The following is a 144,179-nucleotide window of genomic DNA, read 5'->3' as shown; positions in this document are numbered from 1 at the left end:
TCCCTTTTTTTTTTTCCTCCATTGACCTTCTCTTCCCTATACCCGCCCTTCCCAAGCCTTCATCACACTGTTGTCTATGACCATGGGCTATGCATATATGCATATAAGTTCTCCAGTTAATCCCTCCTCTGATTTCCTCCCACTCATCCTCTGAAATTCATCAGTCGGTTTCTTGGTTCTATGACTCTGGATCTATTTGTTCTTCAATTTATTTTGTTCATTAGAGTCCACATATGAGTAAGATCATGTGATACTTATATTTCTCTGATTGGCTTATTTTGCTTAACATAATAGTCTCCAGATACATATATGCTGGACACTTGGACTGTTTCCAGATCTTAGCTATTGTAAATTACACTGCTATGAACATAGGGATCTTTCTGATTGGTGTTTCAGGGTTCTTAGGATATATTCCTAGAAGTGAAAATGCTAGATCAAATAGGAATTCCATTTTTAATTTTTTAAAATTTATTTTTATTTTTTAAATATTTTATTGATTTTTTTACAGAGTGTTAGGTTGAGGCAGGGGGAAAGCCCAGAGCATATGCAAGCATCTGCAAGGTGGATGGTGACAAATATAGCTCCTTCCTAGGGCCTTCCTAGACCCCTGGCCTGAGGCAGGAATTCCACACCTCTCATGCCCTCCATCCTCCCCTCACTAAACAGCTGTATAAAAGAAGTACCTATGCCACTTTTTGGTACGAACTTCCCTGGCCCACCCTCGGACCAGTGAGCTTCCACGGGAGCACAGATTAAAACCTCCCCCCTTTTTAATCGCCTGGACTCCGTGTCTTGCTTCAGCTGGAACCTTACAGAGAGGAAGGGAGAGAGATAGAGAGTTAAAAACATCGTGCCCGCAACCAAGGTAAATGCCCTTGACTGGAATCAAACCTGGGACCCTTCAGTCCACAGGCCTACTCTCTATCCACTGAGCCAAACCGGTTTCAGCCATTTTTAACTTTTTGAGAGAAGTCTATATTGTTTTCCACAGTGCTGTTCTCCAACCAGCAGTGAACTAGGGTTCCCTTTTCCCCACATCCTTACCAACACTTGTCATTTGTTGATTTGTTGATAATAGCCATTCTAACAGGTGTGAGGTGAAACCTTTTTGAAAACCAGAGACCATTTCTCTTAACTCTGAAATAAGAGTCAAAAATAAAAACAAATCAAATGATATTGATGTTAAATGGCAGCAAAATTTGAATGTGTCTTAGAAATAACTAAAGATTAAGTTACAAGTATTATGTATTTGTCCCATTTACTTTTTGAAAATTAGTTATTTCCCTTATAACACATATAGTCTTTATTTTATTTGTGTATTTCATTAATTACAATTCATGAGTTCCATAGAGATCTGTAAATAATGTAATGTAATTCATTGTGGGTCAAATTCTACATAAAAGTCCTTTTCTCAAAATGTCATTTACTCATTGGCATATTCAAATAGTATTTATTGAGTAACTGCTGAAGACCGACAACTTAACTAGAAAATGTATATATGTCATTTTCTAACAGTTTCTCATTATCTCCATTTTAAAGATGAGAAATTGAAGCTCAGATAGATAAATGTAATATCAGAGTCTTGTGATTATGCAACACTAGAGCTGCCTATAACCAGAGATCTTTTGACTCTGAGCACTGTTTCTACTCATATTCCACAGAAACTTCTAATCATGCTGCAGTGTAAAATGAGTGCTGTGCTATAGCTACAGGTCAAGTGCTATGCAAATATAGGGAATTAATCATGTCTGAGGAATTAGGAAAGGCTAGATAGATTGTAGGCTGAAAATGTTCCACCCAGTCACTCATGTATTTTGCTGTGGAGTTTGTATTTTGTTTATTAGGCCATAGGAAGCCATTATCAGATTTTTAAAGAAGCAAAAGGCATGATTCAATTATATATTAGGAGAATAACTTTAGCAACTGTGAGAATTAAACTAAAGCAGTGTTTATTTCTCTAGCTTTCTTGATTGCTCACAAACACTGCATATTTATTATTTATAAATTATATTTCTAGTTTATAATACTAAAATTATGCATATTATAAAATTATGCAAGAGAGAAATGAAATAGATTCCATTATTTAAAAAAATTTTATCATTCACAGTAAAATACTTTTCCTTCCTAATATAAAATTAAGATATTATAGTAATAACCTTTTTTTAAAAAAAAAGTATATTTTATTGATTTTTTTACAGAGAGGAAGGGAGAGAGATAGCCAGAAATGTCAATGAGAGAGAAACATGGACCAGCTGCCTCTTGCACACCCCCTACCGGGGATGTGCCCGCAACCAACGTACATGCCCCTGACCGGAATCGAACCTGGGACCTTTCAGTCCGCAGACTGATGCTCTACCACTGAGCCAAACCAGTTTCGGCAGTAATAACATTTAAAAATATATATATATTTTATTGATTTTTTACAGAGAGGAAGAGAGAGGGATAGAGAGTTAGAAACATCGATGAGGGAGAATCATCAATCAGCTGCTTCTTGCACACCTTCTATTGGGGATATGCCTGCAACCAAGGTACATGCCCTTTACAGGAATTAAACCTGGGACCCTTCTGTTCGCAGGCTGATGCTCTATCCACTGAGCCAAACCGGTTTTGGCAATAATAACATTTTACTCCTACCCTATTTCCCCGAAAATAAGACAGTGTCTTATATTAATTTTTTCTCCCAAAGTTGCACTAGGTCTTATTTTCAGGGGATGTCTTATCTTTCCATGTGCTGGGTCTTATTTTCGGGGAAACACAGTATGTATATTTTGTGTATAATTATATTGAGAACATGTGATTAAATATATTTCTTTAAAAAGCACATACAACTCCCCCTTTTTATAGTTTTAATATAAAACTATAGGTTTATATTTTGTGATAGAGCTATATGAAGTGTTGGTCTAAATTTAGTTTGATTTTGTTGCTGCCATAGTTGTTATAATATTTACTCAAGATTTTCAATTTTCATGATATTTATTCACTTTTAAAATTTATTTTTATCTAATTCCAGTTTATATTCAATATTATTTTGTATTAGTTTCAGATGTACAGTATAGTGGTTAGACAGTCATATATTTTACAAAGTGGCATTTTTTCACTTTAATTTCTGTCCTTCAATTATGAAAAATTTCTGTATTAAAATTTGGCTAGGAAGTTTTCATTTTCCTGATATAAGGTACTCATTACTAACTAATTAAAAGATGTGGGATTTAAAATTTTTAATAAGTCAGCTCTATAGCCACTGATATTATTGCAAAAATTCTTAATAAGTGAGCAAAATTTAGGTTTTTAAATGTTTGGGTAAGAATTTTTAAGTTACTATATTACTATTTGGGGAAAATTGTGTAAGTATATTAGCTATGATTAGCTCATCATGTCTCTACCTAAGAAAGGGGCTGCAGTTTTCTTCTGGACTTGGGCTTGACTAGTGCAATCTTCAATTTACTGTTTTATTTCTTTTATTTTTTTTGGTACAGAAATCTTTTTATCATGATTCAGTGATGACCAGTTTGATTAAAACTGAATAATATCATCAAAACCTATTTTAACAGCTTGGTGAGGTAATACATTGAAATGCCCTTCAACTCTGCCACATGTCATTGGAAATGTGTCCTACAACATAGAGTGCCAACATTGATTCAACTATTAATAATTATTGCCAATCTTTGTTCAGAAATTACATTTTTTTCAGGCACTGTTCTCCATTAACTAAGCTTCACAGCAGCTCTGTGAGAAAGGTACCAGCCTTGCCTTCTTAGTAAATATAAAGAAATGCATTATTTTGTATTTTATGATCATTAAATTCAGGGGATAAAAAAAAAAAAGAAAATCTAGCATTTCTTTCAGTGCTCCCAGAGGTTGACTTCATAGCCCCTGGGATATGTGGGCCTCATATTGACCCTTCTGGAATAGAGATGTGATAGAGGGAGAGAAGGAAATAATGAGGTTATGGCAGTAGGAAAGTGAAAAACAATGCTTGTGATCTAGAATAAGGGTAACAAAGTTAAATAGGAGGTAGAATTTGCAGAATTTATCTCTCTGACAAACTTTAGCTAAGAAACTGTGATCACAAAAGACATATCTCCAACAGCTCTAGAATTGATGAAATGTAAACTTTCCCATTGATTTCAAGCTGTGCGTTACTGTTTCATTCTTTTCCAGGTCCAGAGATTTGATTTTTCATGTTCCAGGTTGTTGCTCAATTGGTAACTGATTTAGCACCTCCCTTGGCTCCCCTAGTGGTAGCAGAGAACTGCTGAGAATGGCTGCCACTTTTATTTTGCTGAAATGATTTATGTGATTTCTCACTGATATCAGGCTGAGGAGGAAAGCCCAGCTGTTCTGAATGTTCTGTTTCATGTGTGGATCTAATAATATGTGTCCCGGCCCGCGGGACAACAATGGGGGCACGCAGGAACCACCTAAGAGAATGACACAAACAAGGAACGTGAAAGAATGGAGGCAAGACAAGGTTCTGATCAAGCCTCAATTTTATTCTCTGAAATGGCTGTATTTATACAGCAGAAACAAAGGGGGGCAGGGTTGCCTATGCAGAACATTCCAAGGTGCAACATTCCAAGGCTGGGCTATCTAGGGGGGAGGATCAGGAAGGGGAAGTGGCAGGAAGATGCTAAGCAGGAAGATGCTAAGCTGCAGGTTAATCTTATCTTCTGGCCAAGCCCTCAGGGCACCGAATAACTTCTGCTAGAAGGAACTTAATTCTATTTCCTTAAGACTGAGTTGCTTGCCTCAACTCTGCTGGCTCCCAACAATATGGCCAGTGGTACATGGACTAATTCTGGACCTATAGATCAGCCTGTGCCCACACAAAACCAGGCCAACAATTTTCAAGTGAAAAATGGAGCTATCTAACTAGGTATTTATTTGAATGATGCTGAATACCTGGATTACTTGTTTTAGCTTAAAAACTGATTTTTTGTTTTCTTTGTTAAATTAAAAGCATAGGAATCCATGATCCGCCAATGTTCAGATTGCTTTATAAGTGTATTTAGCCAAGATTCTCCAGAGAAACTGAACCGGTAAATAATGATATATTTATGACATGTTTTAATGATATATCATATGTGTATATATTTGTATATGTGTGTGTATATATATGTATATTGTGTAAGCATAGTCATATATATATATTTTTTTTCTTTATTGATTAAGGTATTACATAAGTGTCCTTATCCCTTCTTGCCCCCCTGCCCACACCTGCTCATTGAAATATGGTAGCACTCATACTTGGGTAAAAACTGCTGTTTGAATTTTAACCTTGCTATCTGACTTCTACCTTCGATTGCTTGCTTAAACAATAGGGTAGTTACAGGAGATTGACTCCCACTGACTCAGTAGCTTCAGGGGTAGAAACTGTAGATAACCTTTAGTTCTGCTTTTGTATTATGGGCAAGATAGGGCCACATCCAATGTCAAGCAGGGTGTGACTGGGAACCAACCCTGTGGGCTGTCCCCAGTCTTTAGAATTTAGTCCTGAGGGGCCAATCAGGGTTAGCCGAGGCAGTGACATCACCTACCTGAATAAAACTCCTGGACTGGGTGATATTCGCTCTCTTCCGCCATGCTGCCAGCATGAGTGGGATAGCCTATGCTAGCATAGAGATGGCTCTTTTGTTTATTGCATCGGACTCGGCTCCCTGGTGGTCCTTGGGGATCATGACTGGAATCCCCAGCCAGGACCATGAGGGACCCCCATTCCGAAGAGCCTGACTGGCCGCGGTAGGTGTGTGTTTGTCTGTGTTTTTGTGTGAGCGCTCTGGAGGGACTGCCCCTCCATCAGGGCTCTTACCTGGGTGTTTACCGGCTGCTGCGTCAGCCATGGTTTGAGTCCAGATTCGAATCTGTAATAAATTCTAGCATGCTTAATCAAATTGGCTCCGGTGGTCCATCTCTTGGGGACTCGCTTCGTAACACTCATGCCCTCACCCCCTTTGTGACTGTGTCCATTGGTTATGCTTATATGCATTTATACAAGTTCTTTGGTTGATCTCTCCCCATTAACCCCCTCCCCTATCCCCTACCTTCCCTCTAATCAATGCTTCTCTGTCTCTGGATCTAGTTTTGTTCATCATTTTATGTTGTTCATTGTAATCCACAAATGAGTGAGATCATGTGATATTCATCGTTCTCTGACTGACTGACTTCACTTAGAATAATGCTCTCCAGCTGTATTCATGCTGTTGCAAATGGTAGGCGTTCCTTTTACGGCATAGTATTCCATTGTGTAGATCACATGTGTCAAACACAAGGCCCGCGGGCCAAATCCATCCCGCCAGGCCTTGCAACTGTCATCACTGCACTCCGCTGCGTTTCCATCACAATGACAGTTTATGACTGTTCAGTAAACCATTCGGCCTGCGATTTAGGCTGGATTTTAGATTTTGGCCCCTTCTCTGATTGAGTTCGACACCCCTAGTGTAGATGTACCATTATTTTTTTTAATCCACTCATCTGCTGATGGGCACTTAGGCTGTTTCCAAATATTAGCTATTGTAAATTGTGCTGCTATGAACATAGGATTAAATATCCTTTCTGATTGTTGTTTCTAGTTTCTTGGGATATATTCCTAGAACTGGGATCACTGGGTCAAATGGGCGTTCCATTTTTATTTTTTTTGAGGAAAGTTCATACTAGTCTACACAGTGGCTGCACCAGTCTGCATTCCAACCAGCAGAGGGTTCCTTTTTCTCCGCATCCTCTCCAGTATTTGTCATTTGTTGTTTTGTTGACGATAGCCATTCTAACAGGTGTGAAATAGTATCTCATTGTCGTTTTGATTTGCATCTCTCAGATGATTAGTGACTTTGAGCATGTTTTCATATGTCTCTTGGCCTTCCTTCTGTCTTCTTTTGAAAAGTATCTATTTAGGTCCGTTGCCCATTTTTTGATTGGGTTGTTTATCTTCCTTTTGTTAAATTGTATGAGTTCCTTGTAAATGTTGGAGATTAAACACTTATTGGAGATAACACTGGCAAATATGTTTTCCCATATTTGGGCTTTTTTTGTTGTTTTGTTGATGGTTTCTTTTGCTGTGCAGAAGGTTTTTATTTTGATGTAGTCCCATTTGTTTATTTTCCCTTTAATTTCCATTGCCCTAGGAGCCATGTTGGTGAAGATATTGCTTAGACATATGTCTGAGATATTGGTGCCTGTGGATTCTTCTATGGCTTTTATGGTTTCTGTCTTATGTTTAAATCCTCTATCCATTTTGAGTTTATGTTTGTGTATGGTGTAAGTTGGTCTAGTTTCATTTTTTGCATGTATCTGTCCAATTTTCCCAACACCATTTATTGAAGGGTCTGTCTTGACTCTATTGTATGCTCTTGCCTCCTTTGTCAAATATTAATTGAGCATAGTGGTTTGCATAGATTTCTGGGTTCTCTGTTCTGTTCCATAGGTCAATATGTCTGTTCTTGTGCCAGTACGAGGCAGTTTTGAAAACAGTTGCTTTGTAATACAGCTTATGATAATATCTGGTATTGAGATTCCTCCTACTTTGTTCTTTCTTTCAAAGGATTGGTGTAACTATTTGAGGTCTTTTTTATTCCAGATGAATTTTTGGAGAGTTCGTTCTAGGTCTGTGAAATATGTTATTGGTATTTTAATGGGGAGTGCATTGAATCTATAAGTTGCTTGGGGTATTATGGACATTTTAATGATGTTGATTCTACCAATCCATGAACATAGTATGTTCTTCCATCTGTTTTTGTCTTCACCTATCTCTTTTCAGTATCATGTAGTTTTCTGAGTAGAGGTCTTTTACCTCCTTAATTAAGTTTATTTCTAGGAATCTTAATTTTTTTGGTATAGTGATAAGATTTTTTTGAAATCTCTCTTTCTGTAAGTTCACTATTGGTGTATAAAAATGCCATAGATTTCTTGGTATTAATTTTGTATACTGCTATATTGCCAAATTCATTTATTAAGACTAATAATTTTTTATGGAGTGTTTAGGGTTTGCTATGAATAATATCAAGTCATCTGCAAATAATGACAGTTTTACTTCTTCTCTTCTAATTTGGATGCCTTTTATTTCTTCTTCTTGTCTGATTGCTGTGGCTAGCACTTCCAGTAGTGTGTTGAACAGGCGTGGTGGAAGCAGGCATCCCTGTTTTGTTCCTATTCTTAGGGGAAATGGTTTTAATTTTTGCCCACTGAATGTGATGTTGGCTGCAGGGTTGTCATATAAGGCTTTTATTATGTTGAGGTATGATCCTTCTGTTGCCACTTTGCTGAGCGTTTTTATCAAAAAAGGGTGTTGAGCTTTGTCAAATGTCTTTTCTGCATCAATTGATATGACTTCTGTCTCTTTGTTTATGTGATGTATCACATTTATTGATTTCCAGATATTGTACCAGCCTTGCCTCTCTGGAATAAATTCCATTTGGTCATGGTGCATGATCTTTTTAATAAAATGCTGGATCTGGTTTGTTAGAATTCTGTTGAGTATTTTAGCATCTATATATATCAGGGATATTGGACTGTAATTCTCTTTTCTTTGTGGTGTCTTTATCTGATTTTGGGATTAGGGTAATGCTGGCTTCATAGAAAGAGCTTGGAAGTGTGCCTTCTTCTTGAATTTCTTGGAATAGTCTGAGAAGGATTGGTTTTAGTTTGCCAGTTTGATTCTTGGTCAGGGCACATGCCCAAGTTTTGGGCTCAATCCTTGGTAGGGGGTCTGTAGTAGGCAGCCTGTTGATGCTTCTCTCTTTCTTTCTCTCTCTCTAAAAATCAATGGAATTATTAACAAAGAAACCACACACACACAAAAATAAAACAAAACAAAAAACAAAACAAAAAACCCCACAAAGAATATCAGCCTATCTCCTCCTAGCAATATCTTTTATGAATATTTTGTCCTTGGTTTGTCATCTTCCTTTTAATTTTTTTTAATGCACAGAACTTTCAATTAAAAAAAATATTTGTTATTGATTTCAGAGATGGAGAGATAGAAACATCAATGATGAGAAAAAAATCATTCTTCAGCTGCCTCCTGCATACCCCCTATTGGGGATTAAGCTCACAACCAGGGCATGTGCCTGTGACAGGAATTGAACCTGAGACCCTTCAGTTTTTATATATTCGGATTGTTAGCCAATGCTCTATCCACTGAGCCAAACTGACTAGGTTGAGTTTCTAAATTTTTAAAAAGTAAATCAACTGATCTAATCTTTAAAATTTTGTTTTTAAAGCCTTTTTTCTTTCCAGTAATTATGTAACTATATAACTATATTTTGTTTTTAGAAATATGGTTTTGATTTGAAAAATTAGTTCTTTAATCTATTAGAAGTTTTGGCAAGTAATGTTAAGACTGTATTTTTTTCTATACTATAGCCAGTTATTCTAGCATCACTTATTGAATATTTATAAGGATATGTGCTTTTATATTCAACTCTATTTTCAGCTTCTATTTTACTTTATTGTATACCTGTGGCTCAGTGCACAAACTTAGTGCACAGAGGAGGGGGTTCCCTCAGCCCAGCCTGCACCATCTCCAATCGGACATCCCTTTCAAAATCTGGGATTGCTGGCTCCTAACCACTCATTTGCCTGCCTGACTGCCTGATCACCCCTAAATGCCTCTGCGGGCCTGCCTGATAGCCCCTAACTCCTCTTCCTGTCTGCCTGATTAACCCTAACCTCTCTACCTACCTGCCTGATCACCCATAACTTCCTTCCCTCCCCTAATGGCCTGGTTGTTCCCAACTGCCCTTCCCTGCCGGCCTGATCTCACCCCCAACTACCCTCCCCTGCTGGCTTGATTACCTCCAAATGCAATCCCTTGTTGACCTGATCTTGCCCCCAATGACCCTCCAATGCCAGCCTGATCTTGCCCCTAATTGCTCTTCCCTGCTGGCCGGATCACCCCTAACTGCCTCTGCCTGCCTGATCACCCCTAACTGTCCTCCTCTGCTGGCCTGATCTCACCTCCAGCTGTCCTCCCCTGCCAGCCGATTTGGTTCTGATTAGTTGGTTTCTATGCTAGTCAGTGTCAAAAGCTCTGCCTCTTAGGCAGCCTCACAGTACACCCAGATTTGGTTCTGATTGGTTAGTTTCTATGCCAGTCAGCATCTCTTGGCCTATCTCTGGGCCTGACCAGAGAGGCATGGCTTATCAGTAGCCCCGTGGATACAAGAAAAAGAGAGAGATAATGGCTGATCAGCAGCTGCCATGAAGGCTGTGGATCAGACCCTGCCTCTCTCTCTGGGCCTCTCTCTGGGCGTGATCTGCGGCTCCCTTGGTAGTAAGTCTGGATTGCTGTGCCTGCACTGGCGGTAGTCAGTGCTGATTTCTGGTTTTGGGTTGAGCCTTCATTTGGTCATTACGGACCCTGGGTTTTTATATGTTAGGATTGTTAGTCATAATATATGATAATATTTTAATTTTATGCTATATTTTAAAATGTAAAAGTGCTAATTAATCCTCCCCTGCTCATTTCTGCCCCCAATTTATTCTTTATTTTATCTATTTATTTTTCTAAAAATATTTAGTCAATTCAGTATATGCCAAGAATTCCATTTTGACTTTTATTGAAAGCATACTAATCAATATAGAGAGTCAACATTTCTTACATATTGATTATTCTAAATAATGAACATACCGTATTTTTCGGACCATAAGACGCACTTTTTTTCCCCCAGAAGTGGGGGGAAAAAGTCCCTGTGTCTTATGGTCCAAATATAGCCTACACATATACTTTAAAAAAAAAGTTTTTTTACTTGCCTGGCTCTGTTTGGTCTCTGTGTGCTTGCCCGGCTCTAAAATGGTTCTAAATGCTGCTGTTTACTTTACAGGGTTGATTACATGTGTTTATGACTGTAATGTTGGGTTTTAATGCACATAAAATATTTTAGGACACTATTTGTTTCAGAATCTTTTTTTCTTCATTTCCCTTCTCTAAAAACTGGTGCGTCTTATGGTCCGGAGCATCTTATGGTCCGAAAAATACGGTAATTACTTGGAATAATCAAAATTTTTATATTCCTCAAATATTAGACTTATTTTTATGGATTAAAATTATTATTTTTTGTTTCCATGCATAATATATAATTTATATTTTCTTTACATTTAAATTGTGTATTTACTAAATAGTAGTTCCTGACATATGGAAAAATTCCCTATATTTTCTAGTGTCCAGTCACTAAGTAAACTATCTTATTAAGTTTAATAATTTTTATGTTGTCTGGAATTTTTTAGATAAATCTATCATCTGAAAAACCTGATGCTTTATTTATTTATTTTTAATCTTTATTGTTGGAGGTATTACAAATGTCCTCTCTGCCCCCATTGTGATGCTTTAATTTCTGATTCATAATACTTAAAACTCTGTATTTCATTGCAGAAATATTCCTTTGCAGAAATATTCATTGCAGAAATGGCAAAATATTCCTGAATTATTTTAGCTGTAATGAATATATTGTATGCCAAATTCACAATGGGAAATGAGATTGTTTTAATTACTGCAAAGGTCTGTGTTTTTTTAATAGCTTATCAGAAATAATTTCAGGTATATATGAATTAACATAGTATATATCTCCTTAAGTGTTACAATTGCACGTAAAGTAAGAACTCAAATAAAATGTTATTAATTTTTAATACCAGGGACGGTCTAGACATGCTTATTTTGAATGTACATACCTGGGCATGAACTCCTAAATCCTCTTTTCTTTTTTTCTACGTTGGTTATAAAGGCTCTGCTTCTCAGAATATTTTGCTATGACTCCATTTTATGTTAAAGTCTATTAGGATACCTAGGGTGGGAGTCTTTTTCCTTTAGATCAGTGTTTCCCAAACTTTTGACATATGTGTACCCCTTCTGTAATTTTCGTAATGCTGAGTACCCCTCGTACTCATGAGAACGTAGAATTAGGCGCAGCTAAGCACGGTGCAGTGCATATCCCCACCAAACTCCGGTGCAACGCGTACCCCCACCAAACTCTTCCCGTACCCCTGGGGGTATGTGTACCACACTTTGGGAAACACTGCTTAGATCACTTGTTTAGTGACATAGCTTTAAACTCCATACTAGCTTTATGTATCAGCCTATACTGTTCACCTCCTGGTAAGTATGGTTTTGAGAGTGCATATATTTTTTAGTTTGAAGATTGAAGTATAAGTAAATATATCTTACTTTCTGGAATATATATAAGCCTGACAATGTGGCAATAAATACACAGTGTTCCTCCCATATCCAAGATAAGTTCCAGAACCCCTTATGTGGATACTATCCCCAAACCCCTGAAACTGTGGATAGTATTGGAATCTATATATACTATTTTCTTTCCTGTACATACATACCTATGATAAAGTTTATAGCTTCACTTTGGCATGTCCGAATTGCCACTATCACTATTCTTGGGCTTTGAGGCCATTAAAAGGTAAAATGAGGGTTTCTTGAATACAAACTCTGTGATAATGTGACAGTCAATCTGATAATCTAGATGGCTATTAAACATCTAACAGGTGGGGAGCAAATATAGCCAGGGTACACTGGACAAAGGTATGATTCACATCCTGGGAGGGGAGAAGTGAAATGGTGTGAGATTTCATCACAATACACAGAATGGCATACAATTTAAAATTTATGAATTGTCTATTTATGGAATTTTCCATTTTATATTTTCAGACCACAGTTAATCACAGGTAACTGAAACCATGGAAAGCAAAACTGTGGAATGCCTGTGGGTGGGGTTTCTTTATTTCTGTAATACTAATCAGATTTCTCATTGTTTCTTTGTAAAGTTAGAAATAAGAAATAATTTTCACTGTAAATAAACATACTTTAGAATGCTGTGGAGTTTTAAACACATAATCAATGTGATTAAACTTATTGGAGCAAGTCAGGATTTGGCTATGGGGCACTGAGAAGAATCACTGTTTATTCTGGCCTGATGTTCATATAACCCACAGAATTTGAGAGCCTAGTGAGAAGCCCTGCCTCTGAGAACCTTGTTTGTTTCTGAATTGTCTGGCTTCAGAATTCAAACAGGGAACATCCTTTCTGATGGTGACCAGGTCAGTATCATGGAGTGCTGATCAAGAGGTTTCCTGGAGAGATGTCAGTCTTGAAAATAGCAGGAAAATGGTACTGGGAGGACTTAGGAGAGAATATACTACTTCCCCAAAGGTTTCTGATCAGGGTTTCAGTGTAATCTCGTGAGCTGCAAAAAGCCCTTGGTGACTCTGCTGTTCATATTAGCCTGGGCTTCTTTGCTTTTCTTCTTTCCATTTATTCAATGTCTTTACATTGAGGTTTCTTTTGAGATTTCCATGATATCATCACTTTATTCATTATCTTGAGCAATTTGTACCTGCCCCCACCATAGCAATTGTCATATTTATTGCAATGTAATTTGTTGTTAATATGGCTGTTTGTTTCCTCATGGCACCATGTTCCATCAAGAATAACACTGGTATTATGGTTGGCTGTGCTTAGGAATATGGAGGTGAGCTCAAGTAGTACTGTGATGAAAAAGCCTACTTTAAAAGGAAATGGCAGGCATGAATTAAAAAGAGAGAGTCCAGACAAGGAAAGAGGCCCTTAGAAGAGTATGTGCTGGATGTTGAGGACAAGCAAAGGGTGATAATATTTATTGTGTTACTTTTTATTCTTCAGTTGATTGAAAGAGATAATTATAGCTGAATCACTTAGTTTCAGGATAGATTTCTTATTGAAAACAATAGGGTTAATTAACTCCATTGTTTCTCAAATATACCTGATGATTAAAATAATCTGGAGTGATTATCAAATATACAGATTAGTAGGCCTCTTTCATTGAAATTCTAGTTCAGAAAGTCAGTGTTGGTTGTCTAGGAAATTGTGATTTTAAGCATATTCCTGGTGAATATGATTATGTTTGAGTACCAGTGACTTAGGCTATAATACTAAGAAAATGAATTTATTTCTTTTCTTTTTCCAATGTCTGTTCTCTGCTTTCTTTTTATCTTACTAGAACCCACAGATGAAGACACAGATATAAAAGTTATATGTGTGACTATATTTGTCCAATGTGTTATGTGTGGAACTGATATGAACAACTTCCTGGAGTGTCCTTGGGGAGAAAGGCTGTGCTGCACTTCTATCGCAGCCTTTGTCCTGCTACAGGGGGTGTGGACATGGTAGGTGCACCGCTGTGGAGTATGCAAATTAGGACCACACCATAGGTTTGAGGGTGAGATAGAGGGAACTTGAGGCCCAGACATTCTCATGAAGCAGGAACTACATTTCTACCTAGACATTTCAGATCTTTGTTATATATAATCAGTCTTATACTTAAATAATACAACATGTGATAAAAAACATGTAGCCTGGTAAAAGTATAAGTTAATATATGGAAACAAAAATAGAAACCAGAACTCAAGTCAGAAAGTTGTATATCGATATATAAACTATATCTGTGACAAGGATTTCGTTCCAAGTTTCTACAAGGTAGAAATAAAAAGACATAAATGGATGCCTGCATATACTTTCTCCAATATCACAGGTAAAACTTTACTTATCCAGCTTAAACTCTAAAATATTTTTTTCAAGTGCTGCTGCATATGGGAGCACAGAGGTACTTGGTGCGCAGAGACCTCAGTGACTAGTAGTCCATCACAGTAAAGGTTTTATAGTACAACTGTTTCTTAGTGTGCTTCCTAATAACAATAGGGTCATTACTGACCTGGAATCAGTATAGTAGTAGTGTAATCACAAAGTTTTCTGATGCTCAGGGTTGATTTAAGTATAAAACAGAGCATTGTTACAGTACAGTTCTCATATTCTTTAAGAATCAGAAACCTTTCTTGTTTTTCAAATGAAATCTTTGGCAGATCCCCAATATATAAAGCCAAATTCCCTGATTTATGTGGTAGTAAGAGACTCTTGAAATCTGCCACCTTGGCTTGGCCTGGATCTTAAAACCCAACTGTAGAATTCTAGAACACAATGTGGAAGTCCTTGATTTACAGGAATGGATGCCTACATATACTTCAAACCATATGGATAAATAACACTTTCCTTTGAAAGGGCTTTGATAAGATTTAAATAGCTGACCATTCAAGGTTGTATTTCTTTGAAAAACCCTGCACGTTTATGTAGATTATAAAGACTGGCAACAGCAAATTTAAAACAATTATGAAATATTTAGATAGTCTTTGGTGTACTCTGGTGATTTTTATTGGAATATAGACTTTGGTTGCTTGGTGATTTACTTTAAAGGGTAATAAATTGTCCAAAATAGATTAGTATAATCCTATCCTTTTGGAATAATTTAAGAACTTAAATTTACTCATTAAAATTTTAAAACATCTACCAGGCTGGTTAAAAAGCAGAGGCATATATGAAAAGAAGTGCTGGCACAGTGAAAAGGAGAATGGAAAATTAATTCAAAGGATTTGGAATTGTTCTAAAGTAAAACTCATTTTTTAGATGGAAACACTTAATGGAGCTAACAAGATTTTTAGGGAGTGATTTCTTGATTGGTCCCAGATTTTGGATATCTTCATTCCAAATCTTTGTCTGAGGTATTTTTTAAAACCATGGAAATAGAGTTGGTAGCTTAGTAACTAATACTGCTTTGGAGATTAACATTTTCAAGTAGGGCACCTTTGTGTTCAGGAGGAGTATAGAATCTACAAAAATTGCAGCTTGAAATTCAAAGCAGACATTTGGCTTACTCTGCTGGGTTAATTAAGGATAACAGGCAATGAAAACATCAATAGGATTTTGTCACATAGTGTTTGTTTTGTTACAGTGAAGATAATATTGTTTCACAGGACCATGATAAAGGCTAACTACATGGGCAAAGTTCATTTGAAAGATTCCTGAATAATTGGTTTGCTCACAATCCTCAAACATAGAGTATAATTACTCATTTTTGAGTCACAGAGATGCAGAATTTAAAAACTGATGGCTCACACCTTATTCCAGTATTTGGATGTGTGTGTGTGTGTGTTTGTGTGTGTGTGGGTTTGGGTGTGAGTGTATATGTGTGTGGAGTCAGCTCAGATTTTAAACAATCCTGACTTTGAATGTCTTTTTTACAGTAGTTTACATTATCTCTTTAGCTCTTCACTGGCCTTACTATTTCTACCCTTAACACTTTTGCCCTGTGTTCCGGTAATATTAATTGTCTGGGCTCTGAGGCCATTTGTATCTGCAAATTTGTAACCCCTCAGACTACTTCCTGCCTCTGTCATCTGAAGGGAAATTGAATAATTTATAATCTTTACTCTGACTCTTCCTCTATGTGTTTTGAGGCAATGATATGGCATAAAGATTCCTGACAGCTCATTATGCATATTTCCCCCCACACTTTGATCAGTGTCCCTTGGTTGGTAGTTTGAAATCATCCCTGGTGATAATTTTATCCTGGAAATCTACAACTACTACAAATGGTGGGAGTGGGAAGGTGAGCCAGATGGCATCAAGGAAACACAGATTCCGGGGTTGTGTTTCTACCCATAAAAGATCAGAGATATCAGAAGTCAAGATCAGGAAAGCTACTGGCTGACACTGCAGGAGTGAAGAACACAATGTGTCCTTGTCTATATGATCACTTGGACTCTAAAATTCAGTGAGATGGTGTGAGGGACCTAGACCAGGGCTACAATATTCAGATGTGGCTGTAATAAAATTATGTCCGAGCTTCTCTTAAGTTCGTCTCTCCTCTCCCTCTTCCTCTCTTTCTTTTTTTCTTCCTTCCAAGAAACACTTGACATACTGCTTGCTACTTTAGCCTCCTAGGGAAAAATAATAATTTGACCTGAACTTCATGTGTGTACTTTCTCATGTATCCCAGCAGTCAGCATTCATTCATGTACTTGTCCATACATTGATATTTATTGTGTCCACCTATGAAACTGTCCTATTGAATGTTAGAAATGCATAGTCCTACAGTTGAGGTGAGACCAAGTCTCTTGGGAGATTATGTTACCTGCCCAGGTTATAGCAAAATATTCGTTAAGATGTTTCTCTTATATTGCTCTCATATGCCATCTTTTTCAAGTAAGGCTCAATTGCATTGAAATAATTGCTTGTGTGTACTTTCCATTTCAAATTGACAAACGATGAGAATTGAACAAATTAATAAATGTTAAAATATAGTTAAATTTTAGACTATTCTGTCTCAGACAGTTATGGTTTTGAACCTTGAGCCTGCTGTTTACTATGACATTGAGATGGAACTGTACCCCTTGACTCCCATAGGAACAGGGCCCAGACATCTACATGGCATTTTCAGAATAAAATGAGGTGATGCATATATAGTGTTTAGCAGAGAACCTTACCTATGATACAGAACTATTAGGTAAATGTCACTTAAACAATGGGGCTTTACATCGTCTCACTTAAGAGTCCAGAATTGGGAGTCCAAGGCTCCTTCAATCCTTACTCTTTGCTGTGCTCTGTTTTGCCTTTGATCCTAAACATCTTTTTCATGATTTCAAGATGATTGCGACAGGCTGAGTATAGGACCTATGGAAAGACAGAGAGGAAGGGGAAGCTGGGTAATACTAACATCCTCAGGAGTCTTGCTCTTTTTAATCAGAGAGTGAATATTATCATCAAAAGCTTCTCTGTTGGACCCCTTCTTTCTCACCTATTGGCAAGTGATGCTAGTAAATTGAATAGCTGGAATTTTCAGATTGTCATGGAGGAAGGAAGATGACCTGCAGAGCAGGAGAAAGGAAATGACTTTTGCTCACCTACCTCCACCTGCCACATGTGGTGAAATAAAATCAGATTCTATCTCTTGGATTTTCAGAGGAATAATTTCTAATTAAGGTGTTGAAAGTACTCTCTTCCCTATTTGTCTTAATGCCCCTATATATGCATTGTCTGACCAGTAGAAATTTAACACTTAGTGGGCTTACTGTGCACATGACATTATAGAAAATTAAGTGTGAAATACCTTGTTTTCAGATAGGTTCACTATTAAAATCAATATTCCTCTGAAAGTTTTGTTTTGCTCTTTTCATAATATTTTACGGTTTCCTTTTTTTTTTATCAGCACAAGTTTTATAATTCAAGAAGCACTTATGTACAAGGCTTGTTGCTGGGCAACTTGGAGGAGATTCAAGAAACTTTCCATCTAATGGAAATAAGGAAAGGAGGAGCAAAGTGGGCAGAATCAGTGTATCATGCACAAAGAAGATGTGAAGGCTATGAGGGAGGAAAGTAAATCAAGTGAAGATTCAACTCTTGCCTTGGCTACCTTTCTTACTCCTAGAATGCCAGGGTTAGTCAAAGGAAGGTGATAGTGGCAGTGGCTTCCACACTGTTTCCTGGATTTCATTTCTGGTCATTAGCCTAGCTCTCAGCAGATGGGTAGATATAAATCTAGTAGAGGAATGGTCATGCTTCTAAAACATTTTATAGACTAAAAGTTCAGTGAACTTTCAAGATCTTTGACCATTATGTTGTATGTAACTTGAAGGTAGGAAAGGTTATTTGCTTTCCTGTCTTGCTCTGATACATGATAGGAGCTAATACGTTACCTGAGGAGAAAAGAATGGTGTGATCCCATGGACTTTGTATCAGATCTTGTTATAAAATATTATTCATATTTTAAAAGTGAAGATTTCTGGAGAATCCTGTAAAATTTTGAACGGAAAAAAAAGATGAAAGAAAGGGGAAGGAAAATACAAATATGGGGGCTAGTAACTTCGTGGTTAAGAAAAACAAAACAAAACAATCCTTAGAACTGAAATAACTAAAATCATCAATATCCTTGGATTTTTAAAATATCTTCAACTTCCTGGTCATTTCATTCTACTAAGCCTCTGCATATCAAATGGTTTATACTATGCATAATAAATAGCTCCTTTTACAAATTATGGTGTTTAAAGCAGCTCCCATTGGATTGTTCAGCTGATTCAGTGGGTGGTGGGATTAGAGCACCAGGGCTGCCATGTCTTCAAGTGTGGAGAGTGGCTACAGCATTTGGACAGGGTCAAGCCTCGGACTAATGAGGGAGCATGGTCCTCTTGTGGCAAAGCCATGTGAAAGTTCCAACTTGGAGGGCAAAGCCCTCCACACACAATTATAGCCAAAGGCTATAGTTGTAAGCTTGACTTTATAGTCAGTGCCTGTGGTCCCAGGTGGCTGAGTGATATAGGCTGGGCGGTGGAGCAAGTGCTGTTAAAACAAATCTTGATAGAGTCCTCAGGTGCTTGTAATTAAGTAGATTTGAAACTCTAGAGAACATTGTAAACATCTTGACCATGCCCTTGCTTTGCCTTGTGGAATCTGACAATGAAATACTCAGCTTACAGGCTGCATCACTGTCCCACCTGGCCCCAGATATAGTCTCTTATCTGTTCTCTTTAATTCACATGTGTCAAACACAAGGCCCGCGGGCCAAATCCGTCCCGCCAGGCCTTGCAATGTGGCCAGCACCGCGCTGTCATCACTGCACTCCGCTGCGTTTCCATCACAATGACAGTTTATGACTGTTCAGTAAACCATTCGGCCCGCGATTTAGGCTGGATTTTAGATTTTGGCCCCTTCTCTGATTGAGTTCGACACCCCTACAATTCTTCACTGCCCCTCCTCAGGTTCACAACTGGCCATGCTGACGAGATTCACACAAGTGAATAAAATACCCTAACACAGTGTTTCCCAACCTTCTCTCATGATGAGAATCACCTGGTGGAGTTGTTAAAACACAGATTCCCGAATCCCAACTAAGAAGTGCTAAACTAGAATTTTTGGGAACATATAGGTAAAATTGCATACCTAACTTAGTGCTCTGTATATAAAATCTGTCTTAGAGCACTAGTTAGGTATACAATTTTACCTATATGTTCCCAAAAATTCTAGTTTAGCACTTCTTAGTTGGGATTCGGGAATCTGTGTTTTAACAACTCCACCAGGTGATTCTCATCATGAGAGAAGGTTGGGAAACACTGCCCTAACATGTTTAAAAGTATTGGGTTGAAGAGGTGGTAAAAACATATTTTTGGAGCATATTATTTGATTATACTAGATTCCAAAAATTAAAAAAAAAAATTAAAGACAGTTTCTATTGAAAATTGAATAATCACTTTAACACAGTTTTCATGTGAAAGAAATACCTTTTTAAAAGATACTCAACAGAGACAGAAATACCAATCAGTAAGGATATATGCACCCCTATGTTCATAGCAGCACAATTTACAATTGCTTAAGATTTTGTAAGTGTCCATCAGCAAATGAGTGGATTAGAAAACTATGGTACATCTATACAATAGAATACTACATTGCTATAAAAAAGAAGGAATTCTTACCATTTGCAACAGCATGGATAGAACTGGAGAGCATTATGCTAAGTGAAATAAGCCAGTCAGTGAAAGAAAAATACCACATGATCTCACTCATGTATGGATAACAAAAAACATTATAAACTGATGAACAAAAATAGATACAGAAGCAGAGAAGCATCAAACAGACTGTCTCAGGAAGGCTGGGAGGGTTGAGATAGGGGAGGTAAGAGATCAACCGAAGGACTTGTATGCATGCATATAAGCATAGCCAATGGATGCAAGATATGTACTACTGTTTGTAATACTTTAAACAATAAAAAAAAATCAGTAAAGCTACTCAACATTCCTTTGCATTATCCATAAAATTATGTACAACCTTTTTCCTACACTACAATTAAGAAGTCAGCCTGTCTCCTTTATGTTCAGAAAGTTGTGGAAATTAGCAGTTGTGCATAGCTTCACGATCTCAGATTATTTTAAATAAAATATGCTAAGAATATTGAACTCTTTGGCACTTTTATAATGAAAAGCACAGTTTTAAGGTCTCATAGAAAATAATTGGATTTTCATCATCATTTTCTTTTGGTAAGACTCCTAGTTTGGTCCTGTGGCATCAATAATGTAGTGCCCGGTTCCCAGAGAAGTTGAACATCAGTTTCTTTCCTTGAAATCTAGGCTATTTAGCCTTAAGTAAGACCATCTGGAACATCAGCTGTCTAGTTCACATGGGGCTACACCAAGCCCAGTCCAATTCCTGATTAGTCTTTTCTCAATCAAAAAATTTTTTTAGGAAGCAAACTCAGCCAATCTGCATTGGTGCACATATGAAGTCCCTGGCAGGAAGTGGGCACCAGGAGATGGCTGAACTGCTAAGGAAACATGGCCAGAGAGGGATTAGAATCCCAGACCTTAAAATAAATTCAGAATTAATGTTCCTTCTGATGGAAAAACTTATTTGAAAAATTTGTTTAATCAAGTACATTTTCTAGGCATTTACATGCTTTTATAAACAAATCCATTACTAGGAACCTTCCAAAAAAAAAAAAAATCAAACCATTCTCATAAATAACCCTTGAAATTCATATGGGCTTAATAAATAGTGGAAAAAGTCACTTTAAACTTTGCCAAATTTCAAATATTGGAAAAAAGTTGTACAACTTTTCACCAACACAAAACAATCTAGATATATCCACAATGTAACAAGCTAAAAACATAATATGAATGTGTAATGACTATATTTAGAAATTGCCATTATTTTTATGTAGTCTGCTCATAGCTTTTGTTTACACATCTCAGGCAATTTTTTGAGAAATATATTTTGAATTTCTTTTTCTCTCATGTACAATAGCCAAAAAAGTATTTGCTTGTGGTATGTCTCATTGCCTTGTCCTTTAAAAAACTATTTTCAGATGTCAATCTGTGTAATGTGATAACTTACCATAAGGATTTCATGAAATGTTTTTGTTCTTACAGAAGACCAGTGCATATTTGTAAAATAAATATTTGTTGAAAATACTACCCTCTGAGCAGGGCTGATTAGGGGAGAGAGAAAAATAGCATAAGTGATACTTTGCCTCTCCTGAAAATGTTGAAAATCTACAAGTGAATATATCCCAAGCTTGAAAGTTCTAGTATTGTCAGTATTATTCTGGTCCAACTATTATCCACTCTGTGAATTGCACACCAATAATCTATTTAAAGTAATTTTCTGAGCATTATATTAAGATTTTCAGAGACCAAGTACAGAGTACTTGATCCTATTTCAGACAACTCTAATTTTATAAAATTCTTTCTTATTGTGTGAGTCAAAAACTGTCTTTGCCTCCCCTCTTTTGCTCTGGACACAGACAATAATGAGGTGAAGTCCTTGGGGGCAGGTGCAGGGTAGAGGGCATCAATGGAAGAAAAAAGGGGACATCCTGTAATGCTTTCAACCATAAAGATAAATTTTAAAAACACACACAAACTGCCTCTCTGAATCTTCTTATCATTGGTCCTCTTCTGCTCTTTCAACAATGAAGAATAAGGCTTCTTTCCTACATGACATTATTTAAAATGTCTTAATAAACCTATTATATTTTTAATGGCTTCTCTTATTTGGAATTAAACATATTCATTATCCTTCCTTTGTTATTCTTCCTTTCCTCTCTTCTTTCTCTTCTCTCCCTCCCTCCTTTTCATTTCTCCCATGTTTTCAAGGCACATGGGACAATACAATGGATATGATTCTTCCCTCCCCCCCTTGCCCACCTTCAAGGAATCATGGTAAGTGCCTTAACAGTTAGTTAAATGGACTATGGGGGCCCAAAAAGTAGTAAGAAATCTGGTCAGTCTTTGCAGAGCAGAAGACAACAAATTAGAGAATGATGGTTGGGAAACCCAGCCAAGTTTGTGGTGATATGAAGGAGTGGTATTCTAAGCAGAGAAACATCTGCATGACCTTGGGGGAGCCCTTCTATTTGTCACAGGCTTCATTTTTATTGTCCTTTCCATCCTGGTTGCTTCCTTTTCATCTGTTCCCCTTTGGCTACACTTTGGGACTTTTGGTATGTAGGTTTATAATAAAGGAAGCCAGTTTGCACAAAAATAGTTGACCTCATTTATAAATATATTTGAGTGTAAAAGACATAGATTATACTAGGGTGGGTTTGAACAATGTTGGTTGTTAGGAAGTGGCTTAGAGCATTGGACATTAGGGAGGGAGAAAATGGAATGAAGGGCAAGCAGAAAATGTAGACATTGAAAAGAAAGGGAGTGATTTTGATAACTAAGGGATTAAAGGCATGGAAGAAAATCAGTAAGGTTTCTTTTATTATACATGGGTGAACTTAAATGGTGGGATAATCATAGCTTTGATAATTAAATGAGAGAAAAACATGGAAGTCTTCTGTCATTGTTTTGAGATTTGTTATGTAAAAGTTATTCTAAACTAATGCAGCTATGTATAGATGTATAGTAGGAAAAAAATAGGAATTTTCTCCATGATTTCTTCCCATTAAGAATCATTCATATCAGTGTATTGCATATCTTCATGGCATACATCTTTTATCTTTTCCTCAATACTCTGTGATTACCTTACTTAATTTATTTTTGTAGAATACTTATAATACATGTGACTATTCAGCGGAATAAGGACATTTTAAAAAACAACCAATCAACCCATATTTTTTGACAGTACTTTTAATATAAAACACTGAATCATACTAACTTGAGGCAAAATTCTGAGCGGAAATATATTTTCTGTGAAGCAAATAATTCTTACTCTTTGGGGATATTAAAAAAAAATATTTCTTGTACTGATAAAAGTACATGAGTAGAAATGTATTTTCTCAGTTATTAAGCACAGCTCAAATTTCATGCAAATTTAAATGAATGATGTCATTCTTGAAGATATGCTGACTGTGGTTTCATTTAACTGCAGTCCCATGATGCCTACAACCTTCTCTTCAAAGAGCTAATCCTGCACTTTCTTGAAGGGTCAGCCTTCTGAGTCTTCTAAAAAATGTTATTTACAGCTTTTAGTTCCCATTTTGATTTCCTATACTTGTAAAGTTTTTAAAATTTTGAATAGTTTATCTTCATATTTAGGGTCCCAGCTTGCATGCCACTATGTCTGTGTGACTTAGTAAAATCATCCCTCATCCCCCAGCAGACAAATTGCAAATAGGCACCACCCATGAACAGGCAAATTAGAAGGAGGAGGCCCTTTGTTCTGGAGGAAGATTTTAGATCCCTTCTCCCCTTGCACCTTGGTTGGGTACCCATATGTATAACTGCACAACTATGTCCAAAAAAAATAAAAATCTAACACTTACATAACTAGTAATAGGTATTCAAGCAATAGTTGCATTTATTTCAATCTTTATTTGAATTAAGAAGATATTTTTAAATAATAGATAAAAATGCCTTTAAGATCTTTTCTCCTGCTCCTCATATTCCCGAAAGTATAAAATCATCCTTACAATATAATGTCTATAACTCTGGGCAAATAAGAGCAGGAAATTGCAGGAGAAAGGAGGCAACAATTAGGTACTTTATGAATAGGGCTGTCTTTGAAATTGTGATCACAATTGGACCAGTGGTTAGATTCTTTTTTGGCCTAAGCAGGTTATAAAGCAAGAGTCTAATTTTCCCCCCCCCCCCCAAAATCTGTTCTCATACTCACACAAGATTGTTTTTATACATCTCATTTAATTTTATATTTTTCTTGGCTGGTGTGTCAAAGTTGAAGCATTTCACATAATGGTGTGGTGCCAGATGCATTGGTCATGTGGTGCATGCTGTGTTTGGAGCAGTTGCACGATCCTGTTACAGACTTTGAAGAAAGAATACAACCTTTGGCTGGGTTTTCTAAGCTCCTGGAGTTTAAAATCTTAGCCAGTATCTAGGGGCAAGTCATCTATGCTTATTGTGTTATTCTTTAACATCTAGATTTTTACCATCACTATCTCATTTGTCGTAAGTTGCATCCATTCTCATGCCTTATTCAGGTTAGCAGCCACAACATGCATTGCAGAAAGTTGCTATGCTTCATACCATCTGTTGTACAGTGGTGTTAGTTACCTCCTTCATTAATCACCGTGACTGTTAGGGCAGAGGGACTGACTGTGAGTGCTCCCTGACTTTCTTTATACTACCAACTACTACTTTTTTTTATTGTTTAAAGTATTACATATGTCTCCTCTCTCCCTCTTAGTCAACCCCTCCCTGGCCACTCCCACCCCTCAGGACAAGACTCTCACCGGCCCAGTGTTCCTGTCCATTGGTTATCCTTTGGCTGATCTCTTACATCCCCCGCCTCCCTTCTCCTGCCTTCTCTCTGAGGTTGGATGGTCTGCTCAGTGTTTCTTTGTCTTTGAATCTATTTTTGTTCTACCAGATACTTCTGAATAAGTTTTTCCTTTCCTCATTTGAGAATCATACTGGGTTGTGCCAGGCAAATTTGTCTTTGTGTAGAAATTATTTAATAGACTGATGTTTGATGAACTAGTTTATCATTACTTTGCTGGACAGGCAATTTAAATAGCTCAAAAAAATAAGAATAATTCACTTTACTTGAATTTCCTTCTTTCATCTGCCATAGTACTTCCCCAGCAATTACTAGTGTGTGTGTGTGTGTGTGTGTGTGTGTGTGTGTGTGTGTGAGAGAGAGAGAGAGAGAGAGAGAGAGAGAGAGAGAGAGAGAGAGAGAGAGAATATCAGTAGTAAAATAAGTAGAGTCAGAAAATGTGTGATATATAGTAACTGTTTTATATAAGTGAAATGTATATGGGTATTTCTGAAGAGAGGACAAATAATAGAGTTTAAAAGAATAAACTAGTTTATTATCCCTTGATGAAATTCAAAGCACTTTTTTGGTCTTTCTATGATGTCTTGTTATGTTTATGGACACTGGTATTGAATAAGAATACTTGAGAATTAACAGGGAAAGGTGTCAGTTTGTATGATTAAAACCATGATGGTCAAGTCTTCACACATATATCAAGTCATTGTCTTTTCCTATGTTTTTAACCATCAGCATCACTGTTTTCACTTAAACCCTTTCTGATAATAATTTATAGCATTTTTGTATTAGTTATTGCCATCATTTGGTGTACACACTAGAAATGTCCATGGGTATTTTGTTTGAGATAAAATGGTGAGCCTCAGGCTGTTGTATTTGGACTGATGAGTGCCATGTTATTGCAAAGCACACTGCTGACAGACTATTTACAGTATTGAATTTTGTGCCTCTCAGATTCATTCATTAAATTTTCTATTTCTTGGTATGGCATATCAAGGGAGTTTGCAAAGGTAGCCACATATTTTTGTACTGAAAGCATATGTTCTATTTATGCCTTGATGGACATTTGGAATGCTTCTAGGTTTGGTCTATTATAAACAAAGCTACCTTGAATATTTGAGTATTGGTCTTCATATGAACAGATGTCTTTATATATGTTGTGTAATTCTTAGGAAAGCTAAATACTCCTAGCCTGGATGTGTATCATAAATTAATATTTCATACTATATTTTAAAACTCTTATACTTTGTTGCTGTGACTACTGTATCAACATTTGTTAAGTAGGGCACTGAGGTGTCAGATGATTTAACAACAGACCACAGGGAATCGAAATAGAGGCATTTGTTACAAGTCCTAGAGGAATTACATGGCATGCCTCAAGGGGTTACGTGGGGCATTCAGGGGAGGGTGCAGGCAGAGATTGTGGCAGGACCTGGGTATATGCCTTTATGATTAGAGTGCTTTGGGCTTCCCAGGATAAAGCTTAATAGGTCAATTCAACAAAAAACAGTGGGGTTTTGGTAAACTTTTGGGGGTTTTATCTAAGGAGCACATAGGGAGAAGGTCCTGGAAAATGGGTCTGTAATCACAGGCCCCTTTGGGGAAATCATATCAAGAATTTCCACATTTGTACCTCTGTGGGCTATTACCTAAGGCACGCACCTGAGGGAGGACTACAGGACCTTAAGGGCTATTTGGTCACATATATGCTGAGGCCGCAATGCCATGGAATAGTTGAGCTACACTCTCCAAATGGGTTTCCAATGGGCAGTTCCATTTTCTACTCCACTGGCAATGCATGAGAGTTTTTACAGTTCCACATGCTGGTCAACACTTGCAGGTCTTTAGTGTTTAATTTTTTGATAAGTGTATAATAATATATTATTATGGTTTAATTTACATTTCCCTTAGGACTAATGATGTGGAGAATTTTTTCATGTACCTATTTAACATTCATATATTTTGTGAAATATTTGTTAATGTTTATTATCCATTTTTCTGCTTTTTTTTTGTCTTATTAATGAGTTTTAAGAGTTCTTACATTCTAGTTATTGGCACTTTCATATTCTATATAATAAAAGGGTAATATGCAAATAAACCAAATGGTGGAACTACTGATTGCTATGACGCGCACTGACCACCAGGGGGCAGACACTCAATGCAAAAGCTGCCCCCTGGTGGTCAGTGCATTCCCACAGGGGGAAGCACTGTTCAGCAGGAAGCCAGGCTCATGGCTGGTGAGCCCAGCAGTGGTGGCAGGAGCCTCTCCCATCTCCATGGCAGCGCTAAGGATGTCTGACAGCTGGCAGTTGGACATCCCCTGAAGGATCCCAGAGTGCCAGAGGGCACAGGCTGGGCTGAGGGCGACCTTCCCCCACCCCCGCCCCCCCAGTGCATTTGTTAATATATAATATTTTCTCCAAGTCCAGAGTTTTCTCTTTTATTATGAAGAAGAGGATTTTTTTTAATTTTAAGAAAGTCCAATTCATGAATTTTGTTCTTTTCTTATTTCAACTTTGGTGACTTATTTAAGAATTCTTTGCCTCTCCAAACATCAAAGATTTTCTCCTATGGTTGTAGTTTTTAGCTTTAGGTTAGATGTGTGATTGATAGTATTTTTGCATTATGGGAGGTAAAGGTTGCCATTGTTTTTTCCACATAGACAGATTTCAGACTTAACAGCACCATTATGATGAAGATTATCTTATTAAATTAATTTGATTTTTTGTGAAGATCATATGTGTATAGATACATTTTTACTTTCTATACTGTCTCATTAATCTATATATTTATCTGTATAATAGTACCATACCATCTTGATTACTATAGCTTTATCAAATATAATAAGTCTTCCAATTTTGTTCTCTTCCAAATTGTTTTGGGTATTTATATTTTTATATTTCTACATAAATGTTAAATTCAGCTTGTGAATATTTGTAACAATACTGTACTTGCTAGGTTTTTGTTTGAGATTATTTTCAATCTGTAGATCAATTTGTGGAAAATTGACACCTTAGTAATATCAACTCTTCCAATTTATAAACAAAGTCTATTGCTTTTATTTATTGAGGTATACTTTAATCAATTTCAACAATGTTTTTTAGTTTTTTTAGAAATTTGCACAATTTATTTATGCTTTTTTGTATCTTAGATAATTTTGATGCTATTATAAAATACCAGTTTTTATTTTACTTTCTAATTGTTTCTAGTATAGAGAAAAATAATTATTGTTTTGTATATTGAATTTATATTGTTTTCTTGATTCAGATACAAAATTGCTTAATGGCCTATAGGACAAATTGTGCTGTTTAGGATCATTTTTTCAACTGGACCAAAATTGGTTATATTTTCTATACACAAAAATATGCAAGTTACCATGTAACTTCACTAAATCTTGGGCTTTTATCTTTTGCCTAAAGTGTTGGTTTGGGCAATTAGTCTACATAGAAAAGAGTGTTAAAAACGTTGTTTTTAGCAATGTGTATTTATTACTTTGATAAAAATAAAATAGAAAATATGCATATTAAATAATATCAGCTAACACTTATTTGATGCTTGTTTGCTATATACTGAGCACTATTATTTTTTTCAGGTTACATATGAGGAAACTGAGTTACTGGGAAGATAAGAAACTAGTTCAGTGTTACATATACATTAAATGTTATATGCCTGGTCTGTAATTTTAATTGTGTACTAAAGTGATAAAAATCACAGAATGAGGAGAAGGTGGCTGCTTCAAAATGTGAATAGAACACATTAGAATATGGGGACTGTTCTGAAATTTAAATTTATTAAGAAAATAAATAAAACTCCTTTCTGATGTGATGTTATTTGTATTTAGGAGCTGCCAGGAACCAGAACTGTAGCAAACAAAATGAGAGAATTTAGTACTCAAACAGTCAATAGAGACCTCTCATTTGAATATTCTTACCTTTGCACAATTTAATTTTATAAGCTCATTTTAGTAGATTAGCTCTTTTAAACTTAATAACAGCACATAATTATAAGCACCTTTAGTGAATGAATATCTTTAAACAGGTGTTTTTTTGTTTTTGTTTTTTACCATAAATTGTTCTTAAAATACTATACTAATTAATGAGTCTATGCTTTTTGTGTTCTTCAAAGTTCTGTTTAATGGTTATTGCCTGAGATCCCAATTCTTATCATTGCTACATACACAAAAGGAAACATTGTGGGAATAGTGCTAAAAGGGGAAAATAGACGTAGGTCATCTTTCTGTAGATGTGTATATGACGGATCTATCACCTACCACCTTTGTTGAAACCCATCCCACTCTATCCCAGATAAACCCATCCCACTCTATCCCAGATAAACAAAAGCAGAAGAAATCAATAGTGCTAAAAGGGGAAAATAGAATTAGGTCATCTTTCTGTAAATGTGTATGTGACCATCTCTATCACCTACCACCTTAGCTGAAACCAGTAGTTTTCTTCATCAGCACATTTATTTTTTATTATTATTCCTCACCTAGTAGAGAAATTTGCTTCTGGACCTTCACCTCCTACCTGATACGTCTTTTCTTTTCTGCCATTTTAATATCTCTTGGAATAAAAATTCTACCCCAAATTGTTCATTCCTTGATCTTTCATTTCCAATAATAATTTACTCCATATGCTCTTTTATCCACTGCCATGCTCATATTCTAGGTTTTTGTTTTCAGTGTATCTTTCATTATTGCTTTATTTTGTGTTATATAGATATTTTTATTGTACCTTTTACATTTCTTTGTCATTTATTTTACTATATTTTTTTGTTATTTTCTTATTGATTTCTCTGGGGATTACAGTTAACATTTTAATTTTAACAATCTAGTTCAGATTAATACCAAATTAATTTCAATGGTATATAAAATCTTGGTTTCTAAAGAGCTTGCCTTTAATCTTTATGCTTTTGCCACAAATTGTATCTTTATACATTTTGTGCCCATCAACCTCAATTTAAAATTGTTGCTTTGTGCACTTCTCTTTCAAATAAGATAGGAAGGAAAAGTTGAAAACAAAATATGAATTTATACTCTTTTATATTAACCTATGTGAGTTACCTTCCCCAGTGTTTATTATTTTTTTTCATGTAGAATTGAGTTATTATCTAGTGTCTTTTCATTTAAGCCTGAAGAACTACCTTTAGAATTTCTTGTAGGGTGTATATGCTAGTGGTGGTTTCCTCAGCTTTTGTTTATCTGGAAAAACATTAATGTCTTTTTTGTTATTGAAGAGTAGGTTGCAGATTTTTGTTTGACAGTTTTTATTTTTCCTTTTAGCACTTTAAATATTCAATTCTATTGCCTTTTGGCCTCCATGGTTTCTGATGGAAGTCAACTATTAATCTTCTTGGGGATTATGTGAAAAATAGTTACTTTTTGCTTTCAAGATTCTTTCTTTGTCTTTGATTTTCTTCATTTTAGTTGTAATGTGCCTCATGAGGGTCTCTTTGAGGTAATCCTATTTGGAATTTGTTGAGCTTCTAGGATATATATAAATCTGGGTTTCATCCAAATTTGGAAGTTTATGACTTTTACTTGTCATTTTTTTTTAAAAAAATTTTCTTTTGCCTTTTTTTTCTGTCTCTAGTATTCCCATGATGTGTCTGTTGTCATACTTGATCATGTCCCCATGTCTCTTAGACTTTGTTAGTTTCTTTTTACACTTTGTTCTTTCTGTTCAACAGACTGGGTAATCTCAATAGACTTATAAATATATAGTTTATGAATTCTTTGTCTGTCTGCTTAAATCTATTTTTGAGCTCTTATAGTAAATTTTTATTCAGTTATTGCACTTTTAACTCCAAAGTTTTTATTTATTTTTTTCTTTTAAATATTTTTTAACTCTTTATTGACATTCTCTATCTGATAAGACATAATTCTTATACTTCCTTTAGTTCTTCAGACATGATTTCCTTGAGCAGTCTGAACATATTTAAAGTCATTGTCTAGTAATGTTGAAACTTCCTCAGATACTTTGTATTGATATCCTTTTTATTTTCTTGTAGATAGGCCATACTTTTTTGTTTCTTTGGATGACTTGTAATTTTGTATTGAAAACCAGATATTTTGAATATTATAATATCGTAACTCTGGAAAATCAGATTCTTTCCTTTCTTCAGCTTCATTGTTGTTGCTAAATTGTTTGGTGACTTTCTTAAACTAATTTTGAAAATTCTATAATCTTTGTTGTGGGTGGTTCCTGAAATTTCTTCTAAAGTCTCTGTTCTCTTTTTTAATTCTGATTTTATTTCACTTTTTTTTTTTTTTTTTTTAAAAACAACAAACTAATTTATTGTGTCATCTTTTCTTTTTCTGGTCTTTGATCAAATTTTTGTTTGACAGTTTTTATATTTTTATTAAGTTCTTTTTTTTTTCTATTCAACTTTGTGTGTGTGTGTGTGTGTGTGTATTCTTTATTGTTCAGATTATTACAGATGTTCCTTTTTTTCCCCCCACAGGTCCCCTCCTCCTGGTTCCCACCCCACCTCAGGCCCTTACTTCACCACTGTCTTCATCCACAGGTGTAAGATCTTTGCCCAATCTCTTCACAAACCCTCACACCCACTTACCTCCAAGAATTGTCTGTCCACTCTCTTTCCATGCCCCTGATTCTATTTCATTCATCAGTTTATTCTGTTCATTAGATTTTTTATTCATTTAATTTTTAGATTCACTTGTTGATAGATATGTATTTGTTGTCACTTTGTTGTTCATAATTTTTTATCTTTACCTTTTCCTTCTTCTTCTTCTTCTTAAAGAATACCCTTCAGTAGTTCATATGCTACTGGTTTGGTGGTGATGAACTCTTTTAGCTTTTTCTTATATGTGAAGCTTTTTATTTGACCTTCAATTCTAAATGATATTTTTGCTGAGTAGAGTAATCTTGGTTGTATCTTGCTATTCATCACTTTGAATATTTCTTGCATTGAGCATCTGCCTCCTGGTGGTCAGTGCTCATCGTAGTGACGACGGTTGTTCTGCCATTTGGTTGATTTGCATATTAGCCTTTTACTATATAGAATTGTATTTATGCACTGCTGTTCCAGAATACACACCTACAAATTAGCTTTGTTGCTTAATTGAAAAAATAATAGCACTCACTTATGCATGTTTAAAATCAAGGCTATAACTAAAGTTTTGATATATTTGCTGCATAATCCAACATGTTTTTTATTGTTGTGAAAATACCTGTTCCAAATATATCAATAGTTTTGAAACTTAACACTGAATACATGTTGCTATGAGAAAAGTGAAAGTGGAACTTCTGAAACTATTAGCATAAGGGCAAACCAGCTGGCCTCCACACATGCGCCAGGCATCTAGCTTTTCCATAGTCATGGAGTTGCATGCGGTAGATTTTGTAATCTGGCTCCAGAATTGATACTCTTATGTAATAACGTCCTAAATTCATTTGACCACTAGCATTTCATTCACACAAAAATCACTAACATTTCTAAGTGTATTTGAAAAGACATTTAACAGTTATTGGGCTAGATTGTGCGCAAGTCCAGAGGTCCAGTTATTAACATGGTTAGAAAATAATTTGAGGCAACAGCAATGACATAGCATTAGTGAAAATATGGAGTAGAAAAGCATGATAATATATTGAATATGAATGACTCATGGGAATAGGTTGATGCCTCTATAAGGGAGTAGTACTTCTCAATTTTTTGTTTTGTTTTATTCAACATGAAAACTCATATAGGAGAGATTAAACATTAATATATAGTGCTTTTTAATACGCACTTGTAAAGGTGTGAGATAATTATCTACTGGGAACCATTTATGTATTCAGCAAGGAATGCAATTATCATTGGAACAGAAAAGATTTTATCTATACTAAATAGAAATGGTTAATTCTATAACACATATACCCCAATATTTTAATATTTAATTATCATAGTTTATAATAGACTTTCTTTATCTACTAACAGTAAAAATACTGCAGATATCCCTGTTTCACATAGTTCTTCAAGGACCAAGGTTGACAGTTTCTGCCATCTTTAAGGTTACTCTGGGGGTCATCTTCATGCTAGCCTTCCAATAACAGAAAAGCATGAAGGAGCACTAGGCCAGAGACTTTTATGGCCCAGATCTATAAATGTCACTCATTACTTCAATTCATACCCCAATGGTTGGAGCTTAATGATATGGTCACACTTAATTCCATGGGGATTGAGAGATGTGAAGCCTGAATGGCCAGCCACTTTTCAATCTCAACTCTGATATAACATGGAAGGAAGAAAATAATTTGGGGGACTGCTAATCACAGATTTTCTGCTATCTAACCTAAACTCCAATCCATACATTGTTTAGCTACTGATGGCAACAATTTTCCTCTGGATCCTGACTCAATGGTATAGAAAACGACAAAATTGAGAATTTAGTAAAAATCTGGTCACTAGACATATGTCTTTTCAACATGCAATATAATGACACCTGTTGCACATATAAGATGATTCTATTTCTGACATAGAACTATGCTTACTGTTGGAAGATTAAAGGTACAAAATCTTTTGAAATGAGGCTAAATAAAAATATTTTAAATGATAGTAAAGCTAATAAACATGTCCAAGATTTCTAATGGTCACACATGTTAGGAATGATTCTTTTCAATATTTTCAAATATAATTTTTAAAAGCTGAGGATGCCAGGATTCCAAAAATAGGTTGGACTTCAGTGCAAATGTTCCAGTAGCTACTATAATGTCATTGTTAGACTAAGGGCTATGTTTCGGTGTAAAAGTTTCCTTGAAACCTTGGTGGCATAAAGATTTATTTATTACTCTTAAGTCCTGACCATTGTGAGACAGTGGTGACTCCACAAGGAATCAAATCTGATGGAATTTCTACCTTTCTTCTGGAATGTACAATCTCCCAGTCACTATAGCAGAGAAGGAGAAATCTAATATTCATATGCCTGCTTCTCATTGCCTCAACTTGGCAATGAAGTCACTTTCATTTTATTGGCCAGAATGAGTCACATGGTTGTACTTTATTGGCAGGGAGACTGGGAACTGTAAGAAAATAATTGGAGGGCATGCATAGTGAGTGTTACAGCTTCTGCTACAGGCATGTGCACAAGGAGTGATAAATTTCTTCACTCATCTAAAGATAAATTGAGGTCACATGGCTGGTTATATTTTAGAACCAGATCCAAATGTGGTTACAGAATATGAAGTAATAGTTTTCCAGAGTCAAGTACAACCAGATAGTAGATAAGAAATATGTTCCTATCCCAAGTTAATACTGTCAACTTTCCAGCATTTTAAAAGGAATTAGAAAATGGGAGATATCTGTACTACTATCACCAATAAAATTATACTTAAAAATAAAGTTTAAAATAAAAAAAGAATTAGTTAACCATTTATCAACTAATGAAACTTTGAAAGTTCTTTTTAGTAAGCCGAGGTAAGATCTGTTACTCCTGGGCTCATGTTAATACAACTGTGTAAATTATCTGACAGAGACACCAAATGCTTTGCTGCTTACTCATGGACAAGAAACAGTTATTAACAGTAATTTCAAATTTGATGTTATTTAAATTTTTCTAAATTGTTATGTATTTTTCTGCTTGGGAATAAAAACCTACTAAAGTGGATCATGAAGGTCAAAACTTGAAGTAGTAGTACAATATGGTCAAGCTCCAAAGGATTCTCGAAGCACTTGAAATTGTAAGATTTTTGTGTTTATGGGCATGAGTTTTGGGAAGAGTCAATAAATTTCACAGAATTAATGGACATCAAAGGAAAAAATAACTGAATTTAACCAATATTTATTAAATTAATAAATAACAATGCTCACAGGTGTTATTTAGTTAAGAGTTTCACAAAATGTGGATTACATGATATTGAAAAATGTTTTGGAGCTATTTAGGTTGCAAAGAGCCTCTAGAGTATTTTCATACAGTAGTATACACAAATGAGAGGGCTCTTTCAATGAGTTTTGTATGCTGAAACAAAGCAGGACCTTAAGGGATTTGAGTGAAGAAGGGAAACAGAAGAAATTGACAAGTAGCAAAATGTTTGAGATCTTTAGCAGCTTAAAACTTTGCAATATCTCCAACTGTATAATTGGTATATAGTATATAAGAAAAAAAAAAGACATCGAGATCCCAAGTACCAAATTGATGAGGAAAAAAAATCTGTTCTTCCACTTATTTATAATTGAACAATTCTGGAAAGCATTGCTTTCGACAGTATTTAAAAAATTATGAGAAAGCACTTACTGGTTGAATGGGTAGTCTCAAAGACTATAGGAAACCTTGGATAAAAGGATTAGCTAGAAGGGAGTAGACGGTAGCTTTGCTGTGGAATAATGCACCTGGGTTTAAAATTGGGGAAATAAGTTTGAATTCTTCTTGGCCTCTTCCACCACAGACTCCTAGGCTGAAGAAAATGGTCTGGGCTTTTAGGCACCATGTTGTTATTATTTCAGGTACCCTGCATGATTTGGGTCTGAGATGCAAGTTACATGTTACTAGGAACAATGGCAATTTCAGAAGAACAGTCAAATTAGACATGTTTACATTAAAAGGACCTTACTATATTTGCATTGTGTGGACATTCTGTCTAGGTGGGTATTATATATAGTTTATATTAATTAGTTCCTGGGTATCAAAATATCAAAAAATTAACTTTCAATTGCTTGCAGTGTTTATATCCTATTAATTAATTAATTAATTAATTAAAAACTTTATTTTCTTTCCCATCACCATTTGTCCCCTCTATGCCCTCTTCCACCTCCATTCTCCCTTCCTCCTGCAATCACCATACTGTTGTCCATATCCATGAGTTCTTTATTTTAATTTTTTTCTATCTCCCCCCCCCCCTTTAGATGTTACTTAAGAATAATTTTGATAAGTATTCAATTTGGTTTATTCAGTTTAGGTTTGCAAACATTTATTGAGTGTCTACTCAGGGCTGCATTCAGTGAGCCATCAGTACACATGAGCTCTCAAAGGAGAGGGTTTTAAATTCTATGGTAAATAAAGGCATATACGTGTTTGGGAGAACATGGGGAAGGGAGTGAATTCAGAAAAAAAAAAAGAACAAAAGATTTTATAGAGGTGAGATGTTGTAGGATTTTGAAGGATAAGCAAGAGTTGGAAGGTAAAGATGAATAATGGAGACCAAGATGCTACAAACAGAGAGAATAGCGAAGTGTGAGAGAACATGGTGTGATCAGTGAATGGTAGATATTTTAGTAGATAGCAATGTATACAGAGTGGGGAGACTGCAATGAAAATTGAGTCAGGCAGGACCAGGTCATAAAGTCAGTGTAGTGCACCCAGAACATCAAGAACTATTATGGCTAGAATGTAAAGGGCAAAAGGGATGGGGAAAGAAGAGGCAGGATGAAGGCTTAAGAGGCTCTCCAATGATCCAAAGGAGAAACTGATGTCATCCTGAGCAGTGAGGATGCAGAAGAGAGATTTTAGAGATGCTGAGGAGGGAAATAGGCAATACTTTATGATCTATGTGAAATGAATTATGAAAGAGAGGCAAGCAAGCAAATTGGAGGACTTTCACATTTCTCTTAGGTGATTGAGTTTCATTAAATAAGCAAGGGAATATAATCTGGTAAATGACATGTTTTAGGAGGATCTGCCATTTTCTCTTGCAGCATGAGTAGAATAGAGCATATACCACACTCTAAATTATATTTTGTAACATTGAAATACTGTTCTACTTTTCTGGGTAAAAGTATGAAATCTCTAACTAAATATCATGAACAAATTGATTCAATTGAGACTTGACAGGCTCATCTTCTCCAGAGGCTGTGGTATAAGAATGTACCCCTGCAGACCGCTTTATAGTTAACAAACTTGCAGAAAATAATTTTGAATTAAAATAAAAATCTGTTTTAGCTCTTGATATTTGAGAAGTATAGTGTAAAGAGTTTTTCTGCCATACTCTCCCCTCAACCCCCCACAATCACTCAGAATTTTTCTAGATACATCTTCTCCATTCCTACTAATCAATGGGGGTCAACACTAGTACACGTTTGGTTCCTTTAATTTCACACATTTTGCAAATGGTAATTTCAGTTTGCCTTAATGTTAAGTCTCTCTCTCTCTCTTTTTTTTTCTGTGGTAGTGGATGGGATAACTGTTAAATTTTTCTATTTTACAATAGTTCTCAAGAGATTTTGGGGAGGTCCTTAAATAAAATTATATTATGATTACCTTATCTCTGCTTTGAATTGTTAGCAAGGATCTCAGTAGGTGATGCAAGGCCTGGAAGTGCTGTGATGACTGTAATGGTCTGGCAGGCTGCTGATTCCTTTGCTGAGTATCTTGTTCTGATTTGCTCTGTCCCTTTTGGTCTCCCTTGTCATATTTGGTTTTCTCCAGGACTCTCGCTGCATGATCTGCTTCTGCTTCAATTATAATTTCAAGGATTTGGCACTTATAGCTTTAAAAAAATGCTTGGGTTTAAGTTAGTGTCAGGCAATTAACACTATACACTTGATTTTATACTCCAACTCTGATCATAAACCACTGGAGTATAAAATAAAATGACAGTAGGGGAAGAAAGTATCTATAGAAATTTGTCTTTATTGTGGTTACCTTTTCATAAAAAGTATATGTTTTTATAGATACAAATTATAAGCTTATTCAAATTAATAATACATTTTTTAAAAATTATAAGGATTATTAGCAGTAGTCTAACATGGAATATATGTGTTTTATTTTTCAAATCACAACCCAGATGAGGAAATGAAGCAATAAATGATATTATTTTTCTGTTGGTATCCTTTCATCTATAAACTGTTCTTATTAAAGTAAATAATGGAGGTATACGGCCCTGCTTTTTAAATTTAAAATTTCAAAGTATCTAAGAATTCAGTGAAGCAGTTGAATTAAGCAATATTTTTTTGTTGCCCTTTAATCTTCTTCTTTGCATAAGTTTGATCCTGATTAACCCATGCAGTTGCAAAATGTTGAAGAGTAATGTATTTAGAAGAATTTCAGAGTTCTAGATGGTTAAATAAAATAATGAAAAGATTCAATCTAGTCAGATCACCCAGTGACTTTAAAAAAAAATATTGGTTAGAGTTTTTGTCCTCTTATCTCCTAGCTCTTCACTCCCTGCTCTCTCCCCCCCCCCCCTCCCATTTTAAATCTCACAGGCTCTTTTTTATTTTCTTTTGAGGTTAACTTACATTGAAGTTGAGTTTGGGACTGAGGGGTATTATGCTTCCTTAGTGTCTGTAGAGGAAGACCACAAGATCATGGCAACCCAAGTTAACATTTGCTGATAGATGTGTTCTTCATCAGACCATGGTTAGCTTGAAAGTCTTCTGAAGTATGAGTCAGAAATTCCAGTCTCAGAACTGTCATAATGGAGAATATCACTTTAGCTCTCAAAGATCAGCTGACGGTTTGATCCCATCAAACATCAACATCTATGATTTCATTCCAGTAGCTGTGCACATATCCAGCCCTGTGCAGTGAGGTAATTGGAACTCTTTTCTTTCAGGTTGTTCATGATGCCTTCCAGTCTGATGCACCTCCTTGCCAACTAAAAGGCAAGCACAGCCCACTTGATAGTAATATATCCTCTCTCCTTCCTGTAGTGGCCTTAGCTAGGTCAATTGTTCTGGTTTTCTTTTTTTCTCTCACCATCTTATTTCTATAGCTCAGGAATCTAAGTTTGTTTTTTTCCCAAGGCACCCATGTTATTTACTAATAGATGTTGGAAATCCACGAGTTTCCAACATCTAGTAAAACCTAGCTTAACTGTTTTGGTTGTAGCCCTTAAAAGGTTCTCCAGATATCTCATTTGATAATATACAAATGGTGGTTAATGGATTGGTGCTATACTGATTCAGGGCAACTTATTTATATTTTGATTTTCAGTAAATAATAAACTCAATGGAATGTCAAGAAAAGTTCCAGTTTTGGTCATTGATAGGCAGACATTAGTGAGTATACATATCCCCTGCAAAAGAAATTATTCACTAAAAATAGTTTAGATAGAGAAAGTGTGGGAGTCTTAGGAAGACTTTCCATTTATCTGACTTCATTTCTAAACTCTATACCGAATTAAAGCTATGAAGCACATTAGGCCATAACTGGACTTCTTGTCATTAGAACACATCCTTTATAATAAAAGCCTAATGGGCAAATTGTCCCCTTGGGTGGTGATTCGACTGGGAGAATTAGAGTTTGACTGCTGGCTACGATGTGCACTGACCATGAGGGGTCTGCACAGAACATGAGTATCAGCAACGTGGCACTGGCAACAAGTGGCAGTGGACGTGCTACCAGACCAATGGGCCCTGACAAGAGTGGGACCACAGTGAGATGGTGGAGCAGGTGAATGGGCAGTGCCAAGCCAAGGTGGGTGTGAGAAGGGGCCTGATTGCCCTGCAGATGGCGACCAGCAGTGGGGGACAAGGCCACTGCCTGGGTTCCAGGTGCTGAGGGAGCCGAGCTGGGGTCCCAGCCCCGACTGATTGCCCTTCAGGCAGATGGTGGAACAGGTGAAGGGATGGCACCAGGGCAAGGTGCGGTACCAGGTGGGGTTGCAGGACTATGAGGTTGGGGGCGCAAGCTGGGGCCCAATCTCCATAGGCCACTTCAAGGGACCCCACATGTGCATAAATTCACGCACCAGGCCTTTAATCAATCTATCTATCTATCTATCTATCTATCTATCTATCTATCTATCTATCTATAAGCCTAAGCAATTGTTAATGACCAAATGACCTGAACGACTCGTCAGCCAGTTGCTATGATGCGCACTGACCACCAGGGAGCAGACGCTCAATGCAGTAGCTGCCCCTGGTGGTCAGTGCACTCCCACAGGGAGAATGTTACTCAGCCAGAAGCAGGGTTCACAGTTGGTGAGTGCAGCTTTGGCAGCAAGAGCCTCTCCCAACTCCGAAGCAGTGCTACCAAATTAGCACAGGGATGGCTAATAAGGGCACTAAGCCTGGTCAGATACTTTCACATTAAGCAGACATTATTATTATTGTATTTTAATTTGATTTTTAAAATTACATACAACACATGTATTACTGAAGTAGTAGAAAATGTCAAAAATAGAAGGAAATTTTAAAGTATGGTATGAGGGTAAAGAAAACAGGTTGTGAAGCTCAATTAAGGAATTGAACTGCTTAGACATGTGCAGTTCAGATCTCTGAACCTGCTGTGATTCTGAACCAGTAGGGATTCATCTAAACTCTAAAGGGAAAAGTCAGGGAAGGAAAAGAAAAATATAGAAGAAGTTGAAAAAATGAGCATGGGCAACTCCCATTGTATACCCTTATATATGAACTTATTATTTAAAAAAATACTGTTTGTGAGTTTAGAAGTAGAACTGTCCACCATAAGAGGATACATTGTCTACAAAATTGAGTTTTCAAAATTGTGAAGGAAGGAGCAGCATAGGTTAAGTGACAGGCTTTCTCTTTCTGTAAAGAATGCAATGTTCTCTTGCAGTTGTTTTTGGGCTGAAGTTATGGAAGTTAGAAGTTTTTCTTCATTGTACAATGTGCTTTATGAGAGAGTGGTGCAGACCAGAGGCCACTTCTGTCAGTGTTAGGTACAGTTTATACTGAGCTTCTTTTAATTCATGAACAGAGCTTCAGTTCTTTTATAAATCTCCACCCTGGTCTTCTTTAGCCACAGGACTCTGTTGACCCATTCATGATTTTTTATTCCCATGAGGTCCCAAATTACCCTTCTCCATGAGCATTGCTGTGGTTTCCAGTGTCCTAAAACCTCACCTTTCACACAATTACAGATATTTAGTAATAGCTATTATGTGTAGCAAAGAAAACCAGAAAGTTAGAAATTTTTGGCCAGGAGTGCTAAAGTACTTAGACATTGCACGCATCTATACACTATTTTTCCCATATGGGAGAACTGGATACCACTTCTTCCAAAGATAAATGATTCATTGTAGATATGTCATTATTAGATTTAGTGTTCAGACCTGCCTTCAGCCACAACTTTGTACCTATGGTAATTTATCCATTTAACACCTCTGCTAGGTTCTGTGATGCAATGATATGTGAATTAAAAACATGGTCCCTGTACTTATAGGATCTGGTGGGGAGTGGGAACATAAGATTTAAAGAAATCATTACACAAGTATAGATTCAAGCCATGCTCAATGATATGAACCACGATGAAATTTTTGTTGATGATGCAAAACTATTTATTTACATGTGGCATCTGACATTAAAGCCCCCATTTAACCTGGCTGGATTCAATATTTTAAATCATAGGAAAAAACTACATTAAGTAATAAATACTTAGATAATTATGATCAACACTTCCCTAGTCTGTTACTTAACAACTTTTAAACTTTCCTTTAGTTCTTATAAAATGATTTTCTGCAAAAATGGATGGGATTTTTATTGCTATTCATCTAGTATTTACATGGGTTTTTGTATATTCTCAACTTACCTGCCTTGGGAATCTCACGCATCCTCTGAAAAATATAATATGGCATATAAATGAAGACCTTCATTTACGTTCAAAACCAGGAGACTAAAATATTCAGTCATAACCTCATAATCATGATAGGTACACAGTGTGTTTGGTACAGAGTAAAAGGAGTCATTGAACATTTCACTTTTGATAAATGTGTTTCTCAGTTCCTCTGGTCTGGTCACGCTTTTGGTAGGACAACCCAGTAATGTGACCCAAACCATGCCCTCAAATTATATACTAGAATTCTCATCTGTAGCTATGTATGTGTTGCCAGATCTCTATTACTATAGAAACATATCCTTTTATTTTAATGAGTTTAATGGAGTTATTTATAGGGTTGGATTTGTCAATAAGTATATATAATATACATAATAAATGTATATATGATATATACATAATAAATAATAAAAAACTGAATAATATGATTATTCAAGGGCCACATTTGGGGTTATTAATTTTTAAATTTTTTTTTATTGACTTCAGAGAGGAAGGGAGATGGATAGAGAGATAGAAACATTAATGATGAAAGGAAACCATTGATCTGTTGCCTCCTACATGCTCCACACTGGGGATTGAGCCTGCATCCTGGGCATGTGCCCTGACCAGGAATCAAATGGTGACCTCTTGGTTTAGAGATTGATAGTCAATTGCTGAGCTACACTAGATGGGCTATTCTCTCTTTTATTGGCTGATATCTAGTATAGAACTATTAGATTTTATTAGTTACATAGTAAAGATTTAGAGACAGGAAAGTAAGAAGGGGCAATTTAAAGATAAAGAATTCACTAAAGGTCATTTTCGGAGCTAGGTAAAGTATGATATTTTCTTTGGCAACTCTATACTTTTATCAATGAATTCCATCTGTATTTCCACATGAGAGCATATATTTCCACTTGCTTGTTATTAAGAAATACCTATATTTAGAATCTAATATCAATTTTATTTTTATTGTCACTTTTGGTTTTAACCTTGGCTGTCTCTTATGCCCTTGGGCAAATACCATTCTCTCTGAATTTCAGACTTCTCATAAAAATGAGGATAATAATGTCTCCATTTAATATTTCAAATGATTGCTCCAAAGATAAAATGAAATGACATTTCTAAAACAACTCTTTAATCTTCAATATGCTATGCAAATATATTATTAAAATAATATTCTATTTTCAATGAAAAAACTGACCTATGGTAGAAAACTACTCAGAATATAATGTTGCACCTAAGACCAATGATTCTGAACTTTAAAATAAGTTCAGAAATTATGGGGTGGGAACAGGGGTAGAAAAAATTTGAGGGAATGTTCTTGGCATTAAGTTGATAACAAGGTAGAATAAGTTGTTTTAGTCAATCTACAAAAATTTATTAGGATATTTTTTCTTGTAGTGTGTAAAAGTTTCCAGAGTTGGTTCTAATTTTGATTTATGGACACACTACCACATACTTTCTCCATATTCCCTAAGGATAATACTTTATTCTATTACATCTTGTTCGTTAAATTTTCTCATACTACAGCATCCTAAGAACCACTGTGGATCTTTTCTCAGTCCATTAATCAAAACGAGGGGTTCTCTTGGCTCCAGGTTATTTTTTAATTTGATATGCATATTACCTATTTTATTGAAGTTTTTATAGGAGATTACATGCATATTGTTATATGCAGGGCCCTGTGCTAGGTCTTGGGGAGAAAACAAAGATGAGTAAAAAATATGATACCTGACTTCTATTTAGACTTCTTATAATCTACTGGGAAGAGAGAGATAAAATACTGTAGTAGCTCAGAGAAAGTATTGATTTCATGTTAAATAAAGCTAAAGCTACCCTGTAGTTGTGTAAATCAACAAAACCTATTAAAGAAAACCCTCCAACAGTAAATGAAATAAACGCTACTAAAATGTTTGCTGTTACTTTCTTCTGTTGTTCTTCAATTAAATGTCTACTTATGGAGGGATTTTAAAGATGTTTTCTAAAAAAGGTATTTGTGTTCTTTAAAAATTATAGCACTGATATTTTCTGAATGTAAAAGTTTTCAAGTTCTGGGTTGCCTGTAAAGTCTCAGGGAGGCTGTTCTGTTAGTCAAAAGAATAAATTAAGTGAAAAGAAAATTAAGTGAAAAGAAAATTAAGAGGAATCAAAGAAGCTTGGGGATATCTATGAGAAAGAGAAGAAATAAACTGGTAGACAGTGGGACACTATAAAAGATAAAGAAAAAATGGAATAATATAACATTCTTCTGTGCTGAACTTATATTCATATTTAACCATTGTGCTAAAAATGACTTTATGTAAGCCTTATTAATTCTCACAAAATGTGACTGAAGAACTCTTATTATCCTCATTTATGAATAAGGAACTCAATTTTAAATATCTTGCCCAAATTTCATAGCTAATTAGTGATGGGAATGAGATTCTAACTCAGAATTACCTTTACCCGAGAGTTGCTCTGCTGGTCTACCTTTTCTGACATTCCTGAAGAAACGAGTGCCTTAGGATGAATGAATGAATGTGGGAGAGAGAGAGAACAAGAGAGGGCAAGATAAGGAGAGAGGAGAGAGAGAGAGAGAGAGAGAGAGAGAGAGAGAGAGAGAGAGAGAGAGAGAGAGAGAGAGAGATGTTAGAAAAACAAACCAGAATTGAGAAATGGAAAGAGACAGCTCTAATTGTAATGGGTCAAGTTGCGTCTGAACAATAACTTCTCCTGTACTTTAGACTTTCTGTATGATTGTCTTTAGAATGACCTTAGAAGTTATAACTGAAGGTTAACATACATGAGACAATTTAATCATAAGTATTTTTATAATTTCTCAGAGTTGTAAATCTAGCTGATCATCCTACCTAATAAAAGAGTAATATACAAATTAACCATCACTCTGCTACACCCACCAGCCATGCTCACCAGCCAATCAGAGTGAGTATGCAAATTAACCCCAACCAAGATGGCTGTGGCCACAGAGAGCAAGAGGGAGGCTTGGGTTTCCCTGACAATGGAGGAAGCCAAGCTTTCCGCCTGCTGTTGCAGGCCTAGGCCTCCACTCAAGGCTACACAGTTTCAATTATAGAAGGTAAACAAATCCAAATAGAAATGGTGGCAGCCACAGAGCGAGCTCTGCTCCAGGCTACAAAGTTTCAATTGTAGCAGGTAAATAAATTCCAGATACCAGGGCCTCTGCTTGGGTCACCGGGGGGGGAGGGAGGGGGTGTGGTGGTCGGCCTGCAAACCACCACAGGCTCCTCGCTCAGGCCACCCATGGCCCAAGGGAATCCCCATCCTGATCCGGGACACCCTTCAGGGCAAACCAGCTGGCCCCCACCCATGCACCAGGCCCCTATCCTATCTAATAAAAGAGTAATATGCAGATTGACAATCACTCCAACACACAAGATGGCTGCCTCTATGTGGTCAAAGATCCTGCCCCCATGTGGACACAAGATAGCCACCACAAGATGGTCAGCAGGGGAGGGCAGTTGGGAGGCACCAGGCTTGTAAGGGAGGGCAGTTTTGGGTGATCAGGCAAGCAAGGAAGGGCCGTTGGGAGACACCAGGCCTGCAAGGGAGGGCAGTTGGGGATGATCACCCCTGCAGGGGAGGGCAGTTAGGGGTGACAAGGACTGAAGGGGAGATTAGTTAGGGGCAAACAGGCTGGCAGGGGAGCAGTTAGGCATCAATCAGGCTGGCAGCCTAAACTGGTGGGATCGGGCCTAAACGGGCAGTTGGACATCCCTGAAGGGGTCCCAGATTGGAGAGAGTGCAGGCTGGGCTGAGGGACACCCCACTTTCATGCACAAATTTCATGCACTGTGCTTCTAGTATTAATATAAAGTGCTGCAGGACTCTTTAAAATAATTTTGAGGTCACATGCAATAGCTTTGGTATCTTTCTAGAGATTCTGTCTACGTTCACAATTTCAGACATTCGATTTCACATTATGGTCTATGGTGTCTCTTGTAGTTGTGCACATATAGTGTGCATCCAGTCTAATGAGCTATAATAGCTAACACATAAATATCTCTAGAGAACTAAAGAATATGAGATCAACAGATTATTTAAGGAATTCAGTTGTGTATGTATGTACATACACATACATAGTCACATATATATGGCCTTGTGCACAAAGTTCATGTAAGAGGTGGGGTGTCCCTCAGCCCAATCTGGAACCCCTCAGGGGATGTCCCTGCAGGATCAGGCTTAAACCAGCAGTCAAACATCCCTCTCACATTCTGGGACTGCTGGCTCCTAACCATTCACCAGCCTGCCTGCCTGATTGCCCCTAACCACTCTTCCTGCCAGTTTGATAGCCCCCTAACCACTCTCCTGCTGGCCTGATTGATGCCTAACTGCTCCCCTGCCAGCATGATCGCTTCCAACTGCCCTCCCCCTGCTGGCCCGATTTCCCCCATCTGCCTTCTCCTGTGGGGTTGAGGAGACTGGGGGACTCTGGCTGGATTAGGCGGGTCTGAGGGGACTGGGCACTACCATCTTGTAGCTGTGGGTGCTGCCATCTTGTGAGGATGTGGCAGGCAATTAGCATATTCCCTTTTTATTATATAGGATATATATTATACACACATACATATACAACAGTATTCATGTATATATTAGCCACTTAGAAAACAGTTCACATGAAAAATGTTCTGGACTAAGGAACAAGAGTTAGGATATGATAGAATATAATCAAAGATGTGGACTTGAACTTTTAAACAAACCCCATGATACACTGATAATAAAAAGAAAGTTTAGTTTTTAGGATTATGGCAAATATTAGATGTTTACAATTCTATATTCCAAACTCAAGACAATACACCTGTTCTTAAAGCAACATCAACCTGGCCAACTGAAAAGGGTTAACTTACCTTTTAAGGGTTAAGTAACTTGAACTCTAATGCGAATTAAAATTCTAGCTCTGAAAATTGAGGATAGAGTGATGAAACAAAGTAAATCTATAATAATACATTTTTTTTTTTTTTTTGGTGATGAAACATAATTTGTGCAGATTTTGGCATTTTAATCTTTTATTTTTTTTTTAAGTGGGAGATTATATCCTATTGGAGCAACAAATGAATAACTGAGTAACACATTGAATAAGTTTAAACTTGTGCAGTTAAATCTGAACACATTTTAAAATAATATTAAATCATATAGGAAATCCCAAAGCTTTTCATATTTATAAATATAGCTTAATGAGGATTACTGATGTACATAGAAAAACTTTAATTATATGATTGTACTTTAAAAGGAAGCCAAATATATGATATTTGTAACTACATTTTAAAACTAAGAGAATATACATATTACATTGCAAAACCTCTATTACAAATAATTATTAGAATAGGCTAGAAAAGGGATTATGAAAAATATTTCAAAAAATTTCCAGTAAGATAAGGAATAAGTAAGATAATTAATAGTGTTTAGGGAAATGATATTTTAAGTAGACTATAAACTTGATTAATAAACAAAATAGTGTAAACAATTGAATATCTACAAAATCAAAGAATCAAGTGATACTTGAGTCTCTCTACCACACTTTTGTTATATAAGAGGGAACACTCAGAATTTTAAGATTCTGAAAAATCTATATCCTATATAATCTATATAATAAAGAGGTAATATGCAAATTGATCATCAGTCCAACACACAGGATGGCCACCCCCATGTGGACACAATATGGCCGCCACAAGATGGCTGGCAGGGGACGGCAATTGTGGGCAATCAGGCCAGCAGGGGAGGGCAGTTGGGAAAGACCAGGCCTTCAAGGTAGGGCAGTTGGGGGCAACGAGGACTGCAGGGGAGGGCAATTAGGGGCAACCAGACCTGCAGGGTAGGGCAGTTAGAGGTGACCAGGCCTGTAGGGGAGGTCAGTTGGGGATGATCAGGCCAGCAGGGAAGGGAGTTAGGGATGACCAGGTCAGCAGGGCAGTTGAGGACAACCAGGCCTGCAGGGGAGGCCAGTTAGTGGCAATTGGGCTGGCAGGGGAGGCCAATTAGGGGAAATTGGGCCATCAGTGGAGCAGTTAGGCATTGATCAGGCTGGCAGGGGAGTAGTTAGGGGGTAATCAGGCTGGCAGGCAGAAGTGGTTAGGGGCAATCAGGCAGGGAGGCTGGTGAGCGGTTGGGAGCCAGCAGTCTTGGATTTTGGGAGGGGTCACAGATTGGAGAGGGTGTAGGCTGGGCTGAGGGATACCTCCTCCATCCCTCCTTAACACTACCCTCCTCTTCCCCGTGCACAAGTTTCATGCACCAGACCTCTAGTATATATTTAAAAGACTAATATGCAGAGTGTCCCACATGAGTTTGGGAGACCAGGAGCTCTATTTCTCACTATGATGTGTGCTGACCACAGGGAGCAGCGTGGAAAGAAGGGAGGCCCCAGCGGGCTGCCAAAAGGCCCCAATTGACCCTTATCACCAGCCAGTCGGAGGACCTGACCTGTGCACAAATTTGTTATAAGAGTTAAATTTAAAAAAAATACGAGCATAAATATTCATAGAAAAACTTTAAGGGTATGAAACAAAATGTTAATAGTGATTATCTGTGTGGCAAAATTACAAGTGATTCTTATTTTCTTCCACCTACTTGTGTGTGTGTGTGTGCGCATGTGTGCACCTGTGTGTGTGTATGTGTGTGTGTGTGTGTAAAAGAATGAAAACACGTTTAATTAAAAAATAAAATATTTAATATTTAATTATAAAAATAAAATAAATTAATATTTAATAATTTTTTAATCCTTATTTATATTTTTATATTTTAAAATTAATTTTATTGGGGTGGTATTGGTTAATAAAATTATATAGTTTTCAAGTGTAAAATTCTGTGACACATTATCTGTATATAGTTGATGTGTTTATCATCCAAAGTCAAATTTCCTTCCATCACCATATATTTAACTCCTTTCCATTACCCTTTAATACCTCGTGCTCCCCACTACTCTGTCTCCTTTTCCCTTTGGTAACACCATACTATTATCTGTGTTAATGAGTTTTTGTTTGTTCATTCGTTGCCTTCAGAATATCATTCTAAGTAAAATAAGACAGAATATTATTCTAAGTAAAATAAGTCAAGAGCCATAATTTCACTCATGTGGCATCTACTTTTATTTTCCAATTTACTCCAAATATAATGTACTTTGAAATCCAAAAACATGCTATTAATAAACAGTTGTTTAAATAAAATTGAATCATAATGCATGCCTTTAAATCTCAACTTTGGTAGTAGAGAGAAAATATTAAAAATATTTGCTTATTGAAAATAGACTAATAGGAAAGAGTTTAGTTCTTCAAACCTAGAAGCCCACCTATAATTTTTTGCATTTGGAGGGTTGATCTAAGTTTGAGTTCATCTAATTTTGTCAAAGATGACCTCCAACTTTTAAAACTATATTTTAAAACTGTCCCTAAAATGCTGGAAATATTATTTTATATAAAACTAGAGGCTTGGTGTGTGGTTTTGTGCACCAGTGGGGTCCCTCAGACTAGCCTGCACCTTCTCACAATCCTGAACCCCTCAAGGGGATGTTGGACTGCCGGTTTTGGCCTGGTCCTTGAAACTGGCAGGCCAACATCAATTGAGAGATGTAGTAGTGCACAAAGTGGCAGGCAGCTGAGGAGGAGCCCAAGCCCTTACCAGGTGCCATGCTCTCCCACTCATCTTGGCCCTGCTGTGCCTGCTGCCACTGTTTCGTAGTGCTGCTGCAGAGGCAGGAGAGGCTTGTAGCACCGTAGCTTTGCTTGCCAACAATGAGCCTGGTGTCTGGCATCTGTCTGTAACCTGAGTGGTGCTCCTGCTGTGGGAGTGCACTGACTACCAGGGGGCAGCTTCTATATTGAGTGTCTGCTCCCTGGTGGTCACTACGCATCATTGCAACCGGTCGACCATTCAGTTGTTTGGTCACTTAAGCTTTTATACATATATATATATATATATATATATATATATATAGAGAGAGAGAGAGAGAGAGAGAGAGAGAGAGAGAGAGAGAGAGAGAGAGAGAGATTGTCCTTTAAATAACATTTGAATACTTGTATTTAAAGGAACTAGAAACATCCATTTAAAAGGCAAAGATGCTTTGCAAAACAACTTTTAGGTTATATTCTTACCATTTGAAAAACAACTTTGAAAAGTGAAACTAACCTAAGATATAGGTCACTGTACTTGATGTAAAGTCTCTAAAGCAAAATTCAACCATTTTACATGATTGACATAGACCAAGTACATTCCCCATAAATGTACTCAATCCAAAATCAAATAAAAATGCACTTAAACCCAAATATAATGATTCTTAAAATAGAAAGTTTCTTGAGGTTATGGGGAACCACAACCTTCCAACCACCCAAAAAGCATTCTACTTTTTGGAATAGACATCTATTTTGGGTGAAGTATTTTGAGTCCAGTTCTCAGTGACAATACTGAACTTATTCCTTCAGGCATTTCTGGGTTGGTGCTAGGAAAAACTAACACCGTGTGTGGTCTGCATTCACGTAATAATGACAAATGCCTGAAAAGTTCTCAGAAATCAAGAAGATAATGCAGCTAGATCTCATTTGTGTCAGTGGTCTCTGGGCTTTGAAATCATCAAGGGATGACACAAATGAAATTACTTGGACTTATTTTGTTAATTTTATTGGGTATTCCTGTGATATCATCCCTGTGAAGTCTGTTAGAAGTACCGACTACTCATTTTAAACAACTGCTTGCCCAAGTAGGTTAGTCTTAAACATAGTGCTTTGCCTTGGTTTATGGTTGCACATGATACTGCTGATTCAGTGTTTCTGAGCCAGTCTTCCTGCTAACAGCAGTGCTTATGCTTGAGCTGTTTCTGGAGGAGATGACTTGACACATGGCTTCAATCTCCTTTCTCTGGCAGCCTATGAGACCAGCCAGTTGTCAGATTCCAATCTATAGCAGAAAATTGGGCTGGTATTCTTGTGCTGAGCTAGAGTCCTATTGTTATAGCAGAAGTAAACTCAGAACACGTGAAATATTACCTTGTAAGAGAATAAAAGAAGACAGGGATGGGAGAGGTGGAGGGCACATGGAGGCATGTATAGATGATGAAATATAGAAACGTTATACAGAGCTGACACTGTAAATTGCATTTGAGCAACTTTGTGTAAGCCTGGGCAGATCTCACTGTTTCAGTTCTTCATGTAATCTAGTGTCTGTTCAAAATCTGGCATCTGGTAGTCATTGATTCCCTCAAAGCTTCGATATCTGTTTTTTGTGTGTGTGTTTTTCCCCCCCAAAATAAAGGTAATAAAAAGTACATCATTCCATTTCTATGTTTCTTTCTATGGATAAAGTAATAATGGAACTTGGAAGAATTAGAAATCTGGAATTCTAATCTTGTTCCACTGTCTCTTGGTTATATGATATTAGGCAATTAATTTACCCTTGTTGAACTTCAGTTTTTCTTAATTGTAAAATTAAACATTTGGAGTAGAAGATCTCTGATATTGGAAATTCATCAGCCACAATGTTGGCCTATCTTACTTGGACAGTGGTTCCTGTTACTCATTTCAGCATCTTGAAAGACTAATTTGAAATAGTTAATCTTTTAGGTCATTTTTCCTTTTGGAACTCAAGACCCATCTTTTCCGGGTTTTAGTATTAAGCCCCTTATTCAAGTATATCTGACATATATGCTTTTAGGTTATGAATAATAATTAATTTCCATATAATTAAAGAATGATTAGGTGAGAAATTATGGTAAATAAATCATAGCTTAAACATTTTATTAAATAATTGATTTGGTATAAGACATTTTACCCCTTAGAAAGCAAGTTTCATTTATTGAAAGAACATAACAAAATCTTTATTTTTTTACAGAACTTTTAAATATTTAAAGGGAGAATGTTTGAGGTATGGTATTTTGAGATATGATGGTAATTTCTACACATGAGTAAAGTGGTATTCTATATTATGCTTAAAGTAACAAAACAGTATAGTAAATCATTGAAAATCTTAAAGTTATCCTATCTAATAAAAGAGTAATATGCAAATTGACCCTCACTCCAAGACACAAGATGGCCCCTCCATGTGGACACAAGAAGGCTGCCACAAGATGGCCTGCAGGGGAGAGTAGTTATCACCAATTAGGGATGACCAGGCTAGCAAAGGAGGGCAATTGGGGGTGACCAGGCCAGAAAAGGAGGGAAGTTGGAAGGGACCCAGGCCTACAGGGAAGGGCATTTGAGGGGGACCAGGTCTGCAGGGAAGGGCAGTTGAAGGGGGACCAGGTTTTCAGGGGAGGACAGTTGGGGGTGATAAAGCCAGCAGGGAGACAAGGAGGGGTGACTGGGCTAGCAGAGGAGGACATTTGAGAGAAACCAGGAGAGCAGGGGAGAGCAGTTAGGGGAGACCAGGCCTGCAGGGGAGAACAGTTAGGGGGGACCAAGGCCTGCAGGGGAGGGCAGTTTTGGGGGACCAGGTCTCAGGGGAGGGCAATTAGGGATGACAGGGCCAGCAGAGGAGGGCAGTTGAGGGGGGACCATTCCTGCAGGAGAGGGCAGTTGGGGAGGACCAGGACAACAGGGGAGGGCAATTAGGGGCAACCAGACTGGCAGGGGAGGGCAGTTAGGGGCAATTGGGCCGGCTGGAGAGCAGTTAGGCATCGATCAGGGAGGCAGGGGAGTGGTTAGAGGGTGATTAGGCTGGCAGGCAGAAGCAGTTAAGGGCAATCAGGCAGAGGCTGGTGAGCAGATGGGAGCCAGCAGTCCTGGATTGTGAGAGGGATGTCCCAGATTGAAGAGGGTGAAGGCTGGGCTAAGGGACTGCCCCCCACCCTCCACTGTGCATGAATTTTGTGCACTGGGCCACTAGTTATTTCATAAAAATCAATAAAGTCAGAATTTGCTCAAAATTTTTTTTAAATTTTTTGGCTTGATTTGTTTGTCCAGAACCTACCAAGTAACAGGCACTGTTCTTGATGTTAGTGAAAAAAACAGACAGTGATCTCTACGCTCATGGAGTTTGCATTTTAGTAGATTTTTTTTTAGCTGCTAAGGTACGTGAGTTATTTAAAAAATTTCAAAATAATTTTTTCAGAAGCAAAATTGATAGCCAAAGTGTAACTCTTAACTACTACTACATTTTATTACTTCCTAAAAAAATACTACACGTTCTTTCTCTAACCACCTGATAACTTGCTAAAGTCACACATGTTCTCAAATAGCCTATAAATTGGTTGTGTTAAAATATATAAATGATAGTAGTGGTCTTTTCTGGTTGGATTTTAGAGGACATCCCAGATTTTATTTGGACAATTGGAGGATAGTGCTCTAAATATTTCCTTAATAACACAACACGTAAGAATAGAACAAAAACACATATAAGGAAAAAAAAAAAAAACCCACAAAAAAACAACAAATTTATTTTTTGTGGAATTCTTAATCTGGTAATAGTCATCTCTTATCCAGATAAGCAATTTAAGCACGGTGTTCAATTTGCCAGTCCTTTGGATGACAGCAAACTATTAAGCACTTTTCATGTTATGCTTATTTTATATGATTAGGTATGATAATTATCTCACAAATAGAGGCCAGTGGATATACCGTGATTTCACAGGACTTTTTGAATATTTTATTAAAATGATTTTTTTTCAACTGACAACTGATAATTCATTTTACTTAATGTTATGGATACATTTTTTTTTCTCCTAAAATTCTTACACACATTCTCATTTATCAATGTTTTTGCCAAGAGCTAAGCAGCTGTACATATTTGAATATAAAACTTGGAGCAACTTCATTTTAAAAAATTTTGGAAGTTGAAATTTCCTTAGCAAGCTCTGTGGTTCATATTGAAAATAAAATTTGGTTGCTTTTTAAACTCTTTTGTTGTTGATTTGGCAATGAGCTGTTTTTATGGATTCCATCTTGTTTTCTTTAGGGATTACACAAAAACTAAGCATCAATATTATTCTTTTTATTAATTGCCTGAGAAATTAATTTATTGACAGGTATTTGTTTATAGAGTAATGATCCAGAGTTAGCTGTGACATCCAAGACCTAGTACTTCATAACAATATTGTGGAAATATTTGTAAAATTTTAGGAGTATATTTTTCTTTCTCAAAAAGATTTCATTGTACAGTTACAAAAAGGATAACAAAACTAGACTATGGCAGGGTACCATGATTCTTCTCCTAACATAAATTACAGATGAATCTGGTTTAATGCATTTATAATTGTATACTTAAAATTTTCTTAAGTTAGTTATATTATTCTCTGGAGACCCCAGTGTTCTTATTTATTTTTTAATTTTCCCTTTGATCCCAGTGTTTTAAGTTATATGGAGTATATGGAGGATTATGCCTTTGCTTCTCTAGTACAGTTACAAGGGGCAATGAATATCTATTCATCTTTTTTTACTTTCCTAGAAAACTCTAATGTAATCAATGAAATTCTTTGATTTAGGATTTTGTAATTAGTGATTTTTCTGCCTATGGCAGTTATGGGGAATCAATCATGGTTAACCAATTTTTTTTAACATGGTTCATACAATTGGAATATATAAACAGCCTTGCATTGTCATAGAGTTCCACCAAATATTTGGACACATGTACATTGTGAACCTAAAAAGATCAATAAGAATCTATTTTTTAAGATTTCTGGGATTATTTTTCTTCTTTTTGAAAATTTTTATAAATTAGGAGGTTCTGACTTAGAAATTCCCTCTGATAATCAGATCACTTTGTATTGTATTCTAACAATTAGGGCTTCCAGACAATAATAAATCTAATTGGGCAAATATCCAACTGATTAATCATCAATCAATTTATTGCTTTCTTTTTCTGTTGAATGCCTAAAAATATGACTTGATGGAGTACCCAAATCATTTGACCCGTTTAGTGTTGGATTAACAAATTAAATATTGGCATTTTCCTCTATTGATATTTATCCTAAAAAGGCCTAAATTTTTGGTTACATTGCTAATATAATATTGAGATTATTCATGATTTCTGAAAATCTGCCTAAAAGTACAGTTATTGACAGCAATGTTAGTTTATATAAGATGATAAGTTTCAGATCAAACTAGCTGGATAAGCCATGATATTTGTGTCAGATCAGTGAACACTGGGCTTAACCTGACCTTGAGTTTTCCATTACTGGCCAAAGTGAGCTATTGCTATTGAATCCCCAGTGGATAATGGTGGAGATCAGCAAACTGTAGATAGCCAGTTTAGGCCTGTGTTGGAAAAGTGGTCTTTGATGGAAAGGATTTTTTTGAGTAATTCTCTAGTGAACATTGTAGGCTCTTTGTAGCCATCTGTCACACCCAAAGTTCAAAGTCTTCTACAAGAAAACGACCTAGGGAAAGGTACTTGAGCAATCACAAGACTGGGATACAGCAGTGGCAGTTTTAGGAGTGGCGAGGTTTTTCCTAGTGGAGAAAATCACAAGGACAAGAGATTCAGGCAAAGAATAAGGGGGAAGAGATGTAGAACAACAGAGCAAGAGGCAGGGAATGTGAAGGAAAGGACAGGTTTTGAGGTCAGCAGACTAGAGAGGGGAAGTGCTAGAGAAGTTTTCTACTAGGGCTTAGGAGACCTGACTCGAAGTTGCATTTCCAAGCAAGTGAATTCAACTGGAGAAGAGGTTTTAGCTTGAGCCTATAGTAAAATCACTTAAAGGCATTCTTTAAAAAGATTCCTGCCCTCGCTGGTTTAGGTCAGTGGATAGAGCATTGGCCTGCAGACTGAAGGATCTCAGGTTCGATTTTAGCCAAGGACACATGCCCAGGTTTCCAGCTTGAGCCCCAGTAGGAGGCATGCAGGAGGCAGCTGATCAATGCTTCTCTCTCATCATTGATGTTTCTGTCTCCCTATTCCTCTCTGAAGTCAATAAAGAAATAAATAAAAAAAGTTGCTTACTTCCACCCCAACTTCCAGCATTTCTAATTCAGTAGGTCAAAATGGAGGACTGAGAATTTGTTTTTCTAACAAGGTCTTCAGTAAGAATTTTCTTACTGAACTGCTGATAACCACTAACCTAGAGAGCATGTTCATATGAGGGGCTTGGAGTATTCCATGGAGATTTTGAAAATACTAAGTCCTATCTGGCAAATGACTGAGTTTCTCCATGTTTCACTTCCCTTATTGACAAAGGGGAAATAATATCTACCTTGAATGTCTGGAGTAAGAATTAGTGATAACAAATGCGAAGTGTCTTAGCATAATGCCTGGTTCGTATTAGCAATTCCAAATTTTGTAGGTGTGATGAGAAGAGTGACACTGTTACGGGATGCAAATAAGAAGTCCCAATTGCAACACTGAAATTGTAATCATCTCTGGAAGTTCTGAGGCTTCATAAAATAACACTAACACTTTGATAGTCTCCTGTGATTTCATCCCTCTTCTGAAAAGTTACATATTTTTAAAAATTTGTTTTGTTCAAATACCACTAATAGAGACTATTATTTTTTATGATATTCAAATTCTTTAATCCTGTAGGCAAGATATATGCAGTTATTTGAAAGCAGAATCTAGAGGGAAGGAAATGTATGGCTATTTTCCCTGTAAAATCCAGAAAAAAGTTTTTTAGGTAGGGTCAAGATTAATAGGAAAATGTTAGATTTTTAATTACAGTTGTTTTCTTTGTTTTATTATGAACTGATCTAGTCTATCACTTATGGTCCTAATCTTGTGATTGTTACATAAGATTTTATTCCAAAATATAAGCACGGAAGAATGATTGCTTTGAATCCAAACACATGTTTCATTTAAAAAATTTTTTTCAAGAATGATTTTTTTTCTGCCTTCATACCCCTCCAAGCCTCAAACTTCACTTTCAGGCTATGAGTTTGTTATCAACAACTTGGTTCAAAGAGATTCTTCTCATTGTTCTAAATGACAACTGAAACAAGTTAGAGTTTTAATGATTAAAGAATATGCACTCTTCAGCAACTGCTAACCAAATTAGTCTGTTTTATGTTAAAAAGTGAATTCAAGGCCAGACTTTTTGACTCAGTAACATTTTCTGAAATCATAGATCATAGTTGTATGAAGTTGCAGATGTTTTCTGATTTTGCTATAATTGGGAAGAAGAATAAACATGAACACCTGAAAGACATTGGGCTTTGAAAGAGAGATTATAGCTATCAGCACAAAACTAAAACTTTAAGTGGTATCATGTTCAGATTTGTTTTTTAGGTACTGTGTTTTTAAGTCTTGGCTTATCATGGATGTTTTAAGGTACCAAAGCAGCAAGAGGAATAAGTTATCTGTGTGCATACTCTATCCATTTATTCATTTATGAAATGTATTGAATACAGACACTGTTCTAGTGTTGGATTTATGAATTTTGTGTATATATGAACACTGATCAAATTTTTAAGTATAGTATTTCATTTTTATATTCTACAACTACTTATGGACAATTTATCTTATGCTAAGAACTATTCTAGATTCTGGATTAAAAGGAGAAATGACACATGACACTTTCTTTCAATGAGTTTATAGTGCAACAGGGAGAAAAACCTAAGCCATTAACTTATTTAACAAATATTTAATGTGCATCCATCATGGGAAAGATAGTGAACTAGCACTGGAGGATTTGCTATAGCAGCATCCAATCAGACAAGAGTGCTACCCTCCTGAAGCCCTTGTCTGGGCCGAAGACAAAGCACGAGCAAGCAAACTAACACATAGTGGTTGTATATATGGGAAAATGAGGTAATGTTATCTAGAGTAAACGAGGGAGGGACTATTTTGTATAGAATGATGAGGAGCTCTTCTTTGCCTGATTTTAAGCAGAGACCTGAGGAATGACAATGGGAATGATACATGGGAGCTAGGAGAAATGACAGAGATGAACATAGGACAGTTCAGATTGCTTCAAGAACAGAATGGCTCAGTGTAGCTAGAGAATAACGAGGTGCTGGGGGTTGGAGAGTGATCTGAGATGAGGTTGGAGAAGCAGGAGGAACCAGATCTCAGAGACTTGCAGGGCTATGGCAGGACTTTAGGCTTGATTCTGAAAACATCAGAAATGTAATAAAAGCATTAAAGCAGTTTAATGATGTAATTTGATGCCTTTTATTTATTTATTTTTTTCATGTATTTTTTATTTTTATTTTTATTTTTTTTAATATATTTTATTGATTTTTTTTGCTCCCTCCCTCCCTCCCACACATCCCCTCCCTCCCCAGAGTTTTGTGTCCATTGGTTGTACTTATATGCATGTATAAAAGTCCTTCGGTTGATCTATTATCTCCCCCAGATCTTCCTCCCCTCCCTGCTGTAATTTGACAGTCTACTTGTTGATATACTATCTCTATATCTATCTTTTGGTTCATCAGTTTATAATGCTCTTTATTATCCACAAATGAGTGAGGTCATGTGGTATTTCTCTTTCATTGATTGGCTTATTTCACTCAGCATGATGTTCTCCAATTCCATCCAGGTTGCTGCAAATGATGAGAATTCCTTCTTTTTTATGGCAGCATAGTATTCCATTGTGTAGATGTACCACAGTTTTTTGATCCAATCATCTGATGATGGACACTTAGGCTGTTTCCAAATTCTGGCTATTGTAGATTGTGCTGCTATGAACATGGGGGTGCATATATCCTTTCTGATTGGTGTTTCTAGTTTCTTGGGATATATTCCTAGAAGTGGGATTACTGGGTCAAATGGAAGTTCCATTTTCAGTTTTTTGAGGAAACTCCACACTGTTCTCCACAGTGGTTGCACCAGTCTGCATTCCCACCAGCAGTGCACGAGGGTTCCTTTTTCTTTGCAACCTCGCCAACACTTGTCGTTTGTTGATTTGTTGATGTTGGCCATTCTGACAGGTGTGAGATGGTACCGCATTGTTGTTTTGATTTGCATCTCTCGGAAAATTAGTGACTTTGAGCATGTTTTTATGTGCCTTTTGGCCTTCCTTCTGTCTTCTTTTGAAAATGTTCTATTTAGGTCCATTGCCCATTTTTTAATTGGATTATTTATCTTCCTTTTATTTAGTTGTATAAGCTGTTTGTAGATGTTGGAGATTAAACCTTTATCAGTGGTATCATTTGCAAATATGTTCTCGAACCACACTGTGGGCTTTCTTGTTGTTTTGTTGATGGTTTCTTTTGCTGTAAAAAAGCTTTTTATTTTGATGTAGTCCCATTTGTTTATTTTCTCTTTAGCTTCCATTGCCCTAGGGGTAGTATCAGTGAAGAAGTTCTTTTGGCATACGTCTGAGATTTTGCTGCCTGTGGATGCTTCTAGTATTTTTATGGTTTCCCATCTGATGTTTAAGTCCTGTATCCATTTTGAGTTTATTTTTGTGAATGGTGTAAGTTGGTGATCTAGTTTCATTCTTTTGCATGTGTCTGTCCAATTTCCCCAACACCATTTATTGAAGAAACTGTCTTGACTCCATTGTATATTCGTGCCTCCTTTGTCAAATATTAATTGAGCATAGTGATTTGGGTTGATATCTGGGTTCTGGATTCGATTCCATTGATCTATATGTCTGTTCTTGTGCCAGTACCAGGCTGTTTTGAGAACAGTGGCTTTGTAATATAGTTTGAAGTCTGGTATTGAGATCCCTCCTACTTTACTCTTCTTTCTCAGGATTGCTGTGGCTATTCGGGGTCTTTTATTGTTCCAAATGAACTTTTGGAGAGTTCTTTCTAGGTCGGTGAAATATGTCGTTGGTATTTTAATGGGGAGTGCATTGAACCTATAGATTGCTTTAGGAAGTATGGACATTTTGATGATGTTGATCCTACCAATCCATGAACATGGTATGTTCTTCCATCTCCTTACATCTTCCTCTATCTCTTTTTTCAGTGTCGTGTAGTTTTCTGCATATAGGTCCTTTTCTTCCTTAAATTTATTCCTAGGTATCTTAATTTTTTTGGTGCGATGGTAAATGGAATTGCTTTTTTAGTCTCTGTTTCTGCAGTTTCTCTTTTGGTGTATAGAAAAGCCATGGATTTCTTGGCATTAATTTTGTATCCTGCTACATTGCCAAATTCATTTATTAAGTCAAGTAGTTTTTTAATGGCGTCTTTTGGGTTTTTTATGTACAATATCATGTCATCTGCAAATAAGGATAACTTTACTTCTTCTTATCCAATTTGGATGCCTTTTATTTCCTCCTCTTGTCTAATTGCAATGGCTAGTACTCCCAGTACTATGTCAAACAGGATGGCGAGAGTGGGCATCCCTGTCTTGTTCCTGTTCTTAGAGGGAATGGTTTTAGTTTTTGCCCATTGAGTATAATGTTGGCTGTGGGTTTATCATATATAGCTTTTATTATGTTGAGGTATGATCCTTGTACTCCCACCTTGTTAAGAGTTTTTATCAGGAAAGGGTGTTGGATTTTATTGAATGCTTTTTCTGCATCAATTGATATGACTATATGATTTTTATCTTTCAATTTGTTTATGTGATGTATCACGTTTATTGATTTGCGGATATTGTACCATCCTTGCATTCCTGGAATAAATCCTACTTGGTCGTGGTGTATGATCTTTGTGATGTTCTTCTGGAGTCGATTTGCTAGAATTTTTGTGAGGATTTTGGCATCTATGTTCATGAGGGATATTGGCCTGTAATTCTCTTTCATTGAGTTGTCTTTATCTGGTTTTGGTATTAGTGTGATGCTGGCTTCATAGAAGGAATTTGGAAGTGTTCCTTCCTCTTGGATTTTTTGGAATAGTCTGAGGAGGATAGTTTTTAGTTCTTCCTCGAATGTTTGGTAAAACTCTCCTGTGAAGCCATCTGGCCCTGGGCTTTTGTTTGCTGGAAGCTTTTTGATGACTGTTTCAATTTCTTCCCAAGTCATTGGTTTATTGAGATTTTTAGATTCTTCCTGATTGAGTTTTGGAAGATTATATTTTTCTAGGAATATGTCCATTTCCTCCAGGTTGTTCAGGTTGTTGGAGTAGAGTTGTTCATAGTATTTTGTAACAATCCGTTGTATTTCGGTGGGGTCTGTTGTTATTTCACCTCTTTCATTTCTGATTTTGTTTATTTGGGTCCTCTTTCTTTGTTTCTTGGTTAGTCTGGCTAGAGGTCCATCTATCTTGTTTATCCTTTCAAAGAACCAGCTCTTGGTTTTATTGATCTTATGTATTGTTTCTTTGGTCTCTATGTCGTTTATCTGTGCTCTGATTTTTGTTATTTCCTTCCTTCTACTTACACTGGGCTTTTCTTGTTGCTCTTTTTCTAACTCTTTGAGTTGTAGAGTTAGATCATTTGTTACACTTTTTACTAGTTTTTTGCAATAGGCTTGTAAGGATATGAACTTCCCTCTCAAAACTGCTTTTGCTGTGTCCCATAGATTTTGGATTTTTGTGTTTTCATTGTCATTTGTTTCCAGGATGTTTTTAATTTCTTCCTTGATTTCTCTGGTAACCCAGTCCTTGTTTAATAGCATGCTGTTTAGTCTCCATGTGTTTGATTTCTTTGGATTATTTTTATTGTAGTTAATTTCCAGTTTCATGCCATTATGGTCTGAGAAGATGCTTGATATGATTTCTATCTTCTTGAATTTGAAGAGACTTTGCCTATGTCCCAAAATGTGGTCTATGAGAATGTCCCATGTGCATTTGAGAAGAATGTATATTCTGTGGCTTTGGGGTGGAATGTTCTGAAGATGTCAATTAATTCCATCTGGTCTAGTGAGTCATTTAGGATTGATATTTCTTTGCTGATTTTTTGTTTAGATGATTTGTCAAAGGGTGACAGTGGGGTATTAAAATCTCCTACTATGATTGTATTGCTGTTAATCTCTCCCTTAATGTCCTTCAGCAGTTTTTTTTATGTATTTGGGTGCTCCCGTATTGGGTGCATATATATTTGCCAGGGTTATTTCTTCTTGTTTGATTGCTCCCTTTAGTATTATGAAGTGGCCTTCATTGTCTCTTGTTATGTCCTTCACTCTGAGATCTAATTTGTCAGATATAAGTATTGCTACCCCAGCTTTCTTTTCATTTCCATTTGCCTGGAAAACCTTTTTCCATCCCTTCACCCTCAGTCTGTGTGCATCTCTTTTCCTGAGGTGGGTTTCTTGTAGACAACAGATGTATGGGTCTTGTTTTCTTATCCAATCTGTTACCCTATGTCTTTTGATTGGAGCATTTAAACCATTTACATTTAATGTTATTAATGATAGGTACTCATTTGATGCCATTTTTATTCTATACCCCTGTGTTCCTTCTTCGCTTCCTATTTCTTTGTTTTTACAGTAGACCCTTTAGCATTTCTTGCATTGCTGGTTTGGTGGAGATAAATTCCTTTAGTCTTTTTTTGTCTGTGAAGCTCCTGATTTCCCCTTCAATTTTGATTGATAGTCTTGCTGGGTACAGTATTCTTGGATTCAGACCCTTTCTTTGCATGACTTTGTATATTTCATCCCATTCCCTTCTGGCCTGATAAGTTTCTGTTGAGAAATCAGTTGTTAGTCTGATGGGGGTTCCTTTATATGTAACTTTCTGTCTCTCTCTGGCTGCTTTTAAGATTCTAACTTTGTCATTGGTGTTTGCCAATTTAATTATGATATGTCGTGGCGTCGGTCTTCTGGGATCCATTTTGCTTGGGACTCTGCGAGCATCTAGGATTTGTGTGGGTTTTTTCTTCTCTATCTCAGGAAAATTTTCTGTCATTATTTCTTGAAATACGTTTTCCATATCTACCTCGGTTTTCTTTCCTTTCGGAACCCCTATTATTCGAATATTGTTTTGTTTTGCATTGTCCCAAAGCTCCCGTAGGCTCTCCTCCTGCTTTTTAATTTTTTTTTCTAGAAGCTGCTCTAATTGGGTATTTTTTTCCATCTTGACTTCTAGCTCACTGATGTGATCCTCTGCTTCTTCTAGTCTGCTCTTGATGCTTTCTATTGAGTTCTTCATAGTAGCGATGTCATTTTTCATTTCATCTTGAGTCATCTTCATTTCCTCTTGGGTTTTTTTCATTTCTTCTTGGGTCTTACTCGTATTGTCAAATTTGTCTTCCATTCTTTTTAGCCATCTTAAGATCGTTACTCTGAATTCTTGCTCTGGTAGGTTGCTTGCCTCTATATTGTTTACTTCCTTTTCTGGTGAAGTCTGCTTTTCTTTCATATGCGGGCTGTTTTTTGGTCTCCCCATGATCTAGGATGTCTGGTGTGTAGTTCTGTTTCTCCTGCTTTGATTTAAAAGCACAAAATACAACACAACCAGGTACAACACACAAGGCACTGAATAGAAATGTGTTTGCGATATTAATAACCACCAATAAGGGTGACTAGAACCCAGCTAACAAAAACATACAATCAAACAAAAAGCATAGGCAAATCAATCTTATAAAAGAAAAGCATACAACTTCAGTAAAGTTAACATTCAACATACAACTTCAAAGAGTTAGAGAGAAAGACTGTTTTGTTTTTTTTGTTTTTGTTTTGTTTTTAGGACAACTGCGAGGGAGATGTGAATGGGTTTGCAGCAGGTAGTTGGAAATTAGATATATACAAGTAGGGTGAAATTTTAGGAGGGGGTAGACAGAAGGAGTGGGGGAAATCTAGAACAGGAAAGGGTTAAGATAAACAGGGTATCAAAGGAAAAGATTGGAAAGAGGGTGAAGGCATAAAGGTAGGGTTGAGATAGAATAAAGCGTTGGAGAAAGAAGGATAGATAAAGATTGTAGAACAGTAATCCTGAAATTAAAAAAAAAAATATATATATATAATCAAATGAAATAAAAATAATAAAAATAAACAAAAGAAAATAAGATGAAAAAGGTAAATTAGTAGTAGTAATAATGTTGATTACATATACAATGTAATAATTATCAAGATAAAATCAAGTGAGGAAAAAGAAAAAAAATAGTTTCTTGAGTAAACGTTGCAAATAATGAAAACAAAAATAAAAAACAAAAATTTAAAAATTTAAAATAATAATAAAATTTAAAAAATTTAATTAAAATTTGCAGTAATGAAGGTCATTCGCTTCCTCTATTGTTATGATCCAGTCCTGATTTTTAGGCAGGTTTTGCTTTGTTTTTATTACACTAGAGTCAATTTGTGAATTAGCCTCTGGGGGCAGTGTTTCTAGGTTGAGTTCTAGAGCCTCTCCAGCTTTTTTTTTTTTTTTTTTTTTTCTGTCCTCTCTGAAGCTGGAACTATGGAGGGGAGGAGGGGGCAGGTCCGAGCAACTGGAATCTCCCGCAACTCTCCGATATCCCTCTGAGCCGGATCCAAACGTGTTGCTCTTTAGATATCTCCCCTGTTAGGAGCCCCGTCCACTTTCAAGGGTGACAACAGCCCAACAGCGGGGGCTTCTACTTGTAATCACCGCCCTTGTCCTCCAGCTTCTGCGAGCGTGCTCTGTGCGCGCAGGCTTTTTGTTTTCGCCGCGAGCGCTCTCCACCCTCTCCCTGCGAAATCTGACCTTTTTGCTGAGTAGTGGGGCAATCCTGTGAGGGCAGGTGTTTGTGCCGCCTGGGATCCGCGTTCTGGGGGTCACAGATGCTTGGTGGTCGCTGCGGCTGTGGATATTCAGGCCTCTGACATGATCCTATCTTCCTCTCAAGATGGCGAGGTTTCCCCGTCCAAGCCGGTAGGTAGCTCTGGGCAGGGACACAGCTCTCGTGGGTGCTTCCCTGTGAGGGGCACCTCTGTCAGCAGCCCCCCAGCAGTTTCTTCTGGTGTTCATTGTCTCCCAGCTTGCCGATAAACACTCACAGCACAAGACCCTCAGTTGTTCTCTCTTTCTGCTTCAGGAGAGGGCTCAGAATCCGCCCATCTATTCTTCCGCCATCTTACCTCCTCCTAATTTGATGCCTTTTAAAAAAATCCTCACTTGAGCATTGATTTTAGGGAGACAGGAAGGAAGAGAGAGAGGGAGAGAAACATCCATGTGAGAGAGATACATTGATCTGTTGTCTCCTGTACACACCCTGACTGGACATTGAACCCACAACCTTTTTGGTGTACAGGATGATGCTTCAATCAACTGAGCTGCCTGGCTAGGGCTTGATGCCATTTTTTAAAGACCACTCTGGGGCCCGCATGGAGTATGAGTTGGAAAAGAATGGAAGGTGCCAGGTTGGAATGAAAGATAAATAAGGAGATTATTATAATCAACAAGATCAGAAATTATGTTGGCTTGGACTGAGATGAGTGCAGTAAAAAGATGAGAAGTGTTTTATAAGTAGAACCAATGTGGTTTGCTGTTGGGTGGAATGTAAATTGATATATGCAGTGTTACTGGTATTTTACTATATGGCCCAAATGGAAAAGTGGTGAATCCTCCTCTAAGTGTGTGGAGGAACAGGAAAGGCCTAGAAGAAGATCATAATGCTTGAGATGAGTGTATGAGATGAGCTTGAGTCCAGAGGCAGTGAGGGGATATGTAGAGCAGAGGAAGGATGGTTTGGATAGTGCTATAGTATAAGTGAAGGCATAGAAAAGACACGAAGGTGATGAGTAAGAGCACACATGGCTAGAGCCAGGACAGAGTTAGGCACTGCAGGTCAAAAGGATATGGGAATATTCAACACCTGAGAAGACAGAGCATTATTGTAGTGTGGGGAAAAAGTTGTAAATTTTTCTATTTGTTGGTAATCTTTTAAACTTTGTTTAGTCATAGTTTAATCATTTTGAACAATTAGTTTAAATATTGTAATATTTAATTTTATAATTAAGCTAGAGACCGATGCATGAAATTAGTGCAAGAATAGGCTTTCCTTCTCCCAGCTCCTGGCACGGGCTTCCTTCTGGTACCCAGGACCCAGACCTCCCTCACAGCCCCAGCTTCATCTGGAAGGTCGTTTGGAAGTATGTTGGGTCTAATTAGCATATTTTGCTTTTATTATTATAGATATTATGATATGTAAATTTTATAATATGCAAATTTAAAATTCTCTAAGACCTTAATGTTCTCTAAGCATATTGTTCTTTACTAATGATAACATTAACTCTGGCAAGAATATCAACTACCTTATTTGGGTCAAGGAGAGCATACCGTAGATCATTTATATATAATTGAAGTATCTTTGTTTCACATCTTTCTTTAAAATTTTATTCTACCAAGCAAAATATTAATTAAACATTAACATTGGCTAAGAACTTACTTTATTTTCTCTTATCAATTTTCTGATAGTTAAAATGATCACAATAGTCTGGATTCTTCAAATCTTATAACTAATATCTTATATTCTTAAGACATATTTTTTGGTAAGGTGTGTTTTCCCCACTTTTTTATATATAAGGCAAATATAAGCCAAAACCAGTTTGGCTCAGTGGATAGAGCGTGGGCCTGTGGACTGAAATGTCCCAGGTTCCATTCTGGTCAAAGGTATGTACCTTGGTTGCGGGCACATCCCCAATAAGGGGTATGCAGGAGGCAGCTTGTCGATATATCTCTCTCATCAATATTTCTAGCTCTCTATCCCTCTCCCTTCCTCTCTGTAAAAAATCAATAGAATATATTAAAAAATAATAAAAATGAAAATATAAAAATAAAAGGCAAATTTAAGTCTTTTTTTGTAATATAAAAGTTTCTCAATGGAGAATTTTGAGAGCAATTGTAAGTGATTATAATGTAAGTGTCTTAGGATTATAAGAGGTCAAAGTGTTTTGTACCACAAAAGCTGCAATCATATTCATTTCAGTATGACCAGCATGTCAAGCACTTTCAAGGTAATGAATACATACCAGAAGATTTGTCTGTATTTTTTCTGCACTTTAAATAGCATGAAGATGGTTGAAACAATTTGCTATGGCATCAAAGGCATTGTGATGGGCGTTGCCCTCACAATTCTGAGGCCGAATTTAGCTTTGGAAGAGAGTGGTATTTTAATGAGTACTAGCTTACATTTTTATTGGCATTAGGTTTACATAAAGCCATATTTCTCCCCCTTGGATAAAAGATGCAAAAATTGCAAAACATGACTATGATGGTTAACCAAAATGAATGTCCATTGCTGCTAGGTATTTTAAACATCAGGTAGCATTTTGTGAAAGGTTTAGTGTCTTCTTTCTATGATATAGGTGTTAAGTGAGAGAAAGAATTTTGAAAATGTGAATAAAATTTTCTCAGGACATTACAACCTGCAAAGAAAATTAAGGATAATCAGATATTTACAAAAGCTAATGGATGTAGTTATAATTTGAGTTGATAGTATTCTGATTGTCATGTTTGAGCACAAGAAGAGGAACTGTATTTTTAAGTGGTAAATATTTGAATTTTCCAAAATGATATCTAGAGCAACTTTGTTGACTCCATAATCCCACTTAAGGAAACAGGTTGAATGTTCAAACCAAGTAAAGATTTGATAATAAATTTGAAAAAGCAGTTGATATAGAGAGACTTTAGGATTTTTCTAATTTTAGACTTATGAGATGATGGAAGAATATGTAATTTTTTTCAGGAAAGTAAATGTGTTCAACACATGCCATATGGGGGTGAGGTACAAAATGTATTTTAAATATTATGGATTTAATTGTACAAAAAATATCCTCACATTTTAGGGAATTTTCATTGCCTTTTGTGAGGATCCAACTTCCACAGTCTTTCTTTGTTCAGCCCTATTGTTTGCTGGCATGTGGTCTTATTTTTCAAGTTAGTTTAGCAAACATTTTATTGGGCACCTTACATAGGCCTAGACTGTACTCAGTGCTTTTGGGGGGGAAATACTTTAAGGAGCTTCTAAGATCATATCATTTTTTTTAATTAGCTAAAGACAATACAGGCAAATATGGTAAAGAGCAACACAGTGCCATGACATTTATTGGTGAAATGGATCATATCTAATTGAGGAAAGCTGGATAGAATTGCATTTTAAATGGAATATTAAAGAATAAAAATATTTTTATTATCAGGAAGAATACATTTCAGGTGGATAAGTAAAGATAGAAATGTCTAGGGCACATTATAAAAGAATAAGTAGATCAGTTTGACTGAAAAAGGTTTCTGTGGAAAGTAGGATGAGGTTGGGGTAAGGGCTGGGTTCCCTATGGAAGGTTTGGACTAGGGGATAGATGGGTCCTTAAATCTGTAATATAGGGGTATTAATGAATTTTGAGTTGAGCAGTGACATGATCAGATTTGTTATTTTGTTTAGACAGATGAAAGGTCCAATAATATGCAGGAGATATTTGCTTAAGAAAAAGTTTGGAGTCATTAAGAGCATGTAGAGCAAAACATATAATGGGTAATGACAGTCAATTTAATAAATGATGTTGGGAAAATTAGATATGCATAAACATATGAAACTGTGCCACATTATTACACCATACACAGGAATAAACTCAAATGGATTAAATACCTAAAATGTAAGATGTGAAACCATAAATATTCTAGAAGAAAACATAGGCATTTAAATCTCAGATATCTCTTAGTGGCAATATTTTTTCTGACATATCTCCTCGGGCAAGGGAAGCAAAAACAAACAAACAAACAAACAGGAAGCCATCAAACTAAAAAGCTTTTGCATAACAAAGGAAACCATCGATAAAATGTAAAGACAACACACTGAATGGGAAAACATTATTTGCCAATGATATATCTGATAAAGGGATAGTATCCAAAATCCAATATAATAAAAACCTAATATGCAAATAGACCGAACTGTGGAATTACTAGTCACTATGACGTGCTCTGACCACCAGGAGGCAGACGCTCAATGCAGAAGCTGCCCCCAACCAGCAGGCCCTGGGCCGGCTAAGGTGAGTGCCAGCAGGATCCCCCTATTACCCTGCCAGTTGCCCCACAAATTGACCCTGATTGCCAGCCAGGCCTAGGGAACCTACAAGTGTATGAATTTTGTGCAGTGGGCCTCTAGTTTGTAAATAACTTATAAAACAATACCAAAAAAAACCTCTCAACCCAATTAAAAAATAGTCTAAGGTCCTGACTAGACACTTCTCCAAAGAAGACATATGGGTAGCCAATAGACATAAATAGATGCTCAGTGTCACTAACCATCAGAGAAATGCAAATTAAAACCACATAGATCATTCCATACCTGTAAGAATTTGTCCATTATTAATAAACCAACAAGCAACAATTGTTGGCCAGGATGTGGGGAAAAGAGAACACTCACACACTGTTGGTGGGAGTGCAGATTGGAGCAGCCACTGTTGGAAATAGTATGGGGTTTCCTCAAAAAATTAAAAATGGAACTATCTTATGACCTAGTGATTCCACTTCTGAGAATATATCCAAATAAATTCAGAACAGTATTTTGAAATAGATGCACCCCTATGTTCATTGCAGTGTTGTTTACAATAGCCAAGATTGAGAAGCAGCCCAAGTGCCTATCAGTAAATGAGTGGATAAAAGTTGTGATACATTTACATAATGGAATGCTATTTGGCTGTATAAAAGGAGGAATTCTTACCTTTTGTGACCGCATAATACTAGAGATTATTAAGTGAAATAAGTCAGTCAAATACAATATGATTTCATTTATATGTGGAATCTAATGAACAAAATAAACAAAATAGAAACAGACTCATAGATATAGAGAACAGACTGACAGCTACCAGAGTGGAGGGGGACAGAGGGAGAGGCTGTGTGCAATAGGTAAAGAAAAAACGACCATCCACAAAAACTTAAAGACACAGACAACAGTATGGTGATGACCAGAAGGAAATGGTGGGAGTGGAGTGGGGGGATGTAGAAGAGGGAAGGGGGAATAAATGGTGATGGAAGGAGAATTGACTTTGAGTGAACATAATATATCATGCAGATGATATGTTATATAATTGTACATTTGAAACCTAAATAATTTTATGAACCAATGTAACCCCAATAATTTTAATAAAAATATTTTTAAAAGACCATGTAAGGGATTTCTATAATAATATTTATGAAGAGTTGTTCAGGAAGATGGAAATGTGGGTACTGATCCAAGCAGTCCTAAGAAATTTGACTATGAGATTCACAAATGCTGTAATTTCTTTTATTTTTATGCCCAGAATTTGTCTTTTATTTTAATAGATGTACTTCTGTAAGAATATTATGCTCAAGTAAAAATAGATTCCTTGTGAAATAAACTGAATCCTATTTGTGTATACAATTGTAAAAGTAAAATAGAAAATATATGTAATCACTTATCAATTTAATCTCTTACTTGGTGGATAATCAACAAAAAGCAATAAAAATACCAGTAATTTGGGTAATTAACCAAATGGATTCATTTTTCCATTAATAAGTCTAGTTGTTTAAATATGTTATGATAATTTTAACAATTTTTCTTAATTTCTCAATAATTGTTTTTTCTTCACTAAGGAATGTTGACACACGCTAATAATGAAGATTTCAAGTCTGAGTAGCATTTTTCAATCTGTATGATTGAATAATTCAAAAATTATTAAGAAGAGTCAATAAAATACAACCCTGTCTTTTATCATTGAGGTTTTCTCAACAAATAAAAAAGTCACTGACAAGGAAGTTTAGTTTTCTTTAACCTTTTTTTTGCAAATCAGTAAGAAGTAAATGCCATCTGTATTAAATCCAAGATACACATAATATTTCCTTGTACTTTTTTTTCTGTGAACTCTGTTTATATCTTTTGTCTGATATATACAGGTGGAACAAAGTTAGGTTTACTGTTATTCATATTGAAAATAACATAAGAATAATACAGAAATATACTACATTTCACATACTCACAACTATAAACCTGTTTTTGCTCCATCCCATATATTAGTATTTGATATCCGAAATGGAAAATCTTGATTGGTAGCAAATAATATCATTTCTCAAATTACACCTTGACATTTATTCTGAAGTATTTACCCTAGTCATTCTATTTCATAACAAAACCTTAGCCAAGGTAGCACAAAGAGTTGTTAATTTCTTGGAACGTGCTTTGCAATAATTTTTTTTCCCCCCAACAGTTCTCAGATCTCACATTGAAAATATTATATACGGTGTGGCCTGAATTGGTTTGGCTCAGTAGATAGAGTGTTGGCCTGCAGACTAGAGGGTCCCAGGTTCGATTCTGGTCAAGGACATGTACCTTGGTTGTGGGCACATCCCCAGTAGGGAGTGTGCAGGAGGCAGCTGATCAACATTTCTAACTCTCCATCCTTCTCCAAGGGATAATCAATAATATATATATTAATTTATATATAAAGAAAAAACACAGTGTGCAAATTGGAATAGTATTTTTTTAACTTACTGAAAGCTCAGCAAACAATTGAATGAATATGCACAATACAATTATAATGGGAGATCTTTAGAATGATATTGGCTATGTGGCACATTTTCCATTGTACCAGTTTGCTCTTACTTTAAGTTTGAAAATTTATATAAAGCAGAGGTATGTCAGCAAGGTGTCAGCCCACAGGCCTTCTTATTCTATTCTGGCAGCCAGGAGAAGGAAGGCCTATTCTTGCATGAATCTTCGTGTATCAGGCCTCTAGTTTTATTATAAACTTGCGCCGATTTACATTTATTCATTCTCAAGAAGACATTTACTAGTATCATAGTTTTTGCCTTTTATAACTTGTGCTAGGTTTGTAATTCCTAAGGATTTATAAATTATTTGGAAAGTTATCAAAGTATACTATTAGCTTAATATAATAAAGTATTAATTTGTGGTAGACTATCGCTTTAAGACATGTCAGTAAGCTTCTTTGGCAACAGCCCCTCTCACAGGTCAGCCTGGAGACATGAAGTTTCTGTTTGTTGGGAAATCATTAAGAATCCAAATCTTACATATTCTTAACTTTCCAGAGAGTAAAGCCTGCTATGTGGGTGATGGATGGAGATTTCAAACTAATATTAAAGTGAGACAATCTGATAGGTTGGCTGGATCCCCTTTCTAGTATGGTCAACCATTACAGTGGGATTTTAGTGCTAAAATTGGGAATGTCCTTGGCAAACTAGAACAGGTAGTCATCCTGCCTATCCCGTACTACTGCTCTCTGCCTTTTTAGGGTAGCTGAGGAATCAAAGGAAGGGTTGTGTGTTCTCTCTCTCTCTCTCTCTCTCTCTCTCTCTCTCTCTCTCTCTCTCTCTCTCTCTCTATATATATATATATATATATATATATATATATTCATTCTCTCTAAAATATGGACAAAATAAAAAATTCTATAACATATCAATAAATTTCAAAATGTATCTCTATAACCAGAGCTCACTCACTCTTAACTCCTTCTATTATCCCTCCCCCTCTTCTTTCCTCCCTCCCACTCTCCTTTTCTTCTTTCTTATAATGAAGTTATAAATGGTCTGTTATATGTAAATATTTTAGGGTAATAGAACCATTCAGTCCAGGAGTAAGTAATGAACAGAGGGATTTCTTGACCTAAATTACTTCAAATGCTTTCTTTTTGTTACACTTACATTAAATGTAGAATTATGTCAGTACTGTGGTGTATTTTGTAATTATAGTTGGGCCAAATAGCCTGATATTGTAATAGTAAAAATACATCATTCTCAAGATAGGAGCCAATTCTTGATCTGAGTCACCTTTGATGTAGCCAACATTATATGAAGTGCTCATATTTTTATTTTTAAGTATTCACCTCTGACCTCTGAGGGCTTAATAGGATCAAAAACAGGAATACAGATGTCTCAGATGAAAGTCATTTTCAAAAGATGATCTTCCTCGTACTTCAAATCCAAGATGTACTCTTTTATGGTTGGCTTTTCAATTAATATAGATGTTTTCATATTAATTTTTACTTTTATGTGTGTGCTCTGCAGGGTGCTTGAGGGAACATGAGTGTTTGAGTTGAGCAAACTGGAATGCAGATCTTGAGCCAGCCATTTACTAACTGTATGAGCCTTCTAGAAAGCTGTTTAATCCCTCTCAGGCTCATTTGCTTCACTTGTAAAATGGAAGTATTAATATTCTCTCAAATGACTGCTGGGAATATTAAATGATATACTATGTGTACAGTACCTAGAAACTAGAAGAAGCTAAGTGATTTCTAGTCCTTTACCCTCCCACCTTTTCTTTTTAAATGTACTAGTGAGATAAGTAATACTATACCACTTATAAACTAAAAAAGATTTTGTCATGGGAGATCCATATATTTTCAAAGGAACACGATAATCTTTGCTATAATTTTTATAAAGAACTAGTGTTTTTTTTTTTTTTTCTTCCTGTAAGTTCTGGCAAATTAAATATCTTGGCATTCTATTGGTTAAAACATTCAGGTCTTACCAACTTCCAAAGGAAATGTCAAGAGACTATTTGACTTATGCCAATAGATGTCAGGAGATTCAATGTAAACCTTTACCTCCCAAAGGTGATTTCTTTTCCCTCTTCTTCCCCATTGGCTACTCAGCGAGTCTCAGACACTAGACTTAACTTAAATTTAGTAAAATAGTATTTTCTGAGAATATAAGTATATTAAATAAGATTATAATTATATTTAATCTTATTATTGTGTTCATACTAAAAACAGATACTTGAAAATGATGAGATAAATGTATCTAATTCAAAATTCCAATGAATTTATATACGTCTAAAATATATATATAGTTTTAGAAAACCCTGTGTTTAGTTATGGAGGGCTAATTGATTATCATAGATTACTTTTAGAAAAAACTAAAGTTACTTTTTTGCCTAGAAATAAAAATGATAAATATAATGTGCTCATACCATTTAATGCTAATAATTTTATTTAATTTATTTAACTGGCAAGGAATCTTAGTACTTTTGCTCTATTTTAATTTAAAATAAATATAATTAAAGGTGATCTTGTTTATCTACAAAGTTGAAAGAATATCAATGGGTATTCTTCCTTACTCTTTACTATTATTGTGGGGCTCAGGCGATAATAGATATTAAAGCTTTTTCCTACACTAAAATATGATGAAAATATTTAGATATATATAGGTTTTACTTTTTATTAGGCATTATTTACTTGTATTTTAGGTAGGATATGGATATCTCTATGCCAACCGATGTGCAAAGATTTTTATTCTTTATTCGTAAAATGTTATCCAACATAGTACAGGTCTTTTCAAACAACTTTTCCTATCTGCCCAGTCTGACTGCATATTTCTAACCTACACTCCTGGCTTAAAAAATTGAAGTTAAAGTTTCCACTAAGGCCTCTGCAAAGCTAGATAGCTCAGAATCCCAGCAGTAGACTGTAGCTGTTTCCTTTCTCTATTACCAAAACAACTAGTCACTGTTGAAAAGATGTCACTAAGGGACATGTTATTCTTCTCGCACATAGATGGCACTACTGACCAGTCATCACAGAGACTTCTCAGTCTTCATTACTGGCTGTGAGACAATATCTATGTGTGGTCCACAGAGAGTTTCTATTTCTGGAGAACTAACTGGGATTATGGATGGACTGAGGTCCTTAACAAGGAACAGTTATTATGTGTAATCAACTGTGGTAATATTTAGAAACACCAACATATTAGTTGACTAGACTTTTCATGTTTGAACTGATTAATTGGTTGATAAAACAAAAGAGGCTGATTTGGACCATTTTACTTTTCATTGTGAGATGCTGAGTACTTCACCATGTCTTCTTTGCAGCTGTTTGCACATTTTGAATGGGAAAAAAGAAACCAACATTTACCTACCATCTACTATATACTAGTCACTGGGCTACTTTTTATAAATTTCTTATTTAATCCCTTCACCCATGTGGGAGTGGCTTATTCTTTCACACATCATGAAGATGAAGGTCAGATATACTGTCTGGCTTGGGAGTTCATAACAGGAAAGTCATTGTAGTGTTGTAATTCAAGCCTTGTTCTACATGTCTTAAGGCCAAACTTCAATTACCCTTTTGATTTAAACATTTTTCTGGGAATAATAATGCTAATTTTAAAATGTAACTTTAATAGAAACCTTATATTAATATTGACTCATTGCTACAATTGGGAGAGGTAAATATTAGCCTTTTGAAAGGATAAAATGCTCTTCCAAAGATCTCTCAGATTCTGATCATAAAGATCTCTTCTAGGTTCTATCACATTTCAATGTTTTTTTGTTTTGTTTTTTTTCTTAGCAAAATAAAACAGACAATAACAATGAAACTGTGAGAGGTTTTAAGTTTTGTCTTCTCAACTTTGTGTTCACTCTCCAGTGGGCTGCTTTCCATCTCCATTCCCCTAAAATTTTTTTATCTCATGATTTCAGTGTTGTATAACCAATGATACTTTTCTGTCTGCATTGCCCTGCCTTTCTTAGTGATCAATATAGATAACCACTCACTATGTATTGAAACAATTTTTTTTTCTGGCTTTCCAGATGCCATATTTTCTTGGTTATTATTGTAGGAAATAATTTGACACTGGAATAAACAAAGGGGATCACTGGATATCTTTTTATGACATGCTGGAGCTTCTGGGAATTATCTAATTCTATGGAACTTATGATTTTATTTATTTATGGTCTGCCCAATAATGAGCTATTTTACAATCAGGATTTATAGATAACTGAAAGCAATGGAAATGATTCTTGTCTATAGATATGGAAATAAAATTCTCTCTGGTGGAGGAAACAATTCTCACTTTCCCTCTTCCTCTTGAAAAAGTGAGTTTTGTGTCCATTTGTAAATTTGTTTCAACTTTTTTATTATTATTCCATCTACATTTGTGGTTCTTTGACTTCTCCTTTGAATTGGTTTGGACATCTGTTTGGTTTTATTTAGTAACTTATATAAAGTTTTGACATATTCATTTTAATATTATGTATGTTTGTATGAGAGTTAAAGTTTTTTACTTACAGTAAAATACCCTTTAACACCAATTGTTGATCTCACTTACTACTGTTTCTAGGTGTCATTAGTTGGTTTCTACTTATACTGATGATTAGCTTTTCTCTGCAAGTGATATTATTCAGGCAACTCAATTTTTACTGATATCTTTATGCTGATTACTTTCAAATATTTATCGAGAGCCATAACCTCTCATCTGAGCTCCAGAGTCATATAACCAATTCCTTATTGGATAGCTAGGTCTTATTGATTACTCACATTTTACAAGAAAAAAAGAAGATTGATTCCTATTCTTCCTCCACCCATAAAACAATAGCAATGACAAGCAAATCCATCAAAAAAACAAACTGTTCCTCTTTTAGATTTCCCCATTTCAATGAATATTAATACCATCTAGCCAACTGCCCAAGCAAGAAGCTCAAAACTGTGTATTGTTCTCAATAATCTCTGTCCTTTTCTACCCTAAAATATCTCTAATTTGTTACTTGTCTTAATTTTCTTTACTACCACTACATTATCTCTTGCCTGGACCATAGTAATGGCTGTCTAGTTTGTTTGTTTGGTACTTCTATTCTTGCCCTCCTATATTTGATTTGTTACCAAGCAGCCAGATAGATCTTTTAAAACATATATTAGATGACTTTAACACTTAAGACCCTTTAATACCTTCTAATTTCTTTTGGAATGAAATTCAAATTCCTTACTATGGCTTATCTAATTCTTTATCTGTCTCCCCAAATCACTTATCTTTCTAATCTCTGCCTCACTTACTATGCTCCTGTTATAGAAGACTTGTGTTGCTTTTTTCCTTGAATAATCGCAAACCTTTTATGTTTTCAGAACATTGCACTTACTGTTTTCTCCGTCTAGAAAATATTCAATATGACTTTTCATGTGTTTGACTCTTCCTGTTTGAATCTGAAAAAGAATCTTTAAGTTTCAAATCACCTTCTTCAAAGAGGCCTCCCCTACTTTTCCTAAAGTGGCTTTATCTCCCCTTACTTTCTGTCAACTCACTCAGTCTTTTTTATTTACAGCATATACCACAGACAGCAATATTCCCCCCCCCCCCCCCATTTTAAAAACTGATTTTATTTGTTTCTGGTGTGCCCAACTCTGCCTATCTACCTCTTCCTTCTTCCATAGAATGCAAATACTTCAGGGTGCAAATAGGTTGCCTGCCATTTCATCCTTGTATTCCCCAAATCCATGATAACAGACAATTTAAGTGCTTTTAAAGAATGAATAGCTGAAACCGGTTTGGCTCAGTGGTAGAGTGTCGGTCTGCGGACTGAAGGGTCCCAGGTTCGATTCCGGTCAAGGGCATGTACATTGGTTGCGGGCACATCCCCGGTGGAGGGTGTGCAAGAGGCAGCTGGTCGATGTTTCTCTCTCATCGACGTTTCTAGCTCTCTATCTCTCTCCCTTCGTCTCTGTAAAAATATCAATAAAATATATTAAAAAAAATGAATGAATAAATGAAATAGTAACCTTCTATCTTTGGTGTAATAATTTGTCAATATCTACATTGATCTCTCTACTGTTGAAGATAAAATGTAACTTGTAATTTTAAATTATTATTCCATTTTTAGGATTGATATTATGATCCATAGTAGACAATCAATAAATATAAATTAATGAATTAAATAATATAATCCCAAGGTCAGAACAGATTCTTAGCTGTCACTTTACTGCCATAGACCAGTTTCTAGATCTAGTCTTTGAGGCCAAATGGGTGCCAATCCTCGAGCAGAACTAAGTATAGAGATGAGGGCCGATAAGATATGGGTAAATTGGTTAAAGGATTAGGCAAGAAACAGGCATACCATTGTTTTAGTTCCTAGGTCATTTTTTAAAAATAATTACAGATGCTCCCCCTTTACTTGACAGGGTTATATTTTAATAAACCTATGAGTTGGAACTATTGTAAGTGGAAAATAAATTTAATATACCTAATCTATCAAATTTATAGATTAGTGTAGCATAACTTAAACATGCTTAGAAAACAATATCCAAAAAACATTTGCAACACAGTACACTATAGAGTAGGGCTTATTGTATTGGTTGTTTATTCTCATGATCTGTGGATGACTGGGAGCTGTGGCAATGAGCAACATAGAATTTTACAAATCTATTACATGAGTAATGTTTATTTCAGTTAGTTCTGTTTGTGAGATGTTAGGAAATTTGACTTGGTAGGAAATCTTAAAAAATTAAGTATAAATGGTAATGTTTTGAAAAAGAATCTACTTTACCCAGGAAAAGAAAATACAGCTTTGATGGTGACTGTTCTGTAGGAGTAGAAGAATTACTATAAATTCAGCCAAGGCCTCACTCCTTAAAAACATTAAAAATTTGTAAATAATTTCTCAACAGAAATTGACATAATAGTAAATATATAAAATAAAAATATACAAATTAAGCAAGAATTTAATAAGTACAATAACTGTCAGACCCAATTAAAATAACTTTTAGGGATAATTTTGGATAATGGAAAGAAGCTTAAACATATAATGCGAACTCCTAATTCCAAATCTAGGTCTGATCCTAATTTATTTTTCTCTAGGACAGGTAAATTTATCCCAGTAAACTAGAAATCGTCATCTTAAAAATAAGGGGATAAATCATCTTAACTTTCTATGTTTATACTTAAGACATAAGAAGTCATGATCCAGACCTAACTTATACATTACTTTACTTAAAATTTATATACACATAGAGGGGGCGAAATCAAAGAATCTTATCCAAAGGTCTTTTTTATATATCACACTTTCTGAGAATTAAGTGAATGATAATTTTTGCCTTTTTTCCACTTTTAATTTCCTAATGCAATTGGGTCTTATAGTAATGATCAATTCTTGGATTCAGTAGTCTTAAAGAAAATGAAATCAAAGTAAAGTCTTAACTCTAAAACCCTTTTCATTCATTTTCTTTATTGGAATTATTTATTTAATATACTATCTCATCTACTCTGCTACTAACGTGGGCTACTTCATAAATTATTAAAATTATGTTTTTTTATTACTTAAAAATTTTAAAAGAATATCAGAACATATTGACTATGATTATAGAGAATATAATTAAATGTAACAATTAGTTATTGGACATTTAGAAAAGTTGTAACCTCATGCTAATATCATTTATTTGAGAAAAAAAGAATAATAAAGCTGGCTCAGTATTCAGTAAAATAGTTAAGAAATGTTTTCTACTGTCTGCAGGCATAAAAATTAAATAATAAAATGTAAATAAACTATTTAAAATACATAAAAGAGTTGATAGAAAACTGGGAAATAAACCTCATACCTGGAACTAATATAATAAAAACACTAAGACAGTATATCAGATTACAACTAAGCTAATCCCATCTAATAAAAGAGCAATATGCAAATTAACTATCACTTAGCTACACCACAAGCCACGCCCACCAGCCAGTCAGGAGCAAGTATGCAAATTAACCCCAGCCAAGATGGCTGCAGCCATGGAGCGAGCAGGAAGCTTGGATTTCCTCAGCAATGGAGGAAGCCAAGCTTTCCTCATACCCTGGCAGGCCCAGGCCTCCACTCAAGGCTACAAAGTTTCAATTATAGAAAATAAATAAATTCCAACAAAAATGGCTGCAGCCATGGAGTGAGCAGGAGGCTTGGCTCCGCTCCAGGCTACAAAGTTTAAGTTATAGAAGGTAAATAAATCCCAGATACCAGGGCCTCTGCTTGGGTTGCTGGGGGGGCATGGCTGGCCTGCAAACCACCACAGGCTGCCCCATGCCCCAAGGGAACCCCCACCCTGATTCAGGACACCCTTTAGGGCAAACCAACTGACCTCCACCCATGCACCAGGCCTCTGTCCTATATAAAAAAGAGTAATATGCAAATTGGTTGTCACTCCAACACACAAGATGGCTGCCCCTATGTGGTCAAACATCCCGCTCCCATGTTGACACAAGATGGCTGACACAAAGTGGCCAGCAGGAGAAGGCATTTGGGAGGGACTAGGTGTGCAAGGGATGGCAGTTGTGGGTGATCAGGCCAGGAGGGGAAGGCAGTTGGGGTGATCAAGCCTGCAGGGAAGGACAGTTAGGGGTGACAAGCCTGCAGGGGAGAGCAGTCGAGGGGGACCAGGCCTGCAGGGGAGGGCAGTTACGGGCCAACAGGCTGGCAGGGGAATAGTTAAGCATCAATCAAGTTGACAGTGGAGTGGCTAGGGGGTGATCAGGCTGGCAGGCAAAAGTGGTTAGGGGCAATCAGGAAGGTAGGCAGATAAGCAGTTGGTAGCCAGCAATCCTGGATTGTGAGAGGGGTGATCCTACCATGATTGGGCCTAAACAGACAGTCAGAAATCCCTCGATGCACTGGGTCTTTAGTTTTTAATAATTGGAAGCTTGAATTCATTATACTGTAAATGCATTGCAGAGAATACTATATAAAGTGATTCATATTAATAGAAAATGTGGATCATATTATTTTAAATTAACCCAATCCATCATTAAAGTTGGTTGGTAATGAATGTTGAAAAATATTAGTTTAGATAGTTTAGAGTAGACACCTGTTATGGTTAACTTTTCTGTCAAGCAGAATAAAAGAGAAACATCAGGATCCTGTTTGCCTACAACAGGTATTTACAGCTTTAATGAGGGCATGTTTTCTCTAAATTTCTCTCAGAGAAACCATGTTCACTGCACTGGGAGGATTTTATTCCCTCCCCACAAGTTTATGTTCTAGGAATGACAACTGTTGTAGATTGAATATTTATGTCTCTTCAGAAGGATTTTTGAAAACTCCAAATTACCAATGTGAATATCAGCCTCAACTCACTAGGACAACAACTTATCAATTACAGGATTTACTTACAGCACCATTTTGTGCCAAAATCTATTTTCTGTGCCTAGTTACTATCTTTTAGAAATGAAGTCACTTATTGAATTCTGCAACTACTTAAATCCTAAAGTTACTTGTTTCTCTTTATCTTTGGTCATATATTCATTTTGACATTATCCGGAGTTGTTTCTGCTATATCTATATCTGTTCCTGTATCAACCATTTTACAGACCATTTATTATCTTGCCTAATCTACGAACGATGCCTTTTACCATCTCACAATAAGTGTATTTACTTGCCTTCTCTGTTGTGATGGTTAGGTCAGGTAGACCATGGTACAGTGGAAATTTCAGACCAAAAGGATTATCTGAATAATGGTAATAACAAAACAGTGAAAAAATGATTATTTTAGAGAAATAGTTTAGTTGAATTGGTTACTTTGATTTTATTATAATAGAATCATTTGGAAGTAATTGTGCTCCAGGTTCATTTAGGAATTCAGCCATTTTGAATTTTTGTTTTAAAAGTTCTACTGTCTTTTCAAATTATATTATGTAACTATTTTAATTTACTTTCAGATTGAATTGTTAAGGTGAATAACTTTATTTTGATTTGACCATGCCCAGAAAGCATATTTTTGGTGTGAAATGTCAAAGTATGTTTTTCTTCCCTACATGAAAATAGCTTGCAGATTTGGTTGACATTTGATAGAAAGAGATTTCTATAGTGTGAGGCACAAGGGAACTTCAATTTGAACCTTGTAATGATTATACATGTTTATGGAAAATGAGTTGAAATGTACAACTGCAATCATTTTCTGCATTTTCCAGGCTTTGCCAGGACTAAATGCCTTTTTATTTAGAGAATTTTTCCATGCCTTTGGTTACTAAGAATCCAAATAATGTAAACTAGTACATTTGGTTAAATCTGTAGCCAAAGAGGCAGTGACTATGCACTTTATTCACGATATCATATTTTATATGGGTTTTGCCTATGGCTCTTGGAACACAATGGTGGAATATCTGGAATAGGGAAATACCATTCTGGCTTGGTTTAAAGCTGTGCTCAAGGAAGGAAGCCAGAAAGCAAAGTTACAGTATTTAAGAGCACAGTGCAATCTCGGACTGATCTGTGCTGGTGTTCAGGGTTTTAGCCCTGCCTGGTAAGTTGGTACTTAGCAAATTAAATACATGTACTAGTGTATTAGTCTGGTGACATTCTCTTGGATCCAAGGGGAACTCAAAAAGTTGTAAGTAAGACCTCATCCAGTAACCAAAAGGACTGGGATAGAACCCATCTCTCAAAGGAGAGGAAACTAGCTAGATCCAGGCACTCAGCAGGATCTTGGCCAAATTGTTTGGAGTTCAAGGTCTAAGTATCAGAGATATTTTGGCACACAAAGTAGGAAGAGAGGCAAAGCCAAAATACACAGAATTTTCACAGACAGGGGCAACACAAACAAATGTAAGTTTTAGTTATGGGGATTTCAGTTAACTCTAGGTCCCACTTATTTCCTGGGAGGTGGTCTCTTAGTGTGATTCTCATTGGCTTGAAGATAGAAAAGTCTAGAGCCTATGATTGAGGGGCCTCAATCTAATGATAGGTAAACAGAAATGGAATTTCATGAGAGCTCTAGAACAAATATTTTCAATTCAGTCAACTGATTAGTTTTAGACTTTGTCATTGTTCTGATTAATTGATCACATTAGCTTTTACCTTTAGGATTTCATGGATACAATCCAAAGTATTGATATATGGTCTTGAGTTCTTACAAATAGAATTCTTCTATATGATCTTGAGTCTTACAAATGGAATTCTAAACCTGTTTTCATCTGAAGTATTTAAATAGTTGAGTCATGTCCAAATTAATTTCAAGTAAAATTTTTGAAGCTCATTATTAAGATATAAAATACATTGAGGAAAGTGGACACATTGTAAGTGAACAAGTCAATAAAGGTTCACCAACTGAACATTCCCAGGTCAAGAAATAGAACATTATCAGCATCCCATAAGCTTCTTTAGTTCCCTCTTCTAGTTACTAGCTCCCAAAGGATGACCACTCTCCTGATAATAAATCAGTTCTGTGTGTTTTCAAACTTTATGTGAAATAAATAATATATATATATTTTTTCTTTCTCTTGTTCAACATTATGCTTGTGAGATTCCTTAATGTTATCCTTAGTTGTAGATCATTCATTATCATTGCTGTGTGATATTTCATTGTATAAACATGTCATAATTTGTTTTATCACTTCTATTGGTAAACATTGAGGCAGTGTCTTATAATGGTGCTATTATGCATAGTGTTGCTATGAACATTCTAGTACATGTTTGGGGTAAATATATATGCACATTTCTATGGATGCTTTGGAGTGGTATTGATGGGTTATGTATCAGTGAAACTTTTTTACATGCTATTGAAGTTTGAATTTTATCAGTTAGCCAATTCCAAAGATTTTGTCACAAATATATCACACATCTATCTTGTCCTTGCTGTTCATGATTTATATTACCTACTTTTTGCCAAGGTTTTTATACATAACGTTTAATTATGTGACTCTTCTGTTATACATTTATGATTTGCTAAATATTAACTCAAGTATAAGTGGTGTGATTGTAATGAGGAGATAAAGAATATAAGAGTTGTTTATTTGTGGTTTTAAAAATGTATACATTAGTCTGTTTAGTTTTTAAGCTTTAGACACAAGGTATGAAGAAATATTAACATCAACATAGTATAACAAGTTTGTTCTCCGTTTTAAGAACTGACCATGTTAAAATCTGACATTTCAGAACAATAAATACCTGGATTATTCACCTTAAATACTATCTTGTTTTACAAAGGGATCAATTTCAAATTTTTAAAAAATGAACTTCATTTTTAGAACAGTTTTAGATTTACAGGAAGATTGAGAGCATAGTACAGAGTTCTCATATACCCCACACAGTTTCTATTATTATTAACTAGAGGCCCATTGCAGAAATATTTCTGCAAGAACAGGGCTTCCATTGGGCTTCCCTCCTGCCACCTCCACCTCCACCTCTCCCTGTGGAAGGTACAGTCAATTATTATTTTTCTCTTTTATTAGTCTAGACACCTTACAAGTATGGTATACTTGTCAAAGCTAATAAACTGACATTGATACGCCATTATTAACTAAAGTTTATAGTTTATTCAGATTTCCATAGACTTTCATTAAAGCCTTTTTTTTGTTCCAAGATCCTATCTGGGACGCCACATTACATTTAGTCATCAGGTCTCCATAGGCTCCTTTGGCCATAACAGTTTTTTAGATTTTTTTCATTTTCATTACCGTTTGAGTTTTGTGAAGTTGTGATCAGATATTTTGTAGAACGTACTTCAACTGGGATTTTTCTAATTTTTTTTTCTAACTAAAATATTTAAATTGTGGTAAAAAACATGTCACACAAAACTCATGTCAACCATTTTTCATCCAATTTGAGATAACCACATCATATAATTACCAATTATTTTGTGTTTGTGTGTTAGAACTTTCAAGTGATACTCTTGTAGAAGATTTCAAGTATACAATACAGTATTATCTATAACTATAACCACCATGCTGCAGGACTGAAGTTGGAGGGTCTGGGCCTGCCTCAGAGCATGGATGGGCATGACTGGAGCTAGTTCATGGAATCCTCCAGGGTCCATGGCCAGGACCAAGGTTAGTGGGCCTGTCATGGAGGGCATGAGCAGACTTGACTCCTGCTGGGTTCCTTTGCAGATGTTACTGGTCGCAGGTGCAAGGCCAAATGAGGCTATAGCTGAGCCCACAGGGGGACAGGGTTATTTCCAGGTCTGTAGCTAGGACAAAGGTCAACAAGTCTGCTACACCTGGGCATCAACTACCTTCTCAAAATGGCCCTTCTTGGTCTTGGGCTCCACCAGTGTTTCAAAATCTCCTAATTGGATATTAGGGCCCCCCAAAGGTACTTACATCTATTAAAGGCTGTTAAATTATTTTGCAGAAGGGAAATTTTAAGCAGGGCACCTCCTATCCTTGCTGATGCCACCTCTCATTTTAACCATTTTGGGGTGTACAGTTCAGTAGTGTTCACTATATTCACATTGTTTCATAACAAACATCTAGAACATTTTTTATCTTGCAAAACTGAAACTCTGTCTACTGAGGAATAGCTCCCATTTAGACCTCTCTACCCCAAGATTCTTTTAATTATTAAATCCCCCAATACACTTAAAATACAATTCTGATTTTATATCAGGAGGTGAGAATATTTATTGAAAACCTACTATGTGCAAGGCATTGTCAGTTCCTTTCAAATATGTTTTCTTATTTAGTTCTTACAAAAGTAGAGTGAGGTCTAGTTACTATTCCCATTTTTCAGATTTGGGAATCTTCACTTTTTTGATAACCTGCTAATGGTTACATAGCAATTGATGAGATGGGTATTGAATGCAAACTGGACTTGTGGGAATGCAAAATCTAAGGTCTTTATCCTGTGTAATATTTCACTTCCAGTTTTTTAAGATTCTGCTTATTATGTTACCTAATGGCACAAATGGATAAATGTCTACCTATAGATAATATTTTTTAAAATATATTTTATTGATATTTTACAGAGAGGAAGGGAGAGAGGTAGAGAGCTAGAAACGTTGATGAGAGAGAAACATCGACCTGCTGCTTCTTGCACACCCCCTACCGGGGATGTGCCCGCAACCAAGGTACATGCCCTTGACCGGAATTGAACCCGGACCTTTCCGTCCGCAGACCGACGCTCTACCACTGAGCCAAACCGGTTTTGGCTATAGATAATATTTTATAAATGAAGTTACGTTCCTAAATAAGTGGGATGATTAAAATATTTGACAGAGGAAGTGAGAGAATCTGATAATTTAATAACATTTTATTATTTTGTAGAATATATAGAGGTTGGATTTTAAGCAGTTAGCAGTTTGGAGCTGGAAAGCCCTCAGTTGCAGGGTCTGCTGCACTCCCCACCATTTCACATTCCGTTCCTGTGACTGACTGATGTGCATGACTATGACAAACGCTTGGCAGCCTCGCTGGGCTGGGCCTGTGTGTGAGGACTCAGGCTGTCATTAACCTGGGGCTTGGAGCCAAGGACTGAGTGCATGCTGAAGACATTGCTCCAAGCTCCACCACCCTATTGGCCAAGGCACAAGTGCAGACTGTGCTTGTGAATTTATCATAAATTATTTTTAATGGAAAATTTTAAATCAGACAAAGAAAACACTTTCCCTTCGGAATGGAATCCCACCCTATTGCAGTCTGAGTCTGACTTGATAAATAATGGAGCAGGCTACTGAGGGAGATTACAAATTACAACCCTCAGGGGTTTTAAAGAGAGAATAACCATCTGTCCATGATGAGTCCAAGGTAGGGTTGTGTCTATGAATCTTAAAAGTGCATCGTGTTGTGAAAGAAACATTTCACTAATAGGAAGCAGACCTAGGCTTTAGTTTTCAGCTTCCCGGTAACTTTCCTTGTGACCTTAAGTAAGTACCTTGAATTCTATTTCCATATTGTGACATCTCCAGAGAGAGAATGGACCCTCATCTGTATATTTTTGTGGCAGCTAGAGAGCGATAAATCAATTCTAACTAAATTCGGATGAGAGGTTAGATTAAAATGTATTCTGTGGAAAGCTAGCTCAATGGGAGGTAAGTAACTCCTCTGTTATAGAGATGGTTCGTAACAGGCTGTGTAAAATAAGTAGAACACAATTAAGCTTTCATTTTTTAATGCTAAGATTTCTTAGAGCCTTTATTGTGCTAAAGAGCAGAATAATTTTCAAAGGGTTAACTGGCATTGTGTTTCCCAAACATAACTAGCCATGAGACTTATTATATACAACATAGCCTTGATCTGGTGTTCTATGAAACATTTTTTTGAGAATCACAGATTTCAAGCTCAATATTGTAATTCCAAGCTTTGAAAACGCAGTATGCCTGTGTTTTATAAATATTTGTGCTTATTCTAATACCTACAAAGGAAAGTAAGAAAATTTATTCATTCATTGATTTATTTAATAAAGGATTATTAGCACCCATTAGGTGCCAGGATAGTAATGTTAAATGCTGAGGATACAACAATGAATAAACAACCAAATTTTTTCCCTCTTGAAGCTTATGTTTTAGTGCAAAGATACAGAGAGCAAACAGTTAAGTAATAACATAAATCTGTGCTATGAAGAAAAATAGAAATCTGGGCTAACCATAATGACTTGTTCTAAATGAGTTCAATAACATAATTTAGTACAAGCTGTATGATTTCTAAAGCTGGGTCAGAAAGTGACTGTGCCACTTTCTTTGTCTTAAATGGTCACTCATTGGTTGCTTTCTCATCAAATGTTGCATTCCCAGAGGCAACATTCCCATTCTCTGGAAATCACAAGCCACAAGAAGAGACCACATGTTGGTACTCTGGTCAACAGTCCAAGCTGCCCTAGTCCTTGGAGACTTTTTAGCCCAAGTGTCCAAGATTTTTCTGTGTAACTTCAGTGCTCAGGCATGCAAGTTACCCCAGCCATGTAAGTCTTCCCAACTGAGGCTCCTGAAAAAGAAACAAGACATCCCTACTGTGTCCTCTCAATTCATAGCTTAAAGAATCCTTGAGCATGACATGTTTGTTGTTCTATTTCATGAAGAGTGGTTTATTTAGCAGAAGTAGAATCTGTAACAAGGGTCATATCTCCATTTCTTAAAGTCACATATAGATGAATGGCTGTGCTTTGCTTCAAATAACTCTTTGAAATCTATCTCTTCTTGCTGCTGTTTAGATGGCAATTATGAGGTCAGACAGCATCTAAAAGCTGGGAAAGCTGGGTTGTCTTAGGTCCTGGCAAGGGAAGTCAAAAGCTCTGCCTTGCTTTTTTGTATAATATCAATGTCTTGGGGAACCCCAAACTTGATTCATTCAGTGCCATGGAAGTGAATCTGAAGACTGATATATTAAACAGCTTGCCTACTTCTTAACTCTCAGTGATTTATAACATAGCATGAACTAAGAATACTTATGCTGGCTGTTTTGCCTATCATCTCTGTTCAGAAATTTCTATTCAGGAAGTCAAATTGTTCAGCTACCATAAAATTAGAGCAAGAGTTGTTTGATTGATTTAAATGGCTAATAAAATTAATCTGTGATGAATTCATTATCCATTCCCATAAGAGACATAAATCTCTCACTATTCAATAAATTAAGTATAATTGTCTGTTTACTGCTTCTATATATAATACTAAGTGAGCACTATAAATTTGTTTCACTGTACATACTTTTTATGTTCCATGCTGATCCCCAAATTTTTGAGAGATGCATACTTTCTTAAGAATATTCCAATGCCATTAATCATACTATGATAACATTTTTATTTACACCCAAAAACCGTTCAGTCTCCTTATAGTGGTTTTGACTATATCTCATCTTCTAGTTCATACCATTGCTACAATATTCAAATATCCAATACTCTAAAAGCCAACTATTCAATCCCCTTAATTGAGAGAGTTGGAATATCTATATATGAGCTCTTTACAAAATACATTTTTCTAATAGTCTCATGAAACCAATTATTTGGACAGAGTTCTACAAAAAAAATCTGTGAAATTGTACATTTATTTTAATATTTATTTTATTTGAAATGAATATAAAAAGCAGAGGCAATTCACAATATATTAATGTGATCTATGATGACATTGGTCATTATAATATAACTGATTCCTAATTTAAATGAAGACTTTGGAAATTATTCTTTTGTTAAAAATATTTTTAATTGATTTTTTTACAGAGAGGAAGAGAGAGGGATAGAGAGAAACATCGATGAGAGAGAATCATTGATCAGCTGCCTCTTGCACACCCCCTACTGGGGATGTGCCAGCAACCAAGATACATGCCCTTGACCGTAATCAAACTTGGAATCTTTCAGTCCGCAGGCTGGCTCTCTATTCACTGAGACAAAGAAGTTTCAGCTGGAAATTATTCTTAATGGCTTTGATGACAACTTATAGCACTCACTTTCCCTTTCCTACTGGCCCCTGCAGCCAGTCCTATCAAATTTTAAAAAATTAACTTTTTTTTTCTTCTCTTTAGGAGTGGAAATTTTTATGCCAATAAAATGCAAATCAATGTAACTATGCAATTATTTTTTGTATAGGAAGAATTCTTTAGCCTCTTAGTTTTAGTACTGTATAGTTGTCACAGTTATTAATAAGGAATTATATGGTTTATGTAAGTATGGTTTATATAGGTTTATGTAAGTAAGACTTTAGAATCTGTAATTATGACTGTGTATATAATTATTTACAAGCAGAATCTTTATCTTTGATTATTATAAACCAGCTATTGTCTCTTTTGGCTGGCACTATACAAGAAGAAAATAATAAATTATATGAAAATTAAACAGAAAAAGTGAACATTTATACAGCCTATATAAGGAGACTGTAAACATTAGGAGGGTTTAAATGGCTTGTTTTATGCTATGCTGCCTATGTAGTGCTGGAATCTATAAACATAGAGAAACTTGTAGGGTTAGGCAGCCTTAAGACAAGGCTGAAAAATACCCTGGTTCCCCAAGCATTTTTTTTTTTAATATATTTTATTGATTTTGTACAGAGAGGAAGGGAGAGAGATAGAGAGCCAGAAACATCGATGAGAGAGAGTCATCGATCAGCTGCCTCTTGCACACCCCCCACTGGGGATATGCCCGCAACCAAGGTACATGCCCCTGACCGGAATCGAACCTGGGACCCTTCAGTCCCCAAGCCGACGCTCTATCCATTGAGCCAAACCGGTCCTGGCTCCCCAAGCATTTTATTGTGAAAATTGGCCTACACATTTATAATATAATTTTACACTTCAAAAATGCCTTAAGAGGACTTCTAATAGATAATAACAAATGGAAGATTCTTTTTTGGTAAAGCCCTAGATCCATTTTTTTTTTCTAAGCTGGCATGCTGTGCACATTTCCCCTATTTCAAATGGCTTTAGCAATGCAGCCTCTCTTTTCTTTCTGGCTACTCTATTATTTGCAATCTTCATTTATTCATTTTTATCACATGTGTATTGAGAATCTATTTAGGACCAGGTACTGAATAGTAATGGATAAAAGCAGCCATGCTTCCTGTCTGTATGAAGTATAAAATTCTAATTGGAGAGAGGGTCATAAATCTGGGGTTAATGTAACAAAATGTAACATTTAGTAGTTCTGGTAGTGATACATGAATCTTGTATTATATTTTAAATGTATGAATAATAATGAGTTAACATTTATAAATCACTTATTCTGTGCCGGGCACTGTTAAATGCTTTCATGTATTAACCAATTTAATCCTCACATCATATGATCCCATGAGATAGGTAGTGTTATTGTGCCCATTTCCAGGAGGATCATTAATTAGACTAAACAGCTTTCCAGGGTTGTGCATAACTTGTAACAGTCAAAGGAAGGTCTTAAACTTATAGTAGGTAGAAGAACATTTCTCCCTTCTCTCTACCCACACTTTCTTCCCAAAGATAAACTAATCACAATTGGAACAGAGTTAAGGCTGTGGCTGGTTAGTACCTTGGATAGCTCCGAGGGCCTCCCTGGGTCTTTTATTTGTAGAGCAACCCAGCTATCTGATGGAGTTTGCCTTTCCCTTCTCCCCCTTCAGTGGGTCTCTGAACATTATAGAGGCTCAGCCAGTTTAATTTAGTAACCAGTTCATCAACACTTATTTAATATTACTTGGAAAATGCGTTAGTGGAAGGATGGAGGGGGAATTTATGAAGCAAATATACCAGTGTAGTCTGTGATGTGGGTGCTTTGTCCTCATATACTCCTCCCCCCACAGCACACACAATAGCCATTAGAAGAAAAAGACAGATATTTTTAGCTAGCAAGATATTCTACAGAGATTTAATGACCCCAGGAGTTCTAGCAGACTTGTAGTAACACATTTTGAACAGTGAATCAGGAGTTTATCCAACAAGGATTAAAAGTAGAAACTTAAAGTAATTTCACAACATGGGGTATAATTGGTTTCTTTTGTATTTTGCTCTGTTCAGCCAAAGATATGCAATCATACATATGCTCTAAAATATATTTTTCTTTTCTTTACAGAATAGAAACAAATAAATCTAGCTAACCATATATTTATATATACATTTTTAAGTTTATTAACGTAATTGATTTTCAACTTCTGATTATTTATGGGGAAAAACTCCTTCTATTGTTTTGCCCATTGGCTCATAACCAGGAATAATGAGAAAAACACTGCCTGGTTCATCTTCTCTGTCTGCATCCCTGATGCCCACCCTGGGGGAAATGCTGCCACTTTTTTGTTGTTTCCCCCCCCCCATGTGCACACAGTAGTTATCTTGCCCATATTTTCCCCTTAATTGTTTAAGTTTCTGTATCTTTGGTGAAACTATTAAGAATTACCAAAGAATATAACAAGTTAGCGATAACATGTGGACTTCAGAAGCTCTCTTCAAGACTACTGTTACACCAGATGTGTGCTATCCATCAGAGCCTTTATTCTGCTCAATAATCCTATTGGCAAACTTTTGTATCTGTTTCTTATCATATTCTGAAAGGAATTTAATGAAACACCTTTGTACAGAGGAAAAAAAGACAAAAACAGGCCAAAAATTTCATTAGACAGCATTTCAGGGGGAAGAAAAAGAAAATCCCACATATTTGGAGTAGTCCAAAAGATCTTAATTTTAGTTTGGGATTTTTTTATTTATTTATTTTTTACTAAAGTTGGGCAACAGTACTAATAAAACTAATCTGCTCTTCTTCATTTGATCCTTAGAATAGAGTGCAGATTTTTGGCCTTCTTAACAGATGTGTTAACCGATGCTCATAGAATATGTCTCACTCAAAGCAGGTGTGGTTAGTATTTTGACTAAGCTATTTCTACTTCACTAATCTGTTTTATAAATAATAAAAATAAATTATTTTTAAAAATGAAACAGAATATTATGAATTAAATTGTGAGGCAAAAATAACCAAGCCAAAACTGAGCATTAAATATCTCAGTGTCTGAATTTGATTGAATTATATTATCCTAAAAATGCTGTTTAATATGTCATCTCTCTCTATAAAACCCTACTATGCAAATAGACCAACTGGTGGAACAACGGAACAACTGAACAGCTGGTCACTACGATGTGCGCTGACCACGAAGGGATGTGCATGGAACATGACAGGCATTGGTAGCAAGCAGCAGAGTGCAATACATGGCAGGTGGCGGTCATGGCGGGATGGTGGAGCAGGTGAATGGGGGCACCAGACCAAGGAAGGGTGCCAGCTGCTGTCACTGGGGTGAGCCTCTGGTGGTTACTAAAAATTCTTCGCTCCTATGTGCTGCAGTATTGCCTGGTGCTCACACCTGCTGCTGGCACCAGAGCTGCTGCTTATACCTGCTGCCAGTGCCCAGCAGTGGCTGCCGGCCTTGATTGCCCCTCAGAGCTTCTCCACCTCCCCCTGCTCCTGAGGGGTAATCAGGGCAGCAGCTGCTGCTCCCCCCACTGCTGGCACTGGGCCTGCTCACAGTTGCAGCCAGTGCCAGAGCCACTGCTCAGACCTGCTGCCAATGCCCAGTGCTGGTCCCAATCGCTTGGCACATCAGTATGTGGGAGCAATGGCAGCAGGAGTGCGCTACTGACAGAGAGGGGACTGGGCACTGCAGCAGGAGGGGCCAGGTGGGGGCACAGAGAATGGGCCAAGACCTGCCCCTGGGCCCACTGCAGCCTCATGGCCCACAGTTCCTTTCAAAGTGCACAAATTTGTGCACTGGGCCCCTAGTCTATAAAACCATAGCCTTATCAAATAATAGAAAAGGAGAATAATTACATTTATTTTAAAGTGAGCTAAGTAAAAAATATTGAATTAAAGCTACATAGTATAGATAATTTCTCTCACATAGTATGCATAATTCACATGCAATTGTTATTACATAAATGCACACTTCTAACATTCCTGAGTGCCAGATGTTTTTTTTTAAAATAGATTAAGCATTCCTCAATTGAGTATCTTATACCATGAGTTTGTTTTAGCATACCTATTCATATAAATAGTGCAAAAGTGTTCATATCTGTGACCAAATTAAGATATAAAAGTCAATAAAACACTACTCTATGTTGTCAGTTTAAGCTTATTGCTAAGAAGGATCTTTACCACTGATCAACAATGGTCATATAAAAGGAAGGGAGCATTGTCCATATCTTTTTTTAAAGCTAGCACAATAGTGGTTTTTCACACTCAGCTGGATTAAGCCTGAGCAATATTTTCTGTCAGTCTAAACCTGAGAGTTTTACAAATAGCTGTTTGCAAATATTGTCTCCTGAATCATTTTCCATCAAATAGTAAGAAATATTGTTTATGTTCTGTGTTAACTTTTTTCAAGCCTCAAAAAATACTTTAGAAAAATAAGCACTTTAGAAAATTGATATATCCTCATTTTGGAAAATTCAAGCAATTCATTAAAATACAAATAGGGAAAATACAGTCTGAATTTCATTACCCAGATGTGATACATAATTAAGAGTACATTATACTGCATATTTCTCTATGTATACGTACTTATTTTACATGGTTGGGATGTATATAAATTAAGGTGTCTTTCACCTGCAAATGACTAAAAACTAAATCAATAGTAGTTTGGGTAAGTAAAGTTTACTTTTTCCCACATAACAAGAACTTAGAAATGGTATAGATAGAAGTTTAGTGATGAAGTTAAAAAAATACCCTTTATATCTTTTGCTGTGTTATTATTATGTCCTTTCTCCCCCTCATAGTGACAAAATGGTTACTTTACATCATAGCATTATATGCAAGGCATGAACAAAAGGGCAGTGCTAGACTAGAGATGTGCTTTTTCTTTGTTGCCACAGAAGCAAAACATTTTCCAGGCAATTGTTACCTCCAGAAAATTTCTGCTTAAAGCTCATGGTCCAGAACTATATTAAAGTTTTACTTCTAGCTGAAAATAGAGCTGAAAAAGTGAGTAATTAGCTTTTGCATACTTTACAAGAGAAGGCAGTAAGGTAGAAATATATTTTTAATAAAAATGCATAACATGCAATCATATTTAGTCTTGATACTTTAAAATAAAATATTTTAAGTTTAGTTCTACAAAAAAATCCAAAGTAAACTTCAAAGAAACACTGAACTCCTATAAATTTTTTCTTACTAAAATAATTACTTTTAAATACACTTGTAAAATTAGAAAAAGTAAAAAAAAACTGGTAAGTTTAATACATTATCTTTTAAATACCATATTTAAATTATTTTCTGAAATTAAGTTGTGAGCTAAAAGAAAATTAGCACAAGTTTATGTCCCTCATAACTTGATTTTTTGTAATTTTTAAAATTTATACTGACCACTTTATATTGCCAAGATATTGAATATTTCTATTTTTGTAAATTATTCCCATACTTGTATATATAAATGTTCAAATTAATCAACAATTTATCCAGACATTGTATGACAGCTTTTCCCTCACATTTATTTGTTTTGGATTCAATGAACTTGGTTATTTGATGGAGATATTTTAAAGACATGTTCTTAGATGATGAATTCTTCAAGTAGCTTAGCCTTTGAGAATATCTGTTTGTAGCTTTTATGATTAATGGCTATAGTGGGTAGTTGTAATATCTTGAGTTATAATTTCTTTCATTCATCATATAGCTATTCCTACTTGTCTTTTGGCATAGTATATTGCTATGGTGAATCTTAGGCTAGCCTATTTTTAATTATATAGGTGAATTACCTTTTTTTGCTTGTAGTCTTTGAAAAAAGTAACTACTTTTGAGTTATTAACAGAATATGAGACCCAAATTATGTCATCTATATGGTATTTATTTGCAAATTGCTTCAATTTTATTTCATGTACTCTCCATAACAACCTGTAAAATAAATATTATCTCCATTTTTTTTGTCATACATATAAACTTAAAGTTCGAAGGATGAAAGTATTAAACTAAAAATCCTAATATATAAAAACCCAGGGTCAGTAATGTCCAAAATGACCAAAGGCCTGACCAACCAGAAGTCAGTCCTACAGACAGTGCTAGGTTGCTGTGGCAACACAGCACTGACTGCTGCAGGGGGCAGGGGTGGTGGTGACCCAGCACTGACTGCAGAGGGGGCTATGGATCAGGCCTGGAGAGAGACCCAAAGAGAGAGGCAGGGTCTGATCTATAGTCTCCATGGCAGCTGTTGATCAGCTGTTGCCTCTCTCTTTCTCTCCGGGCTTCTCCAGCAGCCATGCCTCAGTTTCTCTTCGGGCCTCCATGGGGGTTGCTGATCAGCCTCACCTCTCTGATCAGGCTTGGAGATAGGTCCAAAGACACTGACTGGCATAGAAACTGACCAATCAGAACCAAATCTGGGTGAACTGTGAGGAACAATGGCTGCCTAGGAGGCAGAGCTTTTGATGCTGACTGGCATAGAAACTGACCAATCAGAACCTAATATGGGTAAACTGTGAAGACAGAACCTAAGATGGGGGCTAAGGAGGGGTTTTAAGGGCAACAGCTGTTTGGTGTAAGGTATAATAAAGAGGTTCACTTTTTAATGATTGGTTTGAGTATAGAGCATATGGTTGGCTATCAGTCCAGATATAGGGATTATGTGGAATCGGGCCTAAACAGGCAGTCGAACATCCCTCAAGGGTTCCCTGATTGCAGAGGGTGCAGGCTGGGCTGATGGATTCCCCTCCCCACTCCATGTATGAATTCCATGTACCGAGCCACTAGTTGAGCTATAAAATAGTTGTGAAAAAATGTCTCTGGTTGGCATCTCTTGTGCTTTTTAGGTAGAGTAAAACCATTATACCTTAAAAAATCTTTCTCCACTTAAACTGTATATATCCAAAGATTTAATATGGATGTTTCATGACCATCTTTTTCCAGACAAAGGGAAACAAAATCTTTTTTAGACTTTTGTGAGACTTTGAACATGTAGATTTGTAGTGACAAAATCCTTTTTAGCTTTAAGTAGAATAATATGTGGGTTTTCTTTTTATAAGTACATTTAAATTTAAAAGATGGAAAGTAACTGGCATATAGGGTGACGAACCTAACAATTATTGAGCTTTAAGAAATAACATTGAAATTTTGTCAGGGATAGTATTGAATCTATAGATAACTTTGAATACCATGGACATTTTAATAATATTAATTATTCTGTTCCATGAACACAGGATATTTTCCCATTTATTTGTGGCTTTTTTCAATTTCTTTCATAGATTTCTTATACTTTGCAGTATATGTAGATCTTTCACCTCCTTAGTTAAATGTATTTGTAAGTATTTTATTGTTTTTGTTGCTATTGGGAATAAGATTCTTTATTTCTTTTTCAGGTAGTTCTTTGTTAGTGTGTAGAAATGCAACTGTTTTTTATATATTGATTTTTAAACCTGCAATTTTACTGAATTCATGGATTAGTTCTAAGTTTTGTTTTTTTTTTGGTGAAGTTTTAATAATGATCATGTCATCTACAAACTTCTTTCTTTTCAATTTGAATTCCTTTTATTTTTTCTTTATTTATTTTTTTCCTTCCTAATTACTCTGGTTAGCACTTATAGCACTATATTGAATGGAAGTGTTAAGAGTGAGCACCCTTGTCTTGTTTCAGATCCCAGAAGAAAAGCTTCCAACCTTTCACCATTAAGTATGATATCAGCTGTGACTTTGCCATGTATGACCTTATTATGTTGACATACATTTCTTCTATACCAGATTTGTTGAGATTTTTATCGTGAGTGGGTATTGAATTTTGCAAAAGCAATTTCTTTATCTGAAATGATCATATAAATTTTAAAAGTATTTTTATTGATTTTATAGAGTGAGGAAGGGAGAGAAGATAGAAACATCTATGAGAGAAACATCAACATTGATTGGCTAGTTCCTACATGCACTCTGTCTCAGGAATGGAGCCTGTAACCCTGACATGGGCCCTGATTGGGAATCAAACCAGTAACCACTTGGTACATGGGTTGATGCTCAAAGCTACACTGGCCAGGTGATTATGTAATTTTATCTCTCATTGTATTAATGTGATGTATCACATTTATTGATTTGCATATGTTGAAACATCTTTGCATCCTAAGGATGAATATAACTTGATCATCCTACTTAATTCTTTTGCTAGTATTTTGTTGAGAATCTTTGAGCCTGTATTAATCAGAAATACCGGTTTTTAGTTTAGCTGGTGGGATCGGGCCTAATAGGGCAGTTGGATATCCTTCTCATAATCCAGGACTGCTGGTTCCCAACCACTCACCTGCCTGCCTGCCAAATTGCTCCTAACCCCTTCTGCCTGCCAGCCTGATCACCCCCTAACCACTCCCCTGCCAGCCTGATTGACAGCTATCTTCTCCCCTACCAGCCTGGTAAACCCTAACTGTCCTCCCCTGCAGGCCTGGTCACCCCTAGATGCCCTCCCCTGTTGGCCTGGTTTCCCCCAACTACCCTCCCCTGTAGTCCTGGTCGCCCCCAACTGCCCTCCCCTGCTGGCCATCTTGTAGTGGCCATATTGTGTCCACATGGAAGCTGCCATCTTGTGTGTTGGAGTGACAGACAATTTGCTTATTACCTCTTTATTATATAAGATTGTGTAGATAGTTTTATAATTTTTAATGATTTTCATTTTCATCAACATTCCTAATGTACAATTCATTAAGTTTTCACTTATTGCTAGACTATCTGTTGGAATTCTTACATTATTTAAAAGAAAGTATAATTTACAGAATTAATGTGTTGCTTACACATTTTTAAAGTTGGCAAAAATAATATGCAGGAACTCATACAATAAAAGTAAATTACCTTTTAGAAGTAGAAAATGTATAATTTTTATTCATCTAATTATTTACCTGATGCTGGGGAAAATCTGTCCTTTTAACTTTATGGAACTTTTCTTATTTAGCATAATTTAATCATAATAATTTCTAATTTTTATTAGAAACTATTGCAAGAGAGAGAGAAAAACAATTAAAATATTTTGTAGAATAATACAAACGTGTATTTTACTACCCCCACTCCTTTTTTTCTGAAACAGACAATCATAGAAAGAACCAGAGGGAACTGAGAGGTTAATTTCTAAGATTCCCCCTCCCTATCTTTTATTTAAGAAAGAAAAACAGAGGTTAATTAGTTACAGATCAAGAATATGACTTAGATCTCTTCATTTTTATTCAAAAGTCAGTTGAGTTTGAAACACTGTGGGCTAATAGAAGAAGGGACAGTTACTACTGCTAGTCTCAGTCACAGTGAACATCTAGAACACCTTTTGGAAGGTATAAAAGCTGATATTCATGCAAGAAAAGTGAGTCATAAAATAAGAGATGAAGGAAAATAGCAGATGTAAGAAGGTAAAAAAACTTTGTGCTGACTCCTTTTCTGTCACTTGATATGTTCCCTCCAGTTAGTATGGTAGTTACTTTAACTTACATTTGTATCCTTGTATTACCTTTAGTGTTGCCCGGAGTGAATGTAGGTCTTACCATTTTAAGCCAGGAAAAGGTTAGTGACTGATATGTGCCATCTCAGTACAATATGATTATTACAATGAAGTATCTTCCTCAGAAAAGTCCTACTCATCTTCTAGACCCATCTAGTATCCTGGGCTAGGAGTAAAGACATATTACCTTACTAAATGATAAGTGTATATGAATCTGAAGATTAATATGAGACTAGGTATTTAGATTATATTACTTGGCCAATGTAAGAGAAAATCACAGTTACAGATATTTAGCATAAAGAAAAGGTGGATTTTTTTCTAAGTTTTTCTCTCTTTTTTAAATTGTATAATTTTCATATATTAGTTTCACATGTACAATATAATGACTCGATATATGTATATATTGCAAAATGACCACCACAATAAGTCTGATTAACATTCATCACTATGCATAGTTACACTTTTTTTCCTTCTGATGAAAACTTTTAAGATCTATTCGCTTAGTAACTTTCAAATATACATGCAGTGTTATTAACTATACTCACCATGCTGTACAGTACATCCCAGAACTCGTTTATTTTTTTATTACTTTCTTCCCCTTTTGCCACCCCCCTTTCTGCCTCTGCTTCTGGTAACTGACAATCTATTATCTGTGTTTATGAGTTCAGCGTATGGTATTTCTCTTTCTCAGCAGCAAATATAACGTTTCTACAGCAAAATTTAGAAAAAATATAAATATCCAATAATAAGGGATTGGATATTATGAAATATATGCTTATTAAATGATCATATAAAATGTGTTGACATTAAAATATATTTCTGAAATATATTAAACATAAATTATATAAAATGTTATTTAAAGGATACACACACACACACACACACACACATTATGATAGACCAATCCAAGTTAATGAGAGATTAAAATGTAAAATAGCAAAAATCTATTTCAGTGATTACTACAATGCAAATATGTAATGATAGTTAGCTCTGTCAAGCTTCACTGCTCTTCTTTCATGAAGCTTCTCTTGAAACCAGATAACAGAGAAAGAAGAAAGAAGACAAGATAGAGTGAACAGAGTCAAATTAGAACTTCAGCCAAGGAACATGTGGTTATTGAAGCCCAGTCCATTTGTATTCACTGCTATAAATTGAAAGGCACTTGGTAATCACAGGTAAAGAATTATTTATTTACTTTCCAGTATCAGGTAAACATTTATATGACTTCCACCCCTACCCAACAAAGTAGGTCATAGTCTTCCTTGGTGTATATTTTTTCTGACTTATTAGACCCAATAAATTTGATATTAACTAAGGAGTTGATCGTCTTGGCATTACTTTAGTCATTCCCTGCTTTCCAGTTATTTGCTATCATTCTGTAGCCATGGAATCTAAAGCCAGCCAAGCAATCTGCCTCTCACCCAGTCACTTTAGTTCCTGGGCAGAATCCAGTCTCACACATGGACATAAACAAATCTCATTTGAATTCTCAACCAGGGAAATGCCTCTTTGGTGTGATCCAGAAAAGATCTAAATAGCAAAATTGTGTTATGAGTAAGGTCTGTTAATATCCAACGAGTTTGGCAGGATTTCACCTTTTAGTACCCATGAGGGTGCTTGTGAGTGTAAAGTAGAATATTATGCAAGAGTCTGAAGTTTATTAGTCATATTTACTTACCTTATAAAACCAAAGTTATCGCTCTCAATTGTTTTGAAGACAGCTGCAGCTAGCATGTCTATTCCTCAGGGTACTCTCAGACTTGGGTTATATTTTCTCAACTCTTTGGAACAGTTTAGACCCTGGCTACCACATTGCTATACTGCAGCAAACAAATTATTCAGAGCATATTATTATTATGACTCACCACAGAGAGGGAGCTTCGGATTTAGAAAGTTTCCAATGTTGTACAAAGTGGAAAACCTTGAAACAGTGGCATAACCATGTCTGTTTTTATGGGGAAGCCAACTATTTAGAATGGAGAGTTGGATGGCAGGTACTGATTAGTGTTTGACTGGGAAAGTTGATTCTTAGTGGAGAAGAGAATGGTAAAAATGGGACCTAACCTGCATCTGGATTTAGAGACTGTAGTCTTGTGTGTGTGTGTGTGTGTGTGTGTGTGTGTGTGTGTGTGTGTGTTTCTTTCCACTAAAACTCAAAATCACTTTGATAGTTAATGTGTGTCAGGAATATCCTACACTCAAAGTATAAAGATTATAAATTGTAAATGAACATACCCTATTTTATTTTTTATGTCACTGTAGTATTCTTTTTTTTTTTTTAAAGTTGAATTTGTTAGTTTAGGTGAGGGGTCAACAAACTCTTTTGTAAAGGGCCAGGGAGTGAATATTTTAGGCCTTTTAGGCCATATGATTTCTGTTGCAACGACTCAGCTTCACTGTGGTAGTTTGAAAGCAGCTATAGACGATGTGTAAATTATGGGTATGCTTGTGTTCTCCAAATTTTCATTTCCGAAAATAGGAGTGGCTGAGTTGGCCCGTAGGCTGCTGCTTACACCTCTGGTCTAGGGTTATTCCCATCTGAGGCAAATAGACCAGAGTTAAATTCACTTAGGTTCTTAATCTTTGCTATATTTTTAAAATTCTAAACTCTTGAAATTATGTCATTTTTTATGGCTTGAATAATCTATTTAAAACCTATAATAGGCTAATTAAAAAAAACTCTAGCTCTCCAATATTTTTGAGGTGTCTTAAAATTCAACTCTTATTTTGCTTAATATACAAGTTGATTTGCTTGATACCAGTTGATTTGTTAGCATGCAGCTAATCTTATAAGGCTAATATGTAAATTGACTGTATGTCAGAAAAACCGGTCACTATGATGTGCACTGACCATCATGAAGCAAACACTCAATACTGCCCCTGGTGGTCAATGTGCTCCCACAGAGGGAGCACCGCTCAGCCAGAAGCCCTGGGCCAGGCTCACAGGTGAAGTGGACATCTCTGGAGCCTGCTAGCCTGGCTGAGGGACCCCATGAGTGCACGAATTTCATACACTGGGCCTATAAAATTCTATAAATACCCTTGCATAAGATATCTAAATACCTTCAAGCATTCTCTTTGTTACTGCATCAAACTTTAGTTTCATATAGGAAGCTGTCTCTTAAGGTGTCTATTGAACCTATTTACACAATGTTTAAATTATTGATAAAGTCTTAACCTGTTAACCGGGGAGTTCCCTTTTTAATGACGCAACCTGTAACGGGCGCGTATTTATAGGTCCCGCTTGGTTAACAGGTTAATGCCCTGGATCACAATGAGTAAAAATTTCTGAACAATAGGCAATTGGGGGTTTGTATAGGCCAAGAGGGGAAAGTAAGAAAAGATGATTACCTGGGTCATTCATCATTTCCTTACCCTTTCATTATTTGAATGTTGTTATACATTTCATTTAGTACTTTGTTCTAAAAGCCCATATTTGCCATCTTTGTGTTTTAGATATTCTCAAGATCAAATAGACTAATAAGCTTCCATGACTTTCTCCTTCAGATTTTTTTGTTTATTCGAATTTAATTCTTATCATTTGATCATTTGTTTCTCCCATCATAATATAAATCCTTTCATAATAAAATACTATAGTGATAATTGGTTCTTTAATTTGCCAGTTGATGATATGTGGCAATGTGACAGAATCCCAGAGGTAAAAAGGACTCAAAAAGCATCTATTTCCTCTTTTCATTCAATAGCAAGTTGTGGATAAGATCCATGTTTTTTCCTACCAGAGACTAGTAGACATTGTGTTTGTGTCACTGCCAGCAAATAATAGGCAGAGAACTAAACTTTAGCACATATTAAATCCTCTAATAAAACAACTTCAAGTAAAAATATTACTAAAAGTAGGATAACTATAATTGCTTAATCTTCTACCTCCTTTTTGATAGTAACATGGATTATTCAGAGGTGACATATGCACTCACATTCTGAGTTTATTGAATTCAAGTGCAGCATAAATAATTTTATATTAAACCCCCAAAAATATAGCTGAGAAAGAAAGAGAAAGAGAAAAAGAAAGGAAGGAAGGAAGGGGGGGAGGAAAGGAGGGAGGAAGGGAAGGAGGAAGGAAGGGCAATAATTTTTTAAACTGTGGTTTTGTTGACCTTTCAGTGTACTTTGCCATCTTTACTACAGCTTACTGTATTCTCTGATAATGAAAACAAACATAAGAATGCCCTTCCAAGAGAGGAGAGGGGGTGGAGGGGGAGGAGAGAGACCTTATTGTATGGGGTAAATGTTTTAAAGGAGACAATTTCCATTGTCCCCTACAAAATGCAATGGTAGCCTAATAGAAGTTATTAAATTGTAAACAAAAAGGGGGGGTTACTTTTTTTTTTTAGTTACTTTAAAAATTAACATAAAACCTGAGTCTAGATTCTTAAAAATCACAAAGTGTATGCTGTCATTCTAAACAATGTCAGTGAGTAAAATGTTTCTCACCCCCATTTTTTGTTTGTTTGTTTGTCTAAGCTCTAAATCATGGAGATATTGGCAAACTGTGGCTAAATTCAACACGTAACATAATATAAATAATTTTTAAGGGATTGGTGAAAAGTAGACATTTTTTCCTCTCTCGTTATATAAGTACTACAGAATATTCTCAATTTTGCTTCTTGGCCTGCAAAAAACAGTAAAATTTTTACTGTTTAACTCTTTAAGTAAACAATTTGATGACCCCTTACTTTAAACAATTATACTGGTTAATGTTTCATTTTTATATATGTAAACTATTAAATATTTCAGACTTATAAGCTTGAAATAACATTTTATCTTTTTTAAATTAAATCTTTATTTTAAATTAAATCTTTATTGTTGAAAGTATTACGCAAGTCCCCCATTGACTCCTTCTAGCCTGTCCCACCCCCATCCCAGGCCTTAACTCTATTGTCTGTGTCCCTGGGATAATTAAGCATGTATTAATTATCTTTTAATATCATTGTAAATTTGGAAAGGATAATAAAGTAGATTCCCATACACAAGGTTTTCACTGTTTACAGTAGTTCCAGTCCAAGTTCATAAACCATTTGAACTACCTTTGAGTACTGTTAGTACATCCAGTTCTTTAGCACTACATATTCCTAAATTTAAACATTTGAAATAAACAATGGTAGTACATTTTGTAAGTACTAAAAAGAAAACACACACATACATTAGTTACTTCAATTCTTTCATTCTCTGTGACCACAAAAATGTTTGCAAAAAGCAGCCTTAAAAAGTTAAATGCAGACTCAAAAATTATTCCCTGATCATCAGTGATGAACAGAAAGTATGAAGAATATTAACCATGCAGCAATAAAATTAAGGAGATTGATAATTACATAGGAAAAAATAACAAATATTGAAGAATGTCAGGAGAAACGACAAATGATGTTCTTAGAAATACAGGAGACAAAGTTGAATGTAGTTATTGTTTTCACCGAAAACAAATTAAAAAAAAAAAAGTAGATCAAAGAATGTCTTTTGCTCTAATTTTTGTAAGAGAAAAAATTGTAAGTTTTTATAGAATATAGTCTAGATTTATGATTTTTTTTTTTTTTGGTTAGGACATTTTATTAACTTTTTTTTATGTAAATGTATTTGCAGGCTATTCGTTTCAATCCTGATGAAATAAGGCATCCAATAATACAGCATATTCTGGAATTTAGTGTGAAATGGGGTTTTCATCTACTTATTTTTTAACTTTTTTTTTTTTTTTTTTTACCTATTTGTATATCTGCTGCTTCACAGAAGCTTTTCAGAATTAATCCTAATAAAATAAAGTGTTTTTTTTTTTTAATTAGCTGTGAGTGAAGATAAATTGATAAATATTTGGCTATATTATCTATTGAGCATAAATACTTTTTAAAAATCCATATTAATGAAGTCATTGGTTAGCTCAATATTATTATTTTTTATAACTGTGACAGATCAATATGTAGGTATAAGATTTTCCCTATGTTGTAAGAAAATATTAATTAAAAAGTATTCAATATTCTTTTTACTATAACATTTAATTCTTAATTTTTTTTATGGAATAGTTTTATGTATATACTAGAGGCCTGGTAGACAAATTCATGCACCAGTGGGGTACCTCAGCCTGGATTGTGGGATCGGGCCAACACCTGCTCTTCTACATCCCCTGAGGGGTCCCAGGTTGTGAGAGGGCACAGGCCAGGCTGAGGGACCCACCAGGGCATAATCAGGGCTGAGGAGGGGCCCCAGGAGGGCTCCATGGTATGTGCTCAGCTTGGCTCACTCAGTTCTGACCAGCCAGACCCAGCCGTAAGCTAACCTACTGGTTGGAGCATCTGCCCCCTGATGGTTAGTGCACGTCATAGTGAGCTGTGGCGTGGCCTTAGCATATCATTAACATATTGCGCTATGATTGATTGAACATCCAACTGGATGATCGGGCACTTAGCATATTAGGCTTTTATTATATAGAATAGGATTTATATATAAAAGATAGATGTATATGTGTGTGGTAGATACAAAATTAATAGAAATATGCCCTAACCAGTTTGGCTCAGTGGGTAGAGCATTGACCTGAGGATTGAAGGGTCCCGGGTTTGACCTTGGTTGTGGGCACATCCCCAGTGGGGAGTGTGCAGAATGCAGCTGAATAGATGTTTTTCATCAATGTTTCTAACTCTCTGTCACTCTACCTTCCTCTCTGTAAAAAAAAAAACAATAAAAAATATTTTTAAAACAAAAAAATTAATACAAATAAATTATTAGTCAACTTTTTTCTTCTTCCATTTATTATTATTATTATTATTATTATTATTATTATTTTTACTTATTTCATGTCTTGATTTATCATAGAAAATAATTGTGCTGTATAGAAGGATAGGCTATTTAAGAATGATCCTTTCTGTCTATCAAATATGCCAGGCTTGCCCTGTGTTCACATGTATCATTGTTATAAAAATTAAGACAGTTAATCTTTTCTTAGTTTATATTTCAACTTTAATGTATTACACAACAATTAACACTGAATTTCCTTTTCACCTTTAACTTTTCCAAGCAGTTTCTCATGTTTTCTGTGGCTTAACAGAAATACGTTATTGGTTTGTTTTTTCAACAGGTCAGATTTTAAAATTTCAAATTATAATGCACAGAACTAAAGCAGTGAATTTTCTTCTCCTGATATTTCCATCCAGTGCAGGGAGAACTATTAGCAAACATTCTTGGCCTCCTTCCACATTCAGGCACCTTTCCCTGAGACAGGGAGTTGAGAGTGGAGAGGTGGGAGGGGAGGAGAAGCTGGTTAATGAATTTGGGAATATATAATAACCTAGACACAATGACTCAGCTTTTTATTCTGGAGCCCAGACATGGTCTCCCATAACATTTTTCCTTGTTTATTTATTTCTATGATTCTATTTTCAACCAGCAGCGCTGTCATGGTTGAGCGAGTAAATTGTTTTAATTCTAGTGTTCAGAATTAGGAAATACATTATATTTAGAAATAAGTCTCCTTCTGTCATATCAACTAAATGATTGGTGGTACTTTGATCCCATGTGCTTTACTCTATTGTCTTATTTCCTAGTTGGTTCAGAACCTGAATAGAGATGGGCCTCCTTAGAGATCTTTCAATGGCAAACAACAGTGTTAAACTTTGTGGGATATAATCCTTCCAGCCTATCTATCCTAATATATAAAAAGCCAGGGGCCATTACAACCGAAACTACTGGACAGACAACTAAACAACAGACTGTGGGGTGACAAAGCTGGCAAGGGGGTTAGTGAGGGACAACCAAACAACTGAACAGGCAGGCTGTGTGGGTGACCAGGCTGGCAAGGGGGTTAGTGAGGGATGACCAAACGACTGAAGAGCAGGCTGCATGGGGCAATCAGGATGGCAGAGGGGACCATTGGGGGTGACCAGGCCAACAGTGGGGAGAAGTTGGGGGCAACCAGGCAGGCAGGCAGGTGAGCAATTAGGAGCTGACAGCCAGGGAGGAAAGCCCCGATCAGCCCTGATTGCCAGCCAGGCCTAGGGACCCAACCTGTGAATTTTATGCACCGGGCCTCTAGTAAATTTACATTGAGAGAATAGAGAACATTTAAAGAGTAAATGGAAAAAATTGATTGATAATATGAATACAAATGACACAGAACTTTATGAATAATTTCTCTGATAAGTGAATTCTTAGAACAGTTTATTACAGATCTTTTCTTATTAACTGTTCACTGTCATTTATAACCTATATAACTATATAATGAAGAAAAAATTGAAGATAAAACTATATTACTGTTGACTTAACTATAACAACAACAGTAAATTTAAAGATAAAATACAATATATTATTGAAAACTGTCTTTAATACTGGACTATTTGGCTTACATTTGAAATACAATTCAGAAAATTTAAGAACAACAACAATAATAAAAAACATAAGTTATATAATCTAATATGATTAAAATGCTAACTCAAGGTATTATTTAATTAAAATAAAAAGTATAACTTCATAAATTGAACTCGAAAGTAATATATATATATATATATATATATATATATATATAATCTAATTTTAGACACAGATATAACATTTGGTTTTAAACTCCTGGAATATAGTAAGTACTTAAAAATTTTATAGTATTCAGTATAATAGATAGCTTATAGATAGACAGATAAAGAGACAGACAATGACAGCAGTGCTATTTTTAAATCACAAAACATTGAAAGTTTTCTTTTAAATATAACCAAGAAGACTTTCTTTGAATTTCTTATCTTGTGGCTTATATACATGGTAAGATTTCTGGACAGTGATGAATTCAAGTCAGGTATCTTGCTAAATTGAAAGGAAATCTTCAAATCAGAACTGTAGAAACATATCAATTGAAATACATTCAACTGATATTTATAAAATGCTTCCAATATGGTTGCATTAGGATTATAAGGAAAAACAAGACTTGGCAGATGAGTAAATGAGTTTAGAGAGAGTACAGTTGTTTCATTGTTAGTCAAGGACCTCATAGTGTATGCTCTTGCTCTTCTCTTGGCCCAAAACAACATTTTTAAGCAATATTTTCTACTGCCAGAATTTCCTTGAAGATTAGAATAGACAATTAAAATATCTTACTTTATAGGCAACAGATAGTTATACTGTAGTGCAATACGTTAAGATTAGTACTCATGGTGAATTATTAAGGAAAGATAAGGCTTTTCAATGTATAGACAAATACTGAGAAAAATGTCAAGTCACAACCTGTTATAAAATATAAAATGACCTTATAGTGTCATTATTAGAGATGAATGGATTGTTCAGTAACCCAGAAAGGCATATCTCAGCTTTTAATCAGGCAGGTAAGGAATTGCAAACACTATAATCTTGGTTTTTCCTTCTTTTGGATTCTGATTTAAGCTGAACACATGCTCTCCCCTTCATGACACTATCTCATATTCACCACAACAATGCCTCATTAACCTTTTCCTCATTAGTTCTTCCACATCTCTCTTTATATTTCTTTTATAACATAAATGATCCTATAATAACCTAGAATTTTAATTACCTGTGATTATGCTTGTCTCTCCAACTTGCTAAATTTATGAAAGAGTGATACTGTCATACTCATTTTTATAGTCTACATATTGTTTAGCAACCATACTCAGCCCAAAATTATTTAGGTAAGTTTACTGTTAATATCGATATAAGGAATGGTGTCAACAAGATGGAAGAATAAGAAGTTTGAGCTCTCATTCTTCCACAGAAATACCAATTTAGCAATGATATATAGACCAAAATACCTCTTTAAGAGCCCGATTCCAGTTGCAGTACCCAAGATGAACACAAAACTGAAACAACTGCAATGAAATTGGTAGGAAGGAATTTCACTTCATTCACAGCACTACTTCTACACCCGCACTGCTCAGTGCTCAGAGATCACCTTTGCCCATGACTTCCTTTGGGTATGTTAGGGGGTGGGAACACAGAGAAAAAGTTGAGCAAGTGTCCATCATCCCCTGTCTTTCAGTGTGCTGCCTGAGGGGCCAGTTTCTGCCTTTCCACATACAGAGTGCTGTGGAAACACATAATTTGGGCAGCTAAAACAAAGGAAAAGTGGGGGAGAGCTTGCTATGACTGACAGATCCATGAGATTGGAAAAGTACAGAACTTGAGTTTTCTCTCCAAAGAAAGAGAGAGAAGTGGACATTGCTTTGACATCCTGGGCCTTTCAGAGTGTCAATTTTTGTATTGCAGCATATGGAATTTTGAAGAAACTAGCATAGTTTGAGCTCCTGGGAAAGCTAGGAACTAAGGAAAAGGCATTACTCTATGAGACTGGGTAATGGGGCAGAGTTTGAGACTTTATTCCCCAAGACAAAAGGAGAGGAATGGAGCATGCCTCCAATGCTCCCAACCTTTCATTGTCTAACTGGAGGGTGGTTTCTTTAGGCCTCACGTTGAGCATTGATGAAATTAGCACATTTATATACCCAAAGGAGAAAGACAATATGGGCTCCTTAAAAAAATAAAACAACTGGTGCCTGAGGCTGTTGGGAGCAAAGGCCCAGGATCTCTAGATGGGTTGACTGGTGAAGGTCTTCCTTTATTAAAGCCACTTTATAAAGTTTGAGAAAGACAGCTCTTTCTTCTAATGTGCAGACACCGAGGCAAAGCTGCAAGGAACACAATTAGGAAAACAGTATTCAATCAAAAGAACCACCTTAAAGAACTGGAAATTTATGAATTGCTTGACAACTCAAAAAGATTTTAAAAAGCCGAGTGAGTTACAAGAGAAGAGATACAACTAAATAAAATCAGGAAAAGCAAGGAGCTCTAAGTTGGAACTAAAAGATGATGAAACAGCAACATAAATGCATATGAATGTATAGAATTCATAGGTAAATGTAAATATACAGAATATTGGATTACTATAATGATGATGTGCACATCACTTTTACCTCTAGTATAAAAGTTAAAGATAAGTATATTGAAAATAACAGTAACTACCAAAATTTATTAATGAATACCCAATATAAAAAAGTGTGTTTTGAGTGGAGAAGTGTGTGCGTGTGTGTGTGTGTATAAAATTGTTTTATGTAATTGAAGTTAAGTTGTTATAAACTAATAACAGACTATTATAACTATAAGATGTCTTATATAAGCTTCATAGTAATAAAAAATAAAATGCCTATAGTAGATATACAAAAGAAAAAGAGAAAAGAACAGATGGTGAAATCTCAGAGGGAAGGAGGGTTGGGTGGATGGGTGGGAAGAAATCAACCAAAGAACTTGTAGGCATATATGCATACCCCATGGACACAGACAAAAGGGTGATGAAGGCCTTGGGAGGAGGTGGGGACAGGCTAGAAGGGGTCAATGGTGAAAAAAAGGGGACATATGTAATGCTTTAAAAAATAAAGATAAAAAAAAGATCAAATCATACCACTTCAACTCCATCTCTGCCTCCACCCCCAACAAATCACAAAGGTAGAAAGCAAGAAAGGAAAAGACAGAGATGTTAAAAGAATACAGAATCTAAAAAGCTCCTAAGGGCTAAAAGTGGAATATTTGTGCAACAAAATAAATAATTATAGCATTGCATTATAATCCATGGTCCTGTTAACGAAAAAAACCGTTGTAACCTGTAAAGAATTTTTTTTATGAGTTTGTGTGAGCCAAAACTGTCAACATATGCCAGGAAGCAGAACCTCAAGGAATTGAGATAATGCTCCAAAGAATGGCGGGTTACATTTCTCTATTTATACACTGAAATCAAAGGAGGGACATAGGTGGGTTACATGAAATTAATTGGTGATGGAGTAAGGAAGTGGGAGAAAGCAAAGTGGTGGGAAAGTCCTGGGATTGGATAAAAAGTAAAATAATGGAGGTGTACTCTGGTGAGTGCAGGAACAATTAACCTGATAAAGAAGGAATTTGAGGCATCTGTCCTGAGGCCCACCACATTTGGTTGTTCCCCAGGGGCTCCAGAAAACGGGAAGTTACAAGTTACCCAAACAGCTCATAGATATGTTATCTTAGAGGCAAAAAGGCAAATGGGCTCAGTAAAAAGATCAAAGTTGATCTTTGTCTGGGAAAATATCTGGGACATGACTACCAACTATAACCTGTTAGATATTTAATTTTCAAACCTTCTTTTGTGGTTACCTTAGGTCTCTGGGTTTGCAAGACTGCCACGCAGGCCTTCCCTGAGCTTGTCAGGTTAGCATGTGGCTTTTTTCTTTCACAGTCCCTAGAATAAAATAAATATCCATGAGTTTATATTGATATAAACGGGGCTAAAGAGACTACTCCCCAAATTAGAGATAGTATGACACCCCGATAACTTGAACTCGAATAGAAACTGTGGTCTATGGACTATTACCGTAATTGCATGTTATTACAAATTTAATAAGAAAATTTTACTAAAACAACATGTTCTCCATAACTTAAGGTTAAATTTTTACTTTACTAGTATTACTGATTTATAGTTGTTTTTAATACTGGCAAACATATGCTACAGTTAAAATTTTGCTCATTATCATGCAAAATTTCAAGGGTTCTTGTTCTTGGCAACACCCTCCCCTGCAAAAACAAAAACAGAAAAACTTCAGAGCCTGGTTTCTCTCCCTCCTCCTTTCTTTATCCCTTTCCTCCTATCTTGTTCCTCCTTCACCTCCTTCTACATCTCTCATTCTTTCTCCTAAAAAGCTCCATAATATGGCCATATGGACATAGTATAACACTGATTGAGTTACAAGAACTAGGGTTAATGTGCCAGTAACTTCTGATGAACTTCTGTTGAACTTGTGATGACATCAGAGCCCTTTGGCAGAGTTTCAGGATTCCTGAGTTTCTCCTAGGGTAAGCAGTTGAGAAGACATTCCTAAATATAGATAGGGTTCCAGATATTATTTCTCTGTTTCTAATCTTTGAGAAATCTCAGTGTTGTCTTCCACCCTCTTCAAAGCCTCCTCATGGATTGGTTATCAGACTTCTGCTATAAAGAGCACTGCTTCTCCCAATTCTTTATTTTGTTTCTTGATTTCTGCAAGGCTTCTCCTAAACTCGATCTCCAGATTCAGACTACAGCTCATTCCTAATCACACACTTTAATGACTTGATGTTTTTTAATGTAAACTATATATTTTAAATGGGTTTTCTCTTTTGATGTCCATAAAGAAAGGTATTTTTATATATAACACATTTTATATATAATACATATATATAAAAGGTATTTTTATATATAACACATTTTTATATATAACACATTTTATATATAACACATAGATTTTTAATTCCTCAAGTCTTATAAGTAGTAAAACAATTAGTACCACTGGTTCTTTTTTCTGGAATTGCATTTACAACACATATTAGGAGAAATTGATTAATGACATTTTGAGTGAGAGATTATATGCAATAAATTAGAATTCTTGCTAACATATTTTAAAAAATAACATATAGCAAATTTTGCTATTTTCACTCTTATTTACATACCTTTATTGTAAATAGTCTCTCTGTTTTAATGGGTAAAAAGAACCTGGAATTATAATTTTTTAGGTGTTGTTTTTATTTTATTTATTTTTTACTTTTGTTAATCTCACTCAAGGATATTTTTCCATTGATTTTTTTTTTTTTTTTTTTTTTTTTTTTTTTTTTTTTTTTTTTTTTTTTTAACAGAGAGAGAACAGGAGGGGGAGAAACACAGAGAGAAACATTGACAAGAGAGACATATCAGTTTGTTGTCTCCCACACACACTGGATTGAGCCTACACCCAAAGTATGTGCCCTTGTTGTTGGAGTTCAATGATGAAGAAAAGATTCTCCAGGCCTTGCTTTTGTCATTAATTGATGGACAGTAGTTTTTAGAAATGTTGATGAAATAGCTTCATCATAAAAGTTACTTTTGGCCTAAACTTTGTGTTAAATCTGAAATAAAATCAAATTACATGCTGTGAGAAGAATTTTTAGATATTTTAACATATGAAAAAACTTCAGAAACCAAGTCAATTTTTAGAATTATATTGCAAATATAAACTATAATTGTATCCCTTGCTCCCACCTCATCTCATCATACCCCTTCCCTGTGTGAACCTGTAACAAGAGTTCCAAGGAGCACATGAGTTACTTATTCAAGTTGATAGGATTTGAGGCAGTACTATTGTATAAATGTACTTAGAGACTTTTAGTATAGTTTTGGCAAATAAATGGGCTAAACTTTAGAATTTTAAAATATACTTTTGTAGAAAAAGGGAGTTTTAAATGAAATAGAATGCTGGTTACTGAAATACTAGAAAGCGTGACAACAGCCTGAAATTAATTGTTCACTGAGGGGATAAACTTTTCTGAATTGGCCCTGGGATAACCAAGCAGACCTGGGATTATTCTAGCTTATCTCCTCAAATATTGCTTAATTGTTATTTGGAAGAGATACTTGCATACTGTATGAATTTTTTAATTCTTTTGTGAATGACTGTTAGTTTTAAAGAAGTTACATAACTATCTTAACAATATGAAGTTAGTGAAAAATGGCTGAGTTGCAGCTACTGAATAAATCCTTAGAGACCACCAGAACAATTACAGAAACTGGGAAGTGTGCCTCTATAATTTCATTTCTGGGTTAAATTTCAAAGGTTTATATTACCCATGACAAGCAAAGATCTGTTTTTAATAAATTACAGTTAAACATGTGATTGATAATAATGAAATGAATAAGTAGATAAGTCTAGAACAATATTTTGCACACAGCTGGCATTCTTTTAATTGTATTTGCTGTTTTCTCAAATATAATTAGATGCAAAAAAAGGAATCTCACTAAATATTAAACAGTGGCAAAACATCCTATTGTGTTGTGTGTGTGTGTGTGTGTGTGTGGTTGTTTTTAACTCAAGATATGAGTTCGTTCTTCTCTTCTGGAGGTTTTAATGATAGTGAGATAGTGATAACATTATCATGTATTAATTATCATAATAAAGTTCAAATACTTGATGCTTTGAGAAGACTATGAAGTCAAGTAAAACCTCACTTATTTTCCTTCGGGTCATATTTATAAACCTTGTGCTTTGTATATGGGACTCATGATCTTATATGTAGCTTTGGAGAAAAGAACACATAGGAAACATTTCATTATAGATTTAACAAACATTTTAATCTACATCATGAAAATTTTCAGTGCTTAAAATGCATAGACATTGCTTGGAGTAGAGAAGAATTATATTGTAGATAGAATTTTAGAACAAACCTTTCTAGTATAAATTCTCTTTTACAGATTCAACAAGGAGATTCAGCAAGGCCAGGTGATTTGGGTCTCATGGTGACTGCTGCAGGGCAACAGCCTGATCTCAGCTTTTTTGTTACACCTTGGCATGCTTCGAACAAGGCCATGTGCATCATGTCTTCAATGCATCACCCAGACTTGAGGTAAGAATATAGCTATTTCCTTTTCTCAGGTACACAAACATAGAGTACTGTTAAAAAATAACATACCCTACAAAACATTTCTTTGAAGCTCTTTTAGTGATTGCTTATGAAGTTTGGGTACAACCTAATATATGAAAACCCTGGGTCATAAGTTTCAGTAAGGACCGAGGCTCAATAACCCAGAAGTCAGTCTCATAGTCAGTGCTGGTTGCCGTGGCAACCCAATGCTGACTGCTTCCACTGCAGGCACAGTGCTCCAGCACTGACTGCTAAGGGGGCTGCAAATGAGGGCCAGAGAGAGGCCTAAAGAGAGAAGCAGGGACTCATCCATTGTATCTGTGGCAGCTTTTGATCAGCACTTGCCTCTCTCTTTCTCTCCCAGTCTGGCCAGCAGCTAGGCCTTCATTTCTCTCCAGGCCTCCACGAGGGCTGCTGATCAGCCCTGCCTTTTTGATCAGGCCCCGTTGATAGGCCCAGAGACATTGACTGGCATAGTAACCAACCAATCAGAACCAAATCTAGGTCAACTGTGAAGAGCCAATGGCTGCCGGGGAGGTGGAGCTTTTGATGCTCACTGACATAGAAACCGACCAATCAGAACCAAATCTGGGTGAAGTGTGAGGAGAGAATTTTAGCCTGTATAGGAGGTGGAGCTTTTGACACTGACTGGCATAGAAACTGACCAATCAGAACCAAATTGGCCAGCAAAAAAAAAAAACACAATTGAGGATGAGATCTGCAGGAAAGGGCAGTTAGGGACATGATCAGGCTGGCAGGGGAGGACCATTGGTGGCAAGATCAGGCCAGCAGGGCAGGGAAGTTGGGGGCCAGATCTGGCCTGCAGGGGAGGGGAGTTAGGTGTGAGATCAGGCTGGCAGGCAGGCGGACAGAGGGTTTAAGGACAATCAGGCAGGCAGGCAGAGGTAGTTAGCAGGGGATAAGGCAGGCAGGCAAGTGAGCGGTAAGGAGCCAGTGGTCCCAGATTGCTAGAGGGATGTCTGACTGCCAGCAGTCAAACATCTCCCAAAGGGTTCTGGATTGGAAAGGGTGCAGGCTAGGCTGAGGGAAGTCCCCCTCCATGAATGAATTTCAAATATGAATAACAAAATGTATAATGTTTGTGTTTCTCTTATTACTCTCATTCTCTTTAAACAGTTTTTCCTAACTTTGGATTGCTACTTATAGTATTAAAGAATTTGTACTCCAAAGTCATGTGACCTTTGTTCAAATTTTGATTTTCTATTGTTTATCTATGTTGACCATGGAAAATTATTTAACTGTTATGTAGGCTATGATAGTACTTTCTTCATAAGGCAGGTAGTTGAAATAATTAATGAATAACACCTGTTTATTTGATTAATGATGATGGTGATGATGCTGATGCACATGGCAACGATAATGACACCACGCTTTTCTGGTTTGCTGTTCATTCCACTGGTCACTTATTTTCAAGTGACTTTTGGCTGATACCTCATTAGCCTGACCTCTTAACATTTTTGCTCCTCGCGGATCACCTTCTCTACCTGCATTCCCTTCTCTGTAAAATTATTTCAATCTCATGGCTTTAGTATTGTATCAGCTAGGGTTCTCCACAGAAACAGAACTAATATATAGTATGTGTGAGAACATATAAAAGAATTTATATACGTGGGAATATGTATAATGGCCTGAGAATCAGAAGCTTTGATGTCCAAAGGCAGAAGATTAATGGCCCTGCTTGAAAGAAAAAGAAAGATTTTGCTCTTCTTTCAACTTTCTGTTCTTTTTGCTTTCTATAAAGATTGGATGATTCCCACCAGCGTTGATGAGGGTGGAATTTTTACTCAGTCTACTGAAACAAGTGCTAATCTCTTCCAGAAACACTTTCACAGAAGCCTCAGAAATAATGTTTAACAGCTATCTGGGCATCCCTTAGCCTGGTTACTTTTAACACATAAAATTAGCCATTACAAAAGCCATCCATCCTCTAACTGTCCAAATAACTTCTACACGTACCTCTCCAAGATTTGCACTTGACCATTTAATAGGCATTTTAAATTGAAATGGAACAGAGGTAACCTTTTAACTGCAACCCAAATAAACAACCTCTCAGAGTCTTTCTAGCCTCATTTTGTGGCTACTCTATATTTGTATTGCTCAGACACAAACTCTTAGAATGATTTTTTCTTAGTTTTCTCTTAATATCCATATTTAATCCATATCAAATTTTGTCAAAACTTATCTAAAATATATTCAGAAAATAAATGCTCTAACTCCCATTATAGCCACCACTATCAATCATCCTACCCCATCATTCTAGCTGTCTCCTCACTGGCTTTCAGTACTTTGAGTCTTTCCTCAATATACCAACCAAAATGGTCTTTCCTCAATGCAGCAACCAAAATGGTCCTTTAATATTTTAAAAAATGGGTCAAATCATGTAATGCCTCTGCTCAAAAACCTCATATTTTTCTACTTACTCAGTAAATTCAGACTTTCCCCCATGTTCTAACATGCCTACCTTCAGGTACATACCTTCTTTATCATTAATGCTTTAACCACTGTTGTCTCTGCTCTTTAGTCACACTCCTTGGGGTTCTTCAAACATTTCAGGCAAACTTCAATCCCACTGCTTTTGCTGTAGTTGTTCTCTGTTTGTAACCATTCTCCCATGCAGGTTTGCCATCTTATTTCCTTTGAAAATCTTTTTTCCCCCCAGTGAAGTCTTAAATGTTGCTATATTTTAAAGTAAATTAATGATGTCGACTTTTATAAGATATTCACATCTATTAAAAGAATCTTATAAAATCAAGTTGTCTTGTAAAATGCAGTCATAAAGGTTTAGAGTAATTGATGATCCATCAAACACTGAAAATCTTGTGGAGGTGAAAAGGGTCAGAAGTAGTGGTCTCTTTGTTCCCTCACCCAATATCTTTTTGTTTCTATTAGAAGGGCCATGATTTGAGAAATTGAAATGAAAGGATAAGGTGCTCAACTGTCAACTCAGTGTGGAAATTAAAAAGCCATAAAAATCTAGAAAATTATGTTAGAAAGCTTTCCATTTATCAGCTATTATAAACAACTGATTCTATGAAATTAATATAATTTATCTTATGTTTTACAATGTATGGAACATGCAGGAAGATCTCTATCATTTTACCTCTATATGCCATGCTTGGGACATGGAAAGATCTGAATAAAGTAAATAATTTTGGTAACCAGGCATTTAAGAATTTATGTTCCAGGAGAGCACATATTCCAAGGTGTAATTGCTAAAATATATGTTCTTTAAATATAAGTGGTCTCCATATGCTATTGCACTGTATATAAGATAAAAAATAAGTCTGTCACTTAGGAACATAGATGACCTCAAGGATGTTTCATTGAATATAATAGTGATAAATAATTTTGGGTTTATGTAAAAGTATGGTTTGTATGTTTTAAAAATAAGCATATTCACTAAATATTTTTTACTGTGAATGACAATAATTGATAAATTTTCAGACGGTTCATTATAAAACACTGAAAGAAAAACTTTTAAGAATTTTTGGCAATATTATTATAAATAAATTGATAATTCAGATGCTACCTTTGTTTAGTAGTATATATTGTAACTATAACCTTGATCATTGTGATATTTATCTTTATACTCAGCTACATGGTTTTAAGAAAAAATACGAAGGCAAATATTATTTCATTGAAATAAAATATTGAGTATTTAAGAATGATAGTCTTCTTAAATAAATTAAAAAAACAGTTGCTTCTCTGCATAATCTGACTACTTGTTTTATTTTTGTAATAAAGTACTCTTTTTGAGTTGTATCCTAATAACAAGTGATGAAGGAAAGGTTGTTAATGGGAATAAAGAACAAGATAGAAGTTTAGTTATCCAGCAGAGCCTAATGTGGAGATTTGCTCTCAACTAGAGAAGAAACCCAAATATATTCTATCAGGGAGACAGATGACAGGGCCTTGGGATTTGGGGCTGGATCTGTTTAGATAATACCACAAGTATTTCCAAACTGATGCTGGGAAACTGGGCTGGGGCAGGGGCTGGGACTTGAATCTGGTGAGGATGAAAGGCTGGAGAGTCTGGGAACCATCTGCCTCACAAAACAACTTAGGAACTAGAATAACTTAAAAGCTCTTGAAAGAAAAAAACCCCAAGATTCAGTAATCAACTATTTGTCTTCTTCCCCACAGAATCCATTAATGATTGGCAAAATTTTATTTTAACAGCTTTCATTTTACAAGAATACTTTTTCACTATAAAAAAATTAGCAAATGAATGGAAAAAACCTTGTTAATTATTATTACAGTTTTGGTACTTGTAATTTTAGATATTTTCTCTATATATGTATTTATATCCCCAACTTTTTCACATTGTAGTTCATCTAAATCTTGTTTATATTTTTATTTTTCGTCTTAGTCTTTAAACCATGAGTGTTCTCTTTCTGCACTTGGTCCTTTGATAACCTTATCCAGTCCTAAAGTTTTAAATACCATTCAAATGCATACAGTTCCCAAGTGTAAATAGCTACCCATATCTTGACTATATATATATATATATATATATATATATATATATATATATGTATATCTATGCCTATGATTATGTCTATCTATGTGTCTATCTATTCTATGTGCATGTGTGCATGTATGCATGTGTATGTGTATGTGTATGTGTGTGTGGATTTACTGCATTGTGGCTATCTCCACTGAGCTGTTCCATAGTCTTACCCATTGTACTTAATGGCAATTATGTTCTTGAAATGCCTTTTCCCCCAAAACTGGACGCTATCCTTGATTCCTCTCTTCTCTCACACTCTTACATTTGTACGCCAGAACAATTTCCTAGCCCAAATTTCAAACTATGCTCATAATCAGTCAATTTTTCACCTCCATTGGCATCATCTTGAGTTAACCACCATTATCTCTCCCCTAGATTATTATAATTGCCTCTTAACTCAACTATCTGTTTCTATACTAGTTTCTCTTCCAGGGTGGACATATACCACCCCGTGTATCTTTCTTTCTCCATCTCTCTCTCTTCTTTCTTCTTTCCCTCCTTCCCACTCTCATAATTTTCTGCTGTTTTTAAAATATATCTAATTTAGAATCTATCAACTGTTTCTATTTCTAGATAATAAGGATTCTGAGGGCAGGAATGTATGTCTTATTAAGCTGTGTCTCTCTAGAGATGGCATATATAGTAGGTGCTCAGTAAGTATAAGTAAAATTAAACAGTGACATGTCATCAAAAGAATGAATATGGAATGTAGTTTGGACTGGGGAAAGTTGATGATCTGGCATTTACAATGAAGGCAAAACTGTGGTGTGAAAATGTGAGTGGTAGGAGAAGCAAAGATGTTGGAATAAGAAAGGAGGACATAATAGAATGGGGATGCTTTAAATGATGATAAGATCAGGGTTTTCTAATGTGGTAGTCAGTAAATGTGGAGTGAAGAGGGTTTTGATGCTTGAGAAGTCCAAGATGGCTGAATATGAGATGATACATGAAGTATTTCAAGTTAGTGAAGATAATTAAAAGGGAAAAAACAAAGATATTTATTATCTTATGAACTTCTAACTCATAACCACATATATGTTTATCTTACTAAGTCCTCCAGCAACTTCCAAAATAGACACAGTTGAAAAAATGAGGCCCAGAATGGTAAAATCACTTGCCAGGTGTCCAGAAATAATAAAGGTGAAACTTAAATAAAAATGTCTGTTTATCTGAATCCCAAACTCATGCTGTATCCACTATGCTACTTTGAAAGACCTGATGCAGGTGATGAAATTTTCTATCAAATAGAAGATTGAGCTAAAGTAAGATTTGTATGGAAAAAGTTGACCCACTTAAGTTAAATGAATTGTTTATTGTAGGACCAGAAAACTTAATTAAAACTACATTAAAAATAATATTAATTCTCCTTACTAAATAGCCCAGGGACTCTCTAACTTTTGAGGCACCCTCCGCTCAGGTACAAATGTCAATAGTATATGATTTCTCTTCCAATTTCTTGACTCTGTTTTCTCCTATTTTCATTTTATAGAATGTTCTGTTTTCATCACAAGATGACCATGAGAAACTTTTAAGGTTGCATTCATCTTTCCTTTGCATTGCACATCAGCATAGAAATGATCTTTTGCAATAAATTCTGCAAAATGAATAGGTTTTCCCCTTCCCTTGAATGGCTGCAAACTCTCATTAGTTCTTATTAGGTCACATGAACATCCCTGAAGCGGTTCCTTTATTTCAAGCTTTTCCTTGAAGAAGTCCTAGATCAATTCTCCAAACTCCTAGACTGAAAATGTAGGAGGGGTTAATGCTCTGTTGGTTTGAGTAAAGTTGCTGTGGTGTAAGTGTTGGGAAATGGATGATGGAGAGTCAACCAGATATAAATACTTCACCTGGGATGAATACTTCTTGCATTAATTTACTCATGCAGCAACATTTATTGATCATAAAATGTGTTAGATTCTGTGTCAGGAGTTAGTTATATAGTCAAAAATGGCACTTATCCTCAAGGAGCTCAAGATATATTATAGAAGACCAATGAACTAGCTATTAAAATGGGGTATAATAGATATTAGTGTAGCAATCACATGGCTACAAGTAGGAGTCATCTGATAGGAAAGGCCAGAAAGAAGAATAAGCAAGCAAAATTTTGGGGGAAAGATGCACCTGAGTTGAGAGTTTAAGGCTCAATAGAAATCAAGAAGGTGAATAAGGAAATTCCAGGTAAGAAGAGCAGCATGTACAAAGCTGTGTAGGTGAGAGGCAGTCTGGTTCATATGCCCATTGCAATTCGTATTTTATGAAGAATCTGCTCAAGGACATCTAGGCTTTGATAAAATATTCTTATGAATGTAAGAGTAAAATTAGATGAATCAGTGGTTGGTTGTTCAAGTAGTGAATTGTGGTTGGCAAATGAATTACATTTTGAGTAGTAATTTTCTTTACCCTTCACAACTTATGAGTGTGTTACTGTTTTCTTAGGCATGGGGCCTAGTCATTTTGTGGGGAGAGTAATATGAGGAAAAAAGGACAGAATGGGATGGGAACATTTTTTCCTAATTTCAGTCCAGTTATTTTAGAAGTGAAAATTCCAAATGTGCTTGTTTGGAGAACAAGCATGTTAGACAGACCCTAACAGGTAATGCTTAGGAAAACAAATCTACTGTTGATTCTCATTTCCAGGGTGTTTCCTAAAGGAATCATTGGCTTTTCAACAAGGAAGAAAGAAAAACAAGTAGGTATAAGGCCCTGTAAGAGATTTTCAGAGAATTAAGGAATCCATTCAACCCCAAATAATATTTTACTTTTGATTAAAAATAACCAATTTTAGAGGGTTTTTGTTTTGTTTGTGTTTGTTTGTTGTTTTGTTTTGTTTTTACTTATAGTATCATACTGGGCTTAAATAAGAATAGGGAGAAAAAGAAAACTTTAGAAATCTTAAAAAGAAAAATAATTTGACAATACACAATAGAGAATATATTATGTTCAAATATAATTGTTTTTCTTCCTACGATGACAGTGGAACTATTAGTTTAGGAAAGCCTCTGGGATATTAGGTCTTGCCAAGCCATTTCATAGACAAACACTATCCTAGTTAAGAAAATAAAGAAAAAAGCAAGACAAACAGTATTTGCTGGGATGATCTCATCTTCACAGACCCTCTGTTAGGGCCTGCTGGAGGAGGGGATCCTCTGTCACTTTAATGTGACCATAGTCTAGCCATTGTCTGGTCTGATTCTGAGAAACAGCTGGAGACATTTGGAAACCGTTTAGGCGAATCCTGTTTGATTTTGCATTGGCAAAGTACTAAGTGTCTTGATAATAATAACAATTCTATATTTTTATTGAATGACAATATTATTTCATCACTAAGAAAAACAAGGAAAAATTATAATGAGCAAATCCACATTTCAGCACACTAAAAAAATTAGAATAGTTTTTTTTTTTTCATTTTCATAGTTAAATTTTTCCTTAAATGGAATTGACTGACTGAAAATGTGAATGAGATTCGGAAAGAAAAAGAAAAAGAAGATAGGAAATCAGAATTTTAAATTTAAAAAAATAAGGGGAAAAAGGAGTCAGAATTTTATGTGGTAAAGCATTCAGAATTATCATATGTTTAGTTCAGTATTATTTTTATAATTAATACTCTCCTGAAATTTGTTGCATACTTATTTCTGTGCTAGTAGATAGAAATGGAATAATTCTTAAAGATGAGGAACGTGAGGGATAAAAGGGTGAAATTATTAGTCAACAGTTAAGTGCAAGCTTTCTTAAAAACAAAATACACTGAGAAAAACTTGGAAGTCAAGCAGAACTCATATCAAAGTTCATGATTTTTAACAAACCATCCCCCAAACTTGGTGGATTAAAACAAAAAGGACCATTTATTAGTTTATAATATTGAGAGCTGGTAGTTTGAGTTTGAATCATCTGGGTAGTTTCACTGCTGATCTCTCCTGGGCTCAATAGTGGACCTGCAGTAGACTGTCAGATTGGCTGAACTAGTTAGTCTATGAAGCCTTCACTCACACAGTTGGCAGATGCCAGGTTGTAAACCAGGACCCCTCAGTTGTTTTCCACGTGGTCTCTCTAGAAGGCTATCTCAGCCTCATTTACATCTTCACACACTGGTCTCAGAATCCCAAGAATTGCCATAGAGGACAAGCTCCTGAGTTGAGCATCTGTCCCCTGTTGGTCAGTACATGTTATAGCTACTGGTGGGAGGGAAGGATGGACACTAAGCCTTTTATGTGTGTGTAATAAAGACATTATGGTATCATACAAAGGCTCAAGAGTTTAACATACAAAGGCCTCTTGGAAAATTCTTTTGAGTAATGACTAAATGAAAAGGAAACAATTAATATATAGTACATAGGGAATAAGACTGTAAATTATTAAATAAAAATGTTTGTGGCTTCAATAGTAGATGCCTCCTTCTATTAGCTTCAACAACATTGCCAGGATCTGCTCCTGATTAGAATGGAGAATTTCCCCTCTTTTACTATAACAGTATTTTCTTTAATTAAATTACAAAGTTAAGGTGTTGTATCTCAAAACAGTGTGTGTGTGTGTGTGTGTGTGTGTGTGTGTGTGTGTGTGTGTGCGCTTTAAAAAAAAGAAGTAGGGTTTCATGATCTGCCAGAACTTCTATGTTAGTCTTGCCTCTTAAGGCATCTCTTTAGTTTATCATGCAGAATTTAGCTATTATATGAGCTTTACAACCGAAAGGAACTTAGTACCAGAGAATGTTTTAAATAATAAACCTTTGCTGTCCTTGCTTTCTAAAAACCATCAATACAATGCCCTGCCAGCATGGCTACGTGGTTGAGTATCAACCTATGAATCAGGAGATCACGGTTTAATTCCCAGTCAGGGCACATGCCAGGGTTGCATGCTGGATCGCCAGTGTGGGCCATGCAGGAGATAGATTCTCTCTCATCATTGATATTTCTATCTCTCACTTCCTTTCCTTCTTCTCTGAAATCAATAAAAATATAGTTTAAAAAATAAAAAGCATCAACCCAATAGCTAGAATTTCACTGTTAATACCCTACTAATAATTAAATGGCTCAATTCTCATTAAGGAAACAATGTATAACAGCACTTGTTTTTATTAAACTAGTTTTATAGATACTTGAGATTCATTGAGTGTCATGTGTGCTTCACATTTTCAATATGTACTTATGTTAATTTAAATGCACAAACATTCAATGCCAGAAAAAATATTTTCAGGTAAGCATAACCATCTATGTTTGAAATCAATGTATTTTCTTACTTCACCATAAAATTTCTTCAAAGCCATTTGCTTACAAATATTTCCTTCCCTGGGCTGAGTTGCTATAGCTGCTGCTCTTACAGTTTCCAAATGGATTGTGAATTGTATAGATTAAGCAAAAAAAATTTAAACATGCTTTGTGTTTCATTCTAAATTGAAATTAAACTAAATTTATTTTAGCAATAATATTGATTTAATGTTAAACATTTATTTTATAAACATTAAACCACAAAATCTATTTTATTTTTTATCTATAGCAAATTAAATTATTGTTTTTAATTTAGCTAACAACTGCCATCGTTGAATGTCATTGCAAAGTGAAGATGGTTAAACTTGAAATTGTAAAACATAATTGTCTAAAGCAAAGGAAAAAATGGAGCCAAATTTATTATATAAAATTTCATGCCACTCTTTAAAATATCCTAAAGAAGAACATCAATTGTTTGGCATAAAAAATAATATAAACAGAATGTTTTTTTTGAATCAAGGAATAGATTATAGAAATCAGCCTGAATAGTGTTGCGTGCTACCTTGTAGCATAATGGTCATAGATCTGGAGAAGATAACCTTAACTAGGAATTAAACTCTAATGTGTTAATGAGTGAGTGGTGACAGGGCAGTCGGTAGCTAGTATAACTCTGTCACCTGCTGTGATAAATATTTGAAACCCTATATCAGATAATTTTCATGTTTTAATTTATTCTGTTCATCTCTGATAAAAAAACAAACAAACAAAAAAACACTGTCACCAGAGAACATTCAGTAGTGTGCTATAGCAGCAGTACAAATATAATCAAGCCTCTATAGGAATTTAGAATGCCTCAAGAATTACTCTATAGTTTAACCATTATAGATAGCCAAGTTCTGTATGTGACATATCATGCAGGTCTTTTGATGCACAAGTTTCATTGAATTAGAATCAATTAACTATGATATAGTAGGAACCTACTTTGTATCCAGATATATTTTTAATACCATGAGACTCCCATGTATTCACATAATTGATGTCAAACATTTTTATTTTATAGTTTTAGATGATAGGAAAATTGCAAACACAATAGACTTCTCATATAATCCACATCTTATTTCCTCCATTATTAACTTTAATATTAGTGTAGTACATTTATCACAATTAATGAACCAATATCTATATATTATCTACCGTATTTTTCGGACCATAAGACGCTCCGGACCATAAGACGCACCAGTTTTTAGAGAAGGGAAATGAAGAAAAAAAGATTCTGAAACAAATAGTGTCCTAAAATATTTTATGTGCATTAAAACCCAACATCACAGTCATAAACACATGTAATCAACCCTGTAAAGTAAACAGCAGCATTTAGAACCATTTTAGAGCCGGGCAAGCACACAGAGACCACACAGAGCCAGGCAAGTAAAAAAACTTTTTTTTAAAGTATATGTGTAGGCTATATTTGGACCATAAGACGCAGGGACTTTTCCCCCCCACTTCTGGGGGAAAAAAAGTGTGTCTTATGGTCCAAAAAATATGGTATATATGTAAAAGCCCAAATGACCAACTGTTCAACCGGTAGCTATGATGTGCAATGACCACCAGGGGGCAGGCATTCAACGTATAGGCATGGAAACATGAAACAGACTGATGAATCTCAGAGGGAAAGGAGAGGGGAGAGAGCAGGAAGAGATTAACCAAAGATCTTATATGTATACAAGAGGTCCGGTGCATAGATTTGTGCACTGGTGGGGTTTCTAGGCCTGGCCTACAGGGGTCAGTTGGAAATTGGCAGTCCAACATCCCCTGAGAGGTCCTGTAGCACAGGCCAAGCCAAGGGACTCGTAGATGAATCTGTGCATCAGCCTTCTAGTTATTAACTAAAATCCACAGTTTATTTAGAATCTAATTTTCTTTTTATGTTCCAGGATCCCATTCAGGATACCTCATTGCATTTAGTTATCAGGTCTCCTTAGGTTCATCTTATGTGTAAGTTTCTCACACTTTCCAATTTTGAGGAATATTTTGTGGAATAGCCTTCCATTGGAATGTATCTGATGCTTTTTTCAATTATTAGACTGGGGTTATAGAATATTGGGAGGAAGAGACACAGTGCTATTTTTATTACATCATCCTATCAACACGAAGTATCACTGCAAATGTTAACCTTGATCACCTGGCTGAGGGAGTGTTTGTCAGATTTCTCTACTTTAATATTACTATTTCCCCCTTAATTATACTATATTATATATCAGACTTCCTTCACTTGGAAGGGAAGCTCCTAGTGATTTAAGATGTGAGGAACAATTCTCCACCTCTCTCAGGTGAAGTATCCTCATAAATTCTTTGGAAGTTACACACCTTTTAGTGGTTTTAGTTGCCTCTCTTACCTATGAAAGAATTAAAAAGAATAAAGGAAAAATCGATTTTTGTGCAATTAAAAATTGCAGTGGGACTGGGAAAAATAAAAATTATGCTTAATTGAAAAGCAAAAAAATATGATATGCTAAAAACATGTTGCAAGTCAGCAAGTAAGTCATATTGGTAAAGCTTTTAATGTAGAGAAGTTTCTGAAGGAATGCTTAATCAGGATGATAACATTTATAGCCTGTATTGACTTAAGAGTATCAGTAACTAGGACCTTGGGTCAGGAGATGGTATTTTACCTCAGTGAGAAAGCACTGCAAGGAAAATGGGAATTTGACTAGGAGCTATGGGCCTTTACTTACCTCACAACTAGAACTATGTTGAGAAAGTGAAAATCTATGTGTACATACTTATGAAGAATGTGAAAATCCCAGAAAGGCAGAACATACTACATATTAAGAAATTAAGCCTGAATAGATGAACATAGTCTGATTTTATTGTGATTGAAAAAGGAATAACATCACTACATGAAACCTGGTAATTAAAGGTGAGGGCATGGACAAGGATAAAGAATTAGTACAGGAAAATAGAGTATCTCTAAAACTGCACTTCGGGATAAAGGAAAAATCCAGGAAACATTTTGAAATTCTCAATGGACTTGAAGCATTATAAACTTAAGAGCAGCTCTGAAGAGAGAGAAAAAACTTATATGAAAAGAAAAGATGAAAGCTAACAGAATGAGTTGGAAAATCATAATGAATAAAATGAAATGAACATGGCCTGGGAACAGATTACCTGGGTTTTGAATCTGGTCCTTTGACTTCTTTAAACTCTCCGTCTTTCACATTCCTCCTCTCTAAAATGAGGACAACAAAATATTTAATTCACTTGGATTGTTTTGAAAACATGTAGGGTAATTTATTTGTAAATGCCTGGTGCATTATAAGTACTTGATAAATACTATCTTTAATATTTGGAAAGGATTGCAAAAGTGTAATATAAGGAACATTTGCAAAAATATTTTATATGAAAATACTTTAAACATAGAAGAAAAACTTCATAACCTTGGTATAAGCATTTTTTAGGACAGAAAAGCATTAATTACACAAGAAAAATATAATTTGAATTTAATGAAAACTAAATTTTCATGCACTTTAAAAAAGTAAAAGGGCAAACCAAAGACTGGGCAAAAATATGTGCAATTTATATATATTTGACCAAGAATTTGTATCTAGAATATGTTAAGAACTCTTGAAATAATGAGAATTCATTAGCCTAATTAAAAATGGGCAAATCATTTGAATATATACTTTACAAAAGAAGGTTTGTGAATAGCCAATAGACATATGAAAATTACTCAACGTAATTAGTCATCAAGAAATGCAAATTAAATCATCATGAGATACTGTTACATACCCAGTAGAAAGGCTAAAATTTCAAGAAATAGCTAAACAAAAACAATACTGCTATGTTGAACAAGTGGATAACTAGAACTCCTTGTGTCTGCTGACAGGAATGTTACATGGGACAACCTTTTTGGAAAACATTTAGCAAGTTTCTTATATGGTTCAACATTCAGTTACCACATAATCCAATAATTTCACTTTAATGTATTTATTCCCCTCAAATGAAAACATATATTGTGTAAAATATTGCACAAGACTGTTTAATGGTTTTATATTACTCCACCCACCCCCCTATCCATGTAATGGATACAACCTACGTGCTTATCAACAGGTGAACTGTTAAACAAATTGTGTATGACCATATAAGCAATTATTACTCAGAAAAATAGGAACAAAATCTTAATATATGAAACAACTATATCAATCTAAAAAACATTCCAAATAAAAGAAACCAGGCATAAAAGGATACATATGGCTATGTGAGTCCATTTATATGAAATTCCAGAACAGGCTAAACTAATCTATAGTGACAAAGCAAAACAGTGATTGACTGGGCCCAAGAAGCAGCAGGATTGATGGCAGACCTTTTGGAGTAATATACTAATTGGGGTGGTGGGAATGTTTTGACCTTTGTCAAAACTTATCTATTTAGATAGGTGCTATTATTTTATGTAAATGTTGCCTCAATTAAAAAAAAAGGTTGAAAATGTTTTTAAAATGTCATTTATGTGCAGCATAGGTATAAGTTAAATATTTCAAAAGAAGTTTTTCTAAGATGCAAGGACTTAACAAAAATACAGCACACTTTTTGTTTTCCTAGGGGGGGAAAAAGTTATTTGAAGAAAAACCCTTATTACTAGAAAAGAAAGGAAAATTGAAGTCTTGAGGTCTCCCAAATGTAAACTACAAGTTCTAGGGCTGTGCAAATAGGCATTTGTTGAGGAAGCCAAGAAGTGACCGGGGAGTGTGGGAGTTAGCAACCCACACCCAATCATTAAGCTTGTCTGTAATGATCATGATGAAGAAACGGGCCTTGGAGTTTTTATTTCTGATTTGGAGAACTCTGATACTCTGAAAAAATAGAAATCACAGATTGTCCAGAGCTTGGTTCTTATCTTTAAACTAGAGGCCTGGTACTTGACATTTGTGCATGGTGGTTGGGGGGAGGGTGTCCCTCAGCCCAGCCTGCACCCTCTCCAATCTGGGACCTCTTGAGGGACGTCTGACTGCCTGCTTAATGGGCAGTAGGGCATCCCTCTCACAATCCAGGACGTCTGGCTCCCAACTACTCGCCTTCCTCTGCCTATTGATCCTAATTGCTTCTGCCTACCAGCCTGATCAATACCTATGTGCTTCCCAGTCGACCCGATTGCCTCTAACTGCCCTCCCTTGCTGGCCTGATCACCCCTAACTGCCCTCCCCTGCCAGCCTAGTAGCCCTGAACTATCCTCCCCTGCAGGTCTGGTCACCCCCAACTGCCCTCCCCTGTGGACCTGGTCACCCCTAAATGCCCTCCATTGCCAGCCTGGTCACCCCCAACTGTCCTCACCTGCAGACCTGGTCCTTCCCAACTGCCCTCCCCTCTGGCCTGGTCAGCCCCAAGGCCTGCCCCCCTCAACTGCCCTCCTCTGTAGGCCTGGGTCCTCCTCAGCTGTCCTCCCCTGCAAGCCTGCTTCCCCCCAAACTGCCCTCCTCTTCTGGCCTGGTCTCCCCCAACTTCTCTGTTCTGCTGGCCCAGTCATCACTAACTGCCCTCCCCTACAAGCCTGGGTCCTCCTCATCTGTCCTCCCCTATAGGCCTGGTCCCCCTCAACTGCTCTCCCCTCCAGGCCTCCCCCCAAACTGCTCTCTTCTTCAGGCCTGGTCCCCCCAAACTGCCCTCCTCTGCTGGCCCAGTCACCCATAACTGCCCTCCCTGCTGGCCTGATTGCCCACAACTGCTTTCCCCTAGAGGCCTGGGCCCCCCCCCCAACTATCCTCCACTGCAGGCCTGCCTCCCCCCAACTGCCCTCCCCTGCAGTTCTGGTACCCTCCAACTGCCCTCCCCTGCTGACCTGGACTCATCCAACTGCTTGGTCTCATCCAAAGGCCTGGGTCCCCCACAACTGTCCTCCCCTGCAGGCCTGGGTCCCCCACAACTGTCCTCCCCTGCAGGCCTGGTCCCCCCAACTGCCCTCCCCTGTAGGCGTAGGTCCCCCTCAACTGCCCTCCCTTACTGGTCTGGTCTCACCCAATTGCCCTCCCCTGTAGTCCATTTTGTGGTGGCCATTTTGTGTTTTGGAGTGATGGTCAATTTGCATATTACTCTTTTATTAGATAGTATACTCTATGGCCAGACATTGCATTTTGTGTCTGTTACATACAGGTTAGTGACTATCAAATGTTTGCTCTACTTCACAGGAATTAAAAGGCAAAAAATAAAGTGAAAAATATATGAAATAAAGCCTTTATCTGCTTTTAATCACTGGCACTAATCACTTTCAAAAGTATATGCAAATGTCAAAAATGATAATGGTGCATTATATGAAACTAATGCTTCAATACTCTGGAATTAAACCACAGTATAACCAAGAAGTAGATGAATACTTAGGTAGGGAAAATTGTATAGAGTAAAGGTGGATTCAATTTTCACCTTAAATAGAAAGGACACAAATATCAGATTATGCCTCCGATATGAACTAGAAATCTTCATGCTCTTTACAACTTAATTGGTTATTAGGTTTTAAATCTAAAATCTGGTAAAATTAGAAATGGGACACAGAAAGCATCTAAAACTATGTAGAAAATAAAGCAAGCAAGCAAACAAACAAAAAAAGCATAATCCAAATAGGGAAAGCCAGATAAAAAGGAAATACAAAAGCTCACAGGACAGAAAGAGCAAAATAAGATGAAAATTGTAAGCTATATCAGATGAGGAGGTGAGACAGTTTCTCCAATTTCCATTTAAATAGGCACAATATAAACAAAGTGATTTGAATTAAGAATTAATGATTTTTTCTTCATTATTCCTTCTTAGAAAATGCAGGTTAATAAAATAGATATTATATTTAAACCATAATAGTAAATGGCGGAGGGAGGGAGAGAAGAGAGATGAGGAGGAGAGAGATACTATAAACAACAGCTCATCTACAGAATCTGCAAGGATGTCGAGGAATAGTTCCACTGTACTAGCAGCCTTTCCTTGCTCATGAAGAATCCAGGTAGAGAGAGTCATGCATTATCAGCAACTTCCTTATCCTTCTTTTTGTATCCAGAAGTGGGTATTTCAGTGTGCACAATGGGATATTTCATCCACCTTTGCAAGGAGAGAGTACAACTTTCAAAAACCAAAAATCAACATAACTGACCTGGCAGCAGATAAAGCCATTTCTAATTACAGAAGACATAAATACAACTCCTCCTGTTTGCACTGAAAAAGATACAAGGAAATATTGACCAATGTCCTGCTCTCTACCAGTTTACAACTTTGTTGATGAGATGGCATTATCTACATATATAAAGTAAACAGGTATATAGAGAAAATATAAAATAACAAAATATATAATAATACAAGTTAGGAAAGAGTAATCAATGTAGGCTGCTATCCTTAGAACATTTTCATGGAAACAGAACACTTCAATTGTAGTCATGGAGGCTAAACAGGCTCTGGAGAGTGGAAGGGGAAGAAATAAGAGCAAAGAGAGAGCAGGAAGGAGCAAGCTGCCAGGAAGTGGCAGAGACCAGGATGAGTTTCAGGGAATGAGATGTGGGTTAATCTATAGGGAGACAGTAGTAAACCTGGGTAAACCTTAGCATGTTTTTACAATAGAATTGTGTGTCTCACAGAAGTGGTATAGAGGTGGATCATATGTATGTATATTCAGAAACTGGATCTTGAAATTAGTTTTCTATAGAGTTGCATTCATTGTCAACACTATCTCTATGACTATGGCTCTTAGCTAGGAAAAAAGAATTGAAAACTACTGTAGTGTGTAGCTTTCAATAACTCTGAGGTTGTTTCATTAACACTAACCAACTTGACCTGCATAGTAATAACAATAACATCAAAGTTTGGTAGAAATAAGAGAAACTCCATATAAAATGTACAAAGCATAAGCTGATAATTTATGGATGATGGAAACATTTTATGAATTTAATGGATCATAAATAGGGGACTGTATATGTGTGGCATGGATCCTTCGGAGGTATTGTTTTTAAAAATCTGTCTCAGTTGTAACAAGTAATCCTTAGATCCTCATTCTTCTTATACATATAAATTTGAAGTCTCCCAGAGGCTCTTTACAATAGCAGGACCCATAAAAAGAAATGGATGGATGCTCTCTTGACCACAAGAATTCTGCCTTGATATAAAATGCCATTCTTTCAGCATACGTCTGAGGAACCAGTGAACCTGGCCACAATTTTAATGTTCCAATCATCTCAAATTAATATTCTACTTTGCCAGGCTAAGAAAAACACAATACATATTTTATATAACTTTGTGTATTTTAAGGATACTTTCATCCATGTGCTTTTAATTAATTTACATTTATATAATTAAATATTTTATGAGCTTTTGGGTGTACAATCAACTTTAGCTTCCTTTTCAATAAGGCATGTTTCAGTATTTTTTCCTTTTAATAACAGGAGGGCTTGTTTTACTAAAGACAAATGCACTCAAATATACAAAGGTAGATTTGATCTGTAACTTGAAGCTCACGTGATTTGCATGTCTAGAATTACCTCCCTTCCCTAGAACCCACATAACTGAAATAACTAGATTCTCAAGATACTCCTGCCAGATATTCACAATCAAAGGACTTTGGCAATGACCATTGCATAAAAACTTCAGAAAAATGTGGAACTCAAAAAATATTGGCAAAATCTTGACTGAAACTAGTATTTAACTTAAGCTCGACAATACCTAGGCAAGTTATAGAATAATTATCATTAAGGATAAACATCAGCTAATTCTAGATTCCTGAGTTTCTCAGAATGGGATGTTCCTGGGAAGTATTTGATTTATATTCGTATTGAACATTATGTGATATTTCATCAAAGTGGCATTTTCTTCAATTTTTGCCTGCTGAGCAGAGTAGTAGAATTCTTTATTTTCTGAGTATAGAAAATTAAAAAGAAATTCCCAAATCTGCTAGTGTCTGCTGGGATTGGATCAATAAGTCTAAGTTCATCTTCTTTGTTATGTTTGTGCTTTCATTCACTTTTATCTTGACCCTTTTTATCTGTTTATAGTAAATTCAGAAGTAATGGGGCATGTGAACATATGGAGAAGAGAAATAATTGGATGCTATTTTCATTTTGGAAAAGAAAAAAAATGGATTTTGAACGTTTTTTTGTCAAAGTTTTATTGCCAGTGTTATTTAAAATAATGTATTAAGAGCCTGGGAGAAACATTTAATGATGACTAGGGAAACATCTTGGTGATTAAAAACAAATATAGAGGTAAATGAAGCTTTACCTACATGAAGTAATATCTGGCACACTACATGAAGTAATATTCCCTATAGAAAGACTTCATTAAGCTCTTTGTATGTTATCAGGAACAACAGAGATTTCATGTTTGAAAAAAACATGCATCTCTTATGCAGAGCAGATGGGTCTCTTTAAGTGTTGTGAAGCATTTGTAAGAGTGTCACAGAGAATTTAGGGATAAATCATGCATATAATGATATAGGAATCTATGTCTTTTTAAAAAAAAATATTTTATTGATTTTCTTACAGAGAGGAAGGGAGAGAGATAGAGAGCTAGAAACATCGACCAGCTGCCTCTTGCACACCCCCTACCGGGGATGTGCCCGCAACCAATGTACATGGCCTTGTCTGGAATTGAACCCGGGACCCTTCAGTCCGCAGACCGACACTCTACCGCTGAGCCAAACCAGCTTTGGCGGAATCTATGTCTTTCATCCAAGAATTTTTTGAAGGCACTGGCTCTACCCTAAAGGAGAAGAGGATAATCAGAAAAGATATTAGAATCCAAAGAAAAAACCTGAACCTCTCCCTTCCTTTCTGCCTCACCCTTCACACTTACTAATTAATAGATGCTGGTATGCATTGAGTGCCTAGTATATGCCAGGCAGTCTTCTAACAATTTATAGGTATTATTTTTTGCAAAGTTTTGAGAAAATGTATTATTACTTTTATTCCACAATTAAGGAATTCTACAACCAAAATACACAGGGGCTAAATAACTTGTTCATGATAACACAAGCATTAGTAAATGACAAATGCAGAGTCTGAACTTGAACTCAGATTCTAGAGCATGTCTTTTAAGCACTGATTCATACTGCCTCTGCATACAGTCATGGTTCATGCCCATAGGGGTTAATGTGGGACATTTGAAATCTCAACTGAGCTAGATGATGTTCTTGAGGAGAAATGTCTAAGAGTGAAAATATTGCAAAATGGGAATAAGTATGGTTCATCCAAGAATTCCAGAGACAGTAAAAAAATAAAGTGGAGGATCGCTAGAGCGATCAGACACCATACCCTCAACCCAATGGTTCCCCTGAAATATTACTTTTCTTGTGAGCCTGGCACAGGAATGTACTTTCATAAGACTGAGCCAGGGTAGGCCTAGACCAGTTCCATCTTGTTTGTTCTGGAGGACAGCAGCTGCTCATATACAGGGAACAAAACCTTTATTAGAGGAAGTATTTTTTTTTCTTTTTCTTTTGGTAGGTACAAGTTAGATTTCTAGCAATTAGTCCCAGAATTATTGGTAACCTTTTTTTAATATTTTATGTAATCCTATTATATATTTTTCCTTTTTCTGAGAGTATACTATACTTCTACATGAAAAATAAAATTTTATAGGAAAATCTATATATTAAAAATTTGTATATTTATTTTTATATAATTAATATTTTCAAATGGAAAATAATTTTTCTGTTTTTTTAATCAAATTAATTTAATCAAAGTTAAGAAAGCATCATATATATATGTCTAAGTGACTGAATGACTGAGTGACTGGTTGCTGTGATGACATGCACTGACCACCAGGGGACAGATGCTCAGAGCACAGGATCACATTCCCTCTTATCTGAATTGGGCCTGTAGGGGGTCAGGCTGAAACGAGCTATCCAACAACCGCGAGGGGTCCTGGATTACGAGAGGGTGCAGGCCAAGCCGAGGGACCCCAGCAGTGCATGAATCTATACACCAGACCTCTAATATTTTATAAAGAACCATGGTCACTTTTGACAACCTGACATTTTATTTAACTTTTATTTTATATCAAAAAGGAAATTCCCAAAGGACCATGTTTTCTTTCACAATTTAAGCAGCATTGCTTATAATTGTCACTAGTATTTAATATTTATGGAGAGCCTCTAGAGTACCATGACTGTGTTAATGATGGAATTGAGTCTTCAGAATTTTTCTTTTTATGGGATGGAAATATTAAATAAAAAAAAAGTCAATTTTTAAATGAAAATATTTATAAAAAGGAATTGAAATATTTTTATTTTGTATTCATGTAAAGATAGTTTTTTTTGGGAAATGATTTTGTTAAATAAAGTGTACCATTTAAGAGAATTTAGTGTGACTATTTATTAGGGATACTCACTATTATTTTACCAACTGTAGAAAGAAGTTTAAAGGACATAGGGCAAAGATAATCTAATCATATTTTTTAGAGTTGGCCAATAAAATATTGCACTGTGGATATTCTACATATTGTGAAGAAGATTCAGTGAGAGAATGTGAACTTCTCTGAAGTTAAATCAATCTGTGTTTTGTTTGTTTGTTTTCTTTTTGTGCCCAAGTCCCATTTTCAGCCACTGGATGTAAATGTAGGGTAACTTTGAAGCAAAATTCTCAAGAGAAAAATGTGTTTTCTATTCTGGTTAATGTGGTCTTTCTAAGAGTGTCATTCAGGAATAATTGCTCTCCATACTTCCTCTTCTCCGTATTTATTCTCCATTACAAACCAAAAGTAAAACTTGTTTGAATCCTCATTTATTTCATTATGTGCAAATGTTTAATACTATATTACAATTCATTTTATGTATTTTTGTAATTTTTTCTTGGTGAAAGATGAAATTGTTGCAGGGAAAACTATATATTAAAAATCTCAATGACTTACCAGTGCTTTAAGCATTATAGAAAAAAAAAAGAATTATAGGAAATTAAGTACTATTTCAGTATCTATTATTAACATTCTTAGTGATGCAAGATGATCCCATTTCATGTTGAATAACTCTGTTAAACTCTGAAGCATCAACACAATTCTTATGACACTATGAGGCCATTGTTTCACATTATGAACATATGTGGATCACTTAACATTGCACATGGTTTTGTTATATATCAGTGACTACACAGACTGAATTGCTTTGGCCACATAATCAGCTTTCAGTTGCCTTAATTTTCCTTTTTGGTACCTAAATATTTTCCTGATAATTCTTTCTGGAGCTATATAAAAGGTCATTTAGCATAATTTTCTTTTCTTTTAATGTTTAGTTTTTGTTTTGTTTTTAAATATATTTTATTGATTTTTTACAGAGAGGAAGAGAGAGGGATAGAGAGTTAGAAACATTGATGAGAGAGAATCATCGATTAGCTGCCTCTTGCACACTCCCTTCTTCTGGGGATATGCCCTCAACCAAGGTACCTGCCCTTGACAGGAATCGAACCTGGGATCTTTCAGTCCGCAGGCTGACACTCTATCCACTGAGCCAAACCGATTTCAGCTTAATGTTAAGTTTTTACCTTTAATTGGGTTAGCCAAATTGGGAAGGGAGGGTCAGGCAGAAATGGATTGCCAAAAACAATGGATTGTCCCTGTTCTTAGCTCAGTTGATCTCTTAGCTCAGTTGTTAGCATTTCATATGATTGACATTAGCTCATTAGTTCCTGGAGCACAGGGACTCAGAGTTGAATCACCAGAACCTGGCACAGTGTCTAACACAAAGGAGACACGTAGTATTTGTTAAAAATGGGTATTAGGTTGATAATTTTATAATCCTGTTATACTAAAAATAGAGATAAGGAAAAGCAAAAGAATTCTGGTTTGGGGTCTGATGTATGAAGAGCTTGGAAGATGTCAATCTCATTCTTACAAGAAAAAAGCTGAACAAATTGAAAATTAATAACTCTTCTTACATGTACCTGAGAACAGAGCTTACAGACAAACACAAAACACTACTGAAAAGATTGGAGAGCCAGCAAAAACACGTATGATGGCTTACCAGGAGCAGAGGCCAATGCTGGAGCCAGCAATTAGTATGAACAGTTGTAAGGTAATTGATTAATTGCTGGAGCATGAACATGGACTAAATTGAGAGATAAAAACTCCTAGGGGCCCAGCCTTTAATGAGTTTTATTTTCAGGAGCTCCAACAGATTCTCTAAATGTAAGAATGTAAAGATGAATTCAAACTTTTTGAAATTTTGACCTGTGAGTTTAAATGAAGGTGACAAGCATTACCTCTAGGCTAGAGCATTTAAACACTGATTTAAAGCTCCCTTTCCTCTATCATATCAAATAGAACATTTCATGATACTGACTGCCATATTACATTAACTCACAATTAGTCTGGAACTCAAAGTGAAAAAAAATATGTGAGAAACTGTGATATGGGTGAGAAAAAACATTTTATCTTAACCACTTGGATTGTGGGTTTTTGTAATATGGCAGTTGCTAAGACTGTTAAATGTTAAATTATGGAGACTCACTACAAACTTTCAACATTGGTAAAAAGACTTAATAATTTAAGAGTATTGAATACATTTATAAAAAGTAGCCAATAGAACAATTAAACATAACAGAACTCAGGCAGAGGGGTAGGTAGGAGTATTATAAGCTAAATTCCTCATTTTTCAGAATAAAAGGACATATATGTTTCCTGGAAATCAACAAATCAAGATAAAACTGAATTATTTGGAATTTGGATATAGTAACCATTGCAATATTTAAACCCAAAAGTGATTGACAAGTGGCACTGAGTAACAGAGGATGAAGACTTTCTCTTTATAGCATTTTCTTTTCTGACGTGGTGTGCATGCATTGTTTTTGTAAATAAAGAGAATCTAGGTAAATTCGGATATGTTTCTCTAGCTTCTGCTTCCTTCTCCAGTTCCTCTTGTGTTGTCCATGAGGTTCTCTCTTTGTACACTGAAGTCCTGATTACTGTCTTACTGTATGGAAACAAGGAATAAATGACCTACTTACACCTGTGATGGAATGGTCCAGTATTAAAACCACATCTCTGAGCTTGCCCTCCAGATCATCTTGTTCAGATGGCACCTGTACTCCAGTAACTTTGGGGAGTTCCAGACTGCCTGAGTTGTCCGTAGGTTCCAACTTTTTGTTTCCTGAGTGCCTAAGTGGAACCCTGGTCTGCTGGATTGGGCTTTAGTTTTCTTCCCCAGTTTTGCCTACTAGCCCAGACCTAACACACACCTATCCTGCCATTGTTCTCAGGGTCTTTGCTTCTCCACTTTGACATAGTTCCTCTTCCTCTCCTGATTGAGTCTCTGCCCCACATCTCAGCCGATGCAGAGTGAATGGCTATGCAGAGGTTTGGAGGGCAATCTTCCTGACTGACTCCTGCGAATTTCCCCTGATGTGTGCTTTATCTGAATAAATGCTGTCTCTACCTAGTGACAAGTAAATCCAGAAGGGCTGAAACTGAAGTACACTGGACACGGCACCCAGGTACCTGGCTGGTTCCTATAAGTTTGTCAACATTTCCTGTTTCTGGCACATGGGTCTCTCTTGGTTCCAGGTTGCTGTGTCTGGCATGCATACTTTATCACTAAGTTCTGAGTTCTGTATGCCATCAGAGTGTATGAATTTTTCTGCATAGTTTCTTTTCGCTCAATTTTTTAATCACATGGGTACTATAAGAGAGTGTTTGCTTAAAAAAAACACACTAAAAGCAAGAATAAAATGAACATATTACATGCAAGAATCAAGTCTGCTTTGATTAAATCTTTTTGTTTCTGCCTCATCTCTCAAAGTCAAATGCAGTAATGAGTTCAAATTGTATTGTTCTGAATGGTTTTATTAGAAATACTTTTAGTGTTATTGAGTGTGCACACATGTTTATATGTTGATTTTTCTGTCTTTTCAGAATCACTAAATTTATAATTATTTTACATTTTATTTCCCAATAGATAAAAAAAATATTTTATTTTCATCTTGAATTGTTTTCATGTTTGAAAGTGAAAACGAATATTATTTAGTTATCAGTTTACAGTCTGTTATTTTTCTATTGGTATATTGGCCTTTATTACTCTTAAAAGCTATTCTTTATTTTGATTAACTTCTGTTTATTATATATATATGCAAATAATTTTTCCATTTTCAACTTCTACTTTAATATATTTTTGGTAATTCAAAATGCAGCCCAGCCAATCATTCTTTCTTTAAGAAATTTTCTTTCCAGTTTGAAGACTTTCCTAATCTTCAGATTAGATATGGTGCATTAACTTTTGAAACACATAGGCAAGTTTTTTACACTGTTGTATAAAATAAAATAAGAATGTGCTGAAGTCAGATTGAAATGAAACCCTCAAGTTCCTGGAAGTGGATGTAATCATAAGTAGGAAGCTATTGATTGAAAAGGAAATGAAATTAAAATGCTGTCAGGCACCAAATCTTAATAATATATGTAGCTCAACTCTACTCAAATACACATTTATGAGGCAAAAATCTCAAAAGAATAAGAATAAACATTTGTCTCTTTAATCTGAGGTCACCACGCGACAGGCATTATAGAAGACTGAATAAGAGAAATATGACAGTTTCATGTTTTGAATTACTTTTTGGCCAGATGTGGCTTTCCCTTTTACAAAAAAAAGGATTAAACAATCTAATTACTCTCTCTTTCATTGAAGTCTTGCTTGAAGTCCTTGCACTTCAGTCAGTCACACAGCACTGCAGGCGACTGGAGTGGAGCCCAGGGCTGGGTCCCCAGGTCTCAGGAGGAGCCAGTCACTTCCAGAAGGCAAGGTGCCCTCTAGCTGGGGATGGCCTGCCCTTGATTCTTCCAGAGGAAGTGTTTGGAAAAAGAGGAAGGAAATAGGGGTGGGAAATGGTACTTGAATTGATCAGTTTGAATTCTAAAAGGGACTCAGGCCTGAGAGATCAGATGAAACAGCTGTTCACAACATGTGATCAGTTCTCTACAAGCATTATTTCTCCTGATTAATACAACGTTAAGAAACATTCTTCTTGAGGTCTCTATTTTAAAACATTATCTTCTGGAGATACAAACATGAGAAATGGATTGTCTCTAGTATACTAGTATAGTTTTTTTTTTTCTTTTTCCCTCCTTCCTTCTTCCTTTGCTCTGTCCCTCCCCTCTTTTCTTCCTTTCTATGCAAAATAATGTTATGAAGTCTCTTATGTTAAATTCTTCCCTACATCTAAAATTAGGAGAAAAACAGACTGAAGCTGTCAGAGGAGAGGGTGGCAGAGGGAGACTAGATGAAAGAAGGTGAAGAGATTAGTCAAAGAACAAATATGTATAACCCTTAGGCACAGGCAATAGTGTGGGCAGGCAGAGCTGGCTGGAGGTAGGCAAGTGAGGGAGGGGAATGGGGACATCAGTAATAGAGTCAACAATAAAAATAAAGTTAATAAATAAGTGAAAAATGATTTGAGAGAAAAATTTAAAAGGGAAAAATTTAAGACAAAAACAATTATACACCTTTCTGGGTTCATCCAAATTCATCTTACAGTTTCTGGGACTGAATGTGTTCACTTTCTGGGACTAAATGATCCTATTAGTTGTTAGGATCATCTTTTTAGCTTCATATTTTTGCAGATTAGGGGATACTGCAGTTTCTTTTGGTCACCTGAGCTTGATAAGAGGATCCCAGGGGCCAATTGTGAGTTCTACTTCTACACTTTACCTAGACCTTCAAACCACATTGCCAGTCTTAGGTAATTGGATACCTCTGTTTTGTAAACCTAACCTCTGGAATATTGGACTAAAAAAATGCACTTTTATTTAGTTTGCAGTACACATTACAATGTGTCTAGCATAGTTTTCTCTCAAATTAAATTACCTCAATGTTTCAAAGAATCGTATTTTTATCTGGCATGTCCTCGGCCTAATCATAGAAGAAATAAGTTTATTGCTTACATAACTATGTGAACCAGGCATGGAAAATACATATTAAATTATCAAATTCATCTTTATGCCAATATTGGATTATTCCCCAAAGTTCATTGCTCTATGTTTTAGACTTGTTACATAATTCACTAATAGAATATAACCAACATTATTTTTCTTATTTCTTTGAGAATTGACACAGATCCCTTTCTGCAGTAAATGCAATCTTTGTTAATATTTACTGATTATATAAAGTAAGTATAAATAATGCCTTACATTTTATAGTAATTCTCAGTATGTATATATAACTTTAATCTATACCAGTAGTGACATTCTTTTTATCTATTATGTAGAAGATAATTATTAATGTGTTAGACTATATAGCTTTCTGGCTACATAGTAACAAGTATTGAAACATTTTTCTATTTTTTCTTGTTGATATAGTAATGAAATTACAATATTTTTTATTGCCTTTTACCTGACTACGTACTCCATGAAGACAGGGATTGTGTCTATAATGTGTTCTAAATGTAATACTTGATTCTCAAATCAGAGTGGTACTCAAGATAAATATGTTTTCAATTCTGTGTATACAAACATTTTATATATATATATATATTGAGAGGAGGGGGGTAATATTCAAATTAGGCCAGGATGCCATAAAGGGTCATGATTGGTCAGGAGGAGGTTGCGGGCTCAGTTGAGGCCCTGAGTGAACACGAACAGGAATGAGGGGTGTGGGGGGGATTGGCCTGCAGCCTCTGCAGCCAATCTCAGGCCCTGAGAGGAAAGGGCAGGCCCACCCATAGCCTCCTGGGCCAATCGCAGGCCCAGAGTAAAACTTAGACAGCAAGTTCTTTCAGTATAATTGGGCATTAGAAGTCCACAGAAGGATCATTTCCTTTTCTATGTAACACATAACTCTGACACACTATTTACAATTAAATAAGTTCCATATACTTTGACATTTTATAGTCCTTAAAAGTTACATATAATGACCAGCAAAGTGAGAAGATGAAAATAATGTTTAGGTTTTTAAAGGTGTAACTAATTTCTGTTTAGAAGACATACCGATTCAAAAAGTGACAGTTTTATTGTCCAATAGGACATTAGCTAGATTGTATCTAATTTAGTAGTTTTACTAAGGCTTTCATCCTTGGCAATCTCATTTGAACAGCATTATCATCCTGCCACTCCCTTCACTGAGTTAAACAGAACTTTTGCATCTGCTATTATGTATTTGTATAAGAATTACATATTTTCCCCATGCAAAATTTTGTTTTGACACGATAAAACAAAAGATCATTTGATTCTTCCCTGGAACACAGAAAAGCACAAACTTGAATCATTGGTGTGGCTTAGGCTAATTTTTCCAAATATTGTTAATAAAATTCATTATTTTAAAACATTATCTTCTGGAGGGATCTTCACAGAGCCAAGAATTCTCTCTTTCAGACCTACATATTCAGCATCTCCAAGGAGGAGGCCTCTTATTCTGTGTTTTGTTTTGTTTTTTAATACTCACCGAGGATATTTTTTCACTGCTTTTTAGAGTGTACCAGAGGGAGAGGGACAGGGGAAAGGAGAGGGGGAAGAAAAGGGCCAGCTCCTGGCCCAGGGCAGGCCCTCACAGCAGTCCCACCTCTGCACATGAGCTGCAGAGGAAACACCTTTTCTGACCGCTCATTGGCTAAGATTCCTTACACTACTCACAGTGTTCTTGGTAACTTGCCTAATAAGAATCCAAGAAGGTGATCTAGGGTTTTTCCACCTCTGGAAGAAAAAAATGAAGTTCTGCTGCTGGGGGGTCTAAGAAATGTCGTATTTTGCCCTTGCTGGTTTGGCTCAGTGGATAGAGCCTTGATCTGCTGACCGCAGGGGCTGGGTTCGATTTTGGTCAAGGGCATGTATTTAGGTTTCAGGCTCCTCCCTGGCTGGAGTCCAGGTCAGGGCTCATGTAGGAGGCAAACAATCGAAGTGTCCCTCTCACATTGATGTTTCTCTCTATCTTTCCCTCTCTCTCCCATGCTCTCTAAAAATCAATAGAAAAATATCCTCAGGTGAGGATAAAAGAAAAAAAAAGAAAGAAATGTCATATCCTATGAAAGAGACATCATGAAAATGCCTAAAGATAGTTGTCATATTTTTGTGCTGAAGGGACTGGAGTCCTTGTTGATGAAAATACCTTGGCGGCTGCGGTGGCCAGCTGTGGCAATAGCAGAAGGGGGCAGCACCTTCTCCTGATCAGCCAGATAGCCTCCTGCAGAGGGAAGTCTGATGGCTTAGGCTTACAGGGAATGGTCTAGGCCACATGTGTCAAACATAAGGCCCGCGGGCCAAATCCCTCCCGCCAGGCCTTGCAATGTGGCCAGCACCACTGCACTCCCCGCCAGGCCTTGCAATGTGGCCCACACCACCCACACCACTGCACTGTCATCACTGCACTCCACTGCGTTTCCATCACAGTGACAGTTTATGACTGTTCAGTAAACCATTCGGCCCGCGATTTAGGCTGGATTTTAGATTTTGGCCCCTTCTCTGATTGAGTTCGACACCCCTAGTCTAGGCCATCCATAGGACATCCCCTGAGGGCTCCCAGACTGTGAGAGGGGCCAGGGTGGGCTGAGGGACTACCCTCACCCCCACCCTCCCACCTCCTGTGCATGAATTTCATGCACCGGGCCTGTAGTATGTGTGTGTGTGTGTGTGTGTGTGTGTGTGTGTGTGTGTGTGTGATCTGGGGAAGGGGGAAAGCTTAGGCTAATTTTCCAAACATACACACACACCCATATGTTGGCATCTCTAAGTGTATAGGTATATATGTGTACATATATGAGTACAGATATGTTCATGCATACATACACACATACTCATATTGTTTAGACTGGCCCATAAAAGGAGATAATAATGTAATAAAAGCATTTTAAAGGATTTCTATGCAACATCATTCTCTTATTTACAGTTTAGGATCATAATGCAAAAAGGAGAACGAATGAAAACACACTTAAAATGCTTTGCCACCACTAAAACCAGTTTGGCTCAGTGGATAGAGCGTTGGCCTGGGGACCGAAAAGTCCCAGGTTCGATTCCGGTCAAGGGCATGTACCTTGGTTGCAGGCATATCCCCAGTAAGGGGAGTGCAAGAGGCAGCTGATCTATGATTCTCTCTCATCGATGTTTCTAACTCTCTATCCCTCTCTCTTCCTCTCTGTAAAAAATCAATAAAAAAAAAAATTATATATATATATATATATATATATATATATATATATATATAAATAAAATAAAATGTTTTGCCACCAGTCCTCTCCCTCCATTCTCTTGCAATAACACTCTATTTTCCTTTCCTCCTTGTGCCCCTACTTCTGTATTCCCAGCTTCTTCCCTAAGCTCATCTATATTGTTAGGAACTGAAGACAATAACCTTAAAATGGGCCTTTGTTTTCTATACATCAGAGACAGATGAAGACCTGGTTACTATATAGAGCTTCCAAGTATGAGTATCCCTTTTGCAACTCCACACTTAACTGATAGATCCTCCCTTCTACCAACTGATGGACAGAGTATGACATAAATTGCACCAGCAGCCTGGACATTTCTGAACACCTAACCAGGCACCTTATATGGACTGTACATTGAACTACCAATCAGCACCTGCCAAATACCCTAAACCCCAATTCCTAAATCCCTAAGTGCCTAATCATGTGCCTTATATGAAACCACCAATCAGCATGTGTCAAGTACCATAAGCCCCATCCCTTCCCATTCCTCCCTTCAAAAGGCATGTTCACCTCTGGACGTGTGGCTACTCCCCCTTTCCAGACAGCCCAGCAGGGGTCCTTCTCCTCTACTAAATCCTCTAGTCCTGGTTTTCGGCCCTCTGCCTCATCTTTCATTAGCCTTTAGCTCTTTGAGGACTTTTAGAACCCATGTTTATTTCTGTTGCAACAACACAGTTCCCTTAATTTCTGAGATTCCTTGTTGAACCATTTTAAAGGATAACTGCAATCCTATCATTTTCTCAACTTAATTATGTCCATCCAGCTTTGCTTTTATGTGAAATCACTCTTAAAATGTCCGTGGTGTTCATTTATTTAGATTTTATTTATGTATCATTACCACTTCAAAAAGCAATTTGGGAAGTTTTATCATTGCTGTTACCTGCTGAACACATCAGCACAGGTCTGTGCAAAGTGCTTTCTTGATTTTAATTTCAGAAAGATAGGGGAGAGGGGCAGGGAGAGGCAACATGAGACAGGCAGCAGATGGACTAGATCGAGATTGGTGGGGATAAGCCCATGGACTATGTGGGCTTAGGAGCGTGATTTGCTTCCCTCTGCGACACAATTTTCTCATATTCAAATAGGAATAAAAATGTTAAATAATTTAATGTGGCCACTTAATCATGAAAAGTGAAGTTTTTATAACAGTAATAGTTAATGCTACTAGCTTTGAAGTTTCAAGTGAAGATAGCTGAATATGAAACAACTCACAGTCATGGAGGTCTGAATCATACTGGCATGGACATCTGCCAGCTCCCCTCTTACTCTCCTCCACCTTCGGCTGAATCAATGAGGTTTCTATAAAATTCGGCTACAAACAGTCCTTCAGTTCCTTCCATGTGGTATCTGTTCTATGGAGGTAAGAGTAGAGGAGGTTGTCCTTAGAGCTCTTACAGTGAGGAAATCATACACTAGAACATTGTTTCACCAAGGTGACTAATAAGGTGATGGGACCCCTGCTCACCAGGAGACTGGGTAACAGGATTATTCTCTCTCCCAGACTTCTTTACTGTATTGAATGCACCAATAATTCCATTTGAGTAAAAAACAAATTTGCCATGCCCCAACCATTTTTGTTTTAATCAT

The sequence above is a fragment of the Pipistrellus kuhlii genome, unplaced genomic scaffold, assembly GCF_014108245.1.
Source record: "Pipistrellus kuhlii isolate mPipKuh1 unplaced genomic scaffold, mPipKuh1.p scaffold_m20_p_5, whole genome shotgun sequence".
NCBI lineage: Eukaryota > Metazoa > Chordata > Mammalia > Chiroptera > Vespertilionidae > Pipistrellus > Pipistrellus kuhlii.
The sequence above is the reverse complement of the archived record's forward strand: the minus strand, read 5'-3'. Positions refer to the sequence as shown.